We start from the raw sequence: 144179 nt of genomic DNA on the forward strand, positions 1-144179 counted from the left end.
GAAGAGATACGCCACTAGTTGTGTATCTTAAGGGACATATAGATACTTTTGCAAGGGGTTTCTTGAAGTTGGTGATGTGATTATGTTGGTGACGAGGCATTGGCTACCTTAAGAGAGTCATAGTGCTTCCTGCCAGTTGCTCACCCAAATACACATTTTTAGATACTGTGGCCAGTCTGCCTGAAGCGATACGCCACAAGTTGTGTATCTTAAGATAAACATCGTTACTCTTGCCAGCGTTTTCTTGACTTTGAAGATGTGATTATACTGGTGACGAGATATTGGCTACCCTAAGAGAGTCACAGTGTTTCCTGCCAGTTGCTCACCCAAATACACATTCTTTAGATACTGTTTCCAGTGTGCCTGAAGAGATACGCCACTAGTTGTGTATCTTAAGGGACATATAGATACATTTGCAAGGGGTTTCTTGAAGTTGGTGATGTGATTATGTTGGTGACGAGGCATTGGCTACCTTAAGAGAGTCATAGTGCTTCCTGCCAGTTGCTCACACAAATACACATTCTTTAGATACTGTTTCCAGTGTGCCTGAAGAGATACGCCACTAGTTGTGTATCTTAAGGGACATATAGATACTTTTGCAAGGGGTTTCTTGAAGTTGGTGATGTGATTATGTTGGTGACGAGGCATTGGCTACCTTAAGAGAGTCATAGTGCTTCCTGCCAGTTGCTCACACAAATACACATTTTTAGATACTGTGGCCAGTCTGCCTGAAGCGATACGCCACTAGTTGTGTATCTTAAGAGAAACATCGTTACTCTTGCCAGCGTTTTCTTGACTTTGAAGATGTGATTATACTGGTGACGAGATATTGGCTACCCTAAGAGAGTCACAGTGTTTCCTGCCAGTTGCTCACCCAAATACACATTCTTTAGATACTGTTTCCAGTGTGCCTGAAGAGATACGCCACTAGTTGTGTATCTTAAGGGACATATAGATACTTTTGCAAGGGGTTTCTTGAAGTTGGTGGTGTGATTATGTTGGTGACGAGGCATTGGCTACCTTAAGAGAGTCATAGTGCTTCCTGCCAGTTGCTCACACAAATACACATTTTTAGATACTGTGGCCAGTCTGCCTGAAGCGATACGCCACTAGTTGTGTATCTTAAGAGAAACATCGTTACTCTTGCCAGCGTTTTCTTGACTTTGAAGATGTGATTATACTGGTGACGAGATATTGGCTACCCTAAGAGAGTCACAGTGTTTCCTGCCAGTTGCTCACCCAAATACACATTCTTTAGATACTGTTTCCAGTGTGCCTGAAGAGATACGCCACTAGTTGTGTATCTTAAGGGACATATAGATACTTTTGCAAGGGGTTTCTTGAAGTTGGTGATGTGATTATGTTGGTGACGAGGCATTGGCTACCTTAAGAGAGTCATAGTGCTTCCTGCCAGTTGCTCACCCAAATACACATTCTTTAGATACTGTTTCCAGTGTGCCAGAAGAGATACGCCACTAGTTGTGTATCTTAAGGGACATAAAGATACTTTTGCAAGGGGTTTCTTGAAGTTGGTGATGTGATTATGTTGGTGACGAGGCATTGGCTACCTTAAGAGAGTCATAGTGCTTCCTGCCAGTTGCTCACCCAAATACACATTCTTTAGATACTGTTTCCAGTGTGCCAGAAGAGATACGCCACTAGTTGTGTATCTTAAGGGACATATAGATACTTTTGCAAGGGGTTTCTTGAAGTTGGTGATGTGATTATGTTGGTGACGAGGCATTGGCTTCCTTAAGAGAGTCATAGTGCTTCCTGCCAGTTGCTCACCCAAATACACATTTTTAGATACTGTGGCCAGTCTGCCTGAAGCGATACGCCACTAGTTGCGTATCTTAAGAGAAACATCGTTACACTTGCCAGCGTTTTCTTGACTTTGAAGATGTGATTATACTGGTGACGAGATATTGGCTACCCTAAGAGAGTCACAGTGTTTCCTGCCAGTTGCTCACCCAAATACACATTCTTTAGATACTGTTTCCAGTGTGCCTGAAGAGATACGCCACTAGTTGTGTATCTTAAGGGACATATAGATACATTTGCAAGGGGTTTCTTGAAGTTGGTGATGTGATTATGTTGGTGACGAGGCATTGGCTACCTTAAGAGAGTCATAGTGCTTCCTGCCAGTTGCTCACACAAATACACATTCTTTAGATACTGTTTCCAGTGTGCCTGAAGAGATACGCCACTAGTTGTGTATCTTAAGGGACATATAGATACTTTTGCAAGGGGTTTCTTGAAGTTGGTGATGTGATTATGTTGGTGACGAGGCATTGGCTACCTTAAGAGAGTCATAGTGCTTCCTGCCAGTTGCTCACACAAATACACATTTTTAGATACTGTGGCCAGTCTGCCTGAAGCGATACGCCACTAGTTGTGTATCTTAAGAGAAACATCGTTACTCTTGCCAGCGTTTTCTTGACTTTGAAGATGTGATTATACTGGTGACGAGATATTGGCTACCCTAATAGAGTCACAGTGTTTCCTGCCAGTTGCTCACCCAAATACACATTCTTTAGATACTGTTTCCAGTGTGCCTGAAGAGATACGCCACTAGTTGTGTATCTTAAGGGACATATAGATACTTTTGCAAGGGGTTTCTTGAAGATGGTGGTGTGATTATGTTGGTGACGAGGCATTGGCTACCTTAAGAGAGTCATAGTGCTTCCTGCCAGTTGCTCACCCAAATACACATTTTTAGATACTGTGGCCAGTCTGCCTGAAGCGATACGCCACTAGTTGTGTATCTTAAGAGAAACATCGTTACTCTTGCCAGCGTTTTCTTGACTTTGAAGATGTGATTATACTGGTGACGAGATATTGGCTACCCTAAGAGAGTCATAGTGTTTCCTGCCAGTTGCTCACCCAAATACACATTCTTTAGATACTGTTTCCAGTGTGCCTGAAGAGATACGCCACTAGTTGTGTATCTTAAGGGACATATAGATACTTTTGCAAGGGGTTTCTTGAAGTTGGTGATGTGATTATGTTGGTGACGAGGCATTGGCTACCTTAAGAGAGTCATAGTGCTTCCTGCCAGTTGCTCACCCAAATACACATTTTTAGATACTGTGGCCAGTCTGCCTGAAGCGATACGCCACTAGTTGTGTATCTTAAGAGAAACATCGTTACTCTTGCCAGCGTTTTCTTGACTTTGAAGATGTGATTATACTGGTGACGAGATATTGGCTACCCTAAGAGAGTCACAGTGTTTCCTGCCAGTTGCTCACCCAAATACACATTCTTTAGATACTGTTTCCAGTGTGCCTGAAGAGATACGCCACTAGTTGTGTATCTTAAGGGACATATAGATACATTTGCAAGGGGTTTCTTGAAGTTGGTGATGTGATTATGTTGGTGACGAGGCATTGGCTACCTTAAGAGAGTCGTAGTGCTTCCTGCCAGTTGCTCACCCAAATACACATTCTTTAGATACTGTTTCCAGTGTGCCTGAAGAGATACGCCACTAGTTGTGTATCTTAAGGGACATATAGATACTTTTGCAAGGGGTTTCTTGAAGTTGGTGATGTGATTATGTTGGTGACGAGGCATTGGCTACCTTAAGAGAGTCATAGTGCTTCCTGCCAGTTGCTCACCCAAATACACATTCTTTAGATACTGTTTCCAGTGTGCCAGAAGAGATACGCCACTAGTTGTGTATCTTAAGGGACATATAGATACTTTTGCAAGGGGTTTCTTGAAGTTGGTGATGTGATTATGTTGGTGACGAGGCATTGGCTACCTTAAGAGAGTCATAGTGCTTCCTGCCAGTTGCTCACCCAAATACACATTTTTAGATACTGTGGCCAGTCTGCCTGAAGCGATACGCCACTAGTTGCGTATCTTAAGAGAAACATCGTTACACTTGCCAGCGTTTTCTTGACTTTGAAGATGTGATTATACTGGTGACGAGATATTGGCTACCCTAAGAGATTCACAGTGTTTCCTGCCAGTTGCTCACCCAAATACACATTCTTTAGATACTGTTTCCAGTGTGCCTGAAGAGATACGCCACTAGTTGTGTATATTAAGGGACATATAGATACTTTTGCAAGGGGTTTCTTGAAGTTGGTGATGTGATTATGTTGGTGACGAGGCATTGGCTACCTTAAGAGAGTCATAGTGCTTCCTGCCAGTTGCTCACACAAATACACATTTTTAGATACTGTGGTCAGTCTGCCTGAAGCGATACGCCACTAGTTGTGTATCTTAAGAGAAACATCGTTACTCTTGCCAGCGTTTTCTTGACTTTGAAGATGTGATTATACTGGTGACGAGATATTGGCTACCCTAAGAGAGTCACAGTGTTTCCTGCCAGTTGCTCACCCAAATACACATTCTTTAGATACTGTTTCCAGTGTGCCTGAAGAGATACGCCACTAGTTGTGTATCTTAAGGGACATATAGATACATTTGCAAGGGGTTTCTTGAAGTTGGTGATGTGATTATGTTGGTGACGAGGCATTGGCAACCTTAAGAGAGTCATAGCGCTTCCTGCCAGTTGCTCACACAAATACACATTCTTTAGATACTGTTTCCAGTGTGCCTGAAGAGATACGCCACTAGTTGTGTATCTTAAGGGACATATAGATACTTTTGCAAGGGGTTTCTTGAAGTTGGTGATGTGATTATGTTGGTGACGAGGCATTGGCTACCTTAAGAGAGTCATAGTGCTTCCTGCCAGTTGCTCACACAAATACACATTTTTAGATACTGTGGCCAGTCTGCCTGAAGCGATACGCCACTAGTTGTGTATCTTAAGAGAAACATCGTTACTCTTGCCAGCGTTTTCTTGACTTTGAAGATGTGATTATACTGGTGACGAGATATTGGCTACCCTAAGAGAGTCACAGTGTTTCCTGCCAGTTGCTCACCCAAATACACATTCTTTAGATACTGTTTCCAGTCTGCCTGAAGCGATACGCCACTAGTTGTGTATCTTAAGAGAAACATCGTTACTCTTGCCAGCGTTTTCTTGACTTTGAAGATGTGATTATACTGGTGACGAGATATTGGCTACCCTAAGAGAGTCACAGTGTTTCCTGCCAGTTGCTCACCCAAATACACATTCTTTAGATACTGTTTCCAGTGTGCCTGAAGAGATACGCCACTAGTTGTGTATCTTAAGGGACATATAGATACTTTTGCAAGGGGTTTCTTGAAGTTGGTGGTGTGATTATGTTGGTGACGAGGCATTGGCAACCTTAAGAGAGTCATAGTGCTTCCTGCCAGTTGCTCACCCAAATACACATTTTTAGATACTGTGGCCAGTCTGCCTGAAGCGATACGCCACTAGTTGTGTATCTTAAGAGAAACATCGTTACTCTTGCCAGCGTTTTCTTCACTTTGAAGATGTGATTATACTGGTGACGAGATATTGGCTACCCTAAGAGAGTCATAGTGTTTCCTGCCAGTTGCTCACCCAAATACACATCCTTTAGATACTGTTTCCAGTGTGCCTGAAGAGATACGCCACTAGTTGTGTATCTTAAGGGACATATAGATACTTTTGCAAGGGGTTTCTTGAAGTTGGTGATGTGATTATGTTGGTGACGAGGCATTGGCTACCTTAAGAGAGTCATAGTGCTTCCTGCCAGTTGCTCACCCAAATACACATTCTTTAGATACTGTTTCCAGTGTGCCTGAAGAGATACGCCACTAGTTGTGTATCTTAAGGGACATATAGATACTTTTGCAAGGGGTTTCTTGAAGTTGGTGATGTGATTATGTTGGTGACGAGGCATTGGCTACCTTAAGAGAGTCATAGTGCTTCCTGCCAGTTGCTCACCCAAATACACATCCTTTAGATACTGTTTCCAGTGTGCCTGAAGAGATACGCCACTAGTTGTGTATCTTAAGGGACATATAGATACTTTTGCAAGGGGTTTCTTGAAGTTGGTGGTGTGATTATGTTGGTGACGAGGCATTGGCTACCTTAAGAGAGTCATAGTGCTTCCTGCCAGTTGCTCACCCAAATACACATTTTTAGATACTGTGGCCAGTCTGCCTGAAGCGATACGCCACTAGTTGTGTATCTTAAGAGAAACATCGTTACTCTTGCCAGCGTTTTCTTGACTTTGAAGATGTGATTATACTGGTGCCGAGATATTGGCTACCCTAAGAGAGTCATAGTGTTTCCTGCCAGTTCCTCACCCAAATACACATTCTTTAGATACTGTTTCCAGTGTGCCTGAAGAGATACGCCACTAGTTGTGTATCTTAAGGGACATATAGATACTTTTGCAAGGGGTTTCTTGAAGTTGGTGATGTGATTATGTTGGTGACGAGGCATTGGCTACCTTAAGGGAGTCATAGTGCTTCCTGCCAGTTGCTCACCCAAATACACATTTTTACATACTGTGGCCAGTCTGCCTGAAGCGATACGCCACTAGTTGTGTATCTTAAGAGAAACATCGTTACTCTTGCCAGCGTTTTCTTGACTTTGAAGATGTGATTATACTGGTGACGAGATATTGGCTACCCTAAGAGAGTCACAGTGTTTCCTGCCAGTTGCTCACCCAAATACACATTCTTTAGATACTGTTTCCAGTGTGCCTGAAGAGATACGCCACTAGTTGTGTATCTTAAGGGACATATAGATACATTTGCAAGGGGTTTCTTGAAGTTGGTGATGTGATTATGTTGGTGACGAGGCATTGGCTACCTTAAGAGAGTCATAGTGCTTCCTGCCAGTTGCTCACCCAAATACACATTCTTTAGATACTGTTTCCAGTGTGCCTGAAGAGATACGCCACTAGTTGTGTATCTTAAGGGACATATAGATACTTTTGCAAGGGGTTTCTTGAAGTTGGTGATGTGATTATGTTGGTGACGAGGCATTGGCTACCTTAAGAGAGTCATAGTGCTTCCTGCCAGTTGCTCACCCAAATACACATTCTTTAGATACTGTTTCCAGTGTGCCAGAAGAGATACGCCACTAGTTGTGTATCTTAAGGGACATATAGATACATTTGCAAGGGGTTTCTTGAAGTTGGTGATGTGATTATGTTGGTGACGAGGCATTGGCTACCTTAAGAGAGTCATAGTGCTTCCTGCCAGTTGCTCACCCAAATACACATTTTTAGATACTGTGGCCAGTCTGCCTGAAGCGATACGCCACTAGTTGTGTATCTTAAGAGAAACATCGTTACTCTTGCCAGCGTTTTCTTGACTTTGAAGATGTGATTATACTGGTGACGAGATATTGGCTACCATAAGAAAGTCACAGTGTTTCCTGCCAGTTGCTCACCCAAATACACATTCTTTAGATACTGTTTCCAGTGTGCCTGAAGAGATACGCCACTAGTTGTGTATCTTAAGGGACATATAGATACTTTTGCAAGGGGTTTCTTGAAGTTGGTGATGTGATTATGTTGGTGACGAGGCATTGGCTACCTTAAGAGAGTCATAGTGCTTCCTGCCAGTTGCTCACCCAAAGACACATTTTTAGATACTGTGGCCAGTCTGCCTGAAGCGATACGCCACTAGTTGTGTATCTTAAGAGAAACATCGTTACTCATGCCAGCGTTTTCTTGACTTTGAAGATGTGATTATACTGGTGACGAGATATTGGCTACCCTAAGAGAGTCACAGTGTTTCCTGCCAGTTGCTCACCCAAATACACATTCTTTAGATACTGTTTCCAGTGTGCCTGAAGAGATACGCCACTAGTTGTGTATCTTAAGGGACATATAGATACATTTGCAAGGGGTTTCTTGAAGTTGGTGATGTGATTATGTTGGTGACGAGGCATTGGCTACCTTAAGAGAGTCATAGTGCTTCCTGCCAGTTGCTCACCCAAATACACATTCTTTAGATACTGTTTCCAGTGTGCCTGAAGAGATACGCCACTAGTTGTGTATCTTAAGGGACATATAGATACTTTTGCAAGGGGTTTCTTGAAGTTGGTGATGTGATTATGTTGGTGACGAGGCATTGGCTACCTTAAGAGAGTCATAGTGCTTCCTGCCAGTTGCTCACCCAAATACACATTCTTTAGATACTGTTTTCAGTGTGCCAGAAGAGATACGCCACTAGTTGTGTATCTTAAGGGACATATAGATACTTTTGCAAGGGGTTTCTTGAAGTTGGTGATTTGATTATGTTGGTGACGAGGCATTGGCTACCTTAAGAGAGTCATAGTGCTTCCTGCCAGTTGCTCACCCAAATACACATTTTTAGATACTGTGGCCAGTCTGCCTGAAGCGATACGCCACTAGTTGTGTATCTTAAGAGAAACATCGTTACTCTTGCCAGCGTTTTCTTGACTTTGAAGATGTGATTATACTGGTGACGAGATATTGGCTACCCTAAGAGATTCACAGTGTTTCCTGCCAGTTGCTCACCCAAATACACATTCTTTAGATACTGTTTCCAGTGTGCCTGAAGAGATACGCCACTAGTTGTGTATCTTAAGGGACATATAGATACTTTTGCAAGGGGTTTCTTGAAGTTGGTGATGTGATTATGTAGGTGACGAGGCATTGGCTACCTTAAGAGAGTCATATTGCTTCCTGCCAGTTGCTCACCCAAATACACATTTTTAGATACTGTGGCCAGTCTGCCTGAAGCGATACGCCACTAGTTGTGTATCTTAAGAGAAACATCGTTACTCTTGCCAGCGTTTTCTTGACTTTGAAGATGTGATTATACTGGTGACGAGATATTGGCTACCCTAAGAGAGTCACAGTGTTTCCTGCCAGTTGCTCACCCAAATACACATTCTTTAGATACTGTTTCCAGTGTGCCTGAAGAGATACGCCACTAGTTGTGTATCTTAAGGGACATATAGATACATTTGCAAGGGGTTTCTTGAAGTTGGTGATGTGATTATGTTGGTGACGAGGCATTGGCTACCTTAAGAGAGTCATAGTGCTTCCTGCCAGTTGCTCACACAAATACACATTCTTTAGATACTGTTTCCAGTGTGCCTGAAGAGATACGCCACTAGTTGTGTATCTTAAGGGACATATAGATACTTTTGCAAGGGGTTTCTTGAAGTTGGTGATGTGATTATGTTGGTGACGAGGCATTGGCTACCTTAAGAGAGTCATAGTGCTTCCTGCCAGTTGCTCACACAAATACACATTTTTAGATACTGTGGCCAGTCTGCCTGAAGCGATACGCCACTAGTTGTGTATCTTAAGAGAAACATCGTTACTCTTGCCAGCGTTTTCTTGACTTTGAAGATGTGATTATACTGGTGACGGGATATTGGCTACCCTAAGAGAGTCACAGTGTTTCCTGCCAGTTGCTCACCCAAATACACATTCTTTAGATACTGTTTCCAGTGTGCCTGAAGAGATACGCCACTAGTTGTGTATCTTAAGGGACATATAGATACTTTTGCAAGGGGTTTCTTGAAGTTGGTGGTGTGATTATGTTGGTGACGAGGCATTGGCTACCTTAAGAGAGTCATAGTGCTTCCTGCCAGTTGCTCACCCAAATACACATTTTTAGATACTGTTTCCAGTGTGCCTGAAGAGATACGCCACTAGTTGTGTATCTTAAGGGACATATAGATACTTTTGCAAGGGGTTTCTTGAAGTTGGTGATGTGATTATGTTGGTGACGAGGCATTGGCTACCTTAAGAGAGTCATAGTGCTTCCTGCCAGTTGCTCACACAAATACACATTTTTAGATACTGTGGCCAGTCTGCCTGAAGCGATACGCCACTAGTTGTGTATCTTAAGAGAAACATCGTTACTCTTGCCAGCGTTTTCTTGACTTTGAAGATGTGATTATACTGGTGACGAGATATTGGCTACCCTAAGAGAGTCACAGTGTTTCCTGCCAGTTGCTCACCCAAATACACATTCTTTAGATACTGTTTCCAGTGTGCCTGAAGAGATACGCCACTAGTTGTGTATCTTAAGGGACATATAGATACTTTTGCAAGGGGTTTCTTGAAGTTGGTGGTGTGATTATGTTGGTGACGAGGCATTGGCTACCTTAAGAGAGTCATAGTGCTTCCTGCCAGTTGCTCACCCAAATACACATTTTTAGATACTGTGGCCAGTCTGCCTGAAGCGATACGCCACTAGTTGTGTATCTTAAGAGAAACATCGTTACTCTTGCCAGCGTTTTCTTGACTTTGAAGATGTGATTATACTGGTGCCGAGATATTGGCTACCCTAAGAGAGTCATAGTGTTTCCTGCCAGTTCCTCACCCAAATACACATTCTTTAGATACTGTTTCCAGTGTGCCTGAAGAGATACGCCACTAGTTGTGTATCTTAAGGGACATATAGATACTTTTGCAAGGGGTTTCTTGAAGTTGGTGATGTGATTATGTTGGTGACGAGGCATTGGCTACCTTAAGGGAGTCATAGTGCTTCCTGCCAGTTGCTCACCCAAATACACATTTTTAGATACTGTGGCCAGTCTGCCTGAAGCGATACGCCACTAGTTGTGTATCTTAAGAGAAACATCGTTACTGTTGCCAGCGTTTTCTTGACTTTGAAGATGTGATTATACTGGTGACGAGATATTGGCTACCCTAAGAGAGTCACAGTGTTTCCTGCCAGTTGCTCACCCAAATACACATTCTTTAGATACTGTTTCCAGTGTGCCTGAAGAGATACGCCACTAGTTGTGTATCTTAAGGGACATATAGATACATTTGCAAGGGGTTTCTTGAAGTTGGTGATGTGATTATGTTGGTGACGAGGCATTGGCTACCTTAAGAGAGTCATAGTGCTTCCTGCCAGTTGCTCACCCAAATACACATTCTTTAGATACTGTTTCCAGTGTGCCTGAAGAGATACGCCACTAGTTGTGTATCTTAAGGGACATATAGATACTTTTGCAAGGGGTTTCTTGAAGTTGGTGATGTGATTATGTTGGTGACGAGGCATTGGCTACCTTAAGAGAGTCATAGTGCTTCCTGCCAGTTGCTCACCCAAATACACATTCTTTAGATACTGTTTCCAGTGTGCCAGAAGAGATACGCCACTAGTTGTGTATCTTAAGGGACATATAGATACATTTGCAAGGGGTTTCTTGAAGTTGGTGATGTGATTATGTTGGTGACGAGGCATTGGCTACCTTAAGAGAGTCATAGTGCTTCCTGCCAGTTGCTCACCCAAATACACATTTTTAGATACTGTGGCCAGTCTGCCTGAAGCGATACGCCACTAGTTGTGTATCTTAAGAGAAACATCGTTACTCTTGCCAGCGTTTTCTTGACTTTGAAGATGTGATTATACTGGTGACGAGATATTGGCTACCCTAAGAAAGTCACAGTGTTTCCTGCCAGTTGCTCACCCAAATACACATTCTTTAGATACTGTTTCCAGTGTGCCTGAAGAGATACGCCACTAGTTGTGTATCTTAAGGGACATATAGATACTTTTGCAAGGGGTTTCTTGAAGTTGGTGATGTGATTATGTTGGTGACGAGGCATTGGCTACCTTAAGAGAGTCATAGTGCTTCCTGCCAGTTGCTCACCCAAAGACACATTTTTAGATACTGTGGCCAGTCTGCCTGAAGCGATACGCCACTAGTTGTGTATCTTAAGAGAAACATCGTTACTCATGCCAGCGTTTTCTTGACTTTGAAGATGTGATTATACTGGTGACGAGATATTGGCTACCCTAAGAGAGTCACAGTGTTTCCTGCCAGTTGCTCACCCAAATACACATTCTTTAGATACTGTTTCCAGTGTGCCTGAAGAGATACGCCACTAGTTGTGTATCTTAAGGGACATATAGATACATTTGCAAGGGGTTTCTTGAAGTTGGTGATGTGATTATGTTGGTGACGAGGCATTGGCTACCTTAAGAGAGTCATAGTGCTTCCTGCCAGTTGCTCACCCAAATACACATTCTTTAGATACTGTTTCCAGTGTGCCTGAAGAGATACGCCACTAGTTGTGTATCTTAAGGGACATATAGATACTTTTGCAAGGGGTTTCTTGAAGTTGGTGATGTGATTATGTTGGTGACGAGGCATTGGCTACCTTAAGAGAGTCATAGTGCTTCCTGCCAGTTGCTCACCCAAATACACATTCTTTAGATACTGTTTTCAGTGTGCCAGAAGAGATACGCCACTAGTTGTGTATCTTAAGGGACATATAGATACTTTTGCAAGGGGTTTCTTGAAGTTGGTGATTTGATTATGTTGGTGACGAGGCATTGGCTACCTTAAGAGAGTCATAGTGCTTCCTGCCAGTTGCTCACCCAAATACACATTTTTAGATACTGTGGCCAGTCTGCCTGAAGCGATACGCCACTAGTTGTGTATCTTAAGAGAAACATCGTTACTCTTGCCAGCGTTTTCTTGACTTTGAAGATGTGATTATACTGGTGACGAGATATTGGCTACCCTAAGAGATTCACAGTGTTTCCTGCCAGTTGCTCACCCAAATACACATTCTTTAGATACTGTTTCCAGTGTGCCTGAAGAGATACGCCACTAGTTGTGTATCTTAAGGGACATATAGATACTTTTGCAAGGGGTTTCTTGAAGTTGGTGATGTGATTATGTAGGTGACGAGGCATTGGCTACCTTAAGAGAGTCATATTGCTTCCTGCCAGTTTCTCACCCAAATACACATTTTTAGATACTGTGGCCAGTCTGCCTGAAGCGATACGCCACTAGTTGTGTATCTTAAGAGAAACATCGTTACTCTTGCCAGCGTTTTCTTGACTTTGAAGATGTGATTATACTGGTGACGAGATATTGGCTACCCTAAGAGAGTCACAGTGTTTCCTGCCAGTTGCTCACCCAAATACACATTCTTTAGATACTGTTTCCAGTGTGCCTGAAGAGATACGCCACTAGTTGTGTATCTTAAGGGACATATAGATACATTTGCAAGGGGTTTCTTGAAGTTGGTGATGTGATTATGTTGGTGACGAGGCATTGGCTACCTTAAGAGAGTCATAGTGCTTCCTGCCAGTTGCTCACACAAATACACATTCTTTAGATACTGTTTCCAGTGTGCCTGAAGAGATACGCCACTAGTTGTGTATCTTAAGGGACATATAGATACTTTTGCAAGGGGTTTCTTGAAGTTGGTGATGTGATTATGTTGGTGACGAGGCATTGGCTACCTTAAGAGAGTCATAGTGCTTCCTGCCAGTTGCTCACACAAATACACATTTTTAGATACTGTGGCCAGTCTGCCTGAAGCGATACGCCACTAGTTGTGTATCTTAAGAGAAACATCGTTACTCTTGCCAGCGTTTTCTTGACTTTGAAGATGTGATTATACTGGTGACGGGATATTGGCTACCCTAAGAGAGTCACAGTGTTTCCTGCCAGTTGCTCACCCAAATACACATTCTTTAGATACTGTTTCCAGTGTGCCTGAAGAGATACGCCACTAGTTGTGTATCTTAAGGGACATATAGATACTTTTGCAAGGGGTTTCTTGAAGTTGGTGGTGTGATTATGTTGGTGACGAGGCATTGGCTACCTTAAGAGAGTCATAGTGCTTCCTGCCAGTTGCTCACCCAAATACACATTTTTAGATACTGTGGCCAGTCTGCCTGAAGCGATACGCCACTAGTTGTGTATCTTAAGAGAAACATCGTTACTCTTGCCAGCGTTTTCTTGACTTTGAAGATGTGATTATACTGGTGACGAGATATTGGCTACCCTAAGAGAGTCATAGTGTTTCCTGCCAGTTCCTCACCCAAATACACATTCTTTAGATACTGTTTCCAGTGTGCCTGAAGAGATACGCCACTAGTTGTGTATCTTAAGGGACATATAGATACTTTTGCAAGGGGTTTCTTGAAGTTGGTGATGTGATTATGTTGTTGACGAGGCATTGGCTACCTTAAGGGAGTCATAGTGCTTCCTGCCAGTTGCTCACCCAAATACACATTTTTAGATACTGTGGCCAGTCTGCCTGAAGCGATACGCCACTAGTTGTGTATCTTAAGAGAAACATCGTTACTCTTGCCAGCGTTTTCTTGACTTTGAAGATGTGATTATACTGGTGACGAGATATTGGCTACCCTAAGAGAGTCACAGTGTTTCCTGCCAGTTGCTCACCCAAATACACATTCTTTAGATACTGTTTCCAGTGTGCCTGAAGAGATACGCCACTAGTTGTGTATCTTAAGGGACATATAGATACATTTGCAAGGGGTTTCTTGAAGTTGGTGATGTGATTATGTTGGTGACGAGGCATTGGCTACCTTAAGAGAGTCATAGTGCTTCCTGCCAGTTGCTCACCCAAATACACATTCTTTAGATACTGTTTCCAGTGTGCCTGAAGAGATACGCCACTAGTTGTGTATCTTAAGGGACATATAGATACTTTTGCAAGGGGTTTCTTGAAGTTGGTGATGTGATTATGTTGGTGACGAGGCATTGGCTACCTTAAGAGAGTCATAGTGCTTCCTGCCAGTTGCTCACCCAAATACACATTCTTTAGATACTGTTTCCAGTGTGCCAGAAGAGATACGCCACTAGTTGTGTATCTTAAGGGACATATAGATACATTTGCAAGGGGTTTCTTGAAGTTGGTGATGTGATTATGTTGGTGACGAGGCATTGGCTACCTTAAGAGAGTCATAGTGCTTCCTGCCAGTTGCTCACCCAAATACAAATTCTTTAGATACTGTTTCCAGTGTGCCAGAAGAGATACGCCACTAGTTGTGTATCTTAAGGGACATATAGATACTTTTGCAAGGGGTTTCTTGAAGTTGGTGATGTGATTATGTTGGTGACGAGGCATTGGCTACCTTAAGAGAGTCATAGTGCTTCCTGCCAGTTGCTCACACAAATACACATTTTTAGATACTGTGGCCAGTCTGCCTGAAGCGATACGCCACTAGTTGTGTATCTTAAGAGAAACATCGTTACTCTTGCCAGCGTTTTCTTGACTTTGAAGATGTGATTATACTGGTGACGAGATATTGGCTACCCTAAGAGAGTCACAGTGTTTCCTGCCAGTTGCTCACCCAAATACACATTCTTTAGATACTGTTTCCAGTGTGCCTGAAGAGATACGCCACTAGTTGTGTATCTTAAGGGACATATAGATACTTTTGCAAGGGGTTTCTTGAAGTTGGTGGTGTGATTATGTTGGTGACGAGGCATTGGCTACCTTAAGAGAGTCATAGTGCTTCCTGCCAGTTGCTCACCCAAATACACATTTTTAGATACTGTGGCCAGTCTGCCTGAAGCGATACGCCACTAGTTGTGTATCTTAAGAGAAACATCGTTACTCTTGCCAGCGTTTTCTTGACTTTGAAGATGTGATTATACTGGTGACGAGATATTGGCTACCCTAAGAGAGTCATAGTGTTTCCTGCCAGTTCCTCACCCAAATACACATTCTTTAGATACTGTTTCCAGTGTGCCTGAAGAGATACGCCACTAGTTGTGTATCTTAAGGGACATATAGATACTTTTCCAAGGGGTTTCTTGAAGTTGGTGATGTGATTATGTTGTTGACGAGGCATTGGCTACCTTAAGGGAGTCATAGTGCTTCCTGCCAGTTGCTCACCCAAATACACATTTTTAGATACTGTGGCCAGTCTGCCTGAAGCGATACGCCACTAGTTGTGTATCTTAAGAGAAACATCGTTACTCTTGCCAGCGTTTTCTTGACTTTGAAGATGTGATTATACTGGTGACGAGATATTGGCTACCCTAAGAGAGTCACAGTGTTTCCTGCCAGTTGCTCACCCAAATACACATTCTTTAGATACTGTTTCCAGTGTGCCTGAAGAGATACGCCACTAGTTGTGTATCTTAAGGGACATATAGATACATTTGCAAGGGGTTTCTTGAAGTTGGTGATGTGATTATGTTGGTGACGAGGCATTGGCTACCTTAAGAGAGTCATAGTGCTTCCTGCCAGTTGCTCACCCAAATACACATTCTTTAGATACTGTTTCCAGTGTGCCTGAAGAGATACGCCACTAGTTGTGTATCTTAAGGGACATATAGATACTTTTGCAAGGGGTTTCTTGAAGTTGGTGATGTGATTATGTTGGTGACGAGGCATTGGCTACCTTAAGAGAGTCATAGTGCTTCCTGCCAGTTGCTCACCCAAATACACATTCTTTAGATACTGTTTCCAGTGTGCCAGAAGAGATACGCCACTAGTTGTGTATCTTAAGGGACATATAGATACATTTGCAAGGGGTTTCTTGAAGTTGGTGATGTGATTATGTTGGTGACGAGGCATTGGCTACCTTAAGAGAGTCATAGTGCTTCCTGCCAGTTGCTCACCCAAATACACATTTTTAGATACTGTGGCCAGTCTGCCTGAAGCGATACGCCACTAGTTGTGTATCTTAAGAGAAACATCGTTACTCTTGCCAGCGTTTTCTTGACTTTGAAGATGTGATTATACTGGTGACGAGATATTGGCTACCCTAAGAAAGTCACAGTGTTTCCTGCCAGTTGCTCACCCAAATACACATTCTTTAGATACTGTTTCCAGTGTGCCTGAAGAGATACGCCACTAGTTGTGTATCTTAAGGGACATATAGATACTTTTGCAAGGGGTTTCTTGAAGTTGGTGATGTGATTATGTTGGTGACGAGGCATTGGCTACCTTAAGAGAGTCATAGTGCTTCCTGCCAGTTGCTCACCCAAATACACATTTTTAGATACTGTGGCCAGTCTGCCTGAAGCGATACGCCACTAGTTGTCTATCTTAAGAGAAACATCGTTACTCATGCCAGCGTTTTCTTGACTTTGAAGATGTGATTATACTGGTGACGAGATATTGGCTACCCTAAGAGAGTCACAGTGTTTCCTGCCAGTTGCTCACCCAAATACACATTCTTTAGATACTGTTTCCAGTGTGCCTGAAGAGATACGCCACTAGTTGTGTATCTTAAGGGACATATAGATACATTTGCAAGGGGTTTCTTGAAGTTGGTGATGTGATTATGTTGGTGACGAGGCATTGGCTACCTTAAGAGAGTCATAGTGCTTCCTGCCAGTTGCTCACCCAAATACACATTATTTAGATACTATTTCCAGTGTGCCTGAAGAGATACGCCACTAGTTGTGTATCTTAAGGGGCATATAGATACTTTTGCAAGGGGTTTCTTGAAGTTGGTGATGTGATTATGTTGGTGACGAGGCATTGGCTACCTTAAGAGAGTCATAGTGCTTCCTGCCAGTTGCTCACACAAATACACATTCTTTAGATACTGTTTCCAGTGTGCCTGAAGAGATACGCCACTAGTTGTGTATCTTAAGGGACATATAGATACTTTTGCAAGGGGTTTCTTGAAGTTGGTGATGTGATTATGTTGGTGACGAGGCATTGGCTACCTTAAGAGAGTCATAGTGCTTCCTGCCAGTTGCTCACACAAATACACATTTTTAGATACTGTGGCCAGTCTGCCTGAAGCGATACGCCACTAGTTGTGTATCTTAAGAGAAACATCGTTACTCTTGCCAGCGTTTTCTTGACTTTGAAGATGTGATTATACTGGTGACGGGATATTGGCTACCCTAAGAGAGTCACAGTGTTTCCTGCCAGTTGCTCACCCAAATACACATTCTTTAGATACTGTTTCCAGTGTGCCTGAAGAGATACGCCACTAGTTGTGTATCTTAAGGGACATATAGATACTTTTGCAAGGGGTTTCTTGAAGTTGGTGGTGTGATTATGTTGGTGACGAGGCATTGGCTACCTTAAGAGAGTCATAGTGCTTCCTGCCAGTTGCTCACCCAAATACACATTTTTAGATACTGTGGCCAGTCTGCCTGAAGCGATACGCCACTAGTTGTGTATCTTAAGAGAAACATCGTTACTCTTGCCAGCGTTTTCTTGACTTTGAAGATGTGATTATACTGGTGACGAGATATTGGCTACCCTAAGAGAGTCATAGTGTTTCCTGCCAGTTCCTCACCCAAATACACATTCTTTAGATACTGTTTCCAGTGTGCCTGAAGAGATACGCCACTAGTTGTGTATCTTAAGGGACATATAGATACTTTTGCAAGGGGTTTCTTGAAGTTGGTGATGTGATTATGTTGTTGACGAGGCATTGGCTACCTTAAGGGAGTCATAGTGCTTCCTGCCAGTTGCTCACCCAAATACACATTTTTAGATACTGTGGCCAGTCTGCCTGAAGCGATACGCCACTAGTTGTGTATCTTAAGAGAAACATCGTTACTCTTGCCAGCGTTTTCTTGACTTTGAAGATGTGATTATACTGGTGACGAGATATTGGCTACCCTAAGAGAGTCACAGTGTTTCCTGCCAGTTGCTCACCCAAATACACATTCTTTAGATACTGTTTCCAGTGTGCCTGAAGAGATACGCCACTAGTTGTGTATCTTAAGGGACATATAGATACATTTGCAAGGGGTTTCTTGAAGTTGGTGATGTGATTATGTTGGTGACGAGGCATTGGCTACCTTAAGAGAGTCATAGTGCTTCCTGCCAGTTGCTCACCCAAATACACATTCTTTAGATACTGTTTCCAGTGTGCCTGAAGAGATACGCCACTAGTTGTGTATCTTAAGGGACATATAGATACTTTTGCAAGGGGTTTCTTGAAGTTGGTGATGTGATTATGTTGGTGACGAGGCATTGGCTACCTTAAGAGAGTCATAGTGCTTCCTGCCAGTTGCTCACCCAAATACACATTCTTTAGATACTGTTTCCAGTGTGCCAGAAGAGATACGCCACTAGTTGTGTATCTTAAGGGACATATAGATACATTTGCAAGGGGTTTCTTGAAGTTGGTGATGTGATTATGTTGGTGACGAGGCATTGGCTACCTTAAGAGAGTCATAGTGCTTCCTGCCAGTTGCTCACCCAAATACAAATTCTTTAGATACTGTTTCCAGTGTGCCAGAAGAGATACGCCACTAGTTGTGTATCTTAAGGGACATATAGATACTTTTGCAAGGGGTTTCTTGAAGTTGGTGATGTGATTATGTTGGTGACGAGGCATTGGCTACCTTAAGAGAGTCATAGTGCTTCCTGCCAGTTGCTCACACAAATACACATTTTTAGATACTGTGGCCAGTCTGCCTGAAGCGATACGCCACTAGTTGTGTATCTTAAGAGAAACATCGTTACTCTTGCCACCGTTTTCTTGACTTTGAAGATGTGATTATACTGGTGACGAGATATTGGCTACCCTAAGAGAGTCACAGTGTTTCCTGCCAGTTGCTCACCCAAATACACATTCTTTAGATACTGTTTCCAGTGTGCCTGAAGAGATACGCCACTAGTTGTGTATCTTAAGGGACATATAGATACTTTTGCAAGGGGTTTCTTGAAGTTGGTGGTGTGATTATGTTGGTGACGAGGCATTGGCTACCTTAAGAGAGTCATAGTGCTTCCTGCCAGTTGCTCACCCAAATACACATTTTTAGATACTGTGGCCAGTCTGCCTGAAGCGATACGCCACTAGTTGTGTATCTTAAGAGAAACATCGTTACTCTTGCCAGCGTTTTCTTGACTTTGAAGATGTGATTATACTGGTGACGAGATATTGGCTACCCTAAGAGAGTCATAGTGTTTCCTGCCAGTTCCTCACCCAAATACACATTCTTTAGATACTGTTTCCAGTGTGCCTGAAGAGATACGCCACTAGTTGTGTATCTTAAGGGACATATAGATACTTTTCCAAGGGGTTTCTTGAAGTTGGTGATGTGATTATGTTGTTGACGAGGCATTGGCTACCTTAAGGGAGTCATAGTGCTTCCTGCCAGTTGCTCACCCAAATACACATTTTTAGATACTGTGGCCAGTCTGCCTGAAGCGATACGCCACTAGTTGTGTATCTTAAGAGAAACATCGTTACTCTTGCCAGCGTTTTCTTGACTTTGAAGATGTGATTATACTGGTGACGAGATATTGGCTACCCTAAGAGAGTCACAGTGTTTCCTGCCAGTTGCTCACCCAAATACACATTCTTTAGATACTGTTTCCAGTGTGCCTGAAGAGATACGCCACTAGTTGTGTATCTTAAGGGACATATAGATACATTTGCAAGGGGTTTCTTGAAGTTGGTGATGTGATTATGTTGGTGACGAGGCATTGGCTACCTTAAGAGAGTCATAGTGCTTCCTGCCAGTTGCTCACCCAAATACACATTCTTTAGATACTGTTTCCAGTGTGCCTGAAGAGATACGCCACTAGTTGTGTATCTTAAGGGACATATAGATACTTTTGCAAGGGGTTTCTTGAAGTTGGTGATGTGATTATGTTGGTGACGAGGCATTGGCTACCTTAAGAGAGTCATAGTGCTTCCTGCCAGTTGCTCACCCAAATACACATTCTTTAGATACTGTTTCCAGTGTGCCAGAAGAGATACGCCACTAGTTGTGTATCTTAAGGGACATATAGATACATTTGCAAGGGGTTTCTTGAAGTTGGTGATGTGATTATGTTGGTGACGAGGCATTGGCTACCTTAAGAGAGTCATAGTGCTTCCTGCCAGTTGCTCACCCAAATACACATTTTTAGATACTGTGGCCAGTCTGCCTGAAGCGATACGCCACTAGTTGTGTATCTTAAGAGAAACATCGTTACTCTTGCCAGCGTTTTCTTGACTTTGAAGATGTGATTATACTGGTGACGAGATATTGGCTACCCTAAGAAAGTCACAGTGTTTCCTGCCAGTTGCTCACCCAAATACACATTCTTTAGATACTGTTTCCAGTGTGCCTGAAGAGATACGCCACTAGTTGTGTATCTTAAGGGACATATAGATACTTTTGCAAGGGGTTTCTTGAAGTTGGTGATGTGATTATGTTGGTGACGAGGCATTGGCTACCTTAAGAGAGTCATAGTGCTTCCTGCCAGTTGCTCACCCAAATACACATTTTTAGATACTGTGGCCAGTCTGCCTGAAGCGATACGCCACTAGTTGTCTATCTTAAGAGAAACATCGTTACTCATGCCAGCGTTTTCTTGACTTTGAAGATGTGATTATACTGGTGACGAGATATTGGCTACCCTAAGAGAGTCACAGTGTTTCCTGCCAGTTGCTCACCCAAATACACATTCTTTAGATACTGTTTCCAGTGTGCCTGAAGAGATACGCCACTAGTTGTGTATCTTAAGGGACATATAGATACATTTGCAAGGGGTTTCTTGAAGTTGGTGATGTGATTATGTTGGTGACGAGGCATTGGCTACCTTAAGAGAGTCATAGTGCTTCCTGCCAGTTGCTCACCCAAATACACATTATTTAGATACTATTTCCAGTGTGCCTGAAGAGATACGCCACTAGTTGTGTATCTTAAGGGGCATATAGATACTTTTGCAAGGGGTTTCTTGAAGTTGGTGATGTGATTATGTTGGTGACGAGGCATTGGCTACCTTAAGAGAGTCATAGTGCTTCCTGCCAGTTGCTCACCCAAATACACATTCTTTAGATACTGTTTCCAGTGTGCCAGAAGAGATACGCCACTAGTTGTGTATCTTAAGGGACATATAGATACTTTTGCAAGGGGTTTCTTGAAGTTGGTGATGTGATTATGTTGGTGACGAGGCATTGGCTACCTTAAGAGAGTCATAGTGCTTCCTGCCAGTTGCTCACACAAATACACATTTTTAGATACTGTGGCCAGTCTGCCTGAAGCGATACGCCACTAGTTGTGTATCTTAAGAGAAACATCGTTACTCTTGCCAGCGTTTTCTTGACTTTGAAGATGTGATTATACTGGTGACGAGATATTGGCTACCCTAAGAGAGTCACAGTGTTTCCTGCCAGTTGCTCACCCAAATACACATTCTTTAGATACTGTTTCCAGTGTGCCTGAAGAGATACGCCACTAGTTGTGTATCTTAAGGGACATATAGATACTTTTGCAAGGGGTTTCTTGAAGTTGGTGGTGTGATTATGTTGGTGACGAGGCATTGGCTACCTTAAGAGAGTCATAGTGCTTCCTGCCAGTTGCTCACCCAAATACACATTTTTAGATACTGTGGCCAGTCTGCCTGAAGCGATACGCCACTAGTTGTGTATCTTAAGAGAAACATCGTTACTCTTGCCAGCGTTTTCTTGACTTTGAAGATGTGATTATACTGGTGACGAGATATTGGCTACCCTAAGAGAGTCATAGTGTTTCCTGCCAGTTCCTCACCCAAATACACATTCTTTAGATACTGTTTCCAGTGTGCCTGAAGAGATACGCCACTAGTTGTGTATCTTAAGGGACATATAGATACTTTTGCAAGGGGTTTCTTGAAGTTGGTGATGTGATTATGTTGTTGACGAGGCATTGGCTACCTTAAGGGAGTCATAGTGCTTCCTGCCAGTTGCTCACCCAAATACACATTTTTAGATACTGTGGCCAGTCTGCCTGAAGCGATACGCCACTAGTTGTGTATCTTAAGAGAAACATCGTTACTCTTGCCAGCGTTTTCTTGACTTTGAAGGTGTGATTATACTGGTGACGAGATATTGGCTACCCTAAGAGAGTCACAGTGTTTCCTGCCAGTTGCTCACCCAAATACACATTCTTTAGATACTGTTTCCAGTGTGCCTGAAGAGATACGCCACTAGTTGTGTATCTTAAGGGACATATAGATACATTTGCAAGGGGTTTCTTGAAGTTGGTGATGTGATTATGTTGGTGACGAGGCATTGGCTACCTTAAGAGAGTCATAGTGCTTCCTGCCAGTTGCTCACCCAAATACACATTCTTTAGATACTGTTTCCAGTGTGCCTGAAGAGATACGCCACTAGTTGTGTATCTTAAGGGACATATAGATACTTTTGCAAGGGGTTTCTTGAAGTTGGTGATGTGATTATGTTGGTGACGAGGCATTGGCTACCTTAAGAGAGTCATAGTGCTTCCTGCCAGTTCCTCACCCAAATACACATTCTTTAGATACTGTTTCCAGTGTGCCAGAAGAGATACGCCACTAGTTGTGTATCTTAAGGGACATATAGATACATTTGCAAGGGGTTTCTTGAAGTTGGTGATGTGATTATGTTGGTGACGAGGCATTGGCTACCTTAAGAGAGTCATAGTGCTTCCTGCCAGTTGCTCACCCAAATACACATTTTTAGATACTGTGGCCAGTCTGCCTGAAGCGATACGCCACTAGTTGTGTATCTTAAGAGAAACATCGTTACTCTTGCCAGCGTTTTCTTGACTTTGAAGATGTGATTATACTGGTGACGAGATATTGGCTACCCTAAGAAAGTCACAGTGTTTCCTGCCAGTTGCTCACCCAAATACACATTCTTTAGATACTGTTTCCAGTGTGCCTGAAGAGATACGCCACTAGTTGTGTATCTTAAGGGACATATAGATACTTTTGCAAGGGGTTTCTTGAAGTTGGTGATGTGATTATGTTGGTGACGAGGCATTGGCTACCTTAAGAGAGTCATAGTGCTTCCTGCCAGTTGCTCACCCAAATACACATTTTTAGATACTGTGGCCAGTCTGCCTGAAGCGATACGCCACTAGTTGTGTATCTTAAGAGAAACATCGTTACTCTTGCCAGCGTTTTCTTGACTTTGAAGATGTGATTATACTGGTGACGAGATATTGGCTACCCTAAGAGAGTCACAGTGTTTCCTGCCAGTTGCTCACCCAAATACACATTCTTTAGATACTGTTTCCAGTGTGCCTGAAGAGATACGCCACTAGTTGTGTATCTTAAGGGACATATAGATACATTTGCAAGGGGTTTCTTGAAGTTGGTGATGTGATTATGTTGGTGACGAGGCATTGGCTACCTTAAGAGAGTCATAGTGCTTCCTGCCAGTTGCTCACACAAATACACATTCTTTAGATACTGTTTCCAGTGTGCCTGAAGAGATACGCCACTAGTTGTGTATCTTAAGGGACATATAGATACTTTTGCAAGGCGTTTCTTGAAGTTGGTGATGTGATTATGTTGGTGACGAGGCATTGGCTACCTTAAGAGAGTCATAGTGCTTCCTGCCAGTTGCTCACCCAAATACACATTCTTTAGATACTGTTTCCAGTGTGCCAGAAGAGATACGCCACTAGTTGTGTATCTTAAGGGACATATAGATACTTTTGCAAGGGGTTTCTTGAAGTAGGTGATGTGATTATGTTGGTGACGAGGCATTGGCTACCTTAAGAGAGTCATATTGCTTCCTGCCAGTTGCTCACCCAAATACACATTTTTAGATACTGTGGCCAGTCTGCCTGAAGCGATACGCCACTAGTTGTGTATCTTAAGAGAAACATCGTTACTCTTGCCAGCGTTTTCTTGACTTTGAAGATGTGATTATACTGGTGACGAGATATTGGCTACCCTAAGAGAGTCACAGTGTTTCCTGCCAGTTGCTCACCCAAATACACATTCTTTAGATACTGTTTCCAGTGTGCCTGAAGAGATACGCCACTAGTTGTGTATCTTAAGGGACATATAGATACATTTGCAAGGGGTTTCTTGAAGTTGGTGATGTGATTATGTTGGTGACGAGGCATTGGCTACCTTAAGAGAGTCATAGTGCTTCCTGCCAGTTGCTCACCCAAATACACATTCTTTAGATACTGTTTCCAGTGTGCCTGAAGAGATACGCCACTAGTTGTGTATCTTAAGGGACATATAGATACTTTTGCAAGGGGTTTCTTGAAGTTGGTGATGTGATTATGTTGGTGACGAGGCATTGGCTACCTTAAGAGAGTCATAGTGCTTCCTGCCAGTTGCTCACCCAAATACACATTCTTTAGATACTGTTTCCAGTGTGCCAGAAGAGATACGCCACTAGTTGTGTATCTTAAGGGACATATAGATACATTTGCAAGGGGTTTCTTGAAGTTGGTGATGTGATTATGTTGGTGACGAGGCATTGGCTACCTTAAGAGAGTCATAGTGCTTCCTGCCAGTTGCTCACCCAAATACACATTTTTAGATACTGTGGCCAGTCTGCCTGAAGCGATACGCCACTAGTTGTGTATCTTAAGAGAAACATCGTTACTCTTGCCAGCGTTTTCTTGACTTTGAAGATGTGATTATACTGGTGACGAGATATTGGCTACCCTAAGAAAGTCACAGTGTTTCCTGCCAGTTGCTCACCCAAATACACATTCTTTAGATACTGTTTCCAGTGTGCCTGAAGAGATACGCCACTAGTTGTGTATCTTAAGGGACATATAGATACTTTTGCAAGGGGTTTCTTGAAGTTGGTGATGTGATTATGTTGGTGACGAGGCATTGGCTACCTTAAGAGAGTCATAGTGCTTCCTGCCAGTTGCTCACCCAAATACACATTTTTAGATACTGTGGCCAGTCTGCCTGAAGCGATACGCCACTAGTTGTGTATCTTAAGAGAAACATCGTTACTCTTGCCAGCGTTTTCTTGACTTTGAAGATGTGATTATACTGGTGACGAGATATTGGCTACCCTAAGAGAGTCACAGTGTTTCCTGCCAGTTGCTCACCCAAATACACATTCTTTAGATACTGTTTCCAGTGTGCCTGAAGAGATACGCCACTAGTTGTGTATCTTAAGGGACATATAGATACATTTGCAAGGGGTTTCGTGAAGTTGGTGATGTGATTATGTTGGTGACGAGGCATTGGCTACCTTAAGAGAGTCATAGTGCTTCCTGCCAGTTGCTCACACAAATACACATTCTTTAGATACTGTTTCCAGTGTGCCTGAAGAGATACGCCACTAGTTGTGTATCTTAAGGGACATATAGATACTTTTGCAAGGCGTTTCTTGAAGTTCGTGATGTGATTATGTTGGTGACGAGGCATTGGCTACCTTAAGAGAGTCATAGTGCTTCCTGCCAGTTGCTCACCCAAATACACATTCTTTAGATACTGTTTCCAGTGTGCCAGAAGAGATACGCCACTAGTTGTGTATCTTAAGGGACATATAGATACTTTTGCAAGGGGTTTCTTGAAGTAGGTGATGTGATTATGTTGGTGACGAGGCATTGGCTACCTTAAGAGAGTCATATTGCTTCCTGCCAGTTGCTCACCCAAATACACATTTTTAGATACTGTGGCCAGTCTGCCTGAAGCGATACGCCACTAGTTGTGTATCTTAAGAGAAACATCGTTACTCTTGCCAGCGTTTTCTTGACTTTGAAGATGTGATTATACTGGTGACGAGATATTGGCTACCCTAAGAGATTCACAGTGTTTCCTGCCAGTTGCTCACCCAAATACACATTCTTTAGATACTGTTTCCAGTGTGCCTGAAGAGATACGCCACTAGTTGTGTATCTTAAGGGACATATAGATACTTTTGCAAGGGGTTTCTTAAGTTGGTGATGTGATTATGTTGGTGACGAGGCATTGGCTACCTTAAGAGAGTCATAGTGCTTCCTGCCAGTTGCTCACCCAAATACACATTTTTAGATACTGTGGCCAGTCTGCCTGAAGCGATACGCCACTAGTTGTGTATCTTAAGAGAAACATCGTTACTCTTGCCAGCGTTTTCTTGACTTTGAAGATGTGATTATACTGGTGACGAGATATTGGCTACCCTAAGAGAGTCACAGTGTTTCCTGCCAGATGCTCACCCAAATACACATTCTTTAGATACTGTTTCCAGTGTGCCTGAAGAGATACGCCACTAGTTGTGTATCTTAAGGGACATATAGATACATTTGCAAGGGGTTTCTTGAAGTTGGTGATGTGATTATGTTGGTGACAAGGCATTGGCTACCTTAAGAGAGTCATAGTGCTTCCTGCCAGTTGCTCACACAAATACACATTCTTTAGATACTGTTTCCAGTGTGCCTGAAGAGATACGCCACTAGTTGTGTATCTTAAGGGACATATAGATACTTTTGCAAGGGGTTTCTTGAAGTTGGTGATGTGATTATGTTGGTGACGAGGCACTGGCTACCTTAAGAGAGTCATAGTGCTTCCTGCCAGTTGCTCACCCAAATACACATTTTTAGATACTGTGGCCAGTCTGCCTGAAGCGATACGCCACTAGTTGTGTATCTTAAGAGAAACATCGTTACTCTTGCCAGCGTGTTCTTGACTTTGAAGATGTGATTATACTGGTGACGAGATATTGGCTACCCTAAGAGAGTCACAGTGTTTCCTGCCAGTTGCTCACCCAAATACACATTCTTTAGATACTGTTTCCAGTGTGCCTGAAGAGATACGCCACTAGTTGTGTATCTTAAGGGACATATAGATACTTTTGCAAGGGGTTTCTTGAAGTTGGTGATGTGATTATGTTGGTGACGAGGCATTGGCTACCTTAAGGGAGTCATAGTGCTTCCTGCCAGTTGCTCACCCAAATACACATTTTTAGATACTGTGGCCAGTCTGCCTGAAGCGATACGCCACTAGTTGTGTATCTTAAGAGAAACATCGTTACTCTTGCCAGCGTTTTCTTGACTTTGAAGATGTGATTATACTGGTGACGAGATATTGGCTACCCTAAGAGAGTCACAGTGTTTCCTGCCAGTTGCTCACCCAAATACACATTCTTTAGATACTGTTTCCAGTGTGCCTGAAGAGATACGCCACTAGTTGTGTATCTTAAGGGACATATAGATACTTTTGCAAGGGGTTTCTTGAAGTTGGTGATGTGATTATGTTGGTGACGAGGCATTGGCTACCTTAAGAGAGTCATAGTGCTTCCTGCCAGTTGCTCACCCAAATACACATTCTTTAGATACTGTTTCCAGTGTGCCTGAAGAGATACGCCACTAGTTGTGTATCTTAAGGGACATATAGATACTTTTGCAAGGGGTTTCTTGAAGTTGGTGATGTGATTATGTTGGTGACGAGGCATTGGCTACCTTAAGAGAGTCATAGTGCTTCCTGCCAGTTGCTCACCCAAATACACATTCTTTAGATACTGTTTCCAGTGTGCCAGAAGAGATACGCCACTAGTTGTGTCTCTTAAGGGACATATAGATACTTTTGCAAGGGGTTTCTTGAAGTAGGTGATGTGATTATGTTGGTGACGAGGCATTGGCTACCTTAAGAGAGTCATATTGCTTCCTGCCAGTTGCTCACCCAAATACACATTTTTAGATACTGTGGCCAGTCTGCCTGAAGCGATACGCCACTAGTTTTGTATCTTAAGAGAAACATCGTTACTCTTGCCAGCGTTTTCTTGACTTTGAAGATGTGATTATACTGGTGACGAGATATTGGCTACCCTAAGAGATTCACAGTGTTTCCTGCCAGTTGCTCACCCAAATACACATTCTTTAGATACTGTTTCCAGTGTGCCTGAAGAGATACGCCACTAGTTGTGTATCTTAAGGGACATATAGATACTTTTGCAAGGGGTTTCTTAAGTTGGTGATGTGATTATGTTGGTGACGAGGCATTGGCTATCTTAAGAGAGTCATAGTGCTTCCTGCCAGTTGCTCACCCAAATACACATTTTTAGATACTGTGGCCAGTCTGCCTGAAGCGATACGCCACTAGTTGTGTATCTTAAGAGAAACATCGTTACTCTTGCCAGCGTTTTCTTGACTTTGAAGATGTGATTATACTGGTGACGAGATATTGGATACCCTAAGAGAGTCACAGTGTTTCCTGCCAGTTGCTCACCCAAATACACATTCTTTAGATACTGTTTCCAGTGTGCCTGAAGAGATACGCCACTAGTTGTGTATCTTAAGGGACATATAGATACATTTGCAAGGGGTTTCTTGAAGTTGGTGATGTGATTATGTTGGTGACGAGGCATTGGCTACCTTAAGAGAGTCATAGTGCTTCCTGCCAGTTGCTCACACAAATACACATTCTTTAGATACTGTTTCCAGTGTGCCTGAAGAGATACGCCACTAGTTGTGTATCTTAAGGGACATATAGATACTTTTGCAAGGGGTTTCTTGAAGTTGGTGATGTGATTATGTTGGTGACGAGGCATTGGCTACCTTAAGAGAGTCATAGTGCTTCCTGCCAGTTGCTCACCCAAATACACATTTTTAGATACTGTGGCCAGTCTGCCTGAAGCGATACGCCACTAGTTGTGTATCTTAAGAGAAACATCGTTACTCTTGCCAGCGTTTTCTTGACTTTGAAGATGTGATTATACTGGTGACGAGATATTGGCTACCCTAAGAGAGTCACAGTGTTTCCTGCCAGTTGCTCACCCAAATACACATTCTTTAGATACTGTTTCCAGTGTGCCTGAAGAGATACGCCACTAGTTGTGTATCTTAAGGGACATAGAGATACTTTTGCAAGGGGTTTCTTGAAGTTGGTGATGTGATTATGTTGGTGACGAGGCATTGGCTACCTTAAGAGAGTCATAGTGCTTCCTGCCAGTTGCTCACCCAAATACACATTTTTAGATACTGTGGCCAGTCTGCCTGAAGCGATACGCCACTAGTTGTGTATCTTAAGAGAAACATCGTTACTCTTGCCAGCGTTTTCTTGACTTTGAAGATGTGATTATACTGGTGACGAGATATTGGCTACCCTAAGAGAGTCACAGTGTTTCCTGCCAGTTGCTCACCCAAATACACATTCTTTAGATACTGTTTCCAGTGTGCCTGAAGAGATACGCCACTAGTTGTGTATCTTAAGGGACATATAGATACATTTGCAAGGGGTTTCTTGAAGTTGGTGATGTGATTATGTTGGTGACGAGGCATTGGCTACCTTAAGAGAGTCATAGTGCTTCCTGCCAGTTGCTCACCCAAATACACATTCTTTAGATACTGTTTCCAGTGTGCCTGAAGAGATACGCCACTAGTTGTGTATCTTAAGGGACATATAGATACTTTTGCCAGGGGTTTCTTGAAGTTGGTGATGTGATTATGTTGGTGACGAGGCATTGGCTACCTTAAGAGAGTCATAGTGCTTCCTGCCAGTTGCTCACCCAAATACACATTCTTTAGATACTGTTTCCAGTGTGCCAGAAGAGATACGCCACTAGTTGTGTATCTTAAGGGACATATAGATACATTTGCAAGGGGTTTCTTGAAGTTGGTGATGTGATTATGTTGGTGACGAGGCATTGGCTACCTTAAGAGAGTCATAGTGCTTCCTGCCAGTTGCTCACCCAAATACACATTTTTAGATACTGTGGCCAGTCTGCCTGAAGCGATACGCCACTAGTTGTGTATCTTAAGAGAAACATCGTTACTCTTGCCAGCGTTTTCTTGACTTTGAAGATGTGATTATACTGGTGACGAGATATTGGCTACCCTAAGAGAGTCACAGTGTTTCCTGCCAGTTGCTCACCCAAATACACATTCTTTAGATACTGTTTCCAGTGTGCCTGAAGAGATACGCCACTAGTTGTGTATCTTAAGGGACATATAGATACTTTTGCAAGGGGTTTCTTGAAGTTGGTGATGTGATTATGTTGGTGACGAGGCATTGGCTACCTTAAGAGAGTCATAGTGCTTCCTGCCAGTTGCTCACCCAAATACACATTTTTAGATACTGTTTCCAGTGTGCCTGAAGAGATACGCCACTAGTTGTGTATCTTAAGGGACATATAGATACTTTTGCAAGGGGTTTCTTGAAGTTGGTGATGTGATTATGTTGGTGACGAGGCATTGGCTACCTTAAGAGAGTCATAGTGCTTCCTGCCAGTTGCTCACCCAAATACACATTTTTAGATACTGTGGCCAGTCTGCCTGAAGCGATACGCCACTAGTTGTGTATCTTAAGAGAAACATCGTTACTCTTGCCAGCGTTTTCTTGACTTTGAAGATGTGATTATACTGGTGACGAGATATTGGCTACCCTAAGAGAGTCACAGTGTTTCCTGCCAGTTGCTCACCCAAATACACATTCTTTAGATACTGTTTCCAGTGTGCCTGAAGAGATACGCCACTAGTTGTGTATCTTAAGGGACATAGAGATACTTTTGCAAGGGGTTTCTTGAAGTTGGTGATGTGATTATGTTGGTGACGAGGCATTGGCTACCTTAAGAGAGTCATAGTGCTTCCTGCCAGTTGCTCACCCAAATACACATTTTTAGATACTGTGGCCAGTCTGCCTGAAGCGATACGCCACTAGTTGTGTATCTTAAGAGAAACATCGTTACTCTTGCCAGCGTTTTCTTGACTTTGAAGATGTGATTATACTGGTGACGAGATATTGGCTACCCTAAGAGAGTCACAGTGTTTCCTGCCAGTTGCTCACCCAAATACACATTCTTTAGATACTGTTTCCAGTGTGCCTGAAGAGATACGCCACTAGTTGTGTATCTTAAGGGACATATAGATACATTTGCAAGGGGTTTCTTGAAGTTGGTGATGTGATTATGTTGGTGACGAGGCATTGGCTACCTTAAGAGAGTCATAGTGCTTCCTGCCAGTTGCTCACCCAAATACACATTCTTTAGATACTGTTTCCAGTGTGCCTGAAGAGATACGCCACTAGTTGTGTATCTTAAGGGACATATAGATACTTTTGCCAGGGGTTTCTTGAAGTTGGTGATGTGATTATGTTGGTGACGAGGCATTGGCTACCTTAAGAGAGTCATAGTGCTTCCTGCCAGTTGCTCACCCAAATACACATTCTTTAGATACTGTTTCCAGTGTGCCAGAAGAGATACGCCACTAGTTGTGTATCTTAAGGGACATATAGATACATTTGCAAGGGGTTTCTTGAAGTTGGTGATGTGATTATGTTGGTGACGAGGCATTGGCTACCTTAAGAGAGTCATAGTGCTTCCTGCCAGTTGCTCACCCAAATACACATTTTTAGATACTGTGGCCAGTCTGCCTGAAGCGATACGCCACTAGTTGTGTATCTTAAGAGAAACATCGTTACTCTTGCCAGCGTTTTCTTGACTTTGAAGATGTGATTATACTGGTGACGAGATATTGGCTACCCTAAGAGAGTCACAGTGTTTCCTGCCAGTTGCTCACCCAAATACACATTCTTTAGATACTGTTTCCAGTGTGCCTGAAGAGATACGCCACTAGTTGTGTATCTTAAGGGACATATAGATACTTTTGCAAGGGGTTTCTTGAAGTTGGTGATGTGATTATGTTGGTGACGAGGCATTGGCTACCTTAAGAGAGTCATAGTGCTTCCTGCCAGTTGCTCACCCAAATACACATTTTTAGATACTGTGGCCAGTCTGCCTGAAGCGATACGCCACTAGTTGTGTATCTTAAGAGAAACATCGTTACTCTTGCCAGCGTTTTCTTGACTTTGAAGATGTGATTATACTGGTGACGAGATATTGGCTACCCTAAGAGAGTCACAGTGTTTCCTGCCAGTTGCTCACCCAAATACACATTCTTTAGATACTGTTTCCAGTGTGCCTGAAGAGATACGCCACTAGTTGTGTATCTTAAGGGACATATAGATACATTTGCAAGGGGTTTCTTGAAGTTGGTGATGTGATTATGTTGGTGACGAGGCATTGGCTACCTTAAGAGAGTCATAGTGCTTCCTGCCAGTTGCTCACCCAAATACACATTTTTAGATACTGTTTCCAGTGTGCCTGAAGAGATACGCCACTAGTTGTGTATCTTAAGGGACATATAGATACTTTTGCAAGGGGTTTCTTGAAGTTGGTGATGTGATTATGTTGGTGACGAGGCATTGGCTACCTTAAGAGAGTCATAGTGCTTCCTGCCAGTTGCTCACCCAAATACACATTCTGTAGATACTGTTTCCAGTGTGCCAGAAGAGATACGCCACTAGTTGTGTATCTTAAGGGACATATAGGTACTTTTGCAAGGGGTTTCTTGAAGTTGGTGATGTGATTATGTTGGTGACGAGGCATTGGCTACCTTAAGAGAGTCATAGTGCTTCCTGCCAGTTGCTCACCCAAATACACATTTTTAGATACTGTGGCCAGTCTGCCTGAAGCGATACGCCACTAGTTGCGTATCTTAAGAGAAACATCGTTACTCTTGCCAGCGTTTTCTTGACTTTGAAGATGTGATTATACTGGTGACGAGATATTGGCTACCCTAAGAGATTCACAGTGTTTCCTGCCAGTTGCTCACCCAAATACACATTCTTTAGATACTGTTTCCAGTGTGCCTGAAGAGATACGCCACTAGTTGTGTATCTTAAGGGACATATAGATACATTTGCAAGGGGTTTCTTGAAGTTGGTGATGTGATTATGTTGGTGACGAGGCATTGGCTACCTTAAGAGAGTCATAGTGCTTCCTGCCAGTTGCTCACCCAAATACACATTCTTTAGATACTGTTTCCAGTGTGCCTGAAGAGATACGCCACTAGTTGTGTATCTTAAGGGACATATAGATACTTTTGCAAGGGGTTTCTTGAAGTTGGTGATGTGATTATGTTGGTGACGAGGCATTGGCTACCTTAAGAGAGTCATAGTGCTTCCTGCCAGTTGCTCACCCAAATACACATTCTTTAGATACTGTTTCCAGTGTGCCAGAAGAGATACGCCACTAGTTGTGTATCTTAAGGGACATATAGGTACTTTTGCAAGGGGTTTCTTGAAGTTGGAGATGTGATTATGTTGGTGACGAGGCATTGGCTACCTTAAGAGAGTCATAGTGCTTCCTGCCAGTTGCTCACCCAAATACACATTTTTAGATACTGTGGCCAGTCTGCCTGAAGCCATACGCCACTAGTTGCGTATCTTAAGAGAAACATCGTTACTCTTGCCAGCGTTTTCTTGACTTTGAAGATGTGATTATACTGGTGACGAGATATTGGCTACCCTAAGAGATTCACAGTGTTTCCTGCCAGTTGCTCACCCAAATACACATTCTTTAGATACTGTTTCCAGTGTGCCTGAAGAGATACGCCACTAGTTGTGTATCTTAAGGGACATATAGATACTTTTGCAAGGGGTTTCTTGAAGTTGGTGATGTGATTATGTTGGTGACGAGGCATTGGCTACCTTAAGAGAGTCATAGTGCTTCCTGCCAGTTGCTCACACAAATACACATTTTTAGATACTGTGGCCAGTCTGCCTGAAGCGATACGCCACTAGTTGTGTATCTTAAGAGAAACATCGTTACTCTTGCCAGCGTTTTCTTGACTTTGAAGATGTGATTATACTGGTGACGAGATATTGGCTACCCTAAGAGAGTCACAGTGTTTCCTGCCAGTTGCTCACCCAAATACACATTCTTTAGATACTGTTTCCAGTGTGCCTGAAGAGATACGCCACTAGTTGTGTATCTTAAGGGACATATAGATACTTTTGCAAGGGGTTTCTTGAAGTTGGTGATGTGATTATGTTGGTGACGAGGCATTGGCTACCTTAAGAGAGTCATAGTGCTTCCTGCCAGTTGCTCACACAAATACACATTCTTTAGATACTGTTTCCAGTGTGCCTGAAGAGATACGCCACTAGATGTGTATCTTAAGGGACATATAGATACTTTTGCAAGGGGTTTCTTGAAGTTGGTGATGTGATTATGTTGGTGACGAGGCATTGGCTACCTTAAGAGAGTCATAGTGCTTCCTGCCAGTTGCTCACACAAATACACATTTTTAGATACTGTGGCCAGTCTGCCTGAAGCGATACGCCACTAGTTGTGTATCTTAAGAGAAACATCGTTACTCTTGCCAGCGTTTTCTTGACTTTGAAGATGTGATTATACTGGTGACGAGATATTGGCTACCCTAAGAGAGTCACAGTGTTTCCTGCCAGTTGCTCACCCAAATACACATTCTTTAGATACTGTTTCCAGTCTGCCTGAAGCGATACGCCACTAGTTGTGTATCTTAAGAGAAACATCGTTACTCTTGCCAGCGTTTTCTTGACTTTGAAGATGTGATTATACTGGTGACGAGATATTGGCTACCCTAAGAGAGTCACAGTGTTTCCTGCCAGTTGCTCACCCAAATACACATTCTTTAGGTACTGTTTCCAGTGTGCCTGAAGAGATACGCCACTAGTTGTGTATCTTAAGGGACATATAGATACTTTTGCAAGGGGTTTCTTGAAGTTGGTGATGTGATTATGTTGGTGACGAGGCATTGGCTACCTTAAGAGAGTCATAGTGCTTCCTGCCAGTTGCTCACACAAATACACATTTTTAGATACTGTGGCCAGTCTGCCTGAAGCGATACGCCACTAGTTGTGTATCTTAAGAGAAACATCGTTACTCTTGCCAGCGTTTTCTTGACTTTGAAGATGTGATTATACTGGTGACGAGATATTGGCTACCCTAAGAGAGTCACAGTGTTTCCTGCCAGTTGCTCACCCAAATACACATTCTTTAGATACTGTTTCCAGTCTGCCTGAAGCGATACGCCACTAGTTGTGTATCTTAAGAGAAACATCGTTACTCTTGCCAGCGTTTTCTTGACTTTGAAGATGTGATTATACTGGTGACGAGATATTGGCTACCCTAAGAGAGTCACAGTGTTTCCTGCCAGTTGCTCACCCAAATACACATTCTTTAGATACTGTTTCCAGTGTGCCTGAAGAGATACGCCACTAGTTGTGTATCTTAAGGGACATATAGATACTTTTGCAAGGGGTTTCTTGAAGTTGGTGATGTGATTATGTTGGTGACGAGGCATTGGCTACCTTAAGAGAGTCATAGTGCTTCCTGCCAGTGCCCAAATACACATTTTTAGATATTGTGGCCAGTCTGCCTGAAGCGATACGCCACTAGTTGTGTATCTTAAGAGAAACATCGTTACTCTTGCCAGCGTTTTCTTGACTTTGAAGATGTGATTATACTGGTGACGAGATATTGGCTACCCTAAGAGAGTCACAGTGTTTCCTGCCAGTTGCTCACCCAAATACACATTCTTTAGATACTGTTTCCAGTGTGCCTGAAGAGATACGCCACTAGTTGTGTATCTTAAGGGACATATAGATACTTTTGCAAGGGGTTTCTTGAAGTTGGTGATGTGATTATGTTGGTGACGAGGCATTGGCTACCTTAAGAGAGTCATAGTGCTTCCTGCCAGTTGCTCACCCAAATACACATTCTTTAGATACTGTTTCCAATGTGCCTGAAGAGATACGCCACTAGTTGTGTATCTTAAGGGACATATAGATACTTTTGCAAGGGGTTTCTTGAAGTTGGTGATGTGATTATGTTGGTGACGAGGCATTGGCTACCTTAAGAGAGTCATAGTGCTTCCTGCCAGTTGCTCACCCAAATACACATTCTTTAGATACTGTTTCCAGTGTGCCAGAAGAGATACGCCACTAGTTGTGTATCTTAAGGGACATATAGATACTTTTGCAAGGGGTTTCTTGAAGTTGGTGATGTGATTATGTTGGTGACGAGGCAGTGGCTACCTTAAGAGAGTCATAGTGCTTCCTGCCAGTTGCTCACCCAAATACACATTTTTAGATACTGTGGCCAGTCTGCCTGAAGCGATACGCCACTAGTTCTGTATCTTAAGAAAAACATCGTTACTCTTGCCAGCGTTTTCTTGACTTTGAAGATGTGATTATACTGGTGACGAGATATTGGCTACCCTAAGAGAGTCACAGTGTTTCCTGCCAGTTGCTCACCCAAATACACATTCTTTAGATACTGTTTCCAGTGTGCCTGAAGAGATACGCCACTAGTTGTGTATCTTAAGGGACATATAGATACATTTGCAAGGGGTTTCTTGAAGTTGGTGATGTGATTATGTTGGTGACGAGGCATTGGCTACCTTAAGAGAGTCATAGTGCTTCCTGCCAGTTGCTCACCCAAATACACATTCTTTAGATACTGTTTCCAGTGTGCCTGAAGAGATACGCCACTAGTTGTGTATCTTAAGGGACATAGAGATACTTTTGCAAGGGGTTTCTTGAAGTTGGTGATGTGATTATGTTGGTGACGAGGCATTGGCTACCTTAAGAGAGTCATAGTGCTTCCTGCCAGTTGCTCACCCAAATACACATTTTTAGATACTGTGGCCAGTCTGCCTGAAGCGATACGCCACTAGTTGTGTATCTTAAGAGAAACATCGTTACTCTTGCCAGCGTTTTCTTGACTTTGAAGATGTGATTATACTGGTGACGAGATATTGGCTACCCTAAGAGAGTCACAGTGTTTCCTGCCAGTTGCTCACCCAAATACACATTCTTTAGATACTGTTTCCAGTGTGCCTGAAGAGATACGCCACTAGTTGTGTATCTTAAGGGACATAGAGATACTTTTGCAAGGGGTTTCTTGAAGTTGGTGATGTGATTATGTTGGTGACGAGGCATTGGCTACCTTAAGAGAGTCATAGTGCTTCCTGCCAGTTGCTCACCCAAATACACATTTTTAGATACTGTGGCCAGTCTGCCTGAAGCGATACGCCACTAGTTGTGTATCTTAAGAGAAACATCGTTACTCTTGCCAGCGTTTTCTTGACTTTGAAGATGTGATTATACTGGTGACGAGATATTGGCTACCCTAAGAGAGTCACAGTGTTTCCTGCCAGTTGCTCACCCAAATACACATTTTTAGATACTGTTTCCAGTGTGCCTGAAGAGATACGCCACTAGTTGTGTATCTTAAGGGACATATAGATACTTTTGCAAGGGGTTTCTTGAAGTTGGTGATGTGATTATGTTGGTGACGAGGCATTGGCTACCTTAAGAGAGTCATAGTGCTTCCTGCCAGTGCCCAAATACACATTTTTAGATATTGTGGCCAGTCTGCCTGAAGCGATACGCCACTAGTTGTGTATCTTAAGAGAAACATCGTTACTCTTGCCAGCGTTTTCTTGACTTTGAAGATGTGATTATACTGGTGACGAGATATTGGCTACCCTAAGAGAGTCACAGTGTTTCCTGCCAGTTGCTCACCCAAATACACATTCTTTAGATACTGTTTCCAGTGTGCCTGAAGAGATACGCCACTAGTTGTGTATCTTAAGGGACATATAGATACTTTTGCAAGGGGTTTCTTGAAGTTGGTGATGTGATTATGTTGGTGACGAGGCATTGGCTACCTTAAGAGAGTCATAGTGCTTCCTGCCAGTTGCTCACCCAAATACACATTCTTTAGATACTGTTTCCAATGTGCCTGAAGAGATACGCCACTAGTTGTGTATCTTAAGGGACATATAGATACTTTTGCAAGGGGTTTCTTGAAGTTGGTGATGTGATTATGTTGGTGACGAGGCATTGGCTACCTTAAGAGAGTCATAGTGCTTCCTGCCAGTTGCTCACCCAAATACACATTCTTTAGATACTGTTTCCAGTGTGCCAGAAGAGATACGCCACTAGTTGTGTATCTTAAGGGACATATAGATACTTTTGCAAGGGGTTTCTTGAAGTTGGTGATGTGATTATGTTGGTGACGAGGCAGTGGCTACCTTAAGAGAGTCATAGTGCTTCCTGCCAGTTGCTCACCCAAATACACATTTTTAGATACTGTGGCCAGTCTGCCTGAAGCGATACGCCACTAGTTCTGTATCTTAAGAAAAACATCGTTACTCTTGCCAGCGTTTTCTTGACTTTGAAGATGTGATTATACTGGTGACGAGATATTGGCTACCCTAAGAGAGTCACAGTGTTTCCTGCCAGTTGCTCACCCAAATACACATTCTTTAGATACTGTTTCCAGTGTGCCTGAAGAGATACGCCACTAGTTGTGTATCTTAAGGGACATATAGATACATTTGCAAGGGGTTTCTTGAAGTTGGTGATGTGATTATGTTGGTGACGAGGCATTGGCTACCTTAAGAGAGTCATAGTGCTTCCTGCCAGTTGCTCACCCAAATACACATTCTTTAGATACTGTTTCCAGTGTGCCTGAAGAGATACGCCACTAGTTGTGTATCTTAAGGGACATAGAGATACTTTTGCAAGGGGTTTCTTGAAGTTGGTGATGTGATTATGTTGGTGACGAGGCATTGGCTACCTTAAGAGAGTCATAGTGCTTCCTGCCAGTTGCTCACCCAAATACACATTTTTAGATACTGTGGCCAGTCTGCCTGAAGCGATACGCCACTAGTTGTGTATCTTAAGAGAAACATCGTTACTCTTGCCAGCGTTTTCTTGACTTTGAAGATGTGATTATACTGGTGACGAGATATTGGCTACCCTAAGAGAGTCACAGTGTTTCCTGCCAGTTGCTCACCCAAATACACATTCTTTAGATACTGTTTCCAGTGTGCCTGAAGAGATACGCCACTAGTTGTGTATCTTAAGGGACATAGAGATACTTTTGCAAGGGGTTTCTTGAAGTTGGTGATGTGATTATGTTGGTGACGAGGCATTGGCTACCTTAAGAGAGTCATAGTGCTTCCTGCCAGTTGCTCACCCAAATACACATTTTTAGATACTGTGGCCAGTCTGCCTGAAGCGATACGCCACTAGTTGTGTATCTTAAGAGAAACATCGTTACTCTTGCCAGCGTTTTCTTGACTTTGAAGATGTGATTATACTGGTGACGAGATATTGGCTACCCTAAGAGAGTCACAGTGTTTCCTGCCAGTTGCTCACCCAAATACACATTTTTAGATACTGTTTCCAGTGTGCCTGAAGAGATACGCCACTAGTTGTGTATCTTAAGGGACATATAGATACATTTGCAAGGGGTTTCTTGAAGTTGGTGATGTGATTATGTTGGTGACGAGGCATTGGCTACCTTAAGAGAGTCATAGTGCTTCCTGCCAGTTGCTCACCCAAATACACATTCTTTAGATACTGTTTCCAGTGTGCCTGAAGAGATACGCCACTAGTTGTGTATCTTAAGGGACATATAGATACTTTTGCAAGGGGTTTCTTGAAGTTGGTGATGTGATTATGTTGGTGACGAGGCATTGGCTACCTTATGAGAGTCATAGTGCTTCCTGCCAGTTGCTCACCCAAATACACATTCTTTAGATACTGTTTCCAGTGTGCCAGAAGAGATACGCCACTAGTTGTGTATCTTAAGGGACATATAGATACATTTGCAAGGGGTTTCTTGAAGTTAGTGATGTGATTATGTTGGTGACGAGGCATTGGCTACCTTAAGAGAGTCATAGTGCTTCCTGCCAGTTGCTCACCCAAATACACATTTTTAGATACTGTGGCCAGTCTGCCTGAAGCGATACGCCACTAGTTGTGTATCTTAAGAGAAACATCGTTACTCTTGCCAGCGTTTTCTTGACTTTGAAGATGTGATTATACTGGTGACGAGATATTGGCTACCCTAAGAAAGTCACAGTGTTTCCTGCCAGTTGCTCACCCAAATACACATTCTTTAGATACTGTTTCCAGTGTGCCTGAAGAGATACGCCACTAGTTGTGTATCTTAAGGGACATATAGATACTTTTGCAAGGGGTTTCTTGAAGTTGGTGATGTGATTATGTTGGTGACGAGGCATTGGCTACCTTAAGAGAGTCATAGTGCTTCCTGCCAGTTGCTCACCCAAATACACATTTTTAGATACTGTGGCCAGTCTGCCTGAAGCGATACGCCACTAGTTGTGTATCTTAAGAGAAACATCGTTACTCTTGCCAGCGTTTTCTTGACTTTGAAGATGTGATTATACTGGTGACGAGATATTGGCTACCCTAAGAGTGTCACAGTGTTTCCTGCCAGTTGCTCACCCAAATACACATTCTTTAGATACTGTTTCCAGTGTGCCTGAAGAGATACGCCACTAGTTGTGTATCTTAAGGGACATATAGATACATTTGCAAGGGGTTTCTTGAAGTTGGTGATGTGATTATGTTGGTGACGAGGCATTGGCTACCTTAAGAGAGTCATAGTGCTTCCTGCCAGTTGCTCACACAAATACACATTCTTTAGATACTGTTTCCAGTGTGCCTGAAGAGATACGCCACTAGTTGTGTATCTTAAGGGACATATAGATACTTTTGCAAGGGGTTTGTTGAAGTTGGTGATGTGATTATGTTGGTGACGAGGCATTGGCTACCTTAAGAGAGTCATAGTGCTTCCTGCCAGTTGCTCACCCAAATACACATTCTTTAGATACTGTTTCCAGTGTGCCTGAAGAGATACGCCACTAGTTGTGTATCTTAAGGGACATATAGATACTTTTGCAAGGGGTTTCTTGAAGTTGGTGATGTGATTATGTTGGTGACGAGGCATTGGCTACCTTAAGAGAGACAAAGTGCTTCCTGCCAGTTGCTCACCCAAATACACATTCTTTAGATACTGTTTCCAGTGTGCCAGAAGAGATACGCCACTAGTTGTGTATCTTAAGGGAGATATAGATACTTTTGCAAGGGGTTTCTTGAAGTTGGTGATGTGATTATGTTGGTGACGAGGCATTGGCTACCTTAAGAGAGTCATAGTGCTTCCTGCCAGTTGCTCACCCAAATACACATTTTTAGATACTGTGGCCAGTCTGCCTGAAGCGATACGCCACTAGTTCTGTATCTTAAGAGAAACATCGTTACTCTTGCCAGCGTTTTCTTGACTTTGAAGATGTGATTATACTGGTGACGAGATATTGGCTACCCTAAGAGAGTCACAGTGTTTCCTGCCAGTTGCTCACCCAAATACACATTCTTTAGATACTGTTTCCAGTGTGCCTGAAGAGATACGCCACTAGTTGTGTATCTTAAGGGACATATAGATACATTTGCAAGGGGTTTCTTGAAGTTGGTGATGTGATTATGTTGGTGACGAGGCATTGGCTACCTTAAGAGAGTCATAGTGCTTCCTGCCAGTTGCTCACCCAAATACACATTTTTAGATACTGTGGCCAGTCTGCCTGAAGCGATACGCCACTAGTTGTGTATCTTAAGAGAAACATCGTTACTCTTGCCAGCGTTTTCTTGACTTTGAAGATGTGATTATACTGGTGACGAGATATTGGCTACCCTAAGAGAGTCACAGTGTTTCCTGCCAGTTGCTCACCCAAATACACATTCTTTAGATACTGTTTCCAGTGTGCCTGAAGAGATACGCCACTAGTTGTGTATCTTAAGGGACATATAGATACTTTTGCAAGGGGTTTCTTGAAGTTGGTGATGTGATTATGTTGGTGACGAGGCATTGGCTACCTTAAGAGAGTCATAGTGCTTCCTGCCAGTTGCTCACCCAAATACACATTTTTAGATACTGTGGCCAGTCTGCCTGAAGCGATACGCCACTAGTTGTGTATCTTAAGAGAAACATCGTTACTCTTGCCAGCGTTTTCTTGACTTTGAAGATGTGATTATACTGGTGACGAGATATTGGCTACCCTAAGAGAGTCACAGTGTTTCCTGCCAGTTGCTCACCCAAATACACATTCTTTAGATACTGTTTCCAGTGTGCCTGAAGAGATACGCCACTAGTTGTGTATCTTAAGGGACATATAGATACATTTGCAAGGGGTTTCTTGAAGTTGGTGATGTGATTATGTTGGTGACGAGGCATTGGCTACCTTAAGAGAGTCATAGTGCTTCCTGCCAGTTGCTCACCCAAATACACATTATTAGATACTGTGGCCAGTCTGCCTGAAGCGATACGCCACTAGTTGTGTATCTTAAGAGAAACATCGTTACTCTTGCCAGCGTTTTCTTGACTTTGAAGATGTGATTATACTGGTGACGAGATATTGGCTACCCTAAGAGTGTCACAGTGTTTCCTGCCAGTTGCTCACCCAAATACACATTCTTTAGATACTGTTTCCAGTGTGCCTGAAGAGATACGCCACTAGTTGTGTATCTTAAGGGACATATAGATACATTTGCAAGGGGTTTCTTGAAGTTGGTGATGTGATTATGTTGGTGACGAGGCATTGGCTACCTTAAGAGAGTCATAGTGCTTCCTGCCAGTTGCTCACACAAATACACATTCTTTAGATACTGTTTCCAGTGTGCCTGAAGAGATACGCCACTAGTTGTGTATCTTAAGGGACATATAGATACTTTTGCAAGGGGTTTGTTGAAGTTGGTGATGTGATTATGTTGGTGACGAGGCATTGGCTACCTTAAGAGAGTCATAGTGCTTCCTGCCAGTTGCTCACCCAAATACACATTTTTAGATACTGTGGCCAGTCTGCCTGAAGCGATACGCCACTAGTTGTGTATCTTAAGAGAAACATCGTTACTCTTGCCAGCGTTTTCTTGACTTTGAAGATGTGATTATACTGGTGACGAGATATTGGCTACCCTAAGAGAGTCACAGTGTTTCCTGCCAGTTGCTCACCCAAATACACATTCTTTAGATACTGTTTCCAGTGTGCCTGAAGAGATACGCCACTAGTTGTGTATCTTAAGGGACATATAGATACTTTTGCAAGGGGTTTCTTGAAGTTGGTGATGTGATTATGTTGGTGACGAGGCATTGGCTACCTTAAGAGAGTCATAGTGCTTCCTGCCAGTTGCTCACCCAAATACACATTTTTAGATAATGTGGCCAGTCTGCCTGAAGCGATACGCCACTAGTTGTGTATCTTAAGAGAAACATCGTTACTCTTGCCAGCGTTTTCTTGACTTTGAAGATGTGATTATACTGGTTACGAGATATTGGCTACCCTAAGAGAGTCACAGTGTTTCCTGCCAGTTGCTCACCCAAATACACATTCTTTAGATACTGTTTCCAGTGTGCCAGAAGAGATACACCACTAGTTGTGTATCTTAAGGGACATATAGATACTTTTGCAAGGGGTTTCTTGAAGTTGGTGATGTGATTATGTTGGTGACGAGGCATTGGCTACCTTAAGAGAGTCATAGTGCTTCCTGCCAGTTGCTCACCCAAATACACATTCTTTAGATACTGTTTCCAGTGTGCCTGAAGAGATACGCCACTAGTTGTGTATCTTAAGGGACATATAGATACTTTTGCAAGGGGTTTCTTGAAGTTGGTGATTTGATTATGTTGGTGACGAGGCATTGGCTACCTTAAGAGAGTCATAGTGCTTCCTGCCAGTTGCTCACCCAAATACACATTCTTTAGATACTGTTTCCAGTGTGCCAGAAGAGATACGCCACTAGTTGTGTATCTTAAGGGACATATAGATACTTTTGCAAGGGGTTTCTTGAAGTTGGTGATGTGATTATGTTGGTGACGAGGCATTGGCTACCTTAAGAGAGTCATAGTGCTTCCTGCCAGTTGCTCACCCAAATACACATTTTTAGATACTGTGGCCAGTCTGCCTGAAGCGATACGCCACTAGTTCTGTATCTTAAGAGAAACATCGTTACTCTTGCCAGCGTTTTCTTGACTTTGAAGATGTGATTATACTGGTGACGAGATATTGGCTACCCTAAGAGAGTCACAGTGTTTCCTGCCAGTTGCTCACCCAAATACACATTCTTTAGATACTGTTTCCAGTGTGCCTGAAGAGATACGCCACTAGTTGTGTATCTTAAGGGACATATAGATACATTTGCAAGGGGTTTCTTGAAGTTGGTGATGTGATTATGTTGGTGACGAGGCATTGGCTACCTTAAGAGAGTCATAGTGCTTCCTGCCAGTTGCTCACCCAAATACACATTTTTAGATACTGTGGCCAGTCTGCCTGAAGCGATACGCCACTAGTTGTGTATCTTAAGAGAAACATCGTTACTCTTGCCAGCGTTTTCTTGACTTTGAAGATGTGATTATACTGGTGACGAGATATTGGCTACCCTAAGAGAGTCACAGTGTTTCCTGCCAGTTGCTCACCCAAATACACATTCTTTAGATACTGTTTCCAGTGTGCCTGAAGAGATACGCCACTAGTTGTGTATCTTAAGGGACATATAGATACTTTTGCAAGGGGTTTCTTGAAGTTGGTGATGTGATTATGTTGGTGACGAGGCATTGGCTACCTTAAGAGAGTCATAGTGCTTCCTGCCAGTTGCTCACACAAATACACATTTTTAGATACTGTGGCCAGTCTGCCTGAAGCGATACGCCACTAGTTGTGTATCTTAAGAGAAACATCATTACTCTTGCCAGCGTTTTCTTGACTTTGAAGATGTGATTATACTGGTGACGAGATATTGGCTACCCTAAGAGAGTCACAGTGTTTCCTGCCAGTTGCTCACCCAAATACACATTCTTTAGATACTGTTTCCAGTGTGCCTGAAGAGATACGCCACTAGTTGTGTATCTTAAGGGACATATAGATACATTTGCAAGGGGTTTCTTGAAGTTGGTGATGTGATTATGTTGGTGACGAGGCATTGGCTACCTTAAGAGAGTCATAGTGCTTCCTGCCAGTTGCTCACCCAAATACACATTATTAGATACTGTGGCCAGTCTGCCTGAAGCGATACGCCACTAGTTGTGTATCTTAAGAGAAACATCGTTACTCTTGCCAGCGTTTTCTTGACTTTGAAGATGTGATTATACTGGTGACGAGATATTGGCTACCCTAAGAGAGTCACAGTGTTTCCTGCCAGTTGCTCACCCAAATACACATTCTTTAGATACTGTTTCCAGTGTGCCTGAAGAGATACGCCACTAGTTATGTATCTTAAGGGACATATAGATACATTTGCAAGGGGTTTCTTGAAGTTGGTGATGTGATTATGTTGGTGACGAGGCATTGGCTACCTTAAGAGAGTCATAGTGCTTCCTGCCAGTTGCTCACCCAAATACACATTATTAGATACTGTGGCCAGTCTGCCTGAAGCGATACGCCACTAGTTGTGTATCTTAAGAGAAACATCGTTACTCTTGCCAGCGTTTTCTTGACTTTGAAGATGTGATTATACTGGTGACGAGATATTGGCTACCCTAAGAGTGTCACAGTGTTTCCTGCCAGTTGCTCACCCAAATACACATTCTTTAGATACTGTTTCCAGTGTGCCTGAAGAGATACGCCACTAGTTGTGTATCTTAAGGGACATATAGATACATTTGCAAGGGGTTTCTTGAAGTTGGTGATGTGATTATGTTGGTGACGAGGCATTGGCTACCTTAAGAGAGTCATAGTGCTTCCTGCCAGTTGCTCACACAAATACACATTCTTTAGATACTGTTTCCAGTGTGCCTGAAGAGATACGCCACTAGTTGTGTATCTTAAGGGACATATAGATACTTTTGCAAGGGGTTTGTTGAAGTTGGTGATGTGATTATGTTGGTGACGAGGCATTGGCTACCTTAAGAGAGTCATAGTGCTTCCTGCCAGTTGCTCACCCAAATACACATTTTTAGATACTGTGGCCAGTCTGCCTGAAGCGATACGCCACTAGTTGTGTATCTTAAGAGAAACATCGTTACTCTTGCCAGCGTTTTCTTGACTTTGAAGATGTGATTATACTGGTGACGAGATATTGGCTACCCTAAGAGAGTCACAGTGTTTCCTGCCAGTTGCTCACCCAAATACACATTCTTTAGATACTGTTTCCAGTGTGCCTGAAGAGATACGCCACTAGTTGTGTATCTTAAGGGACATATAGATACTTTTGCAAGGGGTTTCTTGAAGTTGGTGATGTGATTATGTTGGTGACGAGGCATTGGCTACCTTAAGAGAGTCATAGTGCTTCCTGCCAGTTGCTCACCCAAATACACATTTTTAGATAATGTGGCCAGTCTGCCTGAAGCGATACGCCACTAGTTGTGTATCTTAAGAGAAACATCGTTACTCTTGCCAGCGTTTTCTTGACTTTGAAGATGTGATTATACTGGTTACGAGATATTGGCTACCCTAAGAGAGTCACAGTGTTTCCTGCCAGTTGCTCACCCAAATACACATTCTTTAGATACTGTTTCCAGTGTGCCAGAAGAGATACACCACTAGTTGTGTATCTTAAGGGACATATAGATACTTTTGCAAGGGGTTTCTTGAAGTTGGTGATGTGATTATGTTGGTGACGAGGCATTGGCTACCTTAAGAGAGTCATAGTGCTTCCTGCCAGTTGCTCACCCAAATACACATTCTTTAGATACTGTTTCCAGTGTGCCTGAAGAGATACGCCACTAGTTGTGTATCTTAAGGGACATATAGATACTTTTGCAAGGGGTTTCTTGAAGTTGGTGATGTGATTATGTTGGTGACGAGGCATTGGCTACCTTAAGAGAGTCATAGTGCTTCCTGCCAGTTGCTCACCCAAATACACATTCTTTAGATACTGTTTCCAGTGTGCCAGAAGAGATACGCCACTAGTTGTGTATCTTAAGGGACATATAGATACTTTTGCAAGGGGTTTCTTGAAGTTGGTGATGTGATTATGTTGGTGACGAGGCATTGGCTACCTTAAGAGAGTCATAGTGCTTCCTGCCAGTTGCTCACCCAAATACACATTTTTAGATACTGTGGCCAGTCTGCCTGAAGCGATACGCCACTAGTTCTGTATCTTAAGAGAAACATCGTTACTCTTGCCAGCGTTTTCTTGACTTTGAAGATGTGATTATACTGGTGACGAGATATTGGCTACCCTAAGAGAGTCACAGTGTTTCCTGCCAGTTGCTCACCCAAATACACATTCTTTAGATACTGTTTCCAGTGTGCCTGAAGAGATACGCCACTAGTTGTGTATCTTAAGGGACATATAGATACATTTGCAAGGGGTTTCTTGAAGTTGGTGATGTGATTATGTTGGTGACGAGGCATTGGCTACCTTAAGAGAGTCATAGTGCTTCCTGCCAGTTGCTCACCCAAATACACATTTTTAGATACTGTGGCCAGTCTGCCTGAAGCGATACGCCACTAGTTGTGTATCTTAAGAGAAACATCGTTACTCTTGCCAGCGTTTTCTTGACTTTGAAGATGTGATTATACTGGTGACGAGATATTGGCTACCCTAAGAGAGTCACAGTGTTTCCTGCCAGTTGCTCACCCAAATACACATTCTTTAGATACTGTTTCCAGTGTGCCTGAAGAGATACGCCACTAGTTGTGTATCTTAAGGGACATATAGATACATTTGCAAGGGGTTTCTTGAAGTTGGTGATGTGATTATGTTGGTGACGAGGCATTGGCTACCTTAAGAGAGTCATAGTGCTTCCTGCCAGTTGCTCACCCAAATACACATTATTAGATACTGTGGCCAGTCTGCCTGAAGCGATACGCCACTAGTTGTGTATCTTAAGAGAAACATCGTTACTCTTGCCAGCGTTTTCTTGACTTTGAAGATGTGATTATACTGGTGACGAGATATTGGCTACCCTAAGAGAGTCACAGTGTTTCCTGCCAGTTGCTCACCCAAATACACATTCTTTAGATACTGTTTCCAGTGTGCCTGAAGAGATACGCCACTAGTTATGTATCTTAAGGGACATATAGATACATTTGCAAGGGGTTTCTTGAAGTTGGTGATGTGATTATGTTGGTGACGAGGCATTGGCTACCTTAAGAGAGTCATAGTGCTTCCTGCCAGTTGCTCACCCAAATACACATTTTTAGATACTGTGGCCAGTCTGCCTGAAGCGATACGCCACTAGTTGTGTATCTTAAGAGAAACATCGTTACTCTTGCCAGCGTTTTCTTGACTTTGAAGATGTGATTATACTGGTGACGAGATATTGGCTACCCTAAGAGAGTCACAGTGTTTCCTGCCAGTTGCTCACCCAAATACACATTCTTTAGATACTGTTTCCAGTGTGCCTGAAGAGATACGCCACTAGTTGTGTATCTTAAGGGAAATATAGATACTTTTGCAAGGGGTTTCTTGAAGTTGGTGATGTGATTATGTTGGTGACGAGGCATTGGCTACCTTAAGAGAGTCATAGTGCTTCCTGCCAGTTGCTCACCCAAATACACATTTTTAGATACTGTGGCCAGTCTGCCTGAAGCGATACGCCACTAGTTGTGTATCTTAAGAGAAACATCGTTACTCTTGCCAGCGTTTTCTTGACTTTGAAGATGTGATTATACTGGTGACGAGATATTGGCTACCCTAAGAGAGTCACAGTGTTTCCTGCCAGTTGCTCACCCAAATACACATTCTTTAGATACTGTTTCCAGTGTGCCTGAAGAGATACGCCACTAGTTGTGTATCTTAAGGGACATATAGATACATTTGCAAGGGGTTTCTTGAAGTTGGTGATGTGATTATGTTGGTGACGAGGCATTGGCTACCTTAAGAGAGTCATAGTGCTTCCTGCCAGTTGCTCACCCAAATACACATTATTAGATACTGTGGCCAGTCAGCCTGAAGCGATACGCCACTAGTTGTGTATCTTAAGAGAAACACCGTTACTCTTGCCAGCGTTTTCTTGACTTTGAAGATGTGATTATACTGGTGACGAGATATTGGCTACCCTAAGAGAGTCACAGTGTTTCCTGCCAGTTGCTCACCCAAATACACATTCTTTAGATACTGTTTCCAGTGTGCCTGAAGAGATACGCCACTAGTTGTGTATCTTAAGGGACATATAGATACATTTGCAAGGGGTTTCTTGAAGTTGGTGATGTGATTATGTTGGTGACGAGGCATTGGCTACCTTAAGAGAGTCATAGTGCTTCCTGCCAGTTGCTCACCCAAATACACATTTTTAGATACTGTGGCCAGTCTGCCTGAAGCGATACGCCACTAGTTGTGTATCTTAAGAGAAACATCGTTACTCTTGCCAGCGTTTTCTTGACTTTGAAGATGTGATTATACTGGTGACGAGATATTGGCTACCCTAAGAGAGTCACAGTGTTTCCTGCCAGTTGCTCACCCAAATACACATTCTTTAGATACTGTTTCCAGTGTGCCTGAAGAGATACGCCACTAGTTGTGTATCTTAAGGGACATATAGATACTTTTGCAAGGGGTTTCTTGAAGTTGGTGATGTGATTATGTTGGTGACGAGGCATTGGCTACCTTAAGAGAGTCATAGTGCTTCCTGCCAGTTGCTCACCCAAATACACATTTTTAGATACTGTGGCCAGTCTGCCTGAAGCGATATGCCACTAGTTGTGTATCTTAAGAGAAACATCGTTACTCTTGCCAGCGTTTTCTTCACTTTGAAGATGTGATTATACTGGTGACGAGATATTGGCTACCCTAAGAGAGTCACAGTGTTTCCTGCCAGTTGCTCACCCAAATACACATTCTTTAGATACTGTTTCCAGTGTGCCTGAAGAGATACGCCACTAGTTGTGTATCTTAAGGGACATATAGATACTTTTGCAAGGTGTTTCTTGAAGTTGGTGATGTGATTATGTTGGTGACGAGGCATTGGCTACCTTAAGAGAGTCATAGTGCTTCCTGCCAGTTGCTCACCCAAATACACATTTTTAGATACTGTGGCCAGTCTGCCTGAAGCGATACGCCACTAGTTGTGTATCTTAAGAGAAACATCGTTACTCTTGCCAGCGTTTTCTTCACTTTGAAGATGTGATTATACTGGTGACGAGATATTGGCTACCCTAAGAGAGTCACAGTGTTTCCTGCCAGTTGCTCACCCAAATACACATTCTTTAGATACTGTTTCCAGTGTGCCTGAAGAGATACGCCACTAGTTGTGTATCTTAAGGGACATATAGATACATTTGCAAGGGGTTTCTTGAAGTTGGTGATGTGATTATGTTGGTGACGAGGCATTGGCTACCTTAAGAGAGTCATAGTGCTTCCTGCCAGTTGCTCACCCAAATACACATTATTAGATACTGTGGCCAGTCTGCCTGAAGCGATACGCCACTAGTAGTGTATCTTAAGAGAAACATCGTTACTCTTGCCAGCGTTTTCTTGACTTTGAAGATGTGATTATACTGGTGACGAGATATTGGCTACCCTAAGAGAGTCACAGTGTTTCCTGCCAGTTGCTCACCCAAATACACATTCTTTAGATACTGTTTCCAGTGTGCCTGAAGAGATACGCCACTAGTTGTGTATCTTAAGGGACATATAGATACATTTGCAAGGGGTTTCATGAAGTTGGTGATGTGATTATGTTGGTGACGAGGCATTGGCTACCTTAAGAGAGTCATAGTGCTTCCTGCCAGTTGCTCACCCAAATACACATTTTTAGATACTGTGGCCAGTCTGCCTGAAGCGATACGCCACTAGTTGTGTATCTTAAGAGAAACATCGTTACTCTTGCCAGCGTTTTCTTGACTTTGAAGATGTGATTATACTGGTGACGAGGCATTGGCTACCTTAAGAGAGTCATAGTGCTTCCTGCCAGTTGCTCACCCAAATACACATTTTTAGATACTGTGGCCAGTCTGCCTGAAGCGATACGCCACTAGTTGTGTATCTTAAGAGAAACATCGTTACTCTTGCCAGCGTTTTCTTCACTTTGAAGATGTGATTATACTGGTGACGAGATATTGGCTACCCTAAGAGAGTCACAGTGTTTCCTGCCAGTTGCTCACCCAAATACACATTCTTTAGATACTGTTTCCAGTGTGCCTGAAGAGATACGCCACTAGTTGTGTATCTTAAGGGACATATAGATACATTTGCAAGGGGTTTCTTGAAGTTGGTGATGTGATTATGTTGGTGACGAGGCATTGGCTACCTTAAGAGAGTCATAGTGCTTCCTGCCAGTTGCTCACCCAAATACACATTATTAGATACTGTGGCCAGTCTGCCTGAAGCGATACGCCACTAGTAGTGTATCTTAAGAGAAACATCGTTACTCTTGCCAGCGTTTTCTTGACTTTGAAGATGTGATTATACTGGTGACGAGATATTGGCTACCCTAAGAGAGTCACAGTGTTTCCTGCCAGTTGCTCACCCAAATACACATTCTTTAGATACTGTTTCCAGTGTGCCTGAAGAGATACGCCACTAGTTGTGTATCTTAAGGGACATATAGATACATTTACAAGGGGTTTCATGAAGTGGGTGATGTGATTATGTTGGTGACGAGGCATTGGCTACCTTAAGAGAGTCATAGTGCTTCCTGCCAGTTGCTCACCCAAATACACATTTTTAGATACTGTGGCCAGTCTGCCTGAAGCGATACGCCACTAGTTGTGTATCTTAAGAGAAACATCGTTACTCTTGCCAGCGTTTTCTTGACTTTGAAGATGTGATTATACTGGTGACGAGATATTGGCTACCCTAAGAGAGTCATAGTGCTTCCTGCCAGTTGCTCACCCAAGTACACATTTTTAGATACTGTGGCCAGTCTGCCTGAAGCGATACGCCACTAGTTGTGTATCTTAAGAGAAACATCGTTACTCTTGCCAGCGTTTTCTTGACTTTGAAGATGTGATTATACTGGTGACGAGGCATTGGCTACCTTAAGAGAGTCATAGTGCTTCCTGCCAGTTGCTCACCCAAATACACATTTTTAGATACTGTGGCCAGTCTGCCTGAAGCGATACGCCACTAGTTGTGTATCTTAAGAGAAACATCGTTACTTTTGCCAGCGTTTTCTTCACTTTGAAGATGTGATTATACTGGTGACGAGATATTGGCTACCCTAAGAGAGTCACAGTGTTTCCTGCCAGTTGCTCACCCAAATACACATTCTTTAGATACTGTTTCCAGTGTGCCTGAAGAGATACGCCACTAGTTGTGTATCTTAAGGGACATATAGATACTTTTGCAAGGGGTTTCTTGAAGTTGGTGATGTGATTATGTTGGTGACGAGGCATTGACTACCTTAAGAGAGTCATAGTGCTTCCTGCCAGTTGCTCACCCAAATACACATTTTTAGATACTGTGGCCAGTCTGCCTGAAGCGATACGCCACTAGTTGTGTATGTTAAGAGAAACATCGTTACTCTTGCCAGCGTTTTCTTGACTTTGAAGATGTGATTATACTGGTGACGAGATATTGGCTACCCTAAGAGAGTCACAGTGTTTCCTGCCAGTTGCTCACCCAAATACACATTCTTTAGATACTGTTTCCAGTGTGCCTGAAGAGATACGCCACTAGTTGTGTATCTTAAGGGACATATAGATACATTTGCAAGGGGTTTCTTGAAGTTGGTGATGTGATTATGTTGGTGACGAGGCATTGGCTACCTTAAGAGAGTCATAGTGCTTCCTGCCAGTTGCTCACCCAAATACACATTTTTAGATACTGTGGCCAGTCTGCCTGAAGCGATACGCCACTAGTTGTGTATCTTAAGAGAAACATCGTTACTCTTGCCAGCGTTTTCTTCACTTTGAAGATGTGATTATACTGGTGACGAGATATTGGCTACCCTAAGAGAGTCACAGTGTTTCCTGCCAGTTGCTCACCCAAATACACATTCTTTAGATACTGTTTCCAGTGTGCCTGAAGAGATACGCCACTAGTTGTGTATCTTAAGGGACATATAGATACTTTTGCAAGGGGTTTCTTGAAGTTGGTGATGTGATTATGTTGGTGACGAGGCATTGGCTACCTTAAGAGAGTCATAGTGCTTCCTGCCAGTTGCTCACCCAAATACACATTTTTAGATACTGTGGCCAGTCTGCCTGAAGCGATACGCCACTAGTTGTGTATCTTAAGAGAAACATCGTTACTCTTGCCAGCGTTTTCTTCACTTTGAAGATGTGATTATACTGGTGACGAGATATTGGCTACCCTAAGAGAGTCACAGTGTTTCCTGCCAGTTGCTCACCCAAATACACATTCTTTAGATACTGTTTCCAGTGTGCCTGAAGAGATACGCCACTAGTTGTGTATCTTAAGGGACATATAGATACATTTGCAAGGGGTTTCTTGAAGTTGGTGATGTGATTATGTTGGTGACGAGGCATTGGCTACCTTAAGAGAGTCATAGTGCTTCCTGCCAGTTGCTCACCCAAATACACATTATTAGATACTGTGGCCAGTCTGCCTGAAGCGATACGCCACTAGTAGTGTATCTTAAGAGAAACATCGTTACTCTTGCCAGCGTTTTCTTGACTTTGAAGATGTGATTATACTGGTGACGAGATATTGGCTACCCTAAGAGAGTCACAGTGTTTCCTGCCAGTTGCTCACCCAAATACACATTCTTTAGATACTGTTTCCAGTGTGCCTGAAGAGATACGCCACTAGTTGTGTATCTTAAGGGACATATAGATACATTTACAAGGGGTTTCATGAAGTGGGTGATGTGATTATGTTGGTGACGAGGCATTGGCTACCTTAAGAGAGTCATAGTGCTTCCTGCCAGTTGCTCACCCAAATACACATTTTTAGATACTGTGGCCAGTCTGCCTGAAGCGATACGCCACTAGTTGTGTATCTTAAGAGAAACATCGTTACTCTTGCCAGCGTTTTCTTGACTTTGAAGATGTGATTATACTGGTGACGAGATATTGGCTACCCTAAGAGAGTCATAGTGCTTCCTGCCAGTTGCTCACCCAAGTACACATTTTTAGATACTGTGGCCAGTCTGCCTGAAGCGATACGCCACTAGTTGTGTATCTTAAGAGAAACATCGTTACTCTTGCCAGCGTTTTCTTGACTTTGAAGATGTGATTATACTGGTGACGAGGCATTGGCTACCTTAAGAGAGTCATAGTGCTTCCTGCCAGTTGCTCACCCAAATACACATTTTTAGATACTGTGGCCAGTCTGCCTGAAGCGATACGCCACTAGTTGTGTATCTTAAGAGAAACATCGTTACTTTTGCCAGCGTTTTCTTCACTTTGAAGATGTGATTATACTGGTGACGAGATATTGGCTACCCTAAGAGAGTCACAGTGTTTCCTGCCAGTTGCTCACCCAAATACACATTCTTTAGATACTGTTTCCAGTGTGCCTGAAGAGATACGCCACTAGTTGTGTATCTTAAGGGACATATAGATACTTTTGCAAGGGGTTTCTTGAAGTTGGTGATGTGATTATGTTGGTGACGAGGCATTGACTACCTTAAGAGAGTCATAGTGCTTCCTGCCAGTTGCTCACCCAAATACACATTTTTAGATACTGTGGCCAGTCTGCCTGAAGCGATACGCCACTAGTTGTGTATGTTAAGAGAAACATCGTTACTCTTGCCAGCGTTTTCTTGACTTTGAAGATGTGATTATACTGGTGACGAGATATTGGCTACCCTAAGAGAGTCACAGTGTTTCCTGCCAGTTGCTCACCCAAATACACATTCTTTAGATACTGTTTCCAGTGTGCCTGAAGAGATACGCCACTAGTTGTGTATCTTAAGGGACATATAGATACATTTGCAAGGGGTTTCTTGAAGTTGGTGATGTGATTATGTTGGTGACGAGGCATTGGCTACCTTAAGAGAGTCATAGTGCTTCCTGCCAGTTGCTCACCCAAATACACATTTTTAGATACTGTGGCCAGTCTGCCTGAAGCGATACGCCACTAGTTGTGTATCTTAAGAGAAACATCGTTACTCTTGCCAGCGTTTTCTTCACTTTGAAGATGTGATTATACTGGTGACGAGATATTGGCTACCCTAAGAGAGTCACAGTGTTTCCTGCCAGTTGCTCACCCAAATACACATTCTTTAGATACTGTTTCCAGTGTGCCTGAAGAGATACGCCACTAGTTGTGTATCTTAAGGGACATATAGATACTTTTGCAAGGGGTTTCTTGAAGTTGGTGATGTGATTATGTTGGTGACGAGGCATTGGCTACCTTAAGAGAGTCATAGTGCTTCCTGCCAGTTGCTCACCCAAATACACATTTTTAGATACTGTGGCCAGTCTGCCTGAAGCGATACGCCACTAGTTGTGTATCTTAAGAGAAACATCGTTACTCTTGCCAGCGTTTTCTTGACTTTGAAGATGTGATTATACTGGTGACGAGATATTGGCTACCCTAAGAGAGTCACAGTGTTTCCTGCCAGTTGCTCACCCAAATACACATTCTTTAGATACTGTTTCCAGTGTGCCTGAAGAGATACGCCACTAGTTGTGTATCTTAAGGGACATATAGATACATTTTCAAGGGGTTTCTTGAAGTTGGTGATGTGATTATGTTGGTGACGAGGCATTGGCTACCTTAAGAGAGTCATAGTGCTTCCTGCCAGTTGCTCACCCAAATACACATTATTAGATACTGTGGCCAGTCTGCCTGAAGCGATACGCCACTAGTTGTGTATCTTAAGAGAAACATCGTTACTCTTGCCAGCGTTTTCTTGACTTTGAAGATGTGATTATACTGGTGACGAGATATTGGCTACCCTAAGAGAGTCACAGTGTTTACTGCCAGTTGCTCACCCAAATACACATTCTTTAGATACTGTTTCCAGTGTGCCTGAAGAGATACGCCACTAGTTGTGTATCTTAATGGACATATAGATACATTTGCAAGGGGTTTCTTGAAGTTGGTGATGTGATTATGTTGGTGACGAGGCATTGGCTACCTTAAGAGAGTCATAGTGCTTCCTGCCAGTTGCTCACCCAAATACACATTTTTAGATACTGTGGCCAGTCTGCCTGAAGCGATACGCCACTAGTTGTGTATCTTAAGAGAAACATCGTTACTCTTGCCAGCGTTTTCTTGACTTTGAAGATGTGATTATACTGGTGACGAGATATTGGCTACCCTAAGAGAGTCACAGTGTTTCCTGCCAGTTGCTCACCCAAATACACATTCTTTAGATACTGTTTCCAGTGTGCCTGAAGAGATACGCCACTAGTTGTGTATCTTAAGGGACATATAGATACATTTGCAAGGGGTTTCTTGAAGTTGGTGATGTGATTATGTTGGTGACGAGGCATTGGCTACCTTAAGAGAGTCATAGTGCTTCCTGCCAGTTGCTCACCCAAATACACATTTTTAGATACTGTGGCCAGTCTGCCTGAAGCGATACGCCACTAGTTGTGTATCTTAAGAGAAACATCGTTACTCTTGCCAGCGTTTTCTTCACTTTGAAGATGTGATTATACTGGTGACGAGATATTGGCTACCCTAAGAGAGTCACAGTGTTTCCTGCCAGTTGCTCACCCAAATACACATTCTTTAGATACTGTTTCCAGTGTGCCTGAAGAGATACGCCACTAGTTGTGTATCTTAAGGGACATATAGATACTTTTGCAAGGGGTTTCTTGAAGTTGGTGATGTGATTATGTTGGTGACGAGGCATTGGCTACCTTAAGAGAGTCATAGTGCTTCCTGCCAGTTGCTCACCCAAATACACATTTTTAGATACTGTGGCCAGTCTGCCTGAAGCGATACGCCACTAGTTGTGTATCTTAAGAGAAACATCGTTACTCTTGCCAGCGTTTTCTTCACTTTGAAGATGTGATTATACTGGTGACGAGATATTGGCTACCCTAAGAGAGTCACAGTGTTTCCTGCCAGTTGCTCACCCAAATACACATTCTTTAGATACTGTTTCCAGTGTGCCTGAAGAGATACGCCACTAGTTGTGTATCTTAAGGGACATATAGATACATTTGCAAGGGGTTTCTTGAAGTTGGTGATGTGATTATGTTGGTGACGAGGCATTGGCTACCTTAAGAGAGTCATAGTGCTTCCTGCCAGTTGCTCACCCAAATACACATTATTAGATACTGTGGCCAGTCTGCCTGAAGCGATACGCCACTAGTAGTGTATCTTAAGAGAAACATCGTTACTCTTGCCAGCGTTTTCTTGACTTTGAAGATGTGATTATACTGGTGACGAGATATTGGCTACCCTAAGAGAGTCACAGTGTTTCCTGCCAGTTGCTCACCCAAATACACATTCTTTAGATACTGTTTCCAGTGTGCCTGAAGAGATACGCCACTAGTTGTGTATCTTAAGGGACATATAGATACATTTACAAGGGGTTTCATGAAGTGGGTGATGTGATTATGTTGGTGACGAGGCATTGGCTACCTTAAGAGAGTCATAGTGCTTCCTGCCAGTTGCTCACCCAAATACACATTTTTAGATACTGTGGCCAGTCTGCCTGAAGCGATACGCCACTAGTTGTGTATCTTAAGAGAAACATCGTTACTCTTGCCAGCGTTTTCTTGACTTTGAAGATGTGATTATACTGGTGACGAGATATTGGCTACCCTAAGAGAGTCATAGTGCTTCCTGCCAGTTGCTCACCCAAGTACACATTTTTAGATACTGTGGCCAGTCTGCCTGAAGCGATACGCCACTAGTTGTGTATCTTAAGAGAAACATCGTTACTCTTGCCAGCGTTTTCTTGACTTTGAAGATGTGATTATACTGGTGACGAGGCATTGGCTACCTTAAGAGAGTCATAGTGCTTCCTGCCAGTTGCTCACCCAAATACACATTTTTAGATACTGTGGCCAGTCTGCCTGAAGCGATACGCCACTAGTTGTGTATCTTAAGAGAAACATCGTTACTTTTGCCAGCGTTTTCTTCACTTTGAAGATGTGATTATACTGGTGACGAGATATTGGCTACCCTAAGAGAGTCACAGTGTTTCCTGCCAGTTGCTCACCCAAATACACATTCTTTAGATACTGTTTCCAGTGTGCCTGAAGAGATACGCCACTAGTTGTGTATCTTAAGGGACATATAGATACTTTTGCAAGGGGTTTCTTGAAGTTGGTGATGTGATTATGTTGGTGACGAGGCATTGACTACCTTAAGAGAGTCATAGTGCTTCCTGCCAGTTGCTCACCCAAATACACATTTTTAGATACTGTGGCCAGTCTGCCTGAAGCGATACGCCACTAGTTGTGTATGTTAAGAGAAACATCGTTACTCTTGCCAGCGTTTTCTTGACTTTGAAGATGTGATTATACTGGTGACGAGATATTGGCTACCCTAAGAGAGTCACAGTGTTTCCTGCCAGTTGCTCACCCAAATACACATTCTTTAGATACTGTTTCCAGTGTGCCTGAAGAGATACGCCACTAGTTGTGTATCTTAAGGGACATATAGATACATTTGCAAGGGGTTTCTTGAAGTTGGTGATGTGATTATGTTGGTGACGAGGCATTGGCTACCTTAAGAGAGTCATAGTGCTTCCTGCCAGTTGCTCACCCAAATACACATTTTTAGATACTGTGGCCAGTCTGCCTGAAGCGATACGCCACTAGTTGTGTATCTTAAGAGAAACATCGTTACTCTTGCCAGCGTTTTCTTCACTTTGAAGATGTGATTATACTGGTGACGAGATATTGGCTACCCTAAGAGAGTCACAGTGTTTCCTGCCAGTTGCTCACCCAAATACACATTCTTTAGATACTGTTTCCAGTGTGCCTGAAGAGATACGCCACTAGTTGTGTATCTTAAGGGACATATAGATACTTTTGCAAGGGGTTTCTTGAAGTTGGTGATGTGATTATGTTGGTGACGAGGCATTGGCTACCTTAAGAGAGTCATAGTGCTTCCTGCCAGTTGCTCACCCAAATACACATTTTTAGATACTGTGGCCAGTCTGCCTGAAGCGATACGCCACTAGTTGTGTATCTTAAGAGAAACATCGTTACTCTTGCCAGCGTTTTCTTGACTTTGAAGATGTGATTATACTGGTGACGAGATATTGGCTACCCTAAGAGAGTCACAGTGTTTCCTGCCAGTTGCTCACCCAAATACACATTCTTTAGATACTGTTTCCAGTGTGCCTGAAGAGATACGCCACTAGTTGTGTATCTTAAGGGACATATAGATACATTTGCAAGGGGTTTCTTGAAGTTGGTGATGTGATTATGTTGGTGACGAGGCATTGGCTACCTTAAGAGAGTCATAGTGCTTCCTGCCAGTTGCTCACCCAAATACACATTATTAGATACTGTGGCCAGTCTGCCTGAAGCGATACGCCACTAGTTGTGTATCTTAAGAGAAACATCGTTACTCTTGCCAGCGTTTTCTTGACTTTGAAGATGTGATTATACTGGTGACGAGATATTGGCTACCCTAAGAGAGTCACAGTGTTTACTGCCAGTTGCTCACCCAAATACACATTCTTTAGATACTGTTTCCAGTGTGCCTGAAGAGATACGCCACTAGTTGTGTATCTTAATGGACATATAGATACATTTGCAAGGGGTTTCTTGAAGTTGGTGATGTGATTATGTTGGTGACGAGGCATTGGCTACCTTAAGAGAGTCATAGTGCTTCCTGCCAGTTGCTCACCCAAATACACATTTTTAGATACTGTGGCCAGTCTGCCTGAAGCGATACGCCACTAGTTGTGTATCTTAAGAGAAACATCGTTACTCTTGCCAGCGTTTTCTTGACTTTGAAGATGTGATTATACTGGTGACGAGATATTGGCTACCCTAAGAGAGTCACAGTGTTTCCTGCCAGTTGCTCACCCAAATACACATTCTTTAGATACTGTTTCCAGTGTGCCTGAAGAGATACGCCACTAGTTGTGTATCTTAAGGGACATATAGATACTTTTGCAAGGGGTTTCTTGAAGTTGGTGATGTGATTATGTTGGTGACGAGGCATTGGCTACCTTAAGAGAGTCATAGTGCTTCCTGCCAGTTGCTCACCCAAATACACATTTTTAGATACTGTGGCCAGTCTGCCTGAAGCGATACGCCACTAGTTGTGTATCTTAAGAGAAACATCGTTACTCTTGCCAGCGTTTTCTTCACTTTGAAGATGTGATTATACTGGTGACGAGATATTGGCTACCCTAAGAGAGTCACAGTGTTTCCTGCCAGTTGCTCACCCAAATACACATTCTTTAGATACTGTTTCCAGTGTGCCTGAAGAGATACGCCACTAGTTGTGTATCTTAAGGGACATATAGATACTTTTGCAAGGGGTTTCTTGAAGTTGGTGATGTGATTATGTTGGTGACGAGGCATTGTCTACCTTAAGAGAGTCATAGTGCTTCCTGCCAGTTGCTCACCCAAATACACATTTTTAGATACTGTGGCCAGTCTGCCTGAAGCGATACGCCACTAGTTGTGTATCTTAAGAGAAACATCGTTACTCTTGCCAGCGTTTTCTTCACTTTGAAGATGTGATTATACTGGTGACGAGATATTGGCTACCCTAAGAGAGTCACAGTGTTTCCTGCCAGTTGCTCACCCAAATACACATTCTTTAGATACTGTTTCCAGTGTGCCTGAAGAGATACGCCACTAGTTGTGTATCTTAAGGGACATATAGATACATTTGCAAGGGGTTTCTTGAAGTTGGTGATGTGATTATGTTGGTGACGAGGCATTGGCTACCTTAAGAGAGTCATAGTGCTTCCTGCCAGTTGCTCACCCAAATACACATTATTAGATACTGTGGCCAGTCTGCCTGAAGCGATACGCCACTAGTTGTGTATCTTAAGAGAAACATCGTTACTCTTGCCAGCGTTTTCTTCACTTTGAAGATGTGATTATACTGGTGACGAGATATTGGCTACCCTAAGAGAGTCACAGTGTTTCCTGCCAGTTGCTCACCCAAATACACATTCTTTAGATACTGTTTCCAGTGTGCCTGAAGAGATACGCCACTAGTTGTGTATCTTAAGGGACATATAGATACATTTGCAAGGGGTTTCTTGAAGTTGGTGATGTGATTATGTTGGTGACGAGGCATTGGCTACCTTAAGAGAGTCATAGTGCTTCCTGCCAGTTGCTCACCCAAATACACATTTTTAGATACTGTGGCCAGTCTGCCTGAAGCGATACGCCACTAGTTGTGTATCTTAAGAGAAACATCGTTACTCTTGCCAGCGTTTTCTTGACTTTGAAGATGTGATTATACTGGTGACGAGATATTGGCTACCCTAAGAGAGTCATAGTGCTTCCTGCCAGTTGCTCACCCAAGTACACATTTTTAGATACTGTGGCCAGTCTGCCTGAAGCGATACGCCACTAGTTGTGTATCTTAAGAGAAACATCGTTACTCTTGCCAGCGTTTTCTTGACTTTGAAGATGTGATTATACTGGTGACGAGGCATTGGCTACCTTAAGAGAGTCATAGTGCTTCCTGCCAGTTGCTCACCCAAATACACATTTTTAGATACTGTGGCCAGTCTGCCTGAAGCGATACGCCACTAGTTGTGTATCTTAAGAGAAACATCGTTACTCTTGCCAGCGTTTTCTTCACTTTGAAGATGTGATTGTACTGGTGACGAGATATTGGCTACCCTAAGAGAGTCACAGTGTTTCCTGCCAGTTGCTCACCCAAATACACATTCTTTAGATACTGTTTCCAGTGTGCCTGAAGAGATACGCCACTAGTTGTGTATCTTAAGGGACATATAGATACTTTTGCAAGGGGTTTCTTGAAGTTGGTGATGTGATTATGTTGGTGACGAGGCATTGACTACCTTAAGAGAGTCATAGTGCTTCCTGCCAGTTGCTCACCCAAATACACATTTTTAGGTACTGTGGCCAGTCTGCCTGTGGCGATACGCCACTAGTTGTGTATGTTAAGAGAAACATCGTTACTCTTGCCAGCGTTTTCTTGACTTTGAAGATGTGATTATACTGGTGACGAGATATTGGCTACCCTAAGAGAGTCACAGTGTTTCCTGCCAGTTGCTCACCCAAATACACATTCTTTAGATACTGTTTCCAGTGTGCCTGAAGAGATACGCCACTAGTTGTGTATCTTAAGGGACATATAGATACATTTGCAAGGGGTTTCTTGAAGTTGGTGATGTGATTATGTTGGTGACGAGGCATTGGCTACCTTAAGAGAGTCATAGTGCTTCCTGCCAGTTGCTCACCCAAATACACATTTTTAGATACTGTGGCCAGTCTGCCTGAAGCGATACGCCACTAGTTGTGTATCTTAAGAGAAACATCGTTACTCTTGCCAGCGTTTTCTTGACTTTGAAGATGTGATTACTGGTGACGAGATATTGGCTACCCTAAGAGAGTCACAGTGTTTCCTGCCAGTTGCTCACCCAAATACACATTCTTTAGATACTGTTTCCAGTGTGCCTGAAGAGATACGCCACTAGTTGTGTATCTTAAGGGACATATAGATACTTTTGCAAGGGGTTTCTTGAAGTTGGTGATGTGATTATGTTGGTGACGAGGCATTGGCTACCTTAAGAGAGTCATAGTGCTTCCTGCCAGTTGCTCACCCAAATACACATTTTTAGATACTGTGGCCAGTCTGCCTGAAGCGATACGCCACTAGTTGTGTATCTTAAGAGAAACATCGTTACTCTTGCCAGCGTTTTCTTGACTTTGAAGATGTGATTATACTGGTGACGAGATATTGGCTACCCTAAGAGAGTCACAGTGTTTCCTGCCAGTTGCTCACCCAAATACACATTCTTTAGATACTGTTTCCAGTGTGCCTGAAGAGATACGCCACTAGTTGTGTATCTTAAGGGACATATAGATACTTTTGCAAGGGGTTTCTTGAAGTTGGTGATGTGATTATGTTGGTGACGAGGCATTGGCTACCTTAAGAGAGTCATAGTGCTTCCTGCCAGTTGCTCACCCAAATACACATTTTTAGATACTGTGGCCAGTCTGCCTGAAGCGATACGCCACTAGTTGTGTATCTTAAGAGAAACATCGTTACTCTTGCCAGCGTTTTCTTCACTTTGAAGATGTGATTATACTGGTGACGAGATATTGGCTACCCTAAGAGAGTCACAGTGTTTCCTGCCAGTTGCTCACCCAAATACACATTCTTTAGATACTGTTTCCAGTGTGCCTGAAGAGATACGCCACTAGTTGTGTATCTTAAGGGACATATAGATACATTTGCAAGGGGTTTCTTGAAGTTGGTGATGTGATTATGTTGGTGACGAGGCATTGGCTACCTTAAGAGAGTCATAGTGCTTCCTGCCAGTTGCTCACCCAAATACACATTTTTAGATACTGTGGCCAGTCTGCCTGAAGCGATACGCCACTAGTTGTGTATCTTAAGAGAAACATCGTTACTCTTGCCAGCGCTTTCTTGACTTTGAAGATGTGATTATACTGGTGACGAGATATTGGCTACCCTAAGAGAGTCACAGTGTTTCCTGCCAGTTGCTCACCCAAATACACATTCTTTAGATACTGTTTCCAGTGTGCCTGAAGAGATACGCCACTAGTTGTGTATCTTAAGGGACATATAGATACTTTTGCAAGGGGTTTCTTGAAGTTGGTGATGTGATTATGTTGGTGACGAGGCATTGGCTACCTTAAGAGAGTCATAGTGCTTCCTGCCAGTTGCTCACCCAAATACACATTTTTAGATACTGTGGCCAGTCTGCCTGAAGCGATACGCCACTAGTTGTGTATCTTAAGAGAAACATCGTTACTCTTGCCAGCGTTTTCTTGACTTTGAAGATGTGATTATACTGGTGACGAGATATTGGCTACCCTAAGAGAGTCACAGTGTTTCCTGCCAGTTGCTCACCCAAATACACATTCTTTAGATACTGTTTCCAGTGTGCCTGAAGAGATACGCCACTAGTTGTGTATCTTAAGGGACATATAGATACATTTGCAAGGGGTTTCTTGAAGTTGGTGATGTGATTATGTTGGTGACGAGGCATTGGCTACCTTAAGAGAGTCATAGTGCTTCCTGCCAGTTGCTCACCCAAATACACATTTTTAGATACTGTGGCCAGTCTGCCTGAAGCGATACGCCACTAGTTGTGTATCTTAAGAGAAACATCGTTACTCTTGCCAGCGTTTTCTTGACTTTGAAGATGTGATTATACTGGTGACGAGATATTGGCTACCCTAAGAGAATCACAGTGTTTCCTGCCAGTTGCTCACCCAAATACACATTCTTTAGATACTGTTTCCAGTGTGCCTGAAGAGATACGCCACTAGTTGTGTATCTTAAGGGACATATAGATACTTTTGCAAGGGGTTTCTTGAAGTTGGTGATGTGATTATGTTGGTGACGAGGCATTGGCTACCTTAAGAGAGTCATAGTGCTTCCTGCCAGTTGCTCACCCAAATACACATTTTTAGATACTGTGGCCAGTCTGCCTGAAGCGATACGCCACTAGTTGTGTATCTTAAGAGAAACATCGTTACTCTTGCCAGCGTTTTCTTGACTTTGAAGATGTGATTATACTGGTGACGAGATATTGGCTACCCTAAGAGAGTCACAGTGTTTCCTGCCAGTTGCTCACCCAAATACACATTCTTTAGATACTGTTTCCAGTGTGCCTGAAGAGATACGCCACTAGTTGTGTATCTTAAGGGACATATAGATACATTTGCAAGGGGTTTCTTGAAGTTGGTGATGTGATTATGTTGGTGACGAGGCATTGGCTACCTTAAGAGAGTCATAGTGCTTCCTGCCAGTTGCTCACCCAAATACACATTTTTAGATACTGTGGCCAGTCTGCCTGAAGCGATACGCCACTAGTTGTGTATCTTAAGAGAAACATCGTTACTCTTGCCAGCGTTTTCTTGACTTTGAAGATGTGATTATACTGGTGACGAGATATTGGCTACCCTAAGAGAGTCACAGTGTTTCCTGCCAGTTGCTCACCCAAATACACATTCTTTAGATACTGTTTCCAGTGTGCCTGAAGAGATACGCCACTAGTTGTGTATCTTAAGGGACATATAGATACTTTTGCAAGGGGTTTCTTGAAGTTGGTGATGTGATTATGTTGGTGACGAGGCATTGGCTACCTTAAGAGAGTCATAGTGCTTCCTGCCAGTTGCTCACCCAAATACACATTTTTAGATACTGTGGCCAGTCTGCCTGAAGCGATACGCCACTAGTTGTGTATCTTAAGAGAAACATCGTTACTCTTGCCAGCGTTTTCTTGACTTTGAAGATGTGATTATACTGGTGACGAGATATTGGCTACCCTAAGAGAGTCACAGTGTTTCCTGCCAGTTGCTCACCCAAATACACATTCTTTAGATACTGTTTCCAGTGTGCCTGAAGAGATACGCCACTAGTTGTGTATCTTAAGGGACATATAGATACTTTTGCAAGGGGTTTCTTGAAGTTGGTGATGTGATTATGTTGGTGACGAGGCATTGGCTACCTTAAGAGAGTCATAGTGCTTCCTGCCAGTTGCTCACCCAAATACACATTTTTAGATACTGTGGCCAGTCTGCCTGAAGCGATACGCCACTAGTTGTGTATCTTAAGAGAAACATCGTTACTCTTGCCAGCGTTTTCTTGACTTTGAAGATGTGATTATACTGGTGACGAGATATTGGCTACCCTAAGAGAGTCACAGTGTTTCCTGCCAGTTGCTCACCCAAATACACATTCTTTAGATACTGTTTCCAGTGTGCCTGAAGAGATACGCCACTAGTTGTGTATCTTAAGGGACATATAGATACATTTGCAAGGGGTTTCTTGAAGTTGGTGATGTGATTATGTTGGTGACGAGGCATTGGCTACCTTAAGAGAGTCATAGTGCTTCCTGCCAGTTGCTCACCCAAATACACATTTTTAGATACTGTGGCCAGTCTGCCTGAAGCGATACGCCACTAGTTGTGTATCTTAAGAGAAACATCGTTACTCTTGCCAGCGTTTTCTTGACTTTGAAGATGTGATTATACTGGTGACGAGATATTGGCTACCCTAAGAGAGTCACAGTGTTTCCTGCCAGTTGCTCACCCAAATACACATTCTTTAGATACTGTTTCCAGTGTGCCTGAAGAGATACGCCACTAGTTGTGTATCTTAAGGGACATATAGATACATTTGCAAGGGGTTTCTTGAAGTTGGTGATGTGATTATGTGGGTGACGAGGCATTGGCTACCTTAAGAGAGTCATAGTGCTTCCTGCCAGTTGCTCACCCAAATACACATTTTTAGATACTGTGGCCAGTCTGCCTGAAGCGATACGCCACTAGTTGTGTATCTTAAGAGAAACATCGTTACTCTTGCCAGCGTTTTCTTGACTTTGAAGATGTGATTATACTGGTGACGAGATATTGGCTACCCTAAGAGAGTCACAGTGTTTCCTGCCAGTTGCTCACCCAAATACACATTCTTTAGATACTGTTTCCAGTGTGCCTGAAGAGATACGCCACTAGTTGTGTATCTTAAGGGACATATAGATACTTTTGCAAGGGGTTTCTTGAAGTTGGTGATGTGATTATGTTGGTGACGAGGCATTGGCTACCTTAAGAGAGTCATAGTGCTTCCTGCCAGTTGCTCACCCAAATACACATTTTTAGATACTGTGGCCAGTCTGCCTGAAGCGATACGCCACTAGTTGTGTATCTTAAGAGAAACATCGTTACTCTTGCCAGCGTTTTCTTGACTTTGAAGATGTGATTATACTGGTGACGAGATATTGGCTACCCTAAGAGAGTCACAGTGTTTCCTGCCAGTTGCTCACCCAAATACACATTCTTTAGATACTGTTTCCAGTGTGCCTGAAGAGATACGCCACTAGTTGTGTATCTTAAGGGACATATAGATACTTTTGCAAGGGGTTTCTTGAAGTTGGTGATGTGATTATGTTGGTGACGAGGCATTGGCTACCTTAAGAGAGTCATAGTGCTTCCTGCCAGTTGCTCACCCAAATACACATTTTTAGATACTGTGGCCAGTCTGCCTGAAGCGATACGCCACTAGTTGTGTATCTTAAGAGAAACATCGTTACTCTTGCCAGCGTTTTCTTCACTTTGAAGATGTGATTATACTGGTGACGAGATATTGGCTACCCTAAGAGAGTCACAGTGTTTCCTGCCAGTTGCTCACCCAAATACACATTCTTTAGATACTGTTTCCAGTGTGCCTGAAGAGATACGCCACTAGTTGTGTATCTTAAGGGACATATAGATACTTTTGCAAGGGGTTTCTTGAAGTTGGTGATGTGATTATGTTGGTGACGAGGCATTGGCTACCTTAAGAGAGTCATAGTGCTTCCTGCCAGTTGCTCACCCAAATACACATTTTTAGATACTGTGGCCAGTCTGCCTGAAGCGATACGCCACTAGTTGTGTATCTTAAGAGAAACATCGTTACTCTTGCCAGCGTTTTCTTCACTTTGAAGATGTGATTATACTGGTGACGAGATATTGGCTACCCTAAGAGAGTCACAGTGTTTCCTGCCAGTTGCTCACCCAAATACACATTCTTTAGATACTGTTTCCAGTGTGCCTGAAGAGATACGCCACTAGTTGTGTATCTTAAGGGACATATAGATACATTTGCAAGGGGTTTCTTGAAGTTGGTGATGTGATTATGTTGGTGACGAGGCATTGGCTACCTTAAGAGAGTCATAGTGCTTCCTGCCAGTTGCTCACCCAAATACACATTATTAGATACTGTGGCCAGTCTGCCTGAAGCGATACGCCACTAGTTGTGTATCTTAAGAGAAACATCGTTACTCTTGCCAGCGTTTTCTTCACTTTGAAGATGTGATTATACTGGTGACGAGATATTGGCTACCCTAAGAGAGTCACAGTGTTTCCTGCCAGTTGCTCACCCAAATACACATTCTTTAGATACTGTTTCCAGTGTGCCTGAAGAGATACGCCACTAGTTGTGTATCTTAAGGGACATATAGATACATTTGCCAGGGGTTTCTTGAAGTTGGTGATGTGATTATGTTGGTGACGAGGCATTGGCTACCTTAAGAGAGTCATAGTGCTTCCTGCCAGTTGCTCACCCAAATACACATTTTTAGATACTGTGGCCAGTCTGCCTGAAGCGATACGCCACTAGTTGTGTATCTTAAGAGAAACATCGTTACTCTTGCCAGCGTTTTCTTCACTTTGAAGATGTGATTATACTGGTGACGAGATATTGGCTACCCTAAGAGAGTCACAGTGTTTCCTGCCAGTTGCTCACCCAAATACACATTCTTTAGATACTGTTTCCAGTGTGCCTGAAGAGATACGCCACTAGTTGTGTATCTTAAGGGACATATAGATACTTTTGCAAGGGGTTTATTGAAGTTGGTGATGTGATTATGTTGGTGACGAGGCATTGGCTACCTTAAGAGAGTCATAGTGCTTCCTGCCAGTTGCTCACCCAAATACACATTTTTAGATACTGTGGCCAGTCTGCCTGAAGCGATACGCCACTAGTTGTGTATCTTAAGAGAAACATCGTTACTCTTGCCAGCGTTTTCTTCACTTTGAAGATGTGATTATACTGGTGACGAGATATTGGCTACCCTAAGAGAGTCACAGTGTTTCCTGCCAGTTGCTCACCCAAATACACATTCTTTAGATACTGTTTCCAGTGTGCCTGAAGAGATACGCCACTAGTTGTGTATCTTAAGGGACATATAGATACTTTTGCAAGGGGTTTCTTGAAGTTGGTGATGTGATTATGTTGGTGACGAGGCATTGGCTACCTTAAGAGAGTCATAGTGCTTCCTGCCAGTTGCTCACCCAAATACACATTTTTAGATACTGTGGCCAGTCTGCCTGAAGCGATACGCCACTAGTTGTGTATCTTAAGAGAAACATCGTTACTCTTGCCAGCGTTTTCTTCACTTTGAAGATGTGATTATACTGGTGACGAGATATTGGCTACCCTAAGAGAGTCACAGTGTTTCCTGCCAGTTGCTCACCCAAATACACATTCTTTAGATACTGTTTCCAGTGTGCCTGAAGAGATACGCCACTAGTTGTGTATCTTAAGGGACATATAGATACTTTTGCAAGGGGTTTCTTGAAGTTGGTGATGTGATTATGTTGGTGACGAGGCATTGGCTACCTTAAGAGAGTCATAGTGCTTCCTGCCAGTTGCTCACCCAAATACACATTTTTAGATACTGTGGCCAGTCTGCCTGAAGCGATACGCCACTAGTTGTGTATCTTAAGAGAAACATCGTTACTCTTGCCAGCGTTTTCTTCACTTTGAAGATGTGATTATACTGGTGACGAGATATTGGCTACCCTAAGAGAGTCACAGTGTTTCCTGCCAGTTGCTCACCCAAATACACATTCTTTAGATACTGTTTCCAGTGTGCCTGAAGAGATACGCCACTAGTTGTGTATCTTAAGGGACATATAGATACATTTGCAAGGGGTTTCTTGAAGTTGGTGATGTGATTATGTTGGTGACGAGGCATTGGCTACCTTAAGAGAGTCATAGTGCTTCCTGCCAGTTGCTCACCCAAATACACATTATTAGATACTGTGGCCAGTCTGCCTGAAGCGATACGCCACTAGTTGTGTATCTTAAGAGAAACATCGTTACTCTTGCCAGCGTTTTCTTCACTTTGAAGATGTGATTATACTGGTGACGAGATATTGGCTACCCTAAGAGAGTCACAGTGTTTCCTGCCAGTTGCTCACCCAAATACACATTCTTTAGATACTGTTTCCAGTGTGCCTGAAGAGATACGCCACTAGTTGTGTATCTTAAGGGACATATAGATACTTTTGCAAGGGGTTTCTTGAAGTTGGTGATGTGATTATGTTGGTGACGAGGCATTGGCTACCTTAAGAGAGTCATAGTGCTTCCTGCCAGTTGCTCACCCAAATACACATTTTTAGATACTGTGGCCAGTCTGCCTGAAGCGATACGCCACTAGTTGTGTATCTTAAGAGAAACATCGTTACTCTTGCCAGCGTTTTCTTCACTTTGAAGATGTGATTATACTGGTGACGAGATATTGGCTACCCTAAGAGAGTCACAGTGTTTCCTGCCAGTTGCTCACCCAAATACACATTCTTTAGATACTGTTTCCAGTGTGCCTGAAGAGATACGCCACTAGTTGTGTATCTTAAGGGACATATAGATACATTTGCAAGGGGTTTCTTGAAGTTGGTGATGTGATTATGTTGGTGACGAGGCATTGGCTACCTTAAGAGAGTCATAGTGCTTCCTGCCAGTTGCTCACCCAAATACACATTTTTAGATACTGTGGCCAGTCTGCCTGAAGCGATACGCCACTAGTTGTGTATCTTAAGAGAAACATCGTTACTCTTGCCAGCGTTTTCTTCACTTTGAAGATGTGATTATACTGGTGACGAGATATTGGCTACCCTAAGAGAGTCACAGTGTTTCCTGCCAGTTGCTCACCCAAATACACATTCTTTAGATACTGTTTCCAGTGTGCCTGAAGAGATACGCCACTAGTTGTGTATCTTAAGGGACATATAGATACATTTGCAAGGGGTTTCTTGAAGTTGGTGATGTGATTATGTTGGTGACGAGGCATTGGCTACCTTAAGAGAGTCATAGTGCTTCCTGCCAGTTGCTCACCCAAATACACATTTTTAGATACTGTGGCCAGTCTGCCTGAAGCGAGACGCCACTAGTTGTGTATCTTAAGAGAAACATCGTTACTCTTGCCAGCGTTTTCTTGACTTTGAAGATGTGATTATACTGGTGACGAGATATTGGCTACCCTAAGAGAGTCATAGTGCTTCCTGCCAGTTGCTCACCCAAGTACACATTTTTAGATTCTGTGGCCAGTCTGCCTGAAGCGATACGCCACTAGTTGTGTATCTTAAGAGAAACATCGTTACTCTTGCCAGCGTTTTCTTGACTTTGAAGATGTGATTATACTGGTGACGAGGCATTGGCTACCTTAAGAGAGTCATAGTGCTTCCTGCCAGTTGCTCACCCAAATACACATTTTTAGATACTGTGGCCAGTCTGCCTGAAGCGATACGCCACTAGTTGTGTATCTTAAGAGAAACATCGTTACTCTTGCCAGCGTTTTCTTCACTTTGAAGATGTGATTATACTGGTGACGAGATATTGGCTACCCTAAGAGAGTCACAGTGTTTCCTGCCAGTTGCTCACCCAAATACACATTCTTTAGATACAGTTTCCAGTGTGCCTGAAGAGATACGCCACTAGTTGTGTATCTTAAGGGACATATAGATACTTTTGCAAGGGGTTTCTTGAAGTTGGTGATGTGATTATGTTGGTGACGAGGCATTGACTACCTTAAGAGAGTCATAGTGCTTCCTGCCAGTTGCTCACCCAAATACACATTTTTAGATACTGTGGCCAGTCTGCCTGAAGCGATACGCCACTAGTTGTGTATCTTAAGAGAAACATCGTTACTCTTGCCAGCGTTTTCTTGACTTTGAAGATGTGATTATACTGGTGACGAGATATTGGCTACCCTAAGAGAGTCACAGTGTTTCCTGCCAGTTGCTCACCCAAATACACATTCTTTAGATACTGTTTCCAGTGTGCCTGAAGAGATACGCCACTAGTTGTGTATCTTAAGGGACATATAGATACATTTGCAAGGGGTTTCTTGAAGTTGGTGATGTGATTATGTTGGTGACGAGGCATTGGCTACCTTAAGAGAGTCATAGTGCTTCCTGCCAGTTGCTCACCCAAATACACATTCTTTAGATACTGTTTCCAGTGTGCCTGAAGAGATACGCCACTAGTTGTGTATCTTAAGGGACATATAGATACTTTTGCAAGGGGTTTCTTGAAGTTGGTGATGTGATTATGTTGGTGACGAGGCATTGGCTACCTTAAGAGAGTCATAGTGCTTCCTGCCAGTTGCTCACCCAAATACACATTCTTTAGATACTGTTTCCAGTGTGCCAGAAGAGATACGCCACTAGTTGTGTATCTTAAGGGACATATAGATACTTTTGCAAGGGGTTTCTTGAAGTTGGTGATGTGATTATGTTGGTGACGAGGCATTGGCTACCTTAAGAGAGTCATAGTGCTTCCTGCCAGTTGCTCACCCAAATACACATTTTTAGATACTGTGGCCAGTCTGCCTGAAGCGATACGCCACTAGTTCTGTATCTTAAGAGAAACATCGTTACTCTTGCCAGCGTTTTCTTGACTTTGAAGATGTGATTATACTGGTGACGAGATATTGGCTACCCTAAGAGAGTCACAGTGTTTCCTGCCAGTTGCTCACCCAAATACACATTCTTTAGATACTGTTTCCAGTGTGCCTGAAGAGATACGCCACTAGTTGTGTATCTTAAGGGACATATAGATACTTTTGCAAGGGGTTTCTTGAAGTTGGTGATGTGATTATGTTGGTGACGAGGCATTGGCTACCTTAAGAGAGTCATAGTGCTTCCTGCCAGTTGCTCACCCAAATACACATTTTTAGATACTGTGGCCAGTCTGCCTGAAGCGATACGCCACTAGTTGTGTATCTTAAGAGAAACATCGTTACTCTTGCCAGCGTTTTCTTGACTTTGAAGATGTGATTATACTGGTGACGAGATATTGGCTACCCTAAGAGAGTCACAGTGTTTCCTGCCAGTTGCTCACACAAATACACATTCTTTAGATACTGTTTCCAGTGTGCCTGAAGAGATACGCCACTAGTTGTGTATCTTAAGGGACATATAGATACATTTGCAAGGGGTTTCTTGAAGTTGGTGATGTGATTATGTTGGTGACGAGGCATTGGCTACCTTAAGAGAGTCATAGTGCTTCCTGCCAGTTGCTCACCCAAATACACATTCTTTAGATACTGTTTCCAGTGTGCCTGAAGAGATACGCCACTAGTTGTGTATCTTAAGGGACATATAGATACTTTTGCAAGGGGTTTCTTGAAGTTGGTGATGTGATTATGTTGGTGACGAGGCATTGGCTACCTTAAGAGAGTCATAGTGCTTCCTGCCAGTTGCTCACCCAAATACACATTCTTTAGATACTGTTTCCAGTGTGCCAGAAGAGATACGCCACTAGTTGTGTATCTTAAGGGACATATAGATACTTTTGCAAGGGGTTTCTTAAGTTGGTGATGTGATTATGTTGGTGACGAGGCATTGGCTACCTTAAGAGAGTCATAGTGCTTCCTGCCAGTTGCTCACCCAAATACACATTTTTAGATACTGTGGCCAGTCTGCCTGAAGCGATACGCCACTAGTTGTGTATCTTAAGAGAAACATCGTTACTCTTGCCAGCGTTTTCTTGACTTTGAAGATGTGATTATACTGGTGACGAGATATTGGCTACCCTAAGAGAGTCACAGTGTTTCCTGCCAGTTGCTCACCCAAATACACATTCTTTAGATACTGTTTCCAGTGTGCCTGAAGAGATACGCCACTAGTTGTGTATCTTAAGGGACATATAGATACTTTTGCAAGGGGTTTCTTGAAGTTGGTGATGTGATTATGTTGGTGACGAGGCATTGGCTACCTTAAGAGAGTCATAGTGCTTCCTGCCAGTTGCTCACCCAAATACACATTTTTAGATACTGTGGCCAGTCTGCCTGAAGCGATACGCCACTAGTTGTGTATCTTAAGAGAAACATCGTTACTCTTGCCAGCGTTTTCTTCACTTTGAAGATGTGATTATACTGGTGACGAGATATTGGCTACCCTAAGAGAGTCACAGTGTTTCCTGCCAGTTGCTCACCCAAATACACATTCTTTAGATACTGTTTCCAGTGTGCCTGAAGAGATACGCCACTAGTTGTGTATCTTAAGGGACATATAGATACTTTTGCAAGGGGTTTATTGAAGTTGGTGATGTGATTATGTTGGTGACGAGGCATTGGCTACCTTAAGAGAGTCATAGTGCTTCCTGCCAGTTGCTCACCCAAATACACATTTTTAGATACTGTGGCCAGTCTGCCTGAAGCGATACGCCACTAGTTGTGTATCTTAAGAGAAACATCGTTACTCTTGCCAGCGTTTTCTTGACTTTGAAGATGTGATTATACTGGTGACGAGATATTGGCTACCCTAAGAGAGTCACAGTGTTTCCTGCCAGTTGCTCACCCAAATACACATTCTTTAGATACTGTTTCCAGTGTGCCTGAAGAGATACGCCACTAGTTGTGTATCTTAAGGGACATATAGATACTTTTGCAAGGGGTTTCTTGAAGTTGGTGATGTGATTATGTTGGTGACGAGGCATTGGCTACCTTAAGAGAGTCATAGTGCTTCCTGCCAGTTGCTCACCCAAATACACATTTTTAGATACTGTGGCCAGTCTGCCTGAAGCGATACGCCACTAGTTGTGTATCTTAAGAGAAACATCGTTACTCTTGCCAGCGTTTTCTTCACTTTGAAGATGTGATTATACTGGTGACGAGATATTGGCTACCCTAAGAGAGTCACAGTGTTTCCTGCCAGTTGCTCACCCAAATACACATTCTTTAGATACTGTTTCCAGTGTGCCTGAAGAGATACGCCACTAGTTGTGTATCTTAAGGGACATATAGATACTTTTGCAAGGGGTTTCTTGAAGTTGGTGATGTGATTATTTGGTGACGAGGCATTGGCTACCTTAAGAGAGTCATAGTGCTTCCTGCCAGTTGCTCACCCAAATACACATTTTTAGATACTGTGGCCAGTCTGCCTGAAGCGATACGCCACTAGTTGTGTATCTTAAGAGAAACATCGTTACTCTTGCCAGCGTTTTCTTCACTTTGAAGATGTGATTATACTGGTGACGAGATATTGGCTACCCTAAGAGAGTCACAGTGTTTCCTGCCAGTTGCTCACCCAAATACACATTCTTTAGATACTGTTTCCAGTGTGCCTGAAGAGATACGCCACTAGTTGTGTATCTTAAGGGACATATAGATACATTTGCAAGGGGTTTCTTGAAGTTGGTGATGTGATTATGTTGGTGACGAGGCATTGGCTACCTTAAGAGAGTCATAGTGCTTCCTGCCAGTTGCTCACCCAAATACACATTATTAGATACTGTGGCCAGTCTGCCTGAAGCGATACGCCACTAGTTGTGTATCTTAAGAGAAACATCGTTACTCTTGCCAGCGTTTTCTTCACTTTGAAGATGTGATTATACTGGTGACGAGATATTGGCTACCCTAAGAGAGTCACAGTGTTTCCTGCCAGTTGCTCACCCAAATACACATTCTTTAGATACTGTTTCCAGTGTGCCTGAAGAGATACGCCACTAGTTGTGTATCTTAAGGGACATATAGATACTTTTGCAAGGGGTTTCTTGTAGTTGGTGATGTGATTATGTTGGTGACGAGGCATTGGCTACCTTAAGAGAGTCATAGTGCTTCCTGCCAGTTGCTCACCCAAATACACATTTTTAGATACTGTGGCCAGTCTGCCTGAAGCGATACGCCACTAGTTGTGTATCTTAAGAGAAACATCGTTACTCTTGCCAGCGTTTTCTTCACTTTGAAGATGTGATTATACTGGTGACGAGATATTGGCTACCCTAAGAGAGTCACAGTGTTTCCTGCCAGTTGCTCACCCAAATACACATTCTTTAGATACTCTTTCCAGTGTGCCTGAAGAGATACGCCACTAGTTGTGTATCTTAAGGGACATATAGATACATTTGCAAGGGGTTTCTTGAAGTTGGTGATGTGATTATGTTGGTGACGAGGCATTGGCTACCTTAAGAGAGTCATAGTGCTTCCTGCCAGTTGCTCACCCAAATACACATTTTTAGATACTGTGGCCAGTCTGCCTGAAGCGATACGCCACTAGTTGTGTATCTTAAGAGAAACATCGTTACTCTTGCCAGCGTTTTCTTCACTTTGAAGATGTGATTATACTGGTGACGAGATATTGGCTACCCTAAGAGAGTCACAGTGTTTCCTGCCAGTTGCTCACCCAAATACACATTCTTTAGATACTGTTTCCAGTGTGCCTGAAGAGATACGCCACTAGTTGTGTATCTTAAGGGACATATAGATACATTTGCAAGGGGTTTCTTGAAGTTGGTGATGTGATTATGTTGGTGACGAGGCATTGGCTACCTTAAGAGAGTCATAGTGCTTCCTGCCAGTTGCTCACCCAAATACACATTTTTAGATACTGTGGCCAGTCTGCCTGAAGCGAGACGCCACTAGTTGTGTATCTTAAGAGAAACATCGTTACTCTTGCCAGCGTTTTCTTGACTTTGAAGATGTGATTATACTGGTGACGAGATATTGGCTACCCTAAGAGAGTCATAGTGCTTCCTGCCAGTTGCTCACCCAAGTACACATTTTTAGATACTGTGGCCAGTCTGCCTGAAGCGATACGCCACTAGTTGTGTATCTTAAGAGAAACATCGTTACTCTTGCCAGCGTTTTCTTGACTTTGAAGATGTGATTATACTGGTGACGAGATATTGGCTACCCTAAGAGAGTCACAGTGTTTCCTGCCAGTTGCTCACCCAAATACACATTCTTTAGATACTGTTTCCAGTGTGCCTGAAGAGATACGCCACTAGTTGTGTATCTTAAGGGACATATAGATACTTTTGCAAGGGGTTTCTTGAAGTTGGTGATGTGATTATGTTGGTGACGAGGCATTGGCTACCTTAAGAGAGTCATAGTGCTTCCTGCCAGTTGCTCACCCAAATACACATTTTTAGATACTGTGGCCAGTCTGCCTGAAGCGATACGCCACTAGTTGTGTATCTTAAGAGAAACATCGTTACTCTTGCCAGCGTTTTCTTGACTTTGAAGATGTGATTATACTGGTGACGAGATATTGGCTACCCTAAGAGAGTCACAGTGTTTCCTGCCAGTTGCTCACCCAAATACACATTCTTTAGATACTGTTTCCAGTGTGCCTGAAGAGATACGCCACTAGTTGTGTATCTTAAGGGACATATTAATACTTTTGCAAGGGGTTTCTTGAAGTTGGTGATGTGATTATGTTGGTGACGAGGCATTGGCTACCTTAAGAGAGTCATAGTGCTTCCTGCCAGTTGCTCACCCAAATACACATTTTTAGATACTGTGGCCAGTCTGCCTGAAGCGATACGCCACTAGTTGTGTATCTTAAGAGAAACATCGTTACTCTTGCCAGCGTTTTCTTCACTTTGAAGATGTGATTATACTGGTGACGAGATATTGGCTACCCTAAGAGAGTCACAGTGTTTCCTGCCAGTTGCTCACCCAAATACACATTCTTTAGATACTGTTTCCAGTGTGCCTGAAGAGATACGCCACTAGTTGTGTATCTTAAGGGACATATAGATACTTTTGCAAGGGGTTTCTTGAAGTTGGTGATGTGATTATGTTGGTGACGAGGCATTGGCTACCTTAAGAGAGTCATAGTGCTTCCTGCCAGTTGCTCACCCAAATACACATTTTTAGATACTGTGGCCAGTCTGCCTGAAGCGATACGCCACTAGTTGTGTATCTTAAGAGAAACATCGTTACTCTTGCCAGCGTTTTCTTCACTTTGAAGATGTGATTATACTGGTGACGAGATATTGGCTACCCTAAGAGAGTCACAGTGTTTCCTGCCAGTTGCTCACCCAAATACACATTCTTTAGATACTGTTTCCAGTGTGCCTGAAGAGATACGCCACTAGTTGTGTATCTTAAGGGACATATAGATACATTTGCAAGGGGTTTCTTGAAGTTGGTGATGTGATTATGTTGGTGACGAGGCATTGGCTACCTTAAGAGAGTCATAGTGCTTCCTGCCAGTTGCTCACCCAAATACACATTATTAGATACTGTGGCCAGTCTGCCTGAAGCGATACGCCACTAGTTGTGTATCTTAAGAGAAACATCGTTACTCTTGCCAGCGTTTTCTTCACTTTGAAGATGTGATTATACTGGTGACGAGATATTGGCTACCCTAAGAGAGTCACAGTGTTTCCTGCCAGTTGCTCACCCAAATACACATTCTTTAGATACTGTTTCCAGTGTGCCTGAAGAGATACGCCACTAGTTGTGTATCTTAAGGGACATATAGATACATTTGCCAGGGGTTTCTTGAAGTTGGTGATGTGATTATGTTGGTGACGAGGCATTGGCTACCTTAAGAGAGTCATAGTGCTTCCTGCCAGTTGCTCACCCAAATACACATTTTTAGATACTGTGGCCAGTCTGCCTGAAGCGATACGCCACTAGTTGTGTATCTTAAGAGAAACATCGTTACTCTTGCCAGCGTTTTCTTGACTTTGAAGATGTGATTATACTGGTGACGAGATATTGGCTACCCTAAGAGAGTCACAGTGTTTCCTGCCAGTTGCTCACCCAAATACACATTCTTTAGATACTGTTTCCAGTGTGCCTGAAGAGATACGCCACTAGTTGTGTATCTTAAGGGACATATAGATACTTTTGCAAGGGGTTTATTGAAGTTGGTGATGTGATTATGTTGGTGACGAGGCATTGGCTACCTTAAGAGAGTCATAGTGCTTCCTGCCAGTTGCTCACCCAAATACACATTTTTAGATACTGTGGCCAGTCTGCCTGAAGCGATACGCCACTAGTTGTGTATCTTAAGAGAAACATCGTTACTCTTGCCAGCGTTTTCTTCACTTTGAAGATGTGATTATACTGGTGACGAGATATTGGCTACCCTAAGAGAGTCACAGTGTTTCCTGCCAGTTGCTCACCCAAATACACATTCTTTAGATACTGTTTCCAGTGTGCCTGAAGAGATACGCCACTAGTTGTGTATCTTAAGGGACATATAGATACTTTTGCAAGGGGTTTCTTGAAGTTGGTGATGTGATTATGTTGGTGACGAGGCATTGGCTACCTTAAGAGAGTCATAGTGCTTCCTGCCAGTTGCTCACCCAAATACACATTTTTAGATACTGTGGCCAGTCTGCCTGAAGCGATACGCCACTAGTTGTGTATCTTAAGAGAAACATCGTTACTCTTGCCAGCGTTTTCTTCACTTTGAAGATGTGATTATACTGGTGACGAGATATTGGCTACCCTAAGAGAGTCACAGTGTTTCCTGCCAGTTGCTCACCCAAATACACATTCTTTAGATACTGTTTCCAGTGTGCCTGAAGAGATACGCCACTAGTTGTGTATCTTAAGGGACATATAGATACTTTTGCAAGGGGTTTCTTGAAGTTGGTGATGTGATTATGTTGGTGACGAGGCATTGGCTACCTTAAGAGAGTCATAGTGCTTCCTGCCAGTTGCTCACCCAAATACACATTTTTAGATACTGTGGCCAGTCTGCCTGAAGCGATACGCCACTAGTTGTGTATCTTAAGAGAAACATCGTTACTCTTGCCAGCGTTTTCTTCACTTTGAAGATGTGATTATACTGGTGACGAGATATTGGCTACCCTAAGAGAGTCACAGTGTTTCCTGCCAGTTGCTCACCCAAATACACATTCTTTAGATACTGTTTCCAGTGTGCCTGAAGAGATACGCCACTAGTTGTGTATCTTAAGGGACATATAGATACATTTGCAAGGGGTTTCTTGAAGTTGGTGATGTGATTATGTTGGTGACGAGGCATTGGCTACCTTAAGAGAGTCATAGTGCTTCCTGCCAGTTGCTCACCCAAATACACATTATTAGATACTGTGGCCAGTCTGCCTGAAGCGATACGCCACTAGTTGTGTATCTTAAGAGAAACATCGTTACTCTTGCCAGCGTTTTCTTCACTTTGAAGATGTGATTATACTGGTGACGAGATATTGGCTACCCTAAGAGAGTCACAGTGTTTCCTGCCAGTTGCTCACCCAAATACACATTCTTTAGATACTGTTTCCAGTGTGCCTGAAGAGATACGCCACTAGTTGTGTATCTTAAGGGACATATAGATACTTTTGCAAGGGGTTTCTTGAAGTTGGTGATGTGATTATGTTGGTGACGAGGCATTGGCTACCTTAAGAGAGTCATAGTGCTTCCTGCCAGTTGCTCACCCAAATACACATTTTTAGATACTGTGGCCAGTCTGCCTGAAGCGATACGCCACTAGTTGTGTATCTTAAGAGAAACATCGTTACTCTTGCCAGCGTTTTCTTCACTTTGAAGATGTGATTATACTGGTGACGAGATATTGGCTACCCTAAGAGAGTCACAGTGTTTCCTGCCAGTTGCTCACCCAAATACACATTCTTTAGATACTCTTTCCAGTGTGCCTGAAGAGATACGCCACTAGTTGTGTATCTTAAGGGACATATAGATACATTTGCAAGGGGTTTCTTGAAGTTGGTGATGTGATTATGTTGGTGACGAGGCATTGGCTACCTTAAGAGAGTCATAGTGCTTCCTGCCAGTTGCTCACCCAAATACACATTTTTAGATACTGTGGCCAGTCTGCCTGAAGCGATACGCCACTAGTTGTGTATCTTAAGAGAAACATCGTTACTCTTGCCAGCGTTTTCTTCACTTTGAAGATGTGATTATACTGGTGACGAGATATTGGCTACCCTAAGAGAGTCACAGTGTTTCCTGCCAGTTGCTCACCCAAATACACATTCTTTAGATACTGTTTCCAGTGTGCCTGAAGAGATACGCCACTAGTTGTGTATCTTAAGGGACATATAGATACATTTGCAAGGGGTTTCTTGAAGTTGGTGATGTGATTATGTTGGTGACGAGGCATTGGCTACCTTAAGAGAGTCATAGTGCTTCCTGCCAGTTGCTCACCCAAATACACATTTTTAGATACTGTGGCCAGTCTGCCTGAAGCGAGACGCCACTAGTTGTGTATCTTAAGAGAAACATCGTTACTCTTGCCAGCGTTTTCTTGACTTTGAAGATGTGATTATACTGGTGACGAGATATTGGCTACCCTAAGAGAGTCATAGTGCTTCCTGCCAGTTGCTCACCCAAGTACACATTTTTAGATACTGTGGCCAGTCTGCCTGAAGCGATACGCCACTAGTTGTGTATCTTAAGAGAAACATCGTTACTCTTGCCAGCGTTTTCTTGACTTTGAAGATGTGATTATACTGGTGACGAGGCATTGGCTACCTTAAGAGAGTCATAGTGCTTCCTGCCAGTTGCTCACCCAAATACACATTTTTAGATACTGTGGCCAGTCTGCCTGAAGCGATACGCCACTAGTTGTGTATCTTAAGAGAAACATCGTTACTCTTGCCAGCGTTTTCTTCACTTTGAAGATGTGATTATACTGGTGACGAGATATTGGCTACCCTAAGAGAGTCACAGTGTTTCCTGCCAGTTGCTCACCCAAATACACATTCTTTAGATACTGTTTCCAGTGTGCCTGAAGAGATACGCCACTAGTTGTGTATCTTAAGGGACATATAGATACTTTTGCAAGGGGTTTCTTGAAGTTGGTGATGTGATTATGTTGGTGACGAGGCATTGACTACCTTAAGAGAGTCATAGTGCTTCCTGCCAGTTGCTCACCCAAATACACATTTTTAGATACTGTGGCCAGTCTGCCTGAAGCGATACGCCACTAGTTGTGTATCTTAAGAGAAACATCGTTACTCTTGCCAGCGTTTTCTTGACTTTGAAGATGTGATTATACTGGTGACGAGATATTGGCTACCCTAAGAGAGTCACAGTGTTTCCTGCCAGTTGCTCACCCAAATACACATTCTTTAGATACTGTTTCCAGTGTGCCTGAAGAGATACGCCACTAGTTGTGTATCTTAAGGGACATATAGATACATTTGCAAGGGGTTTCTTGAAGTTGATGATGTGATTATGTTGGTGACGAGGCATTGGCTACCTTAAGAGAGTCATAGTGCTTCCTGCCAGTTGCTCACCCAAATACACATTCTTTAGATACTGTTTCCAGTGTGCCTGAAGAGATACGCCACTAGTTGTGTATCTTAAGGAACATATAGATACTTTTGCAAGGGGTTTCTTGAAGTTGGTGATGTGATTATGTTGGTGACGAGGCATTGGCTACCTTAAGAGAGTCATAGTGCTTCCTGCCAGTTGCTCACCCAAATACACATTCTTTAGATACTGTTTCCAGTGTGCCAGAAGAGATACGCCACTAGTTGTGTATCTTAAGGGACATATAGATACTTTTGCAAGGGGTTTCTTGAAGTTGGTGATGTGATTATTATGGTGACGAGGCATTGGCTACCTTAAGAGAGTCATAGTGCTTCCTGCCAGTTGCTCACCCAAATACACATTTTTAGATACTGTGGCCAGTCTGCCTGAAGCGATACGCCACTAGTTCTGTATCTTAAGAGAAACATCGTTACTCTTGCCAGCGTTTTCTTGACTTTGAAGATGTGATTATACTGGTGACGAGATATTGGCTACCCTAAGAGAGTCACAGTGTTTCCTGCCAGTTGCTCACCCAAATACACATTCTTTAGATACTGTTTCCAGTGTGCCTGAAGAGATACGCCACTAGTTGTGTATCTTAAGGGACATATAGATACTTTTGCAAGGGGTTTCTTGAAGTTGGTGATGTGATTATGTTGGTGACGAGGCATTGGCTACCTTAAGAGAGTCATAGTGCTTCCTGCCAGTTGCTCACCCAAATACACATTTTTAGATACTGTGGCCAGTCTGCCTGAAGCGATACGCCACTAGTTGTGTATCTTAAGAGAAACATCGTTACTCTTGCCAGCGTTTTCTTGACTTTGAAGATGTGATTATACTGGTGACGAGATATTGGCTACCCTAAGAGAGTCACAGTGTTTCCTGCCAGTTGCTCACACAAATACACATTCTTTAGATACTGTTTCCAGTGTGCCTGAAGAGATACGCCACTAGTTGTGTATCTTAAGGGACATATAGATACATTTGCAAGGGGTTTCTTGAAGTTGGTGATGTGATTATGTTGGTGACGAGGCATTGGCTACCTTAAGAGAGTCATAGTGCTTCCTGCCAGTTGCTCACCCAAATACACATTCTTTAGATACTGTTTCCAGTGTGCCTGAAGAGATACGCCACTAGTTGTGTATCTTAAGGGACATATAGATACTTTTGCAAGGGGTTTCTTGAAGTTGGTGATGTGATTATGTTGGTGACGAGGCATTGGCTACCTTAAGAGAGTCATAGTGCTTCCTGCCAGTTGCTCACCCAAATACACATTCTTTAGATACTGTTTCCAGTGTGCCAGAAGAGATACGCCACTAGTTGTGTATCTTAAGGGACATATAGATACTTTTGCAAGGGGTTTCTTGAAGTTGGTGATGTGATTATGTTGGTGACGAGGCATTGGCTACCTTAAGAGAGTCATAGTGCTTCCTGCCAGTTGCTCACCCAAATACACATTTTTAGATACTGTGGCCAGTCTGCCTGAAGCGATACGCCGCTAGTTGTGTATCTTAAGAGAAACATCGTTACTCTTGCCAGCGTTTTCTTGACTTTGAAGATGTGATTATACTGGTGACGAGATATTGGCTACCCTAAGAGAGTCATAGTGCTTCCTGCCAGTTGCTCACCCAAGTACACATTTTTAGATACTGTGGCCAGTCTGCCTGAAGCGATACGCCACTAGTTGTGTATCTTAAGAGAAACATCGTTACTCTTGCCAGCGTTTTCTTGACTTTGAAGATGTGATTATACTGGTGACGAGGCATTGGCTACCTTAAGAGAGTCATAGTGCTTCCTGCCAGTTGCTCACCCAAATACACATTTTTAGATACTGTGGCCAGTCTGCCTGAAGCGATACGCCACTAGTTGTGTATCTTAAGAGAAACATCGTTACTCTTGCCAGCGTTTTCTTCACTTTGAAGATGTGATTATACTGGTGACGAGATATTGGCTACCCTAAGAGAGTCACAGTGTTTCCTGCCAGTTGCTCACCCAAATACACATTCTTTAGATACTGTTTCCAGTGTGCCTGAAGAGATACGCCACTAGTTGTGTATCTTAAGGGACATATAGATACTTTTGCAAGGGGTTTCTTGAAGTTGGTGATGTGATTATGTTGGTGACGAGGCATTGACTACCTTAAGAGAGTCATAGTGCTTCCTGCCAGTTGCTCACCCAAATACACATTTTTAGATACTGTGGCCAGTCTGCCTGAAGCGATACGCCACTAGTTGTGTATCTTAAGAGAAACATCGTTACTCTTGCCAGCGTTTTCTTGACTTTGAAGATGTGATTATACTGGTGACGAGATATTGGCTACCCTAAGAGAGTCACAGTGTTTCCTGCCAGTTGCTCACCCAAATACACATTCTTTAGATACTGTTTCCAGTGTGCCTGAAGAGATACGCCACTAGTTGTGTATCTTAAGGGACATATAGATACATTTGCAAGGGGTTTCTTGAAGTTGGTGATGTGATTATGTTGGTGACGAGGCATTGGCTACCTTAAGAGAGTCATAGTGCTTCCTGCCAGTTGCTCACCCAAATACACATTCTTTAGATACTGTTTCCAGTGTGCCTGAAGAGATACGCCACTAGTTGTGTATCTTAAGGGACATATAGATACTTTTGCAAGGGGTTTCTTGAAGTTGGTGATGTGATTATGTTGGTGACGAGGCATTGGCTACCTTAAGAGAGTCATAGTGCTTCCTGCCAGTTGCTCACCCAAATACACATTCTTTAGATACTGTTTCCAGTGTGCCAGAAGAGATACGCCACTAGTTGTGTATCTTAAGGGACATATAGATACTTTTGCAAGGGGTTTCTTGAAGTTGGTGATGTGATTATGTTGGTGACGAGGCATTGGCTACCTTAAGAGAGTCATAGTGCTTCCTGCCAGTTGCTCACCCAAATACACATTTTTAGATACTGTGGCCAGTCTGCCTGAAGCGATACGCCACTAGTTCTGTATCTTAAGAGAAACATCGTTACTCTTGCCAGCGTTTTCTTGACTTTGAAGATGTGATTATACTGGTGACGAGATATTGGCTACCCTAAGAGAGTCACAGTGTTTCCTGCCAGTTGCTCACCCAAATACACATTCTTTAGATACTGTTTCCAGTGTGCCTGAAGAGATACGCCACTAGTTGTGTATCTTAAGGGACATAGAGATACTTTTGCAAGGGGTTTCTTGAAGTTGGTGATGTGATTATGTTGGTGACGAGGCATTGGCTACCTTAAGAGAGTCATAGTGCTTCCTGCCAGTTGCTCACCCAAATACACATTTTTAGATACTGTGGCCAGTCTGCCTGAAGCGATACGCCACTAGTTGTGTATCTTAAGAGAAACATCGTTACTCTTGCCAGCGTTTTCTTGACTTTGAAGATGTGATTATACTGGTGACGAGATATTGGCTACCCTAAGAGAGTCACAGTGTTTCCTGCCAGTTGCTCACACAAATACACATTCTTTAGATACTGTTTCCAGTGTGCCTGAAGAGATACGCCACTAGTTGTGTATCTTAAGGGACATATAGATACATTTGCAAGGGGTTTCTTGAAGTTGGTGATGTGATTATGTTGGTGACGAGGCATTGGCTACCTTAAGAGAGTCATAGTGCTTCCTGCCAGTTGCTCACCCAAATACACATTCTTTAGATACTGTTTCCAGTGTGCCTGAAGAGATACGCCACTAGTTGTGTATCTTAAGGGACATATAGATACTTTTGCAAGGGGTTTCTTGAAGTTGGTGATGTGATTATGTTGGTGACGAGGCATTGGCTACCTTAAGAGAGTCATAGTGCTTCCTGCCAGTTGCTCACCCAAATACACATTCTTTAGATACTGTTTCCAGTGTGCCAGAAGAGATACGCCACTAGTTGTGTATCTTAAGGGACATATAGATACTTTTGCAAGGGGTTTCTTGAAGTTGGTGATGTGATTATGTTGGTGACGAGGCATTGGCTACCTTAAGAGAGTCATAGTGCTTCCAGCCAGTTGCTCACCCAAATACACATTTTTAGATACTGTGGCCAGTCTGCCTGAAGCGATACGCCGCTAGTTGTGTATCTTAAGAGAAACATCGTTACTCTTGCCAGCGTTTTCTTGACTTTGAAGATGTGATTATACTGGTGACGAGATATTGGCTACCCTAAGAGAGTCACAGTGTTTCCTGCCAGTTGCTCACACAAATACACATTCTTTAGATACTGTTTCCAGTGTGCCTGAAGAGATACGCCACTAGTTGTGTATCTTAAGGGACATATAGATACTTTTGCAAGGGGTTTCTTGAAGTTGGTGATGTGATTATGTTGGTGACGAGGCATTGGCTACCTTAAGAGAGTCATAGTGCTTCCTGCCAGTTGCTCACCCAAATACACATTTTTAGATACTGTGGCCAGTCTGCCTGAAGCGATACGCCACTAGTTGTGTATCTTAAGAGAAACATCGTTACTCTTGCCAGCGTTTTCTTCACTTTGAAGATGTGATTATACTGGTGACGAGATATTGGCTACCCTAAGAGAGTCACAGTGTTTCCTGCCAGTTGCTCACCCAAATACACATTCTTTAGATACTGTTTCCAGTGTGCCTGAAGAGATACGCCACTAGTTGTGTATCTTAAGGGACATATAGATACATTTGCAAGGGGTTTCTTGAAGTTGGTGATGTGATTATGTTGGTGACGAGGCATTGGCTACCTTAAGAGAGTCATAGTGCTTCCTGCCAGTTGCTCACCCAAATACACATTTTTAGATACTGTGGCCAGTCTGCCTGAAGCGATACGCCACTAGTTGTGTATCTTAAGAGAAACATCGTTACTCTTGCCAGCGTTTTCTTCACTTTGAAGATGTGATTATACTGGTGACGAGATATTGGCTACCCTAAGAGAGTCACAGTGTTTCCTGCCAGTTGGTCACCCAAATACACATTCTTTAGATACTGTTTCCAGTGTGCCTGAAGAGATACGCCACTAGTTGTGTATCTTAAGGGACATATAGATACATTTGCAAGGGGTTTCTTGAAGTTGGTGATGTGATTATGTTGGTGACGAGGCATTGGCTACCTTAAGAGAGTCATAGTGCTTCCTGCCAGTTGCTCACCCAAATACACATTATTAGATACTGTGGCCAGTCTGCCTGAAGCGATACGCCACTAGTTGTGTATCTTAAGAGAAACATCGTTACTCTTGCCAGCATTTTCTTGACTTTGAAGATGTGATTATACTGGTGACGAGATATTGGCTACCCTAAGAGAGTCACAGTGTTTCCTGCCAGTTGCTCACCCAAATACACATTCTTTAGATACTGTTTCCAGTGTGCCTGAAGAGATACGCCACTAGTTGTGTATCTTAAGGGACATATAGATACATTTGCAAGGGGTTTCTTGAAGTTGGTGATGTGATTATGTTGGTGACGAGGCATTGGCTACCTTAAGAGAGTCATAGTGCTTCCTGCCAGTTGCTCACCCAAATACACATTTTTAGATACTGTGGCCAGTCTGCCTGAAGCGATACGCCACTAGTTGTGTATCTTAAGAGAAACATCGTTACTCTTGCCAGCGTTTTCTTGACTTTGAAGATGTGATTATACTGGTGACGAGATATTGGCTACCCTAAGAGAGTCACAGTGTTTCCTGCCAGTTGCTCACCCAAATACACATTCTTTAGATACTGTTTCCAGTGTGCCTGAAGAGATACGCCACTAGTTGTGTATCTTAAGGGACATATAGATACTTTTGCAAGGGGTTTCTTGAAGTTGGTGATGTGATTATGTTGGTGACGAGGCATTGGCTACCTTAAGAGAGTCATAGTGCTTCCTGCCAGTTGCTCACCCAAATACACATTTTTAGATACTGTGGCGTCTGCCTGAAGCGATACGCCACTAGTTGTGTATCTTAAGAGAAACATCGTTACTCTTGCCAGCGTTTTCTTCACTTTGAAGATGTGATTATACTGGTGACGAGATATTGGCTACCCTAAGAGAGTCACAGTGTTTCCTGCCAGTTGCTCACCCAAATACACATTCTTTAGATACTGTTTGCAGTGTGCCTGAAGAGATACGCCACTAGTTGTGTATCTTAAGGGACATATAGATACATTTGCAAGGGGTTTCTTGAAGTTGGTGATGTGATTATGTTGGTGACGAGGCATTGGCTACCTTAAGAGAGTCATAGTGCTTCCTGCCAGTTGCTCACACAAATACACATTTTTTAGATACTGTTTCCAGTGTGCCTGAAGAGATACGCCACTAGTTGTGTATCTTAAGGGACATATAGATACTTTTGCAAGGGGTTTCTTGAAGTTGGTGATGTGATTATGTTTGTGACGAGGCATTGGCTACCTTAAGAGAGTCATAGTGCTTCCTGCCAGTTGCTCACATAAATACACATTCTTTAGATACTGTTTCCAGTGTGCCTGAAGAGATACGCCACTAGTTGTGTATCTTAAGGGACATATAGATACTTCTGCAAGGGGTTTCTTGAAGTTGGTGATGTGATTATGTTGGTGACGAGGCATTGGCTACCTTAAGAGAGTCATAGTGCTTCCTGCCAGTTGCTCACCCAAATACACATTCTTTAGATACTGTTTCCAGTGTGCCTGAAGAGATACGCCACTAGTTGTGTATCTTAAGGGACATATAGATACTTTTGCAAGGGGTTTCTTGAAGTTGGTGATGTGATTATGTTGGTGACGAGGCATTGGCTACCTTAAGAGAGTCATAGTGCTTCCTGCCAGTTGCTCACCCAAATAAACATTCTTTAGATACTGTTTCCAGTGTGCCAGAAGAGATACGCCACTAGTTGTGTATCTTAAGGGACGTATAGATACTTTTGCAAGGGGTTTCTTGAAGTTGGTGATGTGATTATGTTGGTGACGAGGCATTGGCTACCTTAAGAGAGTCATAGTGCATCCTGCCAGTTGCTCACCCAAATACACATTTTTAGATACTGTGGCCAGTCTGCCTGAAGCGATACGCCACTAGTTGTGTATCTTAAGAGAAACATCGTTACTCTTGCCAGCGTTTTCTTGACTTTGAAGATGTGATTATACTGGTGACGAGATATTGGCTACCCTAAGAGAGTCACAGTGTTTCCTGCCAGTTGCTCACCCAAATACACATTCTTTAGATACTGTTTCCAGTGTGCCTGAAGAGATACGCCACTAGTTGTGTATCTTAAGGGACATATAGATACTTTTGCAAGGGGTTTCTTGAAGTTGGTGATGTGATTATGTTGGTGACGAGGCATTGGCTACCTTAAGAGAGTCATAGTGCTTCCTGCCAGTTGCTCACCCAAATACACATTTTTAGATACTGTGGCCAGTCTGCCTGAAGCGATACGCCACTAGTTGTGTATCTTAAGAGAAACATCGTTACTCTTGCCAGCGTTTTCTTGACTTTGAAGATGTGATTATACTGGTGACGAGATATTGGCTACCCTAAGAGAGTCACAGTGTTTCCTGCCAGTTGCTCACCCAAATACACATTCTTTAGATACTGTTTCCAGTGTGCCTGAAGAGATACGCCACTAGTTGTGTATCTTAAGGGACATATAGATACATTTGCAAGGGGTTTCTTGAAGTTGGTGATGTGATTATGTTGGTGACGAGGCATTGGCTACCTTAAGAGAGTCATAGTGCTTCCTGCCAGTTGCTCACCCAAATACACATTTTTAGATACTGTGGCCAGTCTGCCTGAAGCGATACGCCACTAGTTGTGTATCTTAAGAGAAACATCGTTACTCTTGCCAGCGTTTTCTTGACTTTGAAGATGTGATTATACTGGTGACGAGATATTGGCTACCCTAAGAGAGTCACAGTGTTTCCTGCCAGTTGCTCACCCAAATACACATTCTTTAGATACTGTTTCCAGTGTGCCTGAAGAGATACGCCACTAGTTGTGTATCTTAAGGGACATATAGATACTTTTGCAAGGGGTTTCTTGAAGTTGGTGATGTGATTATGTTGGTGACGAGGCATTGGCTACCTTAAGAGAGTCATAGTGCTTCCTGCCAGTTGCTCACACAAATACACATTCTTTAGATACTGTTTCCAGTGTGCCTGAAGAGATACGCCACTAGTTGTGTATCTTAAGGGACATATAGATACTTTTGCAAGGGGTTTCTTGAAGTTGGTGATGTGATTATGTTGGTGACGAGGCATTGGCTACCTTAAGAGAGTCATAGTGCTTCCTGCCAGTTGCTCACCCAAATACACATTCTTTAGATACTGTTTCCAGTGTGCCTGAAGAGATACGCCACTAGTTGTGTATCTTAAGGGACATATAGATACTTTTGCAAGGGGTTTCTTGAAGTTGGTGATGTGATTATGTTGGTGACGAGGCATTGGCTACCTTAAGAGAGTCATAGTGCTTCCTGCCAGTTGCACACCCAAATACACATTCTTTAGATACTGTTTCCAGCGTGCCTGAAGAGATACGCCACTAGTTGTGTATCTTAAGGGACATATAGATACTTTTGCAAGGGGTTTCTTGAAGTTGGTGATGTGATTATGTTGGTGACGAGGCATTGGCTACCTTAAGAGAGTCATAGTGCTTCCTGCCAGTTGCTCACCCAAATACACATTCTTTAGATACTGTTTCCAGTGTGCCAGAAGAGATACGCCACTAGTTGTGTATCTTAAGGGACATATAGATACTTTTGCAAGAGGTTTCTTGAAGTTGGTGATGTGATTATGTTGGTGACGATGCATTGGCTACCTTAAGAGAGTCATAGTGCTTCCTGCCAGTTGCTCACCCAAATACACATTTTTAGATACTGTGGCCAGTCTGCCTGAAGCGATACGCCACTAGTTGTGTATCTTAAGAGAAACATCGTTACTCTTGCCAGCGTTTTCTTCACTTTGAAGATGTGATTATACTGGTGACGAGATATTGGCTACCCTAAGAGAGTCACAGTGTTTCCTGCCAGTTGCTCACCCAAATACACATTCTTTAGATACTGTTTCCAGTGTGCCTGAAGAGATACGCCACTAGTTGTGTATCTTAAGGGACATATAGATACATTTGCAAGGGGTTTCTTGAAGTTGGTGATGTGATTATGTTGGTGACGAGGCATTGGCTACCTTAAGAGAGTCATAGTGCTTCCTGCCAGTTGCTCACCCAAATACACATTTTTAGATACTGTGGCCAGTCTGCCTGAAGCGATACGCCACTAGTTGTGTATCTTAAGAGAAACATCGTTACTCTTGCCAGCGTTTTCTTCACTTTGAAGATGTGATTATACTGGTGACGAGATATTGGCTACCCTAAGAGAGTCACAGTGTTTCCTGCCAGTTGCTCACCCAAATACACATTCTTTAGATACTGTTTCCAGTGTGCCTGAAGAGATACGCCACTAGTTGTGTATCTTAAGGGACATATAGATACTTTTGCAAGGGGTTTCTTGAAGTTCGTGATGTGATTATGTTGGTGACGAGGCATTGGCTACCTTAAGAGAGTCATAGTGCTTCCTGCCAGTTGCTCACCCAAATACACATTTTTAGATACTGTGGCCAGTCTGCCTGAAGCGATACGCCACTAGTTGTGTATCTTAAGAGAAACATCGTTACTCTTGCCAGCGTTTTCTTCACTTTGAAGATGTGATTATACTGGTGACGAGATATTGGCTACCCTAAGAGAGTCACAGTGTTTCCTGCCAGTTGCTCACCCAAATACACATTCTTTAGATACTGTTTCCAGTGTGCCTGAAGAGATACGCCACTAGTTGTGTATCTTAAGGGACATATAGATACTTTTGCAAGGGGTTTCTTGAAGTTGGTGATGTGATTATGTTGGTGACGAGGCATTGGCTACCTTAAGAGAGTCATAGTGCTTCCTGCCAGTTGCTCACCCAAATACACATTTTTAGATACTGTGGCCAGTCTGCCTGAAGCGATACGCCACTAGTTGTGTATCTTAAGAGAAACATCGTTACTCTTGCCAGCGTTTTCTTGACTTTGAAGATGTGATTATACTGGTGACGAGATATTGGCTACCCTAAGAGAGTCACAGTGTTTCCTGCCAGTTGCTCACCCAAATACACATTCTTTAGATACTGTTTCCAGTGTGCCTGAAGAGATACGCCACTAGTTGTGTATCTTAAGGGACATATAGATACTTTTGCAAGGGGTTTCTTGAAGTTGGTGATGTGATTATGTTGGTGACGAGGCATTGGCTACCTTAAGAGAGTCATAGTGCTTCCTGCCAGTTGCTCACCCAAATACACATTTTTAGATACTGTGGCCAGTCTGCCTGAAGCGATACGCCACTAGTTGTGTATCTTAAGAGAAACATCGTTACTCTTGCCAGCGTTTTCTTCACTTTGAAGATGTGATTATACTGGTGACGAGATATTGGCTACCCTAAGAGAGTCACAGTGTTTCCTGCCAGTTGCTCACCCAAATACACATTCTTTAGATACTGTTTCCAGTGTGCCTGAAGAGATACGCCACTAGTTGTGTATCTTAAGGGACATATAGATACTTTTGCAAGGGGTTTCTTGAAGTTGGTGATGTGATTATGTTGGTGACGAATCATTGGCTACCTTAAGAGAGTCATAGTGCTTCCTGCCAGTTGCTCACCCAAATACACATTTTTAGATACTGTGGCCAGTCTGCCTGAAGCGATACGCCACTAGTTGTGTATCTTAAGAGAAACATCGTTACTCTTGCCAGCGTTTTCTTGACTTTGAAGATGTGATTATACTGGTGACGAGATATTGGCTACCCTAAGAGAGTCACAGTGTTTCCTGCCAGTTGCTCACCCAAATACACATTCTTTAGATACTGTTTCCAGTGTGCCTGAAGAGATACGCCACTAGTTGTGTATCTTAAGGGACATATAGATACTTTTGCAAGGGGTTTCTTGAAGTTGGTGATGTGATTATGTTGGTGACGAGGCATTGGCTACCTTAAGAGAGTCATAGTGCTTCCTGCCAGTTGCTCACCCAAATACACATTTTTAGATACTGTGGCCAGTCTGCCTGAAGCGATACGCCACTAGTTGTGTATCTTAAGAGAAACATCGTTACTCTTGCCAGCGTTTTCTTCACTTTGAAGATGTGATTATACTGGTGACGAGATATTGGCTACCCTAAGAGAGTCACAGTGTTTCCTGCCAGTTGCTCACCCAAATACACATTCTTTAGATACTGTTTCCAGTGTGCCTGAAGAGATACGCCACTAGTTGTGTATCTTAAGGGACATATAGATACTTTTGCAAGGGGTTTCTTGAAGTTGGTGATGTGATTATGTTGGTGACGAGGCATTGGCTACCTTAAGAGAGTCATAGTGCTTCCTGCCAGTTGCTCACCCAAATACACATTTTTAGATACTGTGGCCAGTCTGCCTGAAGCGATACGCCACTAGTCGTGTATCTTAAGAGAAACATCGTTACTCTTGCCAGCGTTTTCTTCACTTTGAAGATGTGATTATACTGGTGACGAGATATTGGCTACCCTAAGAGAGTCACAGTGTTTCCTGCCAGTTGCTCACCCAAATACACATTCTATAGATACTGTTTCCAGTGTGCCTGAAGAGATACGCCACTAGTTGTGTATCTTAAGGGACATATAGATACTTTTGCAAGGGGTTTCTTGAAGTTGGTGATGTGATTATGTTGGTGACGAGGCATTGGCTACCTTAAGAGAGTCATAGTGCTTCCTGCCAGTTGCTCAACCAAATACACATTTTTAGATACTGTGGCCAGTCTGCCTGAAGCGATACGCCACTAGTTGTGTATCTTAAGAGAAACATCGTTACTCTTGCCAGCGTTTTCTTGACTTTGAAGATGTGATTATACTGGTGACGAGATATTGGCTACCCTAAGAGAGTCACAGTGTTTCCTGCCAGTTGCTCACCCAAATACACATTCTTTAGATACTGTTTCCAGTGTGCCTGAAGAGATACGCCACTAGTTGTGTATCTTAAGGGACATATAGATACTTTTGCAAGGGGTTTCTTGAAGTTGGTGATGTGATTATGTTGGTGACGAGGCATTGGCTACCTTAAGAGAGTCATAGTGCTTCCTGCCAGTTGCTCACCCAAATACACATTTTTAGATACTGTGGCCAGTCTGCCTGAAGCGATACGCCACTAGTCGTGTATCTTAAGAGAAACATCGTTACTCTTGCCAGCGTTTTCTTCACTTTGAAGATGTGATTATACTGGTGACGAGATATTGGCTACCCTAAGAGAGTCACAGTGTTTCCTGCCAGTTGCTCACCCAAATACACATTCTATAGATACTGTTTCCAGTGTGCCTGAAGAGATACGCCACTAGTTGTGTATCTTAAGGGACATATAGATACTTTTGCAAGGGGTTTCTTGAAGTTGGTGATGTGATTATGTTGGTGACGAGGCATTGGCTACCTTAAGAGAGTCATAGTGCTTCCTGCCAGTTGCTCAACCAAATACACATTTTTAGATACTGTGGCCAGTCTGCCTGAAGCGATACGCCACTAGTTGTGTATCTTAAGAGAAACATCGTTACTCTTGCCAGCGTTTTCTTGACTTTGAAGATGTGATTATACTGGTGACGAGATATTGGCTACCCTAAGAGAGTCACAGTGTTTCCTGCAACTTGCTCACCCAAATACACATTCTTTAGATACTGTTTCCAGTGTGCCTGAAGAGATACGCCACTAGTTGTGTATCTTAAGGGACATATAGATACTTTTGCAAGGGGTTTCTTGAAGTTGGTGATGTGATTATGTTGGTGACGAGGCATTGGCTACCTTAAGAGAGTCATAGTGCTTCCTGCCAGTTGCTCACCCAAATACACATTTTTAGATACTGTGGCCAGTCTGCCTGAAGCGATACGCCACTAGTTGTGTATCTTAAGAGAAACATCGTTACTCTTGCCAGCGTTTTCTTGACTTTGAAGATGTGATTATACTGGTGACGAGATATTGGCTACCCTAAGAGAGTCACAGTGTTTCCTGCCAGTTGCTCACCCAAATACACATTCTTTAGATACTGTTTCCAGTGTGCCTGAAGAGATACGCCACTAGTTGTGTATCTTAAGGGACATATAGATACTTTTGCAAGGGGTTTCTTGAAGTTGGTGATGTGATTATGTTGGTGACGAGGCATTGGCTACCTTAAGAGAGTCATAGTGCTTCCTGCCAGTTGCTCACCCAAATACACATTTTTAGATACTGTGGCCAGTCTGCCTGAAGCGATACGCCACTAGTTGTGTATCTTAAGAGAAACATCGTTACTCTTGCCAGCGTTTTCTTCACTTTGAAGATGTGATTATACTGGTGACGAGATATTGGCTACCCTAAGAGAGTCACAGTGTTTCCTGCCAGTTGCTCACCCAAATACACATTCTTTAGATACTGTTTCCAGTGTGCCTGAAGAGATACGCCACTAGTTGTGTATCTTAAGGGACATATAGATACTTTTGCAAGGGGTTTCTTGAAGTTGGTGATGTGATTATGTTGGTGACGAGGCATTGGCTACCTTAAGAGAGTCATAGTGCTTCCTGCCAGTTGCTCACCCAAATACACATTTTTAGATACTGTGGCCAGTCTGCCTGAAGCGATACGCCACTAGTCGTGTATCTTAAGAGAAACATCGTTACTCTTGCCAGCGTTTTCTTCACTTTGAAGATGTGATTATACTGGTGACGAGATATTGGCTACCCTAAGAGAGTCACAGTGTTTCCTGCCAGTTGCTCACCCAAATACACATTCTATAGATACTGTTTCCAGTGTGCCTGAAGAGATACGCCACTAGTTGTGTATCTTAAGGGACATATAGATACTTTTGCAAGGGGTTTCTTGAAGTTGGTGATGTGATTATGTTGGTGACGAGGCATTGGCTACCTTAAGAGAGTCATAGTGCTTCCTGCCAGTTGCTCAACCAAATACACATTTTTAGATACTGTGGCCAGTCTGCCTGAAGCGATACGCCACTAGTTGTGTATCTTAAGAGAAACATCGTTACTCTTGCCAGCGTTTTCTTGACTTTGAAGATGTGATTATACTGGTGACGAGATATTGGCTACCCTAAGAGAGTCACAGTGTTTCCTGCAACTTGCTCACCCAAATACACATTCTTTAGATACTGTTTCCAGTGTGCCTGAAGAGATACGCCACTAGTTGTGTATCTTAAGGGACATATAGATACTTTTGCAAGGGGTTTCTTGAAGTTGGTGATGTGATTATGTTGGTGACGAGGCATTGGCTACCTTAAGAGAGTCATAGTGCTTCCTGCCAGTTGCTCACCCAAATACACATTTTTAGATACTGTGGCCAGTCTGCCTGAAGCGATACGCCTCTAGTTGTGTATCTTAAGAGAAACATAGTTACTCTTGCCAGCGTTTTCTTCACTTTGAAGATGTGATTATACTGGTGACGAGATATTGGCTACCCTAAGAGAGTCACAGTGTTTCCTGCCAGTTGCTCACCCAAATACACATTCTTTAGATACTGTTTCCAGTGTGCCTGAAGAGATACGCCACTAGTTGTGTATCTTAAGGGACATATAGATACTTTTGCAAGGGGTTTCTTGAAGTTGGTGATGTGATTATGCTGGTGACGAGGCATTGGCTACCTTAAGAGAGTCATAGTGCTTCCTGCCAGTTGCTCACCCAAATACACATTTTTAGATACTGTGGCCAGTCTGCCTGAAGCGATACGCCACTAGTTGTGTATCTTAAGAGAAACATCGTTACTCTTGCCAGCGTTTTCTTGACTTTGAAGATGTGATTATACTGGTGACGAGATATTGGCTACCCTAAGAGAGTCACAGTGTTTCCTGCCAGTTGCTCACCCAAATACACATTCTTTAGATACGGTTTCCAGTGTGCCTGAAGAGATACGCCACTAGTTGTGTATCTTAAGGGACATATAGATACTTTTGCAAGGGGTTTCTTGAAGTTGGTGATGTGATTATGTTGGTGACGAGGCATTGGCTACCTTAAGAGAGTCATAGTGCTTCCTGCCAGTTGCTCACCCAAATACACATTCCTTAGATACTGTTTCCAGTGTGCCTGAAGAGATACGCCACTAGTTGTGTATCTTAAGGGACATATAGTTACTTTTGCAAGGGGTTTCTTGAAGTTGGTGATGTGATTATGTTGGTGACGAGGCATTGGCTACCTTAAGAGAGTCATAGTGCTTCCTGCCAGTTGCTCACACAAATACACATTTTTAGATACTGTGGCCAGTCTGCCTGAAGCGATACGCCACTAGTTGTGTATCTTAAGAGAAACATCGTTACTCTTGCCAGCGTTTTCTTGACTTTGAAGATGTGATTATACTGGTGACGAGATATTGGCTACCCTAAGAGAGTCACAGTGTTTCCTGCCAGTTGCTCACCCAAATACACATTCTTTAGATACTGTTTCCAGTGTGCCTGAAGAGATACGCCACTAGTTGTGTATCTTAAGGGACATATAGATACTTTTGCAAGGGGTTTCTTGAAGTTGGTGATGTGATTATGTTGGTGACGAGGCATTGGCTACCTTAAGAGAGTCATAGTGCTTCCTGCCAGTTGCTCACCCAAATACACATTTTTAGATACTGTGGCCAGTCTGCCTGAAGCGATACGCCACTAGTCGTGTATCTTAAGAGAAACATCGTTACTCTTGCCAGCGTTTTCTTCACTTTGAAGATGTGATTATACTGGTGACGAGATATTGGCTACCCTAAGAGAGTCACAGTGTTTCCTGCCAGTTGCTCACCCAAATACACATTCTATAGATACTGTTTCCAGTGTGCCTGAAGAGATACGCCACTAGTTGTGTATCTTAAGGGACATATAGATACTTTTGCAAGGGGTTTCTTGAAGTTGGTGATGTGATTATGTTGGTGACGAGGCATTGGCTACCTTAAGAGAGTCATAGTGCTTCCTGCCAGTTGCTCAACCAAATACACATTTTTAGATACTGTGGCCAGTCTGCCTGAAGCGATACGCCACTAGTTGTGTATCTTAAGAGAAACATCGTTACTCTTGCCAGCGTTTTCTTGACTTTGAAGATGTGATTATACTGGTGACGAGATATTGGCTACCCTAAGAGAGTCACAGTGTTTCCTGCAACTTGCTCACCCAAATACACATTCTTTAGATACTGTTTCCAGTGTGCCTGAAGAGATACGCCACTAGTTGTGTATCTTAAGGGACATATAGATACTTTTGCAAGGGGTTTCTTGAAGTTGGTGATGTGATTATGTTGGTGACGAGGCATTGGCTACCTTAAGAGAGTCATAGTGCTTCCTGCCAGTTGCTCACCCAAATACACATTTTTAGATACTGTGGCCAGTCTGCCTGAAGCGATACGCCTCTAGTTGTGTATCTTAAGAGAAACATAGTTACTCTTGCCAGCGTTTTCTTCACTTTGAAGATGTGATTATACTGGTGACGAGATATTGGCTACCCTAAGAGAGTCACAGTGTTTCCTGCCAGTTGCTCACCCAAATACACATTCTTTAGATACTGTTTCCAGTGTGCCTGAAGAGATACGCCACTAGTTGTGTATCTTAAGGGACATATAGATACTTTTGCAAGGGGTTTCTTGAAGTTGGTGATGTGATTATGCTGGTGACGAGGCATTGGCTACCTTAAGAGAGTCATAGTGCTTCCTGCCAGTTGCTCACCCAAATACACATTTTTAGATACTGTGGCCAGTCTGCCTGAAGCGATACGCCACTAGTTGTGTATCTTAAGAGAAACATCGTTACTCTTGCCAGCGTTTTCTTGACTTTGAAGATGTGATTATACTGGTGACGAGATATTGGCTACCCTAAGAGAGTCACAGTGTTTCCTGCCAGTTGCTCACCCAAATACACATTCTTTAGATACGGTTTCCAGTGTGCCTGAAGAGATACGCCACTAGTTGTGTATCTTAAGGGACATATAGATACTTTTGCAAGGGGTTTTTTGAAGTTGGTGATGTGATTATGTTGGTGACGAGGCATTGGCTACCTTAAGAGAGTCATAGTGCTTCCTGCCAGTTGCTCACCCAAATACACATTCTTTAGATACTGTTTCCAGTGTGCCTGAAGAGATACGCCACTAGTTGTGTATCTTAAGGGACATATAGTTACTTTTGCAAGGGGTTTCTTGAAGTTGGTGATGTGATTATGTTGGTGACGAGGCATTGGCTACCTTAAGAGAGTCATAGTGCTTCCTGCCAGTTGCTCACACAAATACACATTTTTAGATACTGTGGCCAGTCTGCCTGAAGCGATACGCCACTAGTTGTGTATCTTAAGAGAAACATCGTTACTCTTGCCAGCGTTTTCTTGACTTTGAAGATGTGATTATACTGGTGACGAGATATTGGCTACCCTAAGAGAGTCACAGTGTTTCCTGCCAGTTGCTCACCCAAATACACATTCTTTAGATACTGTTTCCAGTGTGCCTGAAGAGATACGCCACTAGTTGTGTATCTTAAGGGACATATAGATACTTTTGCAAGGGGTTTCTTGAAGTTGGTGATGTGATTATGTTGGTGACGAGGCATTGGCTACCTTAAGAGAGTCATAGTGCTTCCTGCCAGTTGCTCACCCAAATACACATTTTTAGATACTGTGGCCAGTCTGCCTGAAGCGATACGCCACTAGTTGTGTATCTTAAGAGAAACATCGTTACTCTTGCCAGCGTTTTCTTCACTTTGAAGATGTGATTATACTGGTGACGAGATATTGGCTACCCTAAGAGAGTCACAGTGTTTCCTGCCAGTTGCTCACCCAAATACACATTCTTTAGATACTGTTTCCAGTGTGCCTGAAGAGATACGCCACTAGTTGTGTATCTTAAGGGACATATAGATACTTTTGCAAGGGGTTTCTTGAAGTTGGTGATGTGATTATGTTGGTGACGAGGCATTGGCTACCTTAAGAGAGTCATAGTGCTTCCTGCCAGTTGCTCACCCAAATACACATTTTTAGATACTGTGGCCAGTCTGCCTGAAGCGATACGCCACTAGTCGTGTATCTTAAGAGAAACATCGTTACTCTTGCCAGCGTTTTCTTCACTTTGAAGATGTGATTATACTGGTGACGAGATATTGGCTACCCTAAGAGAGTCACAGTGTTTCCTGCCAGTTGCTCACCCAAATACACATTCTATAGATACTGTTTCCAGTGTGCCTGAAGAGATACGCCACTAGTTGTGTATCTTAAGGGACATATAGATACTTTTGCAAGGGGTTTCTTGAAGTTGGTGATGTGATTATGTTGGTGACGAGGCATTGGCTACCTTAAGAGAGTCATAGTGCTTCCTGCCAGTTGCTCAACCAAATACACATTTTTAGATACTGTGGCCAGTCTGCCTGAAGCGATACGCCACTAGTTGTGTATCTTAAGAGAAACATCGTTACTCTTGCCAGCGTTTTCTTGACTTTGAAGATGTGATTATACTGGTGACGAGATATTGGCTACCCTAAGAGAGTCACAGTGTTTCCTGCAACTTGCTCACCCAAATACACATTCTTTAGATACTGTTTCCAGTGTGCCTGAAGAGATACGCCACTAGTTGTGTATCTTAAGGGACATATAGATACTTTTGCAAGGGGTTTCTTGAAGTTGGTGATGTGATTATGTTGGTGACGAGGCATTGGCTACCTTAAGAGAGTCATAGTGCTTCCTGCCAGTTGCTCACCCAAATACACATTTTTAGATACTGTGGCCAGTCTGCCTGAAGCGATACGCCTCTAGTTGTGTATCTTAAGAGAAACATAGTTACTCTTGCCAGCGTTTTCTTCACTTTGAAGATGTGATTATACTGGTGACGAGATATTGGCTACCCTAAGAGAGTCACAGTGTTTCCTGCCAGTTGCTCACCCAAATACACATTCTTTAGATACTGTTTCCAGTGTGCCTGAAGAGATACGCCACTAGTTGTGTATCTTAAGGGACATATAGATACTTTTGCAAGGGGTTTCTTGAAGTTGGTGATGTGATTATGCTGGTGACGAGGCATTGGCTACCTTAAGAGAGTCATAGTGCTTCCTGCCAGTTGCTCACCCAAATACACATTTTTAGATACTGTGGCCAGTCTGCCTGAAGCGATACGCCACTAGTTGTGTATCTTAAGAGAAACATCGTTACTCTTGCCAGCGTTTTCTTGACTTTGAAGATGTGATTATACTGGTGACGAGATATTGGCTACCCTAAGAGAGTCACAGTGTTTCCTGCCAGTTGCTCACCCAAATACACATTCTTTAGATACGGTTTCCAGTGTGCCTGAAGAGATACGCCACTAGTTGTGTATCTTAAGGGACATATAGATACTTTTGCAAGGGGTTTCTTGAAGTTGGTGATGTGATTATGTTGGTGACGAGGCATTGGCTACCTTAAGAGAGTCATAGTGCTTCCTGCCAGTTGCTCACCCAAATACACATTCTTTAGATACTGTTTCCAGTGTGCCTGAAGAGATACGCCACTAGTTGTGTATCTTAAGGGACATATAGATACTTTTGCAAGGGGTTTCTTGAAGTTGGTGATGTGATTATGTTGGTGACGAGGCATTGGCTACCTTAAGAGAGTCATAGTGCTTCCTGCCAGTTGCTCACACAAATACACATTTTTAGATACTGTGGCCAGTCTGCCTGAAGCGATACGCCACTAGTTGTGTATCTTAAGAGAAACATCGTTACTCTTGCCAGCGTTTTCTTGACTTTGAAGATGTGATTATACTGGTGACGAGATATTGGCTACCCTAAGAGAGTCACAGTGTTTCCTGCCAGTTGCTCACCCAAATACACATTCTTTAGATACTGTTTCCAGTGTGCCTGAAGAGATACGCCACTAGTTGTGTATCTTAAGGGACATATAGATACTTTTGCAAGGGGTTTCTTGAAGTTGGTGGTGTGATTATGTTGGTGACGAGGCATTGGCTACCTTAAGAGAGTCATAGTGCTTCCTGCCAGTTGCTCACCCAAATACACATTTTTAGATACTGTGGCCAGTCTGCCTGAAGCGATACGCCACTAGTTGTGTATCTTAAGAGAAACATCGTTACTCTTGCCAGCGTTTTCTTCACTTTGAAGATGTGATTATACTGGTGACGAGATATTGGCTACCCTAAGAGAGTCACAGTGTTTCCTGCCAGTTGCTCACCCAAATACACATTCTTTAGATACTGTTTCCAGTGTGCCTGAAGAGATACGCCACTAGTTGTGTATCTTAAGGGACATATAGATACTTTTGCAAGGGGTTTCTTGAAGTTGGTGATGTGATTATGTTGGTGACGAGGCATTGGCTACCTTAAGAGAGTCATAGTGCTTCCTGCCAGTTGCTCACCCAAATACACATTTTTAGATACTGTGGCCAGTCTGCCTGAAGCGATACGCCACTAGTTGTGTATCTTAAGAGAAACATCGTTACTCTTGCCAGCGTTTTCTTCACTTTGAAGATGTGATTATACTGGTGACGAGATATTGGCTACCCTAAGAGAGTCACAGTGTTTCCTGCCAGTTGCTCACCCAAATACACATTCTTTAGATACTGTTTCCAGTGTGCCTGAAGAGATACGCCACTAGTTGTGTATCTTAAGGGACATATAGATACTTTTGCAAGGGGTTTCTTGAAGTTGGTGATGTGATTATGTTGGTGACGAGGCATTGGCTACCTTAAGAGAGTCATAGTGCTTCCTGCCAGTTGCTCACCCAAATACACATTTTTAGATACTGTGGCCAGTCTGCCTGAAGCGATACGCCACTAGTCGTGTATCTTAAGAGAAACATCGTTACTCTTGCCAGCGTTTTCTTCACTTTGAAGATGTGATTATACTGGTGACGAGATATTGGCTACCCTAAGAGAGTCACAGTGTTTCCTGCCAGTTGCTCACCCAAATACACATTCTATAGATACTGTTTCCAGTGTGCCTGAAGAGATACGCCACTAGTTGTGTATCTTAAGGGACATATAGATACTTTTGCAAGGGGTTTCTTGAAGTTGGTGATGTGATTATGTTGGTGACGAGGCATTGGCTACCTTAAGAGAGTCATAGTGCTTCCTGCCAGTTGCTCAACCAAATACACATTTTTAGATACTGTGGCCAGTCTGCCTGAAGCGATACGCCACTAGTTGTGTATCTTAAGAGAAACATCGTTACTCTTGCCAGCGTTTTCTTGACTTTGAAGATGTGATTATACTGGTGACGAGATATTGGCTACCCTAAGAGAGTCACAGTGTTTCCTGCAACTTGCTCACCCAAATACACATTCTTTAGATACTGTTTCCAGTGTGCCTGAAGAGATACGCCACTAGTTGTGTATCTTAAGGGACATATAGATACTTTTGCAAGGGGTTTCTTGAAGTTGGTGATGTGATTATGTTGGTGACGAGGCATTGGCTACCTTAAGAGAGTCATAGTGCTTCCTGCCAGTTGCTCACCCAAATACACATTTTTAGATACTGTGGCCAGTCTGCCTGAAGCGATACGCCTCTAGTTGTGTATCTTAAGAGAAACATAGTTACTCTTGCCAGCGTTTTCTTCACTTTGAAGATGTGATTATACTGGTGACGAGATATTGGCTACCCTAAGAGAGTCACAGTGTTTCCTGCCAGTTGCTCACCCAAATACACATTCTTTAGATACTGTTTCCAGTGTGCCTGAAGAGATACGCCACTAGTTGTGTATCTTAAGGGACATATAGATACTTTTGCAAGGGGTTTCTTGAAGTTGGTGATGTGATTATGCTGGTGACGAGGCATTGGCTACCTTAAGAGAGTCATAGTGCTTCCTGCCAGTTGCTCACCCAAATACACATTTTTAGATACTGTGGCCAGTCTGCCTGAAGCGATACGCCACTAGTTGTGTATCTTAAGAGAAACATCGTTACTCTTGCCAGCGTTTTCTTGACTTTGAAGATGTGATTATACTGGTGACGAGATATTGGCTACCCTAAGAGAGTCACAGTGTTTCCTGCCAGTTGCTCACCCAAATACACATTCTTTAGATACGGTTTCCAGTGTGCCTGAAGAGATACGCCACTAGTTGTGTATCTTAAGGGACATATAGATACTTTTGCAAGGGGTTTCTTGAAGTTGGTGATGTGATTATGTTGGTGACGAGGCATTGGCTACCTTAAGAGAGTCATAGTGCTTCCTGCCAGTTGCTCACCCAAATACACATTCTTTAGATACTGTTTCCAGTGTGCCTGAAGAGATACGCCACTAGTTGTGTATCTTAAGGGACATATAGATACTTTTGCAAGGGGTTTCTTGAAGTTGGTGATGTGATTATGTTGGTGACGAGGCATTGGCTACCTTAAGAGAGTCATAGTGCTTCCTGCCAGTTGCTCACACAAATACACATTTTTAGATACTGTGGCCAGTCTGCCTGAAGCGATACGCCACTAGTTGTGTATCTTAAGAGAAACATCGTTACTCTTGCCAGCGTTTTCTTGACTTTGAAGATGTGATTATACTGGTGACGAGATATTGGCTACCCTAAGAGAGTCACAGTGTTTCCTGCCAGTTGCTCACCCAAATACACATTCTTTAGATACTGTTTCCAGTGTGCCTGAAGAGATACGCCACTAGTTGTGTATCTTAAGGGACATATAGATACTTTTGCAAGGGGTTTCTTGAAGTTGGTGGTGTGATTATGTTGGTGACGAGGCATTGGCTACCTTAAGAGAGTCATAGTGCTTCCTGCCAGTTGCTCACCCAAATACACATTTTTAGATACTGTGGCCAGTCTGCCTGAAGCGATACGCCACTAGTTGTGTATCTTAAGAGAAACATCGTTACTCTTGCCAGCGTTTTCTTCACTTTGAAGATGTGATTATACTGGTGACGAGATATTGGCTACCCTAAGAGAGTCACAGTGTTTCCTGCCAGTTGCTCACCCAAATACACATTCTTTAGATACTGTTTCCAGTGTGCCTGAAGAGATACGCCACTAGTTGTGTATCTTAAGGGACATATAGATACTTTTGCAAGGGGTTTCTTGAAGTTGGTGATGTGATTATGTTGGTGACGAGGCATTGGCTACCTTAAGAGAGTCATAGTGCTTCCTGCCAGTTGCTCACCCAAATACACATTTTTAGATACTGTGGCCAGTCTGCCTGAAGCGATACGCCACTAGTTGTGTATCTTAAGAGAAACATCGTTACTCTTGCCAGCGTTTTCTTCACTTTGAAGATGTGATTATACTGGTGACGAGATATTGGCTACCCTAAGAGAGTCACAGTGTTTCCTGCCAGTTGCTCACCCAAATACACATTCTTTAGATACTGTTTCCAGTGTGCCTGAAGAGATACGCCACTAGTTGTGTATCTTAAGGGACATATAGATACTTTTGCAAGGGGTTTCTTGAAGTTGGTGATGTGATTATGTTGGTGACGAGGCATTGGCTACCTTAAGAGAGTCATAGTGCTTCCTGCCAGTTGCTCACCCAAATACACATTTTTAGATACTGTGGCCAGTCTGCCTGAAGCGATACGCCACTAGTCGTGTATCTTAAGAGAAACATCGTTACTCTTGCCAGCGTTTTCTTCACTTTGAAGATGTGATTATACTGGTGACGAGATATTGGCTACCCTAAGAGAGTCACAGTGTTTCCTGCCAGTTGCTCACCCAAATACACATTCTATAGATACTGTTTCCAGTGTGCCTGAAGAGATACGCCACTAGTTGTGTATCTTAAGGGACATATAGATACTTTTGCAAGGGGTTTCTTGAAGTTGGTGATGTGATTATGTTGGTGACGAGGCATTGGCTACCTTAAGAGAGTCATAGTGCTTCCTGCCAGTTGCTCAACCAAATACACATTTTTAGATACTGTGGCCAGTCTGCCTGAAGCGATACGCCACTAGTTGTGTATCTTAAGAGAAACATCGTTACTCTTGCCAGCGTTTTCTTGACTTTGAAGATGTGATTATACTGGTGACGAGATATTGGCTACCCTAAGAGAGTCACAGTGTTTCCTGCAACTTGCTCACCCAAATACACATTCTTTAGATACTGTTTCCAGTGTGCCTGAAGAGATACGCCACTAGTTGTGTATCTTAAGGGACATATAGATACTTTTGCAAGGGGTTTCTTGAAGTTGGTGATGTGATTATGTTGGTGACGAGGCATTGGCTACCTTAAGAGAGTCATAGTGCTTCCTGCCAGTTGCTCACCCAAATACACATTTTTAGATACTGTGGCCAGTCTGCCTGAAGCGATACGCCTCTAGTTGTGTATCTTAAGAGAAACATAGTTACTCTTGCCAGCGTTTTCTTCACTTTGAAGATGTGATTATACTGGTGACGAGATATTGGCTACCCTAAGAGAGTCACAGTGTTTCCTGCCAGTTGCTCACCCAAATACACATTCTTTAGATACTGTTTCCAGTGTGCCTGAAGAGATACGCCACTAGTTGTGTATCTTAAGGGACATATAGATACTTTTGCAAGGGGTTTCTTGAAGTTGGTGATGTGATTATGCTGGTGACGAGGCATTGGCTACCTTAAGAGAGTCATAGTGCTTCCTGCCAGTTGCTCACCCAAATACACATTTTTAGATACTGTGGCCAGTCTGCCTGAAGCGATACGCCACTAGTTGTGTATCTTAAGAGAAACATCGTTACTCTTGCCAGCGTTTTCTTGACTTTGAAGATGTGATTATACTGGTGACGAGATATTGGCTACCCTAAGAGAGTCACAGTGTTTCCTGCCAGTTGCTCACCCAAATACACATTCTTTAGATACGGTTTCCAGTGTGCCTGAAGAGATACGCCACTAGTTGTGTATCTTAAGGGACATATAGATACTTTTGCAAGGGGTTTCTTGAAGTTGGTGATGTGATTATGTTGGTGACGAGGCATTGGCTACCTTAAGAGAGTCATAGTGCTTCCTGCCAGTTGCTCACCCAAATACACATTCTTTAGATACTGTTTCCAGTGTGCCTGAAGAGATACGCCACTAGTTGTGTATCTTAAGGGACATATAGATACTTTTGCAAGGGGTTTCTTGAAGTTGGTGATGTGATTATGTTGGTGACGAGGCATTGGCTACCTTAAGAGAGTCATAGTGCTTCCTGCCAGTTGCTCACACAAATACACATTTTTAGATACTGTGGCCAGTCTGCCTGAAGCGATACGCCACTAGTTGTGTATCTTAAGAGAAACATCGTTACTCTTGCCAGCGTTTTCTTGACTTTGAAGATGTGATTATACTGGTGACGAGATATTGGCTACCCTAAGAGAGTCACAGTGTTTCCTGCCAGTTGCTCACCCAAATACACATTCTTTAGATACTGTTTCCAGTGTGCCTGAAGAGATACGCCACTAGTTGTGTATCTTAAGGGACATATAGATACTTTTGCAAGGGGTTTCTTGAAGTTGGTGGTGTGATTATGTTGGTGACGAGGCATTGGCTACCTTAAGAGAGTCATAGTGCTTCCTGCCAGTTGCTCACCCAAATACACATTTGTACATACTGTGGCCAGTCTGCCTGAAGCGATACGCCACTAGTTGTGTATCTTAAGAGAAACATCGTTACTCTTGCCAGCGTTTTCTTGACTTTGAAGATGTGATTATACTGGTGACGAGATATTGGCTACCCTAAGAGAGTCACAGTGTTTCCTGCCAGTTGCTCACCCAAATACACATTCTTTAGATACTGTTTCCAGTGTGCCTGAAGAGATACGCCACTAGTTGTGTATCTTAAGGGACATATAGATACTTTTGCAAGGGGTTTCTTGAAGTTGGTGATGTGATTATGTTGGTGACGAGGCATTGGCTACCTTAAGAGAGTCATAGTGCTTCCTGCCAGTTGCTCAACCAAATACACATTTTTAGATACTGTGGCCAGTCTGCCTGAAGCGATACGCCACTAGTTGTGTATCTTAAGAGAAACATCGTTACTCTTGCCAGCGTTTTCTTGACTTTGAAGATGTGATTATACTGGTGACGAGATATTGGCTACCCTAAGAGAGTCACAGTGTTTCCTGCAAGTTGCTCACCCAAATACACATTCTTTAGATACTGTTTCCAGTGTGCCTGAAGAGATACGCCACTAGTTGTGTATCTTAAGGGACATATAGATACTTTTGCAAGGGGTTTCTTGAAGTTGGTGATGTGATTATGTTGGTGACGAGGCATTGGCTACCTTAAGCGAGTCATAGTGCTTCCTGCCAGTTGCTCACCCAAATACACATTTTTAGATACTGTGGCCAGTCTGCCTGAAGCGATACGCCTCTAGTTGTGTATCTTAAGAGAAACATAGTTACTCTTGCCAGCGTTTTCTTCACTTTGAAGATGTGATTATACTGGTGACGAGATATTGGCTACCCTAAGAGAGTCACAGTGTTTCCTGCCAGTTGCTCACCCAAATACACATTCTTTAGATACTGTTTCCAGTGTGCCTGAAGAGATACGCCACTAGTTGTGTATCTTAAGGGACATATAGATACTTTTGCAAGGGGTTTCTTGAAGTTGGTGATGTGATTATGCTGGTGACGAGGCATTGGCTACCTTAAGAGAGTCATAGTGCTTCCTGCCAGTTGCTCACCCAAATACACATTTTTAGATACTGTGGCCAGTCTGCCTGAAGCGATACGCCACTAGTTGTGTATCTTAAGAGAAACATCGTTACTCTTGCCAGCGTTTTCTTGACTTTGAAGATGTGATTATACTGGTGACGAGATATTGGCTACCCTAAGAGAGTCACAGTGTTTCCTGCAGTTGCTCACCCAAATACACATTCTTTAGATACGGTTTCCAGTGTGCCTGAAGAGATACGCCACTAGTTGTGTATCTTAAGGGACATATAGATACTTTTGCAAGGGGTTTCTTGAAGTTGGTGATGTGATTATGTTGGTGACGAGGCATTGGCTACCTTAAGAGTGTCATAGTGCTTCCTGCCAGTTGCTCACCCAAATACACATTCTTTACATACTGTTTCCAGTGTGCCTGAAGAGATACGCCACTAGTTGTGTATCTTAAGGGACATATAGATACTTTTGCAAGGGGTTTCTTGAAGTTGGTGATGTGATTATGTTGGTGACGAGGCATTGGCTACCTTAAGAGAGTCATAGTGCTTCCTGCCAGTTGCTCACACAAATACACATTTTTAGATACTGTGGCCAGTCTGCCTGAAGCGATACGCCACTAGTTGTGTATCTTAAGAGAAACATCGTTACTCTTGCCAGCGTTTTCTTGACTTTGAAGATGTGATTATACTGGTGACGAGATATTGGCTACCCTAAGAGAGTCACAGTGTTTCCTGCCAGTTGCTCACCCAAATACACATTCTTTAGATACTGTTTCCAGTGTGCCTGAAGAGATACGCCACTAGTTGTGTATCTTAAGGGACATATAGATACTTTTGCAAGGGGTTTCTTGAAGTTGGTGGTGTGATTATGTTGGTGACGAGGCATTGGCTACCTTAAGAGAGTCATAGTGCTTCCTGCCAGTTGCTCACCCAAATACACATTTGTACATACTGTGGCCAGTCTGCCTGAAGCGATACGCCACTAGTTGTGTATCTTAAGAGAAACATCGTTACTCTTGCCAGCGTTTTCTTGACTTTGAAGATGTGATTATACTGGTGACGAGATATTGGCTACCCTAAGAGAGTCACAGTGTTTCCTGCCAGTTGCTCACCCAAATACACATTCTTTAGATACTGTTTCCAGTGTGCCTGAAGAGATACGCCACTAGTTGTGTATCTTAAGGGACATATAGATACTTTTGCAAGGGGTTTCTTGAAGTTGGTGATGTGATTATGTTGGTGACGAGGCATTGGCTACCTTAAGAGAGTCATAGTGCTTCCTGCCAGTTGCTCACCCAAATACACATTTTTAGATACTGTGGCCAGTCTGCCTGAAGCGATACGCCACTAGTTGTGTATCTTAAGAGAAACATCGTTACTCTTGCCAGCGTTTTCTTCACTTTGAAGATGTGATTATACTGGTGACGAGATATTGGCTACCCTAAGAGAGTCACAGTGTTTCCTGCCAGTTGCTCACCCAAATACACATTCTTTAGATACTGTTTCCAGTGTGCCTGAAGAGATACGCCACTAGTTGTGTATCTTAAGGGACATATAGATACTTTTGCAAGGGGTTTCTTGAAGTTGGTGATGTGATTATGTTGGTGACGAGGCATTGGCTACCTTAAGAGAGTCATAGTGCTTCCTGCCAGTTGCTCACCCAAATACACATTTTTAGATACTGTGGCCAGTCTGCCTGAAGCGATACGCCACTAGTTGTGTATCTTAAGAGAAACATCGTTACTCTTGCCAGCGTTTTCTTCACTTTGAAGATGTGATTATACTGGTGACGAGATATTGGCTACCCTAAGAGAGTCACAGTGTTTCCTGCCAGTTGCTCACCCAAATACACATTCTTTAGATACTGTTTCCAGTGTGCCTGAAGAGATACGCCACTAGTTGTGTATCTTAAGGGACATATAGATACTTTTGCAAGGGGTTTCTTGAAGTTGGTGATGTGATTATGTTGGTGACGAGGCATTGGCTACCTTAAGAGAGTCATAGTGCTTCCTGCCAGTTGCTCACACAAATACACATTTTTAGATACTGTGGCCAGTCTGCCTGAAGCGATACGCCACTAGTTGTGTATCTTAAGAGAAACATCGTTACTCTTGCCAGCGTTTTCTTGACTTTGAAGATGTGATTATACTGGTGACGAGATATTGGCTACCCTAAGAGAGTCACAGTGTTTCCTGCCAGTTGCTCACCCAAATACACATTCTTTAGATACTGTTTCCAGTGTGCCTGAAGAGATACGCCACTAGTTGTGTATCTTAAGGGACATATAGATACATTTGCAAGGGGTTTCTTGAAGTTGGTGATGTGATTATGTTGGTGACGAGGCATTGGCTACCTTAAGAGAGTCATAGTGCTTCCTGCCAGTTGCTCACACAAATACACATTCTTTAGATACTGTTTCCAGTGTGCCTGAAGAGATACGCCACTAGTTGTGTATCTTAAGGGACATATAGATACTTTTGCAAGGGGTTTCTTGAAGTTGGTGATGTGATTATGTTGGTGACGAGGTATTGGCTACCTTAAGAGAGTCATAGTGCTTCCTGCCAGTTGCTCACATAAATACACATTTTTAGATACTGTGGCCAGTCTGCCTGAAGCGATACGCCACTAATTGTGTATCTTAAGAGAAACATCGTTACTCTTGCCAGCGTTTTCTTGACTTTGAAGATGTGATTATACTGGTGACGAGATATTGGCTACCCTAAGAGAGTCACAGTGTTTCCTGCCAGTTGCTCACCCAAATACACATTCTTTAGATACTGTTTCCAGTGTGCCTGAAGAGATACGCCACTAGTTGTGTATCTTAAGGGACATAGAGTTACTTTTGCAAGGGGTTTCTTGAAGTTGGTGATGTGATTATGTTGGTGACGAGGCATTGGCTACCTTAAGAGAGTCATAGTGCTTCCTGCCAGTTGCTCAACCAAATACACATTTTTAGATACTGTGGCCAGTCTGCCTGAAGCGATACGCCACTAGTTGTGTATCTTAAGAGAAACATCGTTACTCTTGCCAGCGTTTTCTTGACTTTGAAGATGTGATTATACTGTTGACGAGATATTGGCTACCCTAAGAGAGTCACAGTGTTTCCTGCAAGTTGCTCACCCAAATACACATTCTTTAGATACTGTTTCCAGTGTGCCTGAAGAGATACGCCACTAGTTGTGTATCTTAAGGGACATATAGATACTTTTGCAAGGGGTTTCTTGAAGTTGGTGATGTGATTATGTTGGTGACGAGGCATTGGCTACCTTAAGAGAGTCATAGTGCTTCCTGCCAGTTACTCACCCAAATACACATTTTTAGATACTGTGGCCAGTCTGCCTGAAGCGATACGCCACTAGTTGTGTATCTTAAGAGAAACATCGTTACTCTTGCCAGCGTTTTCTTGACTTTGAAGATGTGATTATACTGGTGACGAGATATTGGCTACCCTAAGAGAGTCACAGTGTTTCCTGCCAGTTGCTCACCCAAATACACATTCTTTAGATACGGTTTCCAGTGTGCCTGAAGAGATACGCCACTAGTTGTGTATCTTAAGGGACATATAGATACTTTTGCAAGGGGTTTCTTGAAGTTGGTGATGTGATTATGTTGGTGACGAGGCATTGGCTACCTTAAGAGAGTCATAGTGCTTCCTGCCAGTTGCTCACACAAATACACATTTTTAGATACTGTGGCCAGTCTGCCTGAAGCGATACGCCACTAGTTGTGTATCTTAAGAGAAACATCGTTACTCTTGCCAGCGTTTTCTTCACTTTGAAGATGTGATTATACTGGTGACGAGATATTGGCTACCCTAAGAGAGTCACAGTGTTTCCTGCCAGTTGCTCACCCAAATACACATTCTTTAGATACTGTTTCCAGTGTGCCTGAAGAGATACGCCACTAGTTGTGTATCTTAAGGGACATATAGATACATTTGCAAGGGGTTTCTTGAAGTTGGTGATGTGATTATGTTGGTGACGAGGCATTGGCTACCTTAAGAGAGTCATAGTGCTTCCTGCCAGTTGCTCACCCAAATACACATTCTTTAGATACTGTTTCCAGTGTGCCTGAAGAGATACGCCACTAGTTGTGTATCTTAAGGGACATATAGATACTTTTGCAAGGTGTTTCTTGAAGTTGGTGATGTGATTATGTTGGTGACGAGGCATTGGCTACCTTAAGAGAGTCATAGTGCTTCCTGCCAGTTGCTCACACAAATACACATTTTTAGATACTGTGGCCAGTCTGCCTGAAGCGATACGCCACTAGTTGTGTATCTTAAGAGAAACATCGTTACTCTTGCCAGCGTTTTCTTCACTTTGAAGATGTGATTATACTGGTGACGAGATATTGGCTACCCTAAGAGAGTCACAGTGTTTCCTGCCAGTTGCTCACCCAAATACACATTCTTTAGATACTGTTTCCAGTGTGCCTGAAGAGATACGCCACTAGTTGTGTATCTTAAGGGACATATAGATACATTTGCAAGGGGTTTCTTGAAGTTGGTGATGTGATTATGTTGGTGACGAGGCATTGGCTACCTTAAGAGAGTCATAGTGCTTCCTGCCAGTTGCTCACACAAATACACATTCTTTAGATACTGTTTCCAGTGTGCCTGAAGAGATACGCCACTAGTTGTGTATCTTAAGGGACATATAGATACTTTTGCAAGGGGTTTCTTGAAGTTGGTGATGTGATTATGTTGGTGACGAGGCATTGGCTACCTTAAGAGAGTCATAGTGCTTCCTGCCAGTTGCTCACATAAATACACATTTTTAGATACTGTGGCCAGTCTGCCTGAAGCGATACGCCACTAATTGTGTATCTTAAGAGAAACATCGTTACTCTTGCCAGCGTTTTCTTGACTTTGAAGATGTGATTATACTGGTGACGAGATATTGGCTACCCTAAGAGAGTCACAGTGTTTCCTGCCAGTTGCTCACCCAAATACACATTCTTTAGATACTGTTTCCAGTGTGCCTGAAGAGATACGCCACTAGTTGTGTATCTTAAGGGACATAGAGTTACTTTTGCAAGGGGTTTCTTGAAGTTGGTGATGTGATTATGTTGGTGACGAGGCATTGGCTACCTTAAGAGAGTCATAGTGCTTCCTGCCAGTTGCTCAACCAAATACACATTTTTAGATACTGTGGCCAGTCTGCCTGAAGCGATACGCCACTAGTTGTGTATCTTAAGAGAAACATCGTTACTCTTGCCAGCGTTTTCTTGACTTTGAAGATGTGATTATACTGGTGACGAGATATTGGCTACCCTAAGAGAGTCACAGTGTTTCCTGCAAGTTGCTCACCCAAATACACATTCTTTAGATACTGTTTCCAGTGTGCCTGAAGAGATACGCCACTAGTTGTGTATCTTAAGGGACATATAGATACTTTTGCAAGGGGTTTCTTGAAGTTGGTGATGTGATTATGTTGGTGACGAGGCATTGGCTACCTTAAGAGAGTCATAGTGCTTCCTGCCAGTTGCTCACCCAAATACACATTTTTAGATACTGTGGCCAGTCTGCCTGAAGCGATACGCCTCTAGTTGTGTATCTTAAGAGAAACATCGTTACTCTTGCCAGCGTTTTCTTCACTTTGAAGATGTGATTATACTGGTGACGAGATATTGGCTACCCTAAGAGAGTCACAGTGTTTCCTGCCAGTTGCTCACCCAAATACACATTCTTTAGATACTGTTTCCAGTGTGCCTGAAGAGATACGCCACTAGTTGTGTATCTTAAGGGACATATAGATACTTTTGCAAGGGGTTTCTTGAAGTTGGTGATGTGATTATGCTGGTGACGAGGCATTGGCTACCTTAAGAGAGTCATAGTGCTTCCTGCCAGTTGCTCACCCAAATACACATTTTTAGATACTGTGGCCAGTCTGCCTGAAGCGATACGCCACTAGTTGTGTATCTTAAGAGAAACATCGTTACTCTTGCCAGCGTTTTCTTGACTTTGAAGATGTGATTATACTGGTGACGAGATATTGGCTACCCTAAGAGAGTCACAGTGTTTCCTGCCAGTTGCTCACCCAAATACACATTCTTTAGATACGGTTTCCAGTGTGCCTGAAGAGATACGCCACTAGTTGTGTATCTTAAGGGACATATAGATACTTTTGCAAGGGGTTTCTTGAAGTTGGTGATGTGATTATGTTGGTGACGAGGCATTGGCTACCTTAAGAGAGTCATAGTGCTTCCTGCCAGTTGCTCACACAAATACACATTTTTAGATACTGTGGCCAGTCTGCCTGAAGCGATATGCCACTAGTTGTGTATCTTAAGAGAAACATCGTTACTCTTGCCAGCGTTTTCTTCACTTTGAAGATGTGATTATACTGGTGACGAGATATTGGCTACCCTAAGAGAGTCACAGTGTTTCCTGCCAGTTGCTCACCCAAATACACATTCTTTAGATACTGTTTCCAGTGTGCCTGAAGAGATACGCCACTAGTTGTGTATCTTAAGGGACATATAGATACATTTGCAAGGGGTTTCTTGAAGTTGGTGATGTGATTATGTTGGTGACGAGGCATTGGCTACCTTAAGAGAGTCATAGTGCTTCCTGCCAGTTGCTCACCCAAATACACATTCTTTAGATACTGTTTCCAGTGTGCCTGAAGAGATACGCCACTAGTTGTGTATCTTAAGGGACATATAGATACTTTTGCAAGGGGTTTCTTGAAGTTGGTGATGTGATTATGTTGGTGACGAGGCATTGGCTACCTTAAGAGAGTCATAGTGCTTCCTGCCAGTTGCTCACACAAATACACATTTTTAGATACTGTGGCCAGTCTGCCTGAAGCGATACGCCACTAGTTGTGTATCTTAAGAGAAACATCGTTACTCTTGCCAGCGTTTTCTTCACTTTGAAGATGTGATTATACTGGTGACGAGATATTGGCTACCCTAAGAGAGTCACAGTGTTTCCTGCCAGTTGCTCACCCAAATACACATTCTTTAGATACTGTTTCCAGTGTGCCTGAAGAGATACGCCACTAGTTGTGTATCTTAAGGGACATATAGATACTTTTGCAAGGGGTTTCTTGAAGTTGGTGGTGTGATTATGTTGGTGACGAGGCATTGGCTACCTTAAGAGAGTCATAGTGCTTCCTGCCAGTTGCTCACCCAAATACACATTTGTACATACTGTGGCCAGTCTGCCTGAAGCGATACGCCACTAGTTGTGTATCTTAAGAGAAACATCGTTACTCTTGCCAGCGTTTTCTTGACTTTGAAGATGTGATTATACTGGTGACGAGATATTGGCTACCCTAAGAGAGTCACAGTGTTTCCTGCCAGTTGCTCACCCAAATACACATTCTTTAGATACTGTTTCCAGTGTGCCTGAAGAGATACGCCACTAGTTGTGTATCTTAAGGGACATATAGATACTTTTGCAAGGGGTTTCTTGAAGTTGGTGATGTGATTATGTTGGTGACGAGGCATTGGCTACCTTAAGAGAGTCATAGTGCTTCCTGCCAGTTGCTCACCCAAATACACATTTTTAGATACTGTGGCCAGTCTGCCTGAAGCGATACGCCACTATTTGTGTATCTTAAGAGAAACATCGTTACTCTTGCCAGCGTTTTCTTCACTTTGAAGATGTGATTATACTGGTGACGAGATATTGGCTACCCTAAGAGAGTCACAGTGTTTCCTGCCAGTTGCTCACCCAAATACACATTCTTTAGATACTGTTTCCAGTGTGCCTGAAGAGGTACGCCACTAGTTGTGTATCTTAAGGGACATATAGATACTTTTGCAAGGGGTTTCTTGAAGTTGGTGATGTGATTATGTTGGTGACGAGGCATTGGCTACCTTAAGAGAGTCATAGTGCTTCCTGCCAGTTGCTCACCCAAATACACATTTTTAGATACTGTGGCCAGTCTGCCTGAAGCGATACGCCACTAGTTGTGTATCTTAAGAGAAACATCGTTACTCTTGCCAGCGTTTTCTTCACTTTGAAGATGTGATTATACTGGTGACGAGATATTGGCTACCCTAAGAGAGTCACAGTGTTTCCTGCCAGTTGCTCACCCAAATACACATTCTTTAGATACTGTTTCCAGTGTGCCTGAAGAGATACGCCACTAGTTGTGTATCTTAAGGGACATATAGATACTTTTGCAAGGGGTTTCTTGAAGTTGGTGATGTGATTATGTTGGTGACGAGGCATTGGCTACCTTAAGAGAGTCATAGTGCTTCCTGCCAGTTGCTCACACAAATACACATTTTTAGATACTGTGGCCAGTCTGCCTGAAGCGATACGCCACTAGTTGTGTATCTTAAGAGAAACATCGTTACTCTTGCCAGCGTTTTCTTGACTTTGAAGATGTGATTATACTGGTGACGAGATATTGGCTACCCTAAGAGAGTCACAGTGTTTCCTGCCAGTTGCTCACCCAAATACACATTCTTTAGATACTGTTTCCAGTGTGCCTGAAGAGATACGCCACTAGTTGTGTATCTTAAGGGACATATAGATACATTTGCAAGGGGTTTCTTGAAGTTGGTGATGTGATTATGTTGGTGACGAGGCATTGGCTACCTTAAGAGAGTCATAGTGCTTCCTGCCAGTTGCTCACACAAATACACATTCTTTAGATACTGTTTCCAGTGTGCCTGAAGAGATACGCCACTAGTTGTGTATCTTAAGGGACATATAGATACTTTTGCAAGGGGTTTCTTGAAGTTGGTGATGTGATTATGTTGGTGACGAGGCATTGGCTACCTTAAGAGAGTCATAGTGCTTCCTGCCAGTTGCTCACATAAATACACATTTTTAGATACTGTGGCCAGTCTGCCTGAAGCGATACGCCACTAATTGTGTATCTTAAGAGAAACATCGTTACTCTTGCCAGCGTTTTCTTGACTTTGAAGATGTGATTATACTGGTGACGAGATATTGGCTACCCTAAGAGAGTCACAGTGTTTCCTGCCAGTTGCTCACCCAAATACACATTCTTTAGATACTGTTTCCAGTGTGCCTGAAGAGATACGCCACTAGTTGTGTATCTTAAGGGACATAGAGTTACTTTTGCAAGGGGTTTCTTGAAGTTGGTGATGTGATTATGTTGGTGACGAGGCATTGGCTACCTTAAGAGAGTCATAGTGCTTCCTGCCAGTTGCTCAACCAAATACACATTTTTAGATACTGTGGCCAGTCTGCCTGAAGCGATACGCCACTAGTTGTGTATCTTAAGAGAAACATCGTTACTCTTGCCAGCGTTTTCTTGACTTTGAAGATGTGATTATACTGTTGACGAGATATTGGCTACCCTAAGAGAGTCACAGTGTTTCCTGCAAGTTGCTCACCCAAATACACATTCTTTAGATACTGTTTCCAGTGTGCCTGAAGAGATACGCCACTAGTTGTGTATCTTAAGGGACATATAGATACTTTTGCAAGGGGTTTCTTGAAGTTGGTGATGTGATTATGTTGGTGACGAGGCATTGGCTACCTTAAGAGAGTCATAGTGCTTCCTGCCAGTTACTCACCCAAATACACATTTTTAGATACTGTGGCCAGTCTGCCTGAAGCGATACGCCTCTAGTTGTGTATCTTAAGAGAAACATCGTTACTCTTGCCAGCGTTTTCTTCACTTTGAAGATGTGATTATACTGGTGACGAGATATTGGCTACCCTAAGAGAGTCACAGTGTTTCCTGCCAGTTGCTCACCCAAATACACATTCTTTAGATACTGTTTCCAGTGTGCCTGAAGAGATACGCCACTAGTTGTGTATCTTAAGGGACATATAGATACTTTTGCAAGGGGTTTCTTGAAGTTGGTGATGTGATTATGCTGGTGACGAGGCATTGGCTACCTTAAGAGAGTCATAGTGCTTCCTGCCAGTTGCTCACCCAAATACACATTTTTAGATACTGTGGCCAGTCTGCCTGAAGCGATACGCCACTAGTTGTGTATCTTAAGAGAAACATCGTTACTCTTGCCAGCGTTTTCTTGACTTTGAAGATGTGATTATACTGGTGACGAGATATTGGCTACCCTAAGAGAGTCACAGTGTTTCCTGCCAGTTGCTCACCCAAATACACATTCTTTAGATACGGTTTCCAGTGTGCCTGAAGAGATACGCCACTAGTTGTGTATCTTAAGGGACATATAGATACTTTTGCAAGGGGTTTCTTGAAGTTGGTGATGTGATTATGTTGGTGACGAGGCATTGGCTACCTTAAGAGAGTCATAGTGCTTCCTGCCAGTTGCTCACACAAATACACATTTTTAGATACTGTGGCCAGTCTGCCTGAAGCGATACGCCACTAGTTGTGTATCTTAAGAGAAACATCGTTACTCTTGCCAGCGTTTTCTTCACTTTGAAGATGTGATTATACTGGTGACGAGATATTGGCTACCCTAAGAGAGTCACAGTGTTTCCTGCCAGTTGCTCACCCAAATACACATTCTTTAGATACTGTTTCCAGTGTGCCTGAAGAGATACGCCACTAGTTGTGTATCTTAAGGGACATATAGATACATTTGCAAGGGGTTTCTTGAAGTTGGTGATGTGATTATGTTGGTGACGAGGCATTGGCTACCTTAAGAGAGTCATAGTGCTTCCTGCCAGTTGCTCACCCAAATACACATTCTTTAGATACTGTTTCCAGTGTGCCTGAAGAGATACGCCACTAGTTGTGTATCTTAAGGGACATATAGATACTTTTGCAAGGGGTTTCTTGAAGTTGGTGATGTGATTATGTTGGTGACGAGGCATTGGCTACCTTAAGAGAGTCATAGTGCTTCCTGCCAGTTGCTCACACAAATACACATTTTTAGATACTGTGGCCAGTCTGCCTGAAGCGATACGCCACTAGTTGTGTATCTTAAGAGAAACATCGTTACTCTTGCCAGCGTTTTCTTCACTTTGAAGATGTGATTATACTGGTGACGAGATATTGGCTACCCTAAGAGAGTCACAGTGTTTCCTGCCAGTTGCTCACCCAAATACACATTCTTTAGATACTGTTTCCAGTGTGCCTGAAGAGATACGCCACTAGTTGTGTATCTTAAGGGACATATAGATACATTTGCAAGGGGTTTCTTGAAGTTGGTGATGTGATTATGTTGGTGACGAGGCATTGGCTACCTTAAGAGAGTCATAGTGCTTCCTGCCAGTTGCTCACACAAATACACATTCTTTAGATACTGTTTCCAGTGTGCCTGAAGAGATACGCCACTAGTTGTGTATCTTAAGGGACATATAGATACTTTTGCAAGGGGTTTCTTGAAGTTGGTGATGTGATTATGTTGGTGACGAGGCATTGGCTACCTTAAGAGAGTCATAGTGCTTCCTGCCAGTTGCTCACATAAATACACATTTTTAGATACTGTGGCCAGTCTGCCTGAAGCGATACGCCACTAATTGTGTATCTTAAGAGAAACATCGTTACTCTTGCCAGCGTTTTCTTGACTTTGAAGATGTGATTATACTGGTGACGAGATATTGGCTACCCTAAGAGAGTCACAGTGTTTCCTGCCAGTTGCTCACCCAAATACACATTCTTTAGATACTGTTTCCAGTGTGCCTGAAGAGATACGCCACTAGTTGTGTATCTTAAGGGACATAGAGTTACTTTTGCAAGGGGTTTCTTGAAGTTGGTGATGTGATTATGTTGGTGACGAGGCATTGGCTACCTTAAGAGAGTCATAGTGCTTCCTGCCAGTTGCTCAACCAAATACACATTTTTAGATACTGTGGCCAGTCTGCCTGAAGCGATACGCCACTAGTTGTGTATCTTAAGAGAAACATCGTTACTCTTGCCAGCGTTTTCTTGACTTTGAAGATGTGATTATACTGGTGACGAGATATTGGCTACCCTAAGAGAGTCACAGTGTTTCCTGCAAGTTGCTCACCCAAATACACATTCTTTAGATACTGTTTCCAGTGTGCCTGAAGAGATACGCCACTAGTTGTGTATCTTAAGGGACATATAGATACTTTTGCAAGGGGTTTCTTGAAGTTGGTGATGTGATTATGTTGGTGACGAGGCATTGGCTACCTTAAGAGAGTCATAGTGCTTCCTGCCAGTTGCTCACCCAAATACACATTTTTAGATACTGTGGCCAGTCTGCCTGAAGCGATACGCCTCTAGTTGTGTATCTTAAGAGAAACATCGTTACTCTTGCCAGCGTTTTCTTCACTTTGAAGATGTGATTATACTGGTGACGAGATATTGGCTACCCTAAGAGAGTCACAGTGTTTCCTGCCAGTTGCTCACCCAAATACACATTCTTTAGATACTGTTTCCAGTGTGCCTGAAGAGATACGCCACTAGTTGTGTATCTTAAGGGACATATAGATACTTTTGCAAGGGGTTTCTTGAAGTTGGTGATGTGATTATGCTGGTGACGAGGCATTGGCTACCTTAAGAGAGTCATAGTGCTTCCTGCCAGTTGCTCACCCAAATACACATTTTTAGATACTGTGGCCAGTCTGCCTGAAGCGATACGCCACTAGTTGTGTATCTTAAGAGAAACATCGTTACTCTTGCCAGCGTTTTCTTGACTTTGAAGATGTGATTATACTGGTGACGAGATATTGGCTACCCTAAGAGAGTCACAGTGTTTCCTGCCAGTTGCTCACCCAAATACACATTCTTTAGATACGGTTTCCAGTGTGCCTGAAGAGATACGCCACTAGTTGTGTATCTTAAGGGACATATACATACTTTTGCAAGGGGTTTCTTGAAGTTGGTGATGTGATTATGTTGGTGACGAGGCATTGGCTACCTTAAGAGAGTCATAGTGCTTCCTGCCAGTTGCTCACACAAATACACATTTTTAGATACTGTGGCCAGTCTGCCTGAAGCGATATGCCACTAGTTGTGTATCTTAAGAGAAACATCGTTACTCTTGCCAGCGTTTTCTTCACTTTGAAGATGTGATTATACTGGTGACGAGATATTGGCTACCCTAAGAGAGTCACAGTGTTTCCTGCCAGTTGCTCACCCAAATACACATTCTTTAGATACTGTTTCCAGTGTGCCTGAAGAGATACGCCACTAGTTGTGTATCTTAAGGGACATATAGATACATTTGCAAGGGGTTTCTTGAAGTTGGTGATGTGATTATGTTGGTGACGAGGCATTGGCTACCTTAAGAGAGTCATAGTGCTTCCTGCCAGTTGCTCACCCAAATACACATTCTTTAGATACTGTTTCCAGTGTGCCTGAAGAGATACGCCACTAGTTGTGTATCTTAAGGGACATATAGATACTTTTGCAAGGGGTTTCTTGAAGTTGGTGATGTGATTATGTTGGTGACGAGGCATTGGCTACCTTAAGAGAGTCATAGTGCTTCCTGCCAGTTGCTCACACAAATACACATTTTTAGATACTGTGGCCAGTCTGCCTGAAGCGATACGCCACTAGTTGTGTATCTTAAGAGAAACATCGTTACTCTTGCCAGCGTTTTCTTGACTTTGAAGATGTGATTATACTGGTGACGAGATATTGGCTACCCTAAGAGAGTCACAGTGTTTCCTGCCAGTTGCTCACCCAAATACACATTCTTTAGATACTGTTTCCAGTGTGCCTGAAGAGATACGCCACTAGTTGTGTATCTTAAGGGACATATAGATACTTTTGCAAGGGGTTTCTTGAAGTTGGTGGTGTGATTATGTTGGTGACGAGGCATTGGCTACCTTAAGAGAGTCATAGTGCTTCCTGCCAGTTGCTCACCCAAATACACATTTTTAGATACTGTGGCCAGTCTGCCTGAAGCGATACGCCACTAGTTGTGTATCTTAAGAGAAACATCGTTACTCTTGCCAGCGTTTTCTTGACTTTGAAGATGTGATTATACTGGTGACGAGATATTGGCTACCCTAAGAGAGTCATAGTGTTTCCTGCCAGTTGCTCACCCAAATACACATTCTTTAGATACTGTTTCCAGTGTGCCTGAAGAGATACGCCACTAGTTGTGTATCTTAAGGGACATATAGATACTTTTGCAAGGGGTTTCTTGAAGTTGGTGATGTGATTATGTTGGTGACGAGGCATTGGCTACCTTAAGAGAGTCATAGTGCTTCCTGCCAGTTGCTCACCCAAATACACATTCTTTAGATACTGTTTCCAGTGTGCCAGAAGAGATACGCCACTAATTGTGTATCTTAAGGGACATATAGATACTTTTGCAAGGGGTTTCTTGAAGTTGGTGATGTGATTATGTTGGTGACGAGGCATTGGCTACCTTAAGAGAGTCATAGTGCTTCCTGCCAGTTGCTCACACAAATACACATTTTTAGATACTGTGGCCAGTCTGCCTGAAGCGATATGCCACTAGTTGTGTATCTTAAGAGAAACATCGTTACTCTTGCCAGCGTTTTCTTCACTTTGAAGATGTGATTATACTGGTGACGAGATATTGGCTACCCTAAGAGAGTCACAGTGTTTCCTGCCAGTTGCTCACCCAAATACACATTCTTTAGATACGGTTTCCAGTGTGCCTGAAGAGATACGCCACTAGTTGTGTATCTTAAGGGACATATACATACTTTTGCAAGGGGTTTCTTGAAGTTGGTGATGTGATTATGTTGGTGACGAGGCATTGGCTACCTTAAGAGAGTCATAGTGCTTCCTGCCAGTTGCTCACACAAATACACATTTTTAGATACTGTGGCCAGTCTGCCTGAAGCGATATGCCACTAGTTGTGTATCTTAAGAGAAACATCGTTACTCTTGCCAGCGTTTTCTTCACTTTGAAGATGTGATTATACTGGTGACGAGATATTGGCTACCCTAAGAGAGTCACAGTGTTTCCTGCCAGTTGCTCACCCAAATACACATTCTTTAGATACTGTTTCCAGTGTGCCTGAAGAGATACGCCACTAGTTGTGTATCTTAAGGGACATATAGATACATTTGCAAGGGGTTTCTTGAAGTTGGTGATGTGATTATGTTGGTGACGAGGCATTGGCTACCTTAAGAGAGTCATAGTGCTTCCTGCCAGTTGCTCACCCAAATACACATTCTTTAGATACTGTTTCCAGTGTGCCTGAAGAGATACGCCACTAGTTGTGTATCTTAAGGGACATATAGATACTTTTGCAAGGGGTTTCTTGAAGTTGGTGATGTGATTATGTTGGTGACGAGGCATTGGCTACCTTAAGAGAGTCATAGTGCTTCCTGCCAGTTGCTCACACAAATACACATTTTTAGATACTGTGGCCAGTCTGCCTGAAGCGATACGCCACTAGTTGTGTATCTTAAGAGAAACATCGTTACTCTTGCCAGCGTTTTCTTGACTTTGAAGATGTGATTATACTGGTGACGAGATATTGGCTACCCTAAGAGAGTCACAGTGTTTCCTGCCAGTTGCTCACCCAAATACACATTCTTTAGATACTGTTTCCAGTGTGCCTGAAGAGATACGCCACTAGTTGTGTATCTTAAGGGACATATAGATACTTTTGCAAGGGGTTTCTTGAAGTTGGTGGTGTGATTATGTTGGTGACGAGGCATTGGCTACCTTAAGAGAGTCATAGTGCTTCCTGCCAGTTGCTCACCCAAATACACATTTTTAGATACTGTGGCCAGTCTGCCTGAAGCGATACGCCACTAGTTGTGTATCTTAAGAGAAACATCGTTACTCTTGCCAGCGTTTTCTTGACTTTGAAGATGTGATTATACTGGTGACGAGATATTGGCTACCCTAAGAGAGTCATAGTGTTTCCTGCCAGTTGCTCACCCAAATACACATTCTTTAGATACTGTTTCCAGTGTGCCTGAAGAGATACGCCACTAGTTGTGTATCTTAAGGGACATATAGATACTTTTGCAAGGGGTTTCTTGAAGTTGGTGATGTGATTATGTTGGTGACGAGGCATTGGCTACCTTAAGAGAGTCATAGTGCTTCCTGCCAGTTGCTCACCCAAATACACATTCTTTAGATACTGTTTCCAGTGTGCCAGAAGAGATACGCCACTAATTGTGTATCTTAAGGGACATATAGATACTTTTGCAAGGGGTTTCTTGAAGTTGGTGATGTGATTATGTTGGTGACGAGGCATTGGCTACCTTAAGAGAGTCATAGTGCTTCCTGCCAGTTGCTCACCCAAATACACATTCTTTAGATACTGTTTCCAGTGTGCCTGAAGAGATACGCCACTAGTTGTGTATCTTAAGGGACATATAGATACTTTTGCAAGGGGTTTCTTGAAGTTGGTGATGTGATTATGTTGGTGACGAGGCATTGGCTACCTTAAGAGAGTCATAGTGCTTCCTGCCAGTTGCTCACCCAAATACACATTCTTTAGATACTGTTTCCAGTGTGCCAGAAGAGATACGCCACTAGTTGTGTATCTTAAGGGACATATAGATACTTTTGCAAGGGGTTTCTTGAAGTTGGTGATGTGATTATGTTGGTGACGAGGCATTGGCTACCTTAAGAGAGTCATAGTGCTTCCTGCCAGTTGCTCACCCAAATACACATTTTTAGATACTGTGGCCAGTCTGCCTGAAGCGATACGCCACTAGTTGTGTATCTTAAGAGAAACATCGTTACTCTTGCCAGAGTTTTCTTGACTTTGAAGATGTGATTATACTGGTGACGAGATATTGGCTACCCTAAGAGAGTCACAGTGTTTCCTGCCAGTTGCTCACCCAAATACACATTCTTTAGATACTGTTTCCAGTGTGCCTGAAGAAATACGCCACTAGTTGTGTATCTTAAGGGACATATAGATACTTTTGCAAGGGGTTTCTTGAAGTTGGTGATGTGATTATGTTGGTGACGAGGCATTGGCTACCTTAAGAGAGTCATAGTGCTTCCTGCCAGTTGCTCACCCAAATACACATTTTTAGATACTGTGGCCAGTCTGCCTGAAGCGATACGCCACTAGTTGTGTATCTTAAGAGAAACATCGTTACTCTTGCCAGCGTTTTCTTCACTTTGAAGATGTGATTATACTGGTGACGAGATATTGGCTACCCTAAGAGAGTCACAGTGTTTCCTGCCAGTTGCTCACCCAAATACACATTCTTTAGATACTGTTTCCAGTGTGCCTGAAGAGATACGCCACTAGTTGTGTATCTTAAGGGACATATAGATACATTTGCAAGGGGTTTCTTGAAGTTGGTGATGTGATTATGTTGGTGACGAGGCATTGGCTACCTTAAGAGAGTCATAGTGCTTCCTGCCAGTTGCTCACCCAAATACACATTTTTAGATACTGTGGCCAGTCTGCCTGAAGCGATACGCCACTAGTTGTGTATCTTAAGAGAAACATCGTTACTCTTGCCAGCGTTTTCTTGACTTTGAAGATGTGATTATACTGGTGACGAGATATTGGCTACCCTAAGAGAGTCACAGTGTTTCCTGCCAGTTGCTCACCCAAATACACATTCTTTAGATACTGTTTCCAGTGTGCCTGAAGAGATACGCCACTAGTTGTGTATCTTAAGGGACATATAGATACTTTTGCAAGGGGTTTCTTGAAGTTGGTGATGTGATTATGTTGGTGACGAGGCATTGGCTACCTTAAGAGAGTCATAGTGCTTCCTGCCAGTTGCTCACCCAAATACACATTTTTAGATACTGTGGCCAGTCTGCCTGAAGCGATACGCCACTAGTGGTGTATCTTAAGAGAAACATCGTTACTCTTGCCAGCGTTTTCTTGACTTTGAAGATGTGATTATACTGGTGACGAGATATTGGCTACCCTAAGGGAGTCACAGTGTTTCCTGCCAGTTGCTCACCCAAATACACATTCTTTAGATACTGTTTCCAGTGTGCCTGAAGAGATACGCCACTAGTTGTGTATCTTAAGGGACATATAGATACTTTTGCAAGGGGTTTCTTGAAGTTGGTGATGTGATTATGTTGGTGACGAGGCATTGGCTACCTTAAGAGACTCATAGTGCTTCCTGCCAGTTGCTCACCCAAATACACATTTTTAGATACTGTGGCCAGTCTGCCTGAAGCGATACGCCACTAGTTGTGTATCTTAAGAGAAACATCGTTACTCTTGCCAGCGTTTTCTTCACTTTGAAGATGTGATTATACTGGTGACGAGATATTGGCTACCCTAAGAGAGTCACAGTGTTTCCTGCCAGTTGCTCACCCAAATACACATTCTTTAGATACTGTTTCCAGTGTGCCTGAAGAGATACGCCACTAGTTGTGTATCTTAAGGGACATATAGATACTTTTGCAAGGGGTTTCTTGAAGTTGGTGATGTGATTATGTTGGTGACGAGGCATTGGCTACCTTAAGAGAGTCATAGTGCTTCCTGCCAGTTGCTCACCCAAATACACATTTTTAGATACTGTGGCCAGTCTGCCTGAAGCGATACGCCACTAGTTGTGTATCTTAAGAGAAACATCGTTACTCTTGCCAGCGTTTTCTTGACTTTGAAGATGTGATTATACTGGTGACGAGATATTGGCTACCCTAAGAGAGTCACAGTGTTTCCTGCCAGTTGCTCACCCAAATACACATTCTTTAGATACTGTTTCCAGTGTGCCTGAAGAGATACGCCACTAGTTGTGTATCTTAAGGGACATATAGATACTTTTGCAAGGGGTTTCTTGAAGTTGGTGATGTGATTATGTTGGTGACGAGGCATTGGCTACCTTAAGAGAGTCATAGTGCTTCCTGCCAGTTGCTCACATAAATACACATTTTTAGATACTGTGGCCAGTCTGCCTGAAGCGATACGCCACTAGTTGTGTATCTTAAGAGAAACATCGTTACTCTTGCCAGCGTTTTCTTGACTTTGAAGATGTGATTATACTGGTGACGAGATATTGGCTACCCTAAGAGAGTCACAGTGTTTCCTGCCAGTTGCTCACCCAAATACACATTCTTTAGATACTGTTTCCAGTGTGCCTGAAGAGATACGCCACTAGTTGTGTATCTTAAGGGACATAGAGTTACTTTTGCAAGGGGTTTCTTGAAGTTGGTGATGTGATTATGTTGGTGACGAGGCATTGGCTACCTTAAGAGAGTCATAGTGCTTCCTGCCAGTTGCTCACCCAAATACACATTTTTAGATACTGTGGCCAGTCTGCCTGAAGCGATACGCCACTAGTTGTGTATCTTAAGAGAAACATCGTTACTCTTGCCAGCGTTTTCTTGACTTTGAAGATGTGATTATACTGGTGACGAGATATTGGCTACCCTAAGAGAGTCACAGTGTTTCCTGCCAGTTGCTCACCCAAATACACATTCTTTAGATACTGTTTCCAGTGTGCCTGAAGAGATACGCCACTAGTTGTGTATCTTAAGGGACATATAGATACTTTTGCAAGGGGTTTCTTGAAGTTGGTGATGTGATTATGTTGGTGACGAGGCATTGGCTACCTTAAGAGAGTCATAGTGCTTCCTGCCAGTTGCTCACCCAAATACACATTTTTAGATACTGTGGCCAGTCTGCCTGAAGCGATACGCCACTAGTAGTGTATCTTAAGAGAAACATCGTTACTCTTGCCAGCGTTTTCTTGACTTTGAAGATGTGATTATACTGGTGACGAGATATTGGCTACCCTAAGAGAGTCACAGTGTTTCCTGCCAGTTGCTCACCCAAATACACATTCTTTAGATACTGTTTCCAGTGTGCCTGAAGAGATACGCCACTAGTTGTGTATCTTAAGGGACATATAGATACTTTTGCAAGGGGTTTCTTGAAGTTGGTGATGTGATTATGTTGGTGACGAGGCATTGGCTACCTTAAGAGAGTCATAGTGCTTCCTGCCAGTTGCTCACCCAAATACACATTTTTAGATACTGTTTCCAGTCTGCCTGAAGCGATACGCCACTAGTTGTGTATCTTAAGAGAAACATCGTTACTCTTGCCAGCGTTTTCTTGACTTTGAAGATGTGATTATACTGGTGACGAGATATTGGCTACCCTAAGAGAGTCACAGTGTTTCCTGCCAGTTGCTCACCCAAATACACATTCTTTAGATACTGTTTCCAGTGTGCCTGAAGAGATACGCCACTAGTTGTGTATCTTAAGGGACATATAGATACTTTTGCAAGGGGTTTCTTGAAGTTGATGATGTGATTATGTTGGTGACGAGGCATTGGCTACCTTAAGAGAGTCATAGTGCTTCCTGCCAGTTGCTCACCCAAATACACATTTTTAGATACTGTGGCCAGTCTGCCTGAAGCGATACGCCACTAGTTGTGTATCTTAAGAGAAACATCGTTACTCTTGCCAGCGTTTTCTTGACTTTGAAGATGTGATTATACTGGTGACGAGATATTGGCTAAACTAAGAGAGTCACAGTGTTTCCTGCCAGTTGCTCACCCAAATACACATTCTTTAGATACTGTTTCCAGTGTGCCTGAAGAGATACGCCACTAGTTGTGTATCTTAAGGGACATATAGATACTTTTGCAAGGGGTTTCTTGAAGTTGGTGATGTGATTATGTTGATGACGAGGCATTGGCTACCTTAAGAGAGTCATAGTGCTTCCTGCCAGTTGCTCACCCAAATACACATTTTTAGATACTGTGGCCAGTCTGCCTGAAGCGATACGCCACTAGTTGTGTATCTTAAGAGAAACATCGTTTCTCTTGCCAGCGTTTTCTTCACTTTGAAGATGTGATTATACTGGTGACGAGATATTGGCTACCCTAAGAGAGTCACAGTGTTTCCTGCCAGTTGCTCACCCAAATACACATTCTTTAGATACTGTTTCCAGTGTGCCTGAAGAGATACGCCACTAGTTGTGTATCTTAAGGGACATATAGATACTTTTGCAAGGGGTTTCTTGAAGTTGGTGATGTGATTATGTTGGTGACGAGGCATTGGCTACCTTAAGAGAGTCATAGTGCTTCCTGCCAGTTGCTCACCCAAATACACATTTTTAGATACTGTGGCCAGTCTGCCTGAAGCGATACGCCACTAGTTGTGTATCTTAAGAGAAACATCGTTACTCTTGCCAGCATTTTCTTGACTTTGAAGATGTGATTATACTGGTGACGAGATATTGGCTACCCTAAGAGAGTCACAGTGTTTCCTGCCAGTTGCTCACCCAAATACACATTCTTTAGATACTGTTTCCAGTGTGCCTGAAGAGATACGCCACTAGTTGTGTATCTTAAGGGACATATAGATACTTTTGCAAGGGGTTTCTTGAAGTTGGTGATGTGATTATGTTGGTGACGAGGCATTGGCTACCTTAAGAGAGTCCTAGTGCTTCCTGCCAGTTGCTCACCCAAATACACATTTTTAGATACTGTCGCCAGTCTGCCTGAAGCGATACGCCACTAGTTGTGTATCTTAAGAGAAACATCGTTACTCTTGCCAGCGTTTTCTTGACTTTGAAGATGTGATTATACTGGTGACGAGATATTGGCTACCCTAAGAGAGTCACAGTGTTTCCTGCCAGTTGCTCACCCAAATACACATTCTTTAGATACTGTTTCCAGTGTGCCTGAAGAGATACGCCACTAGTTGTGTATCTTAAGGGACATATAGATACTTTTGCAAGGGGTTTCTTGAAGTTGGTGATGTGATTATGTTGGTGACGAGGCATTGGCTACCTTAAGAGAGTCATAGTGCTTCCTGCCAGTTGCTCACCCAAATACACATTTTTAGATACTGTGGCCAGTCTGCCTGAAGCGATACGCCACTAGTTGTGTATCTTAAGAGAAACATCGTTACTCTTGCCAGCGTTTTCTTCACTTTGAAGATGTGATTATACTGGTGACGAGATATTGGCTACCCTAAGAGAGTCACAGTGTTTCCTGCCAGTTGCTCACCCAAATACACATTCTTTAGATACTGTTTCCAGTGTGCCTGAAGAGATACGCCACTAGTTGTGTATCTTAAGGGACATATAGATACTTTTGCAAGGGGTTTCTTGAAGTTGGTGATGTGATTATGTTGGTGACGAGGCATTGGCTACCTTAAGAGAGTCATAGTGCTTCCTGCCAGTTGCTCACCCAAATACACATTTTTAGATACTGTGGCCAGTCTGCCTGAAGCGATACGCCACTAGTTGTGTATCTTAAGAGAAACATCGTTACTCTTGCCAGCGTTTTCTTCACTTTGAAGATGTGATTATACTGGTGACGAGATATTGGCTACCCTAAGAGAGTCACAGTGTTTCCTGCCAGTTGCTCACCCAAATACACATTCTTTAGATACTGTTTCCAGTGTGCCTGAAGAGATACGCCACTAGTTGTGTATCTTAAGGGACATATAGATACTTTTGCAAGGGGTTTCTTGAAGTTGGTGATGTGATTATGTTGGTGACGAGGCATTGGCTACCTTAAGAGAGTCATAGTGCTTCCTGCCAGTTGCTCACCCAAATACACATTTTTAGATACTGTGGCCAGTCTGCCTGAAGCGATACGCCACTAGTTGTGTATCTTAAGAGAAACATCGTTACTCTTGCCAGCGTTTTCTTGACTTTGAAGATGTGATTATACTGGTGACGAGATATTGGCTACCCTAAGAGAGTCACAGTGTTTCCTGCCAGTTGCTCACCCAAATACACATTCTTTAGATACTGTTTCCAGTGTGCCTGAAGAGATACGCCACTAGTTGTGTATCTTAAGGGACATATAGATACTTTTGCAAGGGGTTTCTTGAAGTTGGTGATGTGATTATGTTGATGACGAGGCATTGGCTACCTTAAGAGAGTCATAGTGCTTCCTGCCAGTTGCTCACCCAAATACACATTTTTAGATACTGTGGCCAGTCTGCCTGAAGCGATACGCCACTAGTTGTGTATCTTAAGAGAAACATCGTTTCTCTTGCCAGCGTTTTCTTCACTTTGAAGATGTGATTATACTGGTGACGAGATATTGGCTACCCTAAGAGAGTCACAGTGTTTCCTGCCAGTTGCTCACCCAAATACACATTCTTTAGATACTGTTTCCAGTGTGCCTGAAGAGATACGCCACTAGTTGTGTATCTTAAGGGACATATAGATACTTTTGCAAGGGGTTTCTTGAAGTTGGTGATGTGATTATGTTGGTGACGAGGCATTGGCTACCTTAAGAGAGTCATAGTGCTTCCTGCCAGTTGCTCACCCAAATACACATTTTTAGATACTGTGGCCAGTCTGCCTGAAGCGATACGCCACTAGTTGTGTATCTTAAGAGAAACATCGTTACTCTTGCCAGCATTTTCTTGACTTTGAAGATGTGATTATACTGGTGACGAGATATTGGCTACCCTAAGAGAGTCACAGTGTTTCCTGCCAGTTGCTCACCCAAATACACATTCTTTAGATACTGTTTCCAGTGTGCCTGAAGAGATACGCCACTAGTTGTGTATCTTAAGGGACATATAGATACTTTTGCAAGGGGTTTCTTGAAGTTGGTGATGTGATTATGTTGGTGACGAGGCATTGGCTACCTTAAGAGAGTCCTAGTGCTTCCTGCCAGTTGCTCACCCAAATACACATTTTTAGATACTGTCGCCAGTCTGCCTGAAGCGATACGCCACTAGTTGTGTATCTTAAGAGAAACATCGTTACTCTTGCCAGCGTTTTCTTGACTTTGAAGATGTGATTATACTGGTGACGAGATATTGGCTACCCTAAGAGAGTCACAGTGTTTCCTGCCAGTTGCTCACCCAAATACACATTCTTTAGATACTGTTTCCAGTGTGCCTGAAGAGATACGCCACTAGTTGTGTATCTTAAGGGACATATAGATACTTTTGCAAGGGGTTTCTTGAAGTTGGTGATGTGATTATGTTGGTGACGAGGCATTGGCTACCTTAAGAGAGTCATAGTGCTTCCTGCCAGTTGCTCACCCAAATACACATTTTTAGATACTGTGGCCAGTCTGCCTGAAGCGATACGCCACTAGTTGTGTATCTTAAGAGAAACATCGTTACTCTTGCCAGCGTTTTCTTCACTTTGAAGATGTGATTATACTGGTGACGAGATATTGGCTACCCTAAGAGAGTCACAGTGTTTCCTGCCAGTTGCTCACCCAAATACACATTCTTTAGATACTGTTTCCAGTGTGCCTGAAGAGATACGCCACTAGTTGTGTATCTTAAGGGACATATAGATACTTTTGCAAGGGGTTTCTTGAAGTTGGTGATGTGATTATGTTGGTGACGAGGCATTGGCTACCTTAAGAGAGTCATAGTGCTTCCTGCCAGTTGCTCACCCAAATACACATTTTTAGATACTGTGGCCAGTCTGCCTGAAGCGATACGCCACTAGTTGTGTATCTTAAGAGAAACATCGTTACTCTTGCCAGCGTTTTCTTGACTTTGAAGATGTGATTATACTGGTGACGAGATATTGGCTACCCTAAGAGAGTCACAGTGTTTCCTGCCAGTTGCTCACCCAAATACACATTCTTTAGATACTGTTTCCAGTGTGCCTGAAGAGATACGCCACTAGTTGTGTTTCTTAAGGGACATATAGATACTTTTGCAAGGGGTTTCTTGAAGTTGGTGATGTGATTATGTTGGTGACGAGGCATTGGCTACCTTAAGAGAGTCATAGTGCTTCCTGCCAGTTGCTCACCCAAATACACATTTTTAGATACTGTGGCCAGTCTGCCTGAAGCGATACGCCACTAGTTGTGTATCTTAAGAGAAACATCGTTTCTCTTGCCAGCGTTTTCTTCACTTTGAAGATGTGATTATACTGGTGACGAGATATTGGCTACCCTAAGAGAGTCACAGTGTTTCCTGCCAGTTGCTCACCCAAATACACATTCTTTAGATACTGTTTCCAGTGTGCCTGAAGAGATACGCCACTAGTTGTGTATCTTAAGGGACATATAGATACTTTTGCAAGGGGTTTCTTGAAGTTGGTGATGTGATTATGTTGGTGACGAGGCATTGGCTACCTTAAGAGAGTCATAGTGCTTCCTGCCAGTTGCTCACCCAAATACACATTTTTGATACTGTGGCCAGTCTGCCTGAAGCGATACGCCACTAGTTGTGTATCTTAAGAGAAACATCGTTACTCTTGCCAGCATTTTCTTGACTTTGAAGATGTGATTATACTGGTGACGAGATATTGGCTACCCTAAGAGAGTCACAGTGTTTCCTGCCAGTTGCTCACCCAAATACACATTCTTTAGATACTGTTTCCAGTGTGCCTGAAGAGATACGCCACTAGTTGTGTATCTTAAGGGACATATAGATACTTTTGCAAGGGGTTTCTTGAAGTTGGTGATGTGATTATGTTGGTGACGAGGCATTGGCTACCTTAAGAGAGTCCTAGTGCTTCCTGCCAGTTGCTCACCCAAATACACATTTTTAGATACTGTCGCCAGTCTGCCTGAAGCGATACGCCACTAGTTGTGTATCTTAAGAGAAACATCGTTACTCTTGCCAGCGTTTTCTTGACTTTGAAGATGTGATTATACTGGTGACGAGATATTGGCTACCCTAAGAGAGTCACAGTGTTTCCTGCCAGTTGCTCACCCAAATACACATTCTTTAGATACTGTTTCCAGTGTGCCTGAAGAGATACGCCACTAGTTGTGTATCTTAAGGGACATATAGATACTTTTGCAAGGGGTTTCTTGAAGTTGGTGATGTGATTATGTTGGTGACGAGGCATTGGCTACCTTAAGAGAGTCATAGTGCTTCCTGCCAGTTGCTCACCCAAATACACATTTTTAGATACTGTGGCCAGTCTGCCTGAAGCGATACGCCACTAGTTGTGTATCTTAAGAGAAACATCGTTACTCTTGCCAGCGTTTTCTTCACTTTGAAGATGTGATTATACTGGTGACGAGATATTGGCTACCCTAAGAGAGTCACAGTGTTTCCTGCCAGTTGCTCACCCAAATACACATTCTTTAGATACTGTTTCCAGTGTGCCTGAAGAGATACGCCACTAGTTGTGTATCTTAAGGGACATATAGATACTTTTGCAAGGGGTTTCTTGAAGTTGGTGATGTGATTATGTTGGTGACGAGGCATTGGCTACCTTAAGAGAGTCATAGTGCTTCCTGCCAGTTGCTCACCCAAATACACATTTTTAGATACTGTGGCCAGTCTGCCTGAAGCGATACGCCACTAGTTGTGTATCTTAAGAGAAACATCGTTACTCTTGCCAGCGTTTTCTTGACTTTGAAGATGTGATTATACTGGTGACGAGATATTGGCTACCCTAAGAGAGTCACAGTGTTTCCTGCCAGTTGCTCACCCAAATACACATTCTTTAGATACTGTTTCCAGTGTGCCTGAAGAGATACGCCACTAGTTGTGTATCTTAAGGGACATATAGATACTTTTGCAAGGGGTTTCTTGAAGTTGGTGATGTGATTATGTTGGTGACGAGGCATTGGCTACCTTAAGAGAGTCATAGTGCTTCCTGCCAGTTGCTTACCCAAATACACATTTTTAGATACTGTGGCCAGTCTGCCTGAAGCGATACGCCACTAGTAGTGTATCTTAAGAGAAACATCGTTACTCTTGCCAGCGTTTTCTTCACTTTGAAGATGTGATTATACTGGTGACGAGATATTGGCTACCCTAAGAGAGTCACAGTGTTTCCTGCCAGTTGCTCACCCAAATACACATTCTTTAGATACTGTTTCCAGTGTGCCTGAAGAGATACGCCACTAGTTGTGTATCTTAAGGGACATATAGATACTTTTGCAAGGGGTTTCTTGAAGTTGGTGATGTGATTATGTTGGTGACGAGGCATTGGCTACCTTAAGAGAGTCATAGTGCTTCCTGCCAGTTGCTCACCCAAATACACATTTTTAGATACTGTTTCCAGTCTGCCTGAAGCGATACGCCACTAGTTGTGTATCTTAAGAGAAACATCGTTACTCTTGCCAGCGTTTTCTTGACTTTGAAGATGTGATTATACTGGTGACGAGATATTGGCTACCCTAAGAGAGTCACAGTGTTTCCTGCCAGTTGCTCACCCAAATACACATTCTTTAGATACTGTTTCCAGTGTGCCTGAAGAGATACGCCACTAGTTGTGTATCTTAAGGGACATATAGATACTTTTGCAAGGGGTTTCTTGAAGTTGGTGATGTGATTATGTTGGTGACGAGGCATTGGCTACCTTAAGAGAGTCCTAGTGCTTCCTGCCAGTTGCTCACCCAAATACACATTTTTAGATACTGTCGCCAGTCTGCCTGAAGCGATACGCCACTAGTTGTGTATCTTAAGAGAAACATCGTTACTCTTGCCAGCGTTTTCTTGACTTTGAAGATGTGATTATACTGGTGACGAGATATTGGCTACCCTAAGAGAGTCACAGTGTTTCCTGCCAGTTGCTCACCCAAATACACATTCTTTAGATACTGTTTCCAGTGTGCCTGAAGAGATACGCCACTAGTTGTGTATCTTAAGGGACATATAGATACTTTTGCAAGGGGTTTCTTGAAGTTGGTGATGTGATTATGTTGGTGACGAGGCATTGGCTACCTTAAGAGAGTCATAGTGCTTCCTGCCAGTTGCTCACCCAAATACACATTTTTAGATACTGTGGCCAGTCTGCCTGAAGCGATACGCCACTAGTTGTGTATCTTAAGAGAAACATCGTTACTCTTGCCAGCGTTTTCTTCACTTTGAAGATGTGATTATACTGGTGACGAGATATTGGCTACCCTAAGAGAGTCACAGTGTTTCCTGCCAGTTGCTCACCCAAATACACATTCTTTAGATACTGTTTCCAGTGTGCCTGAAGAGATACGCCACTAGTTGTGTATCTTAAGGGACATATAGATACTTTTGCAAGGGGTTTCTTGAAGTTGGTGATGTGATTATGTTGGTGACGAGGCATTGGCTACCTTAAGAGAGTCATAGTGCTTCCTGCCAGTTGCTCACCCAAATACACATTTTTAGATACTGTGGCCAGTCTGCCTGAAGCGATACGCCACTAGTTGTGTATCTTAAGAGAAACATCGTTACTCTTGCCAGCGTTTTCTTGACTTTGAAGATGTGATTATACTGGTGACGAGATATTGGCTACCCTAAGAGAGTCACAGTGTTTCCTGCCAGTTGCTCACCCAAATACACATTCTTTAGATACTGTTTCCAGTGTGCCTGAAGAGATACGCCACTAGTTGTGTATCTTAAGGGACATATAGATACTTTTGCAAGGGGTTTCTTGAAGTTGGTGATGTGATTATGTTGGTGACGAGGCATTGGCTACCTTAAGAGAGTCATAGTGCTTCCTGCCAGTTGCTCACCCAAATACACATTTTTAGATACTGTGGCCAGTCTGCCTGAAGCGATACGCCACTAGTTGTGTATCTTAAGAGAAACATCGTTACTCTTGCCAGCGTTTTCTTGACTTTGAAGATGTGATTATACTGGTGACGAGATATTGGCTACCCTAAGAGAGTCACAGTGTTTCCTGCCAGTTGCTCACCCAAATACACATTCTTTAGATACTGTTTCCAGTGTGCCTGAAGAGATACGCCACTAGTTGTGTATCTTAAGGGACATATAGATACTTTTGCAAGGGGTTTCTTGAAGTTGGTGATGTGATTATGTTGATGACGAGGCATTGGCTACCTTAAGAGAGTCATAGTGCTTCCTGCCAGTTGCTCACCCAAATACACATTTTTAGATACTGTGGCCAGTCTGCCTGAAGCGATACGCCACTAGTTGTGTATCTTAAGAGAAACATCGTTTCTCTTGCCAGCGTTTTCTTCACTTTGAAGATGTGATTATACTGGTGACGAGATATTGGCTACCCTAAGAGAGTCACAGTGTTTCCTGCCAGTTGCTCACCCAAATACACATTCTTTAGATACTGTTTCCAGTGTGCCTGAAGAGATACGCCACTAGTTGTGTATCTTAAGGGACATATAGATACTTTTGCAAGGGGTTTCTTGAAGTTGGTGATGTGATTATGTTGGTGACGAGGCATTGGCTACCTTAAGAGAGTCATAGTGCTTCCTGCCAGTTGCTCACCCAAATACACATTTTTAGATACTGTGGCCAGTCTGCCTGAAGCGATACGCCACTAGTTGTGTATCTTAAGAGAAACATCGTTACTCTTGCCAGCATTTTCTTGACTTTGAAGATGTGATTATACTGGTGACGAGATATTGGCTACCCTAAGAGAGTCACAGTGTTTCCTGCCAGTTGCTCACCCAAATACACATTCTTTAGATACTGTTTCCAGTGTGCCTGAAGAGATACGCCACTAGTTGTGTATCTTAAGGGACATATAGATACTTTTGCAAGGGGTTTCTTGAAGTTGGTGATGTGATTATGTTGGTGACGAGGCATTGGCTACCTTAAGAGAGTCCTAGTGCTTCCTGCCAGTTGCTCACCCAAATACACATTTTTAGATACTGTCGCCAGTCTGCCTGAAGCGATACGCCACTAGTTGTGTATCTTAAGAGAAACATCGTTACTCTTGCCAGCGTTTTCTTGACTTTGAAGATGTGATTATACTGGTGACGAGATATTGGCTACCCTAAGAGAGTCACAGTGTTTCCTGCCAGTTGCTCACCCAAATACACATTCTTTAGATACTGTTTCCAGTGTGCCTGAAGAGATACGCCACTAGTTGTGTATCTTAAGGGACATATAGATACTTTTGCAAGGGGTTTCTTGAAGTTGGTGATGTGATTATGTTGGTGACGAGGCATTGGCTACCTTAAGAGAGTCATAGTGCTTCCTGCCAGTTGCTCACCCAAATACACATTTTTAGATACTGTGGCCAGTCTGCCTGAAGCGATACGCCACTAGTTGTGTATCTTAAGAGAAACAACGTTACTCTTGCCAGCGTTTTCTTCACTTTGAAGATGTGATTATACTGGTGACGAGATATTGGCTACCCTAAGAGAGTCACAGTGTTTCCTGCCAGTTGCTCACCCAAATACACATTCTTTAGATACTGTTTCCAGTGTGCCTGAAGAGATACGCCACTAGTTGTGTATCTTAAGGGACATATAGATACTTTTGCAAGGGGTTTCTTGAAGTTGGTGATGTGATTATGTTGGTGACGAGGCATTGGCTACCTTAAGAGAGTCATAGTGCTTCCTGCCAGTTGCTCACCCAAATACACATTTTTAGATACTGTGGCCAGTCTGCCTGAAGCGATACGCCACTAGTTGTGTATCTTAAGAGAAACATCGTTACTCTTGCCAGCGTTTTCTTGACTTTGAAGATGTGATTATACTGGTGACGAGATATTGGCTACCCTAAGAGAGTCACAGTGTTTCCTGCCAGTTGCTCACCCAAATACACATTCTTTAGATACTGTTTCCAGTGTGCCTGAAGAGATACGCCACTAGTTGTGTATCTTAAGGGACATATAGATACTTTTGCAAGGGGTTTCTTGAAGTTGGTGATGTGATTATGTTGGTGACGAGGCATTGGCTACCTTAAGAGAGTCATAGTGCTTCCTGCCAGTTGCTCACCCAAATACACATTTTTAGATACTGTCGCCAGTCTGCCTGAAGCGATACGCCACTAGTTGTGTATCTTAAGAGAAACATCGTTACTCTTGCCAGCGTTTTCTTGACTTTGAAGATGTGATTATACTGGTGACGAGATATTGGCTACCCTAAGAGAGTCACAGTGTTTCCTGCCAGTTGCTCACCCAAATACACATTCTTTAGATACTGTTTCCAGTGTGCCTGAAGAGATACGCCACTAGTTGTGTATCTTAAGGGACATATAGATACTTTTGCAAGGGGTTTCTTGAAGTTGGTGATGTGATTATGTTGGTGACGAGGCATTGGCTACCTTAAGAGAGTCATAGTGCTTCCTGCCAGTTGCTCACCCAAATACACATTTTTAGATACTGTGGCCAGTCTGCCTGAAGCGATACGCCACTAGTTGTGTATCTTAAGAGAAACATCGTTACTCTTGCCAGCGTTTTCTTGACTTTGAAGATGTGATTATACTGGTGACGAGATATTGGCTACCCTAAGAGAGTCACAGTGTTTCCTGCCAGTTGCTCACCCAAATACACATTCTTTAGATACTGTTTCCAGTGTGCCTGAAGAGATACGCCACTAGTTGTGTATCTTAAGGGACATATAGATACTTTTGCAAGGGGTTTCTTGAAGTTGGTGATGTGATTATGTTGGTGACGAGGCATTGGCTACCTTAAGAGAGTCATAGTGCTTCCTGCCAGTTGCTCACCCAAATACACATTTTTAGATACTGTGGCCAGTCTGCCTGAAGCGATACGCCACTAGTTGTGTATCTTAAGAGAAACATCGTTACTCTTGCCAGCGTTTTCTTGACTTTGAAGATGTGATTATACTGGTGACGAGATATTGGCTACCCTAAGAGAGTCACAGTGTTTCCTGCCAGTTGCTCACCCAAATACACATTCTTTAGATACTGTTTCCAGTGTGCCTGAAGAGATACGCCACTAGTTGTGTATCTTAAGGGACATATAGATACTTTTGCAAGGGGTTTCTTGAAGTTGGTGATGTGATTATGTTGGTGACGAGGCATTGGATACCTTAAGAGAGTCATAGTGCTTCCTGCCAGTTGCTCACCCAAATACACATTTTTAGATACTGTGGCCAGTCTGCCTGAAGCGATACGCCACTAGTTGTGTATCTTAAGAGAAACATCGTAACTCTTGCCAGCGTTTTCTTGACTTTGAAGATGTGATTATACTGGTGACGAGATATTGGCTACCCTAAGAGAGTCACAGTGTTTCCTGCCAGTTGCTCACCCAAATACACATTCTTTAGATACTGTTTCCAGTGTGCCTGAAGAGATACGCCACTAGTTGTGTATCTTAAGGGACATATAGATACATTTGCAAGGGGTTTCTTGAAGTTGGTGATGTGATTATGTTGGTGACGAGGCATTGGCTACCTTAAGAGAGTTATAGTGCTTCCTGCCAGTTGCTCACCCAAATACACATTCTTTAGATACTGTTTCCAGTGTGCCTGAAGAGATACGCCACTAGTTGTGTATCTTAAGGGACATACAGATACTTTTGCAAGGGGTTTCTTGAAGTTGGTGATGTGATTATGTTGGTGACGAGGCATTGGCTACCTTAAGAGAGTCATAGTGCTTCCTGCCAGTTGCTCACACAAATACACATTTTTAGATACTGTGGCCAGTCTGCCTGAAGCGATACGCCACTAGTAGTGTATCTTAAGAGAAACATCGTTACTCTTGCCAGCGTTTTCTTGACTTTGAAGATGTGATTATACTGGTGACGAGATATTGGCTACCCTAAGAGAGTCACAGTGTTTCCTGCCAGTTGCTCACCCAAATACACATTCTTTAGATACTGTTTCCAGTGTGCCTGAAGAGATACGCCACTAGTTGTGTATCTTAAGGGACATATAGATACTTTTGCAAGGGGTTTCTTGAAGTTGGTGGTGTGATTATGTTGGTGACGAGGCATTGGCTACCTTAAGAGAGTCATAGTGCTTCCTGCCAGTTGCTCACCCAAATACACATTTTTACATACTGTGGCCAGTCTGCCTGAAGCGATACGCCACTAGTTGTGTATCTTAAGAGAAACATCGTTACTCTTGCCAGCGTTTTCTTGACTTTGAAGATGTGATTATACTGGTGACGAGATATTGGCTACCCTAAGAGAGTCATAGTGTTTCCTGCCAGTTGCTCACCCAAATACACATTCTTTAGATACTGTTTCCAGTGTGCCTGAAGAGATACGCCACTAGTTGTGTATCTTAAGGGACATATAGATACTTTTGCAAGGGGTTTCTTGAAGTTGGTGATGTGATTATGTTGGTGACGAGGCATTGGCTACCTTAAGAGAGTCATAGTGCTTCCTGCCAGTTGCTCAACCAATTACACATTCTTTAGATACTGTTTCCAGTGTGCCTGAAGAGATACGCCACTAGTTGTGTATCTTAAGGGACATATAGATACTTTTGCAAGGGGTTTCTTGAAGTTGGTGATGTGATTATGTTGGTGACGAGGCATTGGCTACCTTAAGAGAGTCATAGTGCTTCCTGCCAGTTGCTCACCCAAATACACATTCTTTAGATACTGTTTCCAGTGTGCCAGAAGAGATACGCCACTAGTTGTGTATCTTAAGGGACATATAGATACTTTTGCAAGGGGTTTCTTGAAGTTGGTGATGTGATTATGTTGGTGACGATGCATTGGCTACCTTAAGAGAGTCATAGTGCTTCCTGCCAGTTGCTCACCCAAATACACATTTTTAGATACTGTGGCCAGTCTGCCTGAAGCGATACGCCACTAGTTGTGTATCTTAAGAGAAACATCGTTACTCTTGCCAGCGTTTTCTTGACTTTGAAGATGTGATTATACTGGTGACGAGATATTGGCTACCCTAAGGGAGTCACAGTGTTTCCTGCCAGTTGCTCACCCAAATACACATTCTTTAGATACTGTTTCCAGTGTGCCTGAAGAGATACGCCACTAGTTGTGTATCTTAAGGGACATATAGATACTTTTGCAAGGGGTTTCTTGAAGTTGGTGATGTGATTATGTTGGTGACGAGGCATTGGCTACCTTAAGAGAGTCATAGTGCTTCCTGCCAGTTGCTCACCCAAATACACATTTTTAGATACTGTGGCCAGTCTGCCTGAAGCGATACGCCACTAGTTGTGTATCTTAAGAGAAACATCGTTACTCTTGCCAGCGTTTTCTTGACTTTGAAGATGTGATTATACTGGTGACGAGATATTGGCTACCCTAAGAGAGTCACAGTGTTTCCTGCCAGTTGCTCACCCAAATACACATTCTTTAGATACTGTTTCCAGTGTGCCTGAAGAGATACGCCACTAGTTGTGTATCTTAAGGGACATATAGATACTTTTGCAAGGGGTTTCTTGAAGTTGGTGATGTGATTATGTTGGTGACGAGGCATTGGCTACCTTAAGAGAGTCATAGTGCTTCCTGCCAGTTGCTCACCCAAATACACATTTTTAGATACTGTGGCCAGTCTGCCTGAAGCGATACGCCACTAGTTGTGTATCTTAAGAGAAACATCGTTACTCTTGCCAGCGTTTTCTTGACTTTGAAGATGTGATTATACTGGTGACGAGATATTGGCTACCCTAAGAGAGTCACAGTGTTTCCTGCCAGTTGCTCACCCAAATACACATTCTTTAGATACTGTTTCCAGTATGCCTGAAGAGATACGCCACTAGTTGTGTATCTTAAGGGACATAGAGATACATTTGCAAGGGGTTTCTTGAAGTTGGTGATGTGATTATGTTGGTGACGAGGCATTGGCTACCTTAAGAGAGTCATAGTGCTTCCTGCCAGTTGCTCACACAAATACACATTCTTTAGATACTGTTTCCAGTGTGCCTGAAGAGATACGCCACTAGTTGTGTATCTTAAGGGACATATAGATACTTTTGCAAGGGGTTTCTTGAAGTTGGTGATGTGATTATGTTGGTGACGAGGCATTGGCTACCTTAAGAGAGTCATAGTGCTTCCTGCCAGTTGCTCACATAAATACACATTTTTAATTACTGTGGCCAGTCTGCCTGAAGCGATACGCCACTAATTGTGTATCTTAAGAGAAACATCGTTACTCTTGCCAGCGTTTTCTTGACTTTGAAGATGTGATTATACTGGTGACGAGATATTGGCTACCCTAAGAGAGTCACAGTGTTTCCTGCCAGTTGCTCACCCAAATACACATTCTTTAGATACTGTTTCCAGTGTGCCTGAAGAGATACGCCACTAGTTGTGTATCTTAAGGGACATAGAGTTACTTTTGCAAGGGGTTTCTTGAAGTTGGTGATGTGATTATGTTGGTGACGAGGCATTGGCTACCTTAAGAGAGTCATAGTGCTTCCTGCCAGTTGCTCACCCAAATACAACATTTTTAGATACTGTGGCCAGTCTGCCTGAAGCGATACGCCACTAGTTGTGTATCTTAAGAGAAACATCGTTACTCTTGCCAGCGTTTTCTTGACTTTGAAGATGTGATTATACTGGTGACGAGATATTGGCTACCCTAAGAGAGTCACAGTGTTTCCTGCCAGTTGCTCACCCAAATACACATTCTTTAGATACTGTTTCCAGTGTGCCTGAAGAGATACGCCACTAGTTGTGTATCTTAAGGGACATATAGATACTTTTGCAAGGGGTTTCTTGAAGTTGGTGATGTGATTATGTTGGTGACGAGGCATTGGCTACCTTAAGAGAGTCATAGTGCTTCCTGCCAGTTGCTCACCCAAATACACATTTTTAGATACTGTGGCCAGTCTGCCTGAAGCGATACGCCACTAGTTGTGTATCTTAAGAGAAACATCGTTACTCTTGCCAGCGTTTTCTTCACTTTGAAGATGTGATTATACTGGTGACGAGATATTGGCTACCCTAAGAGAGTCACAGTGTTTCCTGCCAGTTGCTCACCCAAATACACATTCTTTAGATACTGTTTCCAGTGTGCCTGAAGAGATACGCCACTAGTTGTGTATCTTAAGGGACATATAGATACTTTTGCAAGGGGTTTCTTGAAGTTGGTGATGTGATTATGTTGATGACGAGGCATTGGCTACCTTAAGAGAGTCATAGTGCTTCCTGCCAGTTGCTCACCCAAATACACATTTTTAGATACTGTGGCCAGTCTGCCTGACGCGATACGCCACTAGTTGTGTATCTTAAGAGAAACATCGTTACTCTTGCCAGCGTTTTCTTGACTTTGAAGATGTGATTATACTGGTGACGAGATATTGGCTACCCTAAGAGAGTCACAGTGTTTCCTGCCAGTTGCTCACCCAAATACACATTCTTTAGATACTGTTTCCAGTGTGCCTGAAGAGATACACCACTAGTTGTGTATCTTAAGGGACATATAGATACTTTTGCAAGGGGTTTCTTGAAGTTGGTGATGTGATTATGTTGGTGACGAGGCATTGGCTACCTTAAGAGAGTCATAGTGCTTCCTGCCAGTTGCTCAACCAATTACACATTCTTTAGATACTGTTTCCAGTGTGCCTGAAGAGATACGCCACTAGTTGTGTATCTTAAGGGACATATAGATACTTTTGCAAGGGGTTTCTTGAAGTTGGTGATGTGATTATGTTGGTGACGAGGCATTGGCTACCTTAAGAGAGTCATAGTGCTTCCTGCCAGTTGCTCACCAAAATACACATTCTTTAGATACTGTTTCCAGTGTGCCAGAAGAGATACGCCACTAGTTGTGTATCTTAAGGGACATATAGATACTTTTGCAAGGGGTTTCTTGAAGTTGGTGATGTGATTATGTTGGTGACGATGCATTGGCTACCTTAAGAGAGTCATAGTGCTTCCTGCCAGTTGCTCACCCAAATACACATTT

This window comes from Schistocerca nitens, chromosome 11 (genome assembly GCF_023898315.1).
Source record: "Schistocerca nitens isolate TAMUIC-IGC-003100 chromosome 11, iqSchNite1.1, whole genome shotgun sequence".
Taxonomy (NCBI): domain Eukaryota; kingdom Metazoa; phylum Arthropoda; class Insecta; order Orthoptera; family Acrididae; genus Schistocerca; species Schistocerca nitens.